At 36.8% G+C, this 144179-nt stretch overlaps 2 protein-coding genes across 2 annotated transcripts; one reads left to right on the forward strand and one right to left on the reverse strand.

The window, feature by feature from the left end:
* Nucleotides 1–12469: 12469 nt before the first annotated feature.
* Gabrg2 (gamma-aminobutyric acid type A receptor subunit gamma2) lies at nucleotides 12470–93874 on the forward strand. Its single transcript, XM_038326974.1, is given in 10 exon segments — nucleotides 12470–12573; nucleotides 37841–38009; nucleotides 39463–39531; nucleotides 41352–41572; nucleotides 44067–44149; nucleotides 46779–46916; nucleotides 84477–84629; nucleotides 89715–89920; nucleotides 92070–92093; nucleotides 93599–93874. Coding segments are annotated over 10 exon segments (1443 nt in total).
* A 14178-nt stretch (nucleotides 93875–108052) lies between these two features.
* LOC119812276 (histone H3.3A-like) lies at nucleotides 108053–108772 on the reverse strand. The gene has a single exon (XM_038326825.1). The coding sequence runs from the start codon at nucleotides 108770–108772 to the stop codon at nucleotides 108362–108364; it is 411 nt and encodes a 136-aa protein (XP_038182753.1). The 3' UTR covers nucleotides 108053–108361.
* Between the last annotated feature and the right edge of the window lie 35407 nt (nucleotides 108773–144179).

The raw sequence follows: 144179 nt of genomic DNA on the forward strand, positions 1-144179 counted from the left end.
CAGGTTGACATTATTCTCAAAGGTTGCAGAGACTGAACGTTTTTAGTCCAGATGAAAAGTCATTTGCTCCAGGATTCTCTATGTGTTTACTTCTTTCCTATATATATTTGGATAGGAGTGAAATGAGGAGTGGGGGCAGATAGATACAGGCAATTCAATTTTATTTTGGTTTAAGGGAAACCCAGTCGAGGAAAGTTTTAATTCATAAGGGGAACTAGGTGTAAATCCACACTTAAAGCATAAGATTATGGAAGATTGAGAATAGCTGTTGGCTGTTAACATGTTTATTTTGTGGTCTCCAGCAAGTGATTTAGTAATTGCAGATTTCAAACTGTTTCTTAATACTTTGAAGTGATGGAAGGAAATTGTCTGTTACCAGAATGGTTACATCGCAAGCAAACTATGTTATAGTTCATTTTAAAATGGTGATATATATTTTTTAATTCATATTACTAAATTGTGGTAAAATGGTTCTGAAATTGTCATGTAAGGTAAATTATAGAAATACTGGAACTGTCCTGTACAAGGAGTGGCAGGCTGCATTCCCACCCGGCTCCTGCATGCCTGGTTAGCTTATGCCCCAAAATAATTACACGGAAACTGTATTCTTTTAAGCACTGCCTGGCCCATTAGTTTCAGCCTCTTATTGGCTAACTCTCATATATTGTTTTAACCCATATTTAGTAATCTGTATAGCACCACAAGGTGGTGGCTTACCAGAAAGATTCTATCCTGCTTCCATCTCAGGGAGGAGAGCTATGGTGTCTGCCTGAGGCATCTGCCTGAATCTGCTTTCTTTCTCCCACAATTCTGTTCTGTCTACTCTGCCTACTTAATTTTCTGTCCTATTAAAGGGCCAAGCCAGTTACTTTATTAACCAATGAAAGTAACACATAGACAGATGACCCTCCTCCATCACTGTCCTTGACAATGTCAAAAGTTTTTCATATATATTTGGATTCGGTGACTGTAAAATTAAATAATCCTAATGTTAACGATATTTAGGTTTAAATGAAAAATATTGGCAATTTTTAAAAACAGTAGATATGGAGGGCGTGTTTTTCTATATATCAGTTTTGCTTTACAATTCTGAATTTTCACCAAAACAGGAGCTAAGAATCCATCATAGATTATAACAGCTCTTTGATGTTATATATTTGTTTGTATTTTCTTTTCAGAGCTCTAAATAACATAAATTCTGAACTACAAAAGTCAAATTAAAAGTTTTAATGTTATATATTTACATTAAGATTCAAATGTGTAATATAAACATGTATGCATAATAAACTACACAAAATCTATGTAAATATATGATTAGAACAATACAACAGGGAGCCCTTACTGCTGTCAAAAAGCTAGTTATTTGCTCCATATGGTCATTATATTTGATTGAGATGATTTTGTATTACTTGTAATAGGTTACAGGCTCATTACCAGGAGTATTTGCATTTTGTAGATGGTGAAAATAAGGATTAAGAATGTTAAATGATGGGCTTTAAAATATTCTTTCTCTTCCAAAGTGAAGAACAAAGTTGCTAAAGTGAATTTTAGGCATGAAATTATATTCAATATTTTTCAATGAATTCTCAACTGTACTTATTTATTGAAATTTGGGCAAGATATCAAAATTCTTAAATCACTTAATTCCATGGGCAAACTCTAGAAATTTCAAAAGGGTTGTAAACAATAGTAAATCTCATAATCAGTCATAAAAATGTGTTAAGAAGGTCAACAAATATTTCACATTAAATTGCTTTGCTTAAAATGTATTCAAAGAAATTGGATAACTAAGCACCATAATAATAAGCATGCTCAGAGTCTGAGAGAAAAAAATATAGTTTACATATTATCTGTGCTTCCCTGCATCTTGCAGGTGGTGTGACACTGTTGGTCACTGGATGAACCAATAAGTCACTGAATGAACTAAAGAATGACTGATTTGATAAAATGAGTTAATAGTATATTGTTTCATTCAACTGTCTAGAGAATTAAATTCAAAAAACATTTTGAGTTTACTTGCACACAAAGGGTCAGCTTTATCACTTGGTGAAGTTGGATAATTGTGCAAATTTAAGTACTAATCTCAAAGGAATATTTATCATAATAACTGCCTTTGGTTTCTTTAATAAACCTTTGAACGCAAATATGATATACAAGATCACTTGGATTTCAGGTATTCTTGTAATGGTTAATCGTCATTGTCAGTTTGAGTGGAATTGGCATCTCCAATGGGACACGCTTTCATATACGTGTTTGAGAGATTTTGCAGGGAGATTTTACTAAGAACTGATGAGGTTCTCTGAATATGGCACAGTGTGAACCGGAGCCTCAGAGAAAGGAAAGAGAAAGAAGAAAATGACCTAAACATCAGCTTTCATCCTAACTGTGGTTTCCTTGTGACTATACATCCCCATGCCCCATCACCCTGCTTTCCCTACCATGATGGACTACATTCCTCTGAAATTTGAGTTAAAATAAATGCTTCCTGGTCCCAGGGAGATTAGTCAGCATTTAAAAGCAGGTGCTGAGTTTGCAGAGGACCTGCGTTTCTTTCCCGTCACCCACAGGATGCCTAACAATCATCTATCCATACAGTCCCAGGGGAAGAGACTTCTCATCAGCACATATGTGCACATGGTACATATAAACCCATGTAGGCAAACATACATACAATAAAATGAAACAAAACAAAAAACCTAACACTTCCCTTTCAATCTCTGTCAGTATTTCATTAGAGAGAAGTAAAGAGTATAGTCGCCTTATGTAACAACACGTAAATCATGTAACTTTTTGCATTATCTTTTCAGCCTAATCCAAGGGAAGGTTCTTTAATGTGTAAGTATTAGATGAAAATGATGGAATGGGACATAACAAAAATAGTAGGATTTGTGTGTGAATACTGTCGGGTAACTTTTATTCCCCACTCCAAATAATGTTAGTCAAAATTTTTGCCACCATGGAATATATGTCCAAGCTGGGGGAAAATTAAAAAAAAAACACAAGCAATTAGGAAACAATATAGAGAAAATCATTTATGTTTGAAATAATATAAATCTTAAGATAAACCTAGATATGTAGATTCAGTAGTAGAACACTTTCAAAACAAAGTCTAGGCTCTGGGCTAACTCATGTGTATAAGAGAGCATATTTCTTAGTATGGAGACTTAACTAAATTCATCAGTCCGGGCAGTTTAAGATGGGATCTGAAAATTAAGTAGGAAATAAATATTGAGGAAAAGAACATTATTATGCAGAGACAGCAACATATATGAGAGCTCAAGGGTTGGAATGAAAAAAGTGCTCTACATACTGTAAAGCCCCAGGGGATTGAATAGACAGCAGTTTTGAAAGTACCTGGAGATGAAGGTAGTGAGGCTAGTGAGGGTGGACCACAACCTGCTTGCCTGTGTTCCCAGAGACCAGTGTTATCAAATGCCACACGCCCAGCCTGTGTTCACAATGACCAGTGTTATCAAATGCCACATGCCCAGCCTGTGTTCACAGATCTCATAGTGTTATCACATGCCACACGCCTAGTCTGTGTTCACAAATCTCTCAGTGTTATCACATGCCACATGCACAACCTATGTTCCTAGATCTCACAGTTATCACATGCTGCATGCCCAGCCTGTGTTCCCAGATCTCACAGTGTTATCTGTCACATGCTCTTGAACAAACCATCTCTCTGCCTCTAACCTACACATGTGAACATGCACAGCCTACAGCTTCTGTGTTTTGAATTATTTTCCTCGTTTTCTTGTTTCTGAATTTATGTGTCTCGATCATTACTTTAAAGCGTTTCATCTTCTAAGTACTTATTGCTATAAAATTTCCTCTAAATCTGTTTTAACTCCACAACATGAATATGGATATGTTTTGTTTCCATTTTGTTTCATGTGAAATGCTTCGAACTTTCCCTTTGAACCATGTAATTTAGAAGGACTTTGCTTAGTGCCCAAATATTTTGGAGTTTTTCTTTATTTGCAATGGATTTCTAAGTGAATTCTGGTATAGCTATCTTATGCATATTTGAAATTTACTGATTCTTATTTTATGGATAGCTTCAAGAAATGTGTAGTTTGCATTCTCTTCTGCGGTTCCAGAATGTGATCTAGAAAAGTCACTAAGTCTCTGTGTGTATATGTGTGTGAGTGTGTCTCTTTCTGTATTTCTGTGTCTCCTTCTCCATTGACCTTTAGGTCATTCACTTTGAATCCTTGTTTTCAATTGCATAAGTTGATGATTTTTATATCTTTCTCATGAATCAATTATTCTAACATTATAAAGATGAACTATCTCTTATTGTCTTAGTTACTGTTTTAATGCTGTGAATATATACTATGACCACAGCAACTCTTATAAAAGAAAGCATTTAACTGTAAAAGTATAGTTTTTACATTTGCTACAGTTAGAAAGGGTTAGTCCAAGTTTACGACGTCACAACAAGCAGACAGACTTGACACTGGAGCAGTAGCTGAACAGTTTATATCCTGACTCACAGACAAGAGGGAGAGAGAGAGAGAGAGAGGGAGCAGACCTGGTATAGACTTTTGAAACCTCAGAATCTTCCCACTCTGACACATTTCCTCCCACAAAGTCACACCTATTTCTAAAAGGCCACAAATCCTAGTCCGTCTAATCCAGAAACAGTCTCTCTCCTTGGTGACTAAATATTCAAATATATTAGCCAATGGGAGTCATTCTCACTGAGCTACCACACTGACAAAGTTTCTACTTTTTTTTTTAGTAGTGATTTTACAATTTTGTTTTATTTAGGATTTTTTTCTTCTTTTTTTTCCCCAGTTTATTTATTTTTTATTAAAAATTGCCATCTCCTCCCCTCCTCCTCCCCCTTCCCTCCCCTCCCCTCCACCCATACCCCCACTCCCTCCCTCTCCAGGCCAAAGAGCCATCAGGGTTCTCTACACTATGTTGAGTCCAAGGTCCTCCCAACTCCCTCCAGGTCCAGGAAGGTGAGCAACCAAACTGACAAGGCTTCACCAACCCCACAACAGACAAAGGTCTGATCTCCAAAATATATAAGGAACTCAAGAGACTAGACTTTAAAATGCTAATGAACTCAATTAAAAAATGGGGCACTGAACTGAACAGAGAATTCTCAACAGAAGAAGTTCGAATGGCCAAAAGACACTTAAGGGCATGCTCAACCTCCTTAGCAATCAGGGAAATGCAAATCAAAACAAAGTTAAGATACCATCTTACACCTGTCAGAACGGCTAAAATCAAAAACACCAATGATAGCCTTTGCTGGAGAGGATGTGGAGTAAGGGGTACACTCATCCATTGCTGGTGGGAATGCAAACTTGTGCAACCGCTTTGGAAAGCAGTGTGGAGGTTTCTCAGGAAATTTGGGATCCACCTACCCCAGGACCCAGCAATCCCACTCTTGGGAATTTACCCAAGAGATGCCCAATCATATTACAAAAGCATCTGTTCAACTATGTTTATAGCAGCATTATTTGTAATAGCCAGAACCTGGAAACAACCTAGATGCCCTTCAGTGGAAGAATGGATGAAGAAAGTGTGAAATATATACATATTAGAGTATTACTCGGTGGTAAAAAAACAATGACATCTTGAATTTTGCATGCAAATGGAGGAAAATAGAAAACACCATCCTGAGCGAGGTAACCCAGGCCCAAAAAGATGAACATGGGATGTACTCACTCATAATTGGGTTCTAGCCATAAATAAAGGACATCGAGCCTATAATTCGTAAAAATCCTAGAGAAGCTATATAAGAAGGTGAACCCAAAGAAAAACATATAGTTATCCTCCTGGATACTGGAAGTAGACAAGATTGCAGGACAAAAAAATGGGAACATACGGGTGGGGTGGGATGGGGGGAGGGGGGATGGGGCGAGAAAAGTGTGAAATGGAGGATGGGAAGAGCTTGGGGGAATAGGATGGTTGGGATATAGGAAGGGTGGATATGGGAACAAGGAATTATATATCTTACTTAAGTTTCTACTTTTTATAAGTACCTCCATGCAGCATTGGGCTATTTTATGTATGTTTGTTGCATTATATTTCTCTTATGTTCTGAATGTTTTAAATATCACTTTTATGTATGTGAATGATCTGTTGTATGTATGTCATGTAGTGACATGACAGCCTGGTGCCTGTAGAGACCAGAAACAGGTGTGACTTGCATTGGAGCTGGGTTTATAGATAGTTGTGAGGCACCATGTAGGCACTGGGAATCTCTGGACAAACAGTGCTCTAAAGCCTAAGCCACCTGCTAAACATTGTATTCAGTTGTTTTGCCTTTATTCAATTATTTTTAGAATTAGATTTTTAATTTAATGACATTTTGACATATCTTATCTCTTGTTGTGGTATTTAGGATGAGAATGTTCATCTCTGGCTTATCAAAGTCTAATTACAGACATGCCGTTATCTCTTTAATTTTTTTTTGTTTTTTGGTTTTTGATTTTTTGAAACAGGGTTTCTCTGTAGCTTTGGAGCCTGTTTTGGAACTAGCTCTTGTGGACCAGGCTGGCCTCAAACTCATAGATATCAGCCTGCTCTGCCTCCCGAGTGCTGGGATTAAAGGCTTGTGCCACCATTGCCCAGCTCCATGCCATTATCTCTTTAAAGGATATGCAGGAAATGGGTCATACTATAATTTTATTTAACTCAAGGATTGGGTTTCTTTGTGATGCTGTTGTTTGCATATATTTTATATGCATGTTTGTTATAAACTACAATATACACTAATGTTTTTGTTTGCATTACAGGGTTGGAATATTTTTAATTGTAAAAACATAACAAAATGGGTTGTAAGGAAATTCTGATAAAATATATTATCTTTTCTGTAGTGTTAAGTGTTTCTAGAGATCCTTGTTATGGATCTGTGTTTCTATGTGTATTTCCTTCACCATGAAGTCTTTAGTATTAGTTTAAGTTCAGGTACACTGAAGAGAAAGTCTCCTAGCATTCACTTATCCAAAAATGTTTTACTTTTCTTTAATTTTTAAGAGGTTTTCTAAATTGTATGTGTATATCCCATTTTAGCCATTCAAATATGTCATCACTGTCTCTTGTCTACAACCTAAAAAAATCTTTTATTTTTGAGAATGCCATGAACATATATGATGAAATAAAATCATCTCTACTTCCATTTCCCCGTTCCAGATTCCCTTATGTCCCTCTCCCCAAAGCCTCCCCCAAATTATGTCTTTTTATTTTATGGTGATGCACATGTAGTATATTTAGTTCCACACTGTGTGCTTGCCGTCCCTTATGGAAGTGTTGTGGACATTGCATAGTTCCTCGGGAAGAAGGATCATTCTCTTTCGAGTTTGTAGTTCCTGGTAGGTTTCCAGCACGCCAAAAGATAACTACAGTCATTTTCGATGAAACCAATCCTCATATTGCAGACCTGTAATGTCATGGTTTAGTTTGACTATGAAGATGTCTGGTGCTGTTTTCACTTTGTTTACACCACTTGGAATCCAGTGTTTTGTGAAGCCATGTGTTAATATTTTTGACAAGCTTGGGGAATTTGCCCCCACTATTGTCTTCAGATTCATTCAACCATTCCCAGGGCACTTACTCTCTTATTTGTAGTTTTTTTTCTATTTAAGTGCACATTTTGCACTGACCCTGCTTCATTCTCTTCAATGTTTCTCAATCACCTCTGCTATCTCCTCCACCTTGTCTACCTGCTACCATGTAGATTTTTCTTCCCAGGCACTGGAAAGTTTAACTCCAGATATTCTCTTTAAGCTTTTTAATTTCCTCCTTAATTTGTGCTTTTGTGGGAGTTTTCTGAGACCTGTTGATGAGATTCAACTGTATCTAGCCATCCTAAATTTCTGGGGTTGAAGATTTTTCTTTAATGTGGGACTTCAAACAAGGAAACTTTAGAAAAATAAAGAACAAGTGGTAACTTTAAAAGTTGCCAGAGAAGAGCCACCGTTTTTGGCCCAATTCAATTCTGCTTGCATTCTACATTAATTTCTTTATAGCTTCAAACCACTTTAGACACTTTTTAACCCTTAACATAGTTTTTTCATTTAATATTTCCCAAACAGTTATAAATACTTTCTAAAGAAAGATCATTTGTGGAATTACAGCCAAAGCCAAAACCTAAGTGATATATTTTAGTTTCTTATGCAATGCCACACAATCCAACTTTTAAATTTGAAATTTATTTACTCATTTAATTTTCCTATCTCAGTCTGTCTCTCTCTCTCTCTCTCTTCTCTGTGTGTGTGTGTGTGTGTGTATGTGTGTGCACGCACACACACATGTATGTGCCATAGCACACTTGTGGTGGCCAGAAGACAGCTTTTGGGAAAGGATCCCTTTCAAGAGTCAGCTCTTTTCCTTCACCTTGAGTCTGGCTTTCTAGATAGGTCTGCATTTACACTCTTGCTCCAGGCTATCTGTCCCCACAAACTTCTGTGCAATTCTTTTCTCTCTGTTTCTTGTTTCATGTTAGAAATTCCTGGAACACAGAAGGACACCACTGCATCTGGCTTTTGAAGTGGGATTCCAGAGGTCAGACTCAGATCATCAGTCTTGTACCACTAGCACCCAATCCTACAGATATAACCCAATGGACCACAATATTGAAACTTGTAATTTCCTTCTGGAGACAGTGACCACAACAGTAAAACTATTACTACTTCAGTAATAATAATAGCTTCAGTGTAAGAAGAAAATTGAAGTAGGTGGCGGTGGCACCTGTCTTTAATCTCAGGACTCTGGAGGGAGAGGCAGTGGGAGAGATCTCTGCGAGGTTGAGGTCAGCCTAGTCTACAAATTGAGTTCCAGGAGGATCAGAGCTGCACAGAAAAACCCTGTCTTGGATAGCCAAAACCAAAAACCACCCCAAAAACAACAACAAACAAACAAGAATAAAATTGAAAATTCAATACAAACACTAATGACAGCAGCCATTAATTAATTGGTTAATAAATTCTCTGATATAATTGCAATTCCTTGTGGGTGGTAGGATGTGAGTGGTAGTTTCCTTCATTCTACCTTCTATATTATTTTAAATTTTAATGTAATTTTATCTACATATATGTATATACACATACTTAGATTTTTATAATCAGCTTCATTTTATTAGGTAGCAACTATAAACTTAGTATAATAGGTAATATTATTGCAAATTATTACTGAATAATGTATCGTATAAGTACTAGAGAATAAAATTTGTCTTATGGGATATTACTATAGCTCTGTGTAGATGTGCTATATTTGTTTATATTGAATCTGTTTAACTATGTAAAGATGTGTTACGTTTGTTTCACCTTGTCTGCCAAAAGGATGTGATTGATCTAATGAAAAGCTGAGCAGCCAATAGCTATGCAGTAGAGGGTAGGAGAGATAGTAGAGTTAAAGTAGGAGGAGGAATCCAGGCTCCAGGGTAAAGAGAACAGAAGAAAAAGAGAGAGACAACTGGGGTCAACAAGCTAGACATGGAAGAAGAAGAAAAAGAAGGACATACTGAATGAAAGAAAGGTAAAAAGCCCTGAGGCAAAACATAGATGAAGAGGAACAGGTTAAATTAAGTTAAAAAGGGCTAGTCAAACAGGTATAAGATAAGGCCAACTATTCTTAACTAAAAATATGTCTCCAAGTAATAATTTGGGGTTGGCAGTCCAAAAAAGCCTGATGCAAATGTGCAAATACCAGCAAACATATCAAAATAGCTTAATTCAAAGACTAGTCATCAGATAAGATGATTCACTGAGGTACATTCAAGCCAACTAATCATATATAGCACAATAAAAAATTGTAGCCAGACACTGTAAATAACTATATGGACTCTTTTTACATGGGAAAAAGTATTCTCTTATTGAAATAGGTTATATAATAATATATAATAATAATTGTGGAGATTATTATGAGTGTATTGAAGTAGAAATATATGAAAATTTGTGAAAGATACCAATCATTCTGGTGGGTTTCATTATGTGAATGACTAATTGAATTTATCTTAGACAGTAATTTGGAATGCCTGAAATATCCCATAGGGGAGTAGACAGATTCCTCCCACACCAATATTTATGCCATCTAGAAAAAATATTTTTGGTTAGTGGGCTACCTACTTATTTGATTTGACTGTTTAGAATATTCCACAAAACTGTCTTTCTTCAATTTCTTCCAAGAGTTATGACCAGAATTAAAAGACAGGTTTATTTCTACAGTCACTCCAATGGGTATGGTTTCTAATATTGTAATGACTTGTAACTAGCCTGTCCATTTCACTTACGTCATTGATATTTTTTGGTAGGCATTTTAAAAATATGTTTGTAGGCCCTATTCTACAAAACTATGATCAGATTGGATATAGTCACTTAGAACATATAACTATAGACTGCCTATGCTCTGAATAAATTAAAAATTGTAGCTGTGAGGAGGAACCCTGATCTCTCTGCTGTAGTTAGGAATGGGGACCATTTTAGCAAAAAGGTACTTATTCTGTCGTCATTGAAACCACAGTGGAAAGAAATCTATTGACCTCTGCTGCAGGAACTACCCGCCTACTGGAGCATGGCCTCACAGACAATTTAGCTGGATGCAGAAATGCATCTGGCCCCTTCCTCTCTGCTTCCCCCTGGTCCCAGTTCACTGTTCAGATTGCTTTGGATCTGATCTTCATCCATCGTTCAAGCAGAGAATTCTGACTTTGTAAGTTTTACCTTTTAATAAACATCGTTCTATTTTTTTAGTTCCGAGCTAATGTGGAATTCCCTTTTTTAATAAGCGTCCAATCTTTCTGCCTTCAGACCTCATATGAATGCTGTTATTATTTTAATTGGATTTTGTTCACATGCCATGAAATAATTATGCTTAAGGCTAGCATCATGCAGGTTTCCTTGATGTCTCTGCCAGAAGGCATCTCCTGGACTTACTTCATTGGCAGAAGTCATCATTAATTTTTCCTTCTTTTCTAATGTGTAATTTTGAGAGCAATGATGGAAGTGGCATCCTATCATCTTGTGTTCAAGTCCCAGTCCCGGAACTTCTTGCTGAATTTCCATTAGTATAGGATGACCTTTATCACAATAGTTTTTGGTTTAGGGATGGTGCACTGGCACTTTTCTATGAAGAGGTACAGCAATTATCTTACCTGTATTTTGTAATGAACCTCTTGCATTTGCGATGCTGACTCTACAGGAAGTGGGAAGCACTTCACCACACCACTTTCTTCCCCAGGATATGAGAGTAGAGACTTCCTGTGCGGTTGGCTAACTAGGTTGGAATAAAAGAGTTCCAATGTCCTCAGGGCTCATTTGATCAAGAAAGAAACACTAGTTAATACAAGATTGCTTCCAAAACACCTAAAATAAAATTAAGAAAAATCAAAGTCAGAGCACACAGAAGAAATGGAAGTGCCTCGGCCTTGTTACATCGCCCTCTGTTTTTGCCCACAAGCACACACAGGCATAAGCAAATCAGGGTCCTATTTTGTGATCCTTGCTCAAGCAGCTGTCTCCATGCAGCTGTGTTGGTCAGCATTCCAACACATGAATAGCAGACAAGGGAAGAGTAAGGTCCTGAGGAGCCCAGGACTTCCCCATGCTTTACCCTATCAGTTTTTTTCTGCTTTCATTCAATTTAAGCTTACCAAGTCTTTCTTTTGCAGAAGGATAGTTCACTAGGCACTGCTACTCTTTTCTCCCTGCCTGTTGCCCCTCCCCCAGCAATGCACTCATGGTTTAAGATCACATGATTTTAAGATAAGAATTGTTCTCAAATCTGGCCAAAACAAACTCTCTCTAGTGATTCTGTTTCTGGGCATACTGAAGCATCTTTCTTTCTCTCACTCTTTCTCTCGCTCTCTCTTTTTTTTAACTCCCGTGAATGGAAATCCTAGTATGTTGGTACAGGAAAGGGTTAAAAAGTGCTGGCAAGAAATCACGCATGTGTTAATGCCTGCTGCAGCCTCACATCTCTTCCACTTTGACCTCACAGTTAGTCTGCACGAGTTAATCACGCAGAGCCTCTAGTGATTCCCCTTTCTGTTTCTTTTCAACAGAAACACAGCAGAATCACGAAAACAGAGCACAGCCCCATCTAAAAGAGAGAAAAGAACAGAGAGCAAATACATAAACAAATCTAAAAGGACAAACCCCTGGGAGTTCATGGGAGCGCACAGGGCATGAAAGTGAGCGCCTTTCTGTTTCTCTCATTTGCCTCCGTGTGCATCTCTGCCTGTACCATCCCCCCCCTCAATTATATTATCCTCTCAGACTTGGAAGCTGCTGCCCGAGCTGACGCTTTGATGGTATCTGCGAGCGTTTGTACTGATCTTTATTTCTGCCCCCTGAATATTAATTTTTGAAGCTGGTAGCAATACATTTCATGAGTGACGGGACCTACTAGAGGCAGGTGGGGGGAGCCAGCATCAAATCATCAGCATAATAATAATACAAAGGGGAGGGATTCTTCTGCAACCCAGAGGCAAGAGGAAAAAAAAGCGATGAGTTCGTCAAATACATGGAGCTTTGGAAGCACAGTCTACTCTCCTGTATTTTCACAGAAAATGACGCTGTGGATTCTGCTCCTGCTATCGCTCTACCCGGGGTAAGATGGGCCGTTTTCAATCTTGTTTGGCTATAGAGAGATGTGGGGGAGTGATAGGGTTGTGGAAGCAGGGAGACCACCCAGATTTGAGACACTCTTTTGGCATTTAGGCTTTATAATTTAGGGAAGAGTGAATATATGGGGTGGGAGAGATATGGATGAGAGAGGAAGGACATATGGGTTTATCTGTTGGTTTTATTTGTTTGTGTCGTGTTTCTGAGCGCTATAGCTCACCTCATAGACTCTGTGTTCGGGGAATAGCATTTGAATTTGCTGCAATCTGATATAAAGGGGGCTGTGCTCGCACACGCCAGCATTTGAGGCCATATTGAAGGCATTTGGGTGGGGGTCTGGAGGAGAAAATTAAAAATGGGGTCCTGGAGAACACTAGCGTGGTCTGTGTGAAGGAGTATTGGGGGCGGGGGCAGCGCGTTTTCTATTTTACACTACAGTCTTCTCTGGTCCTGCACCTGAGTATTCAGTCAGCCAGGTTTTCTATCCAGCCCCATTGACCCGGCAGCTGATTTCCAGATGGGCAAACACGATTCAGCACCAAGGACAGCAGTCCAGCTTAGGGCCCGATGTAAAGAGGCTTGCCAAACCACAAACAGTATCAGTATCTCTAAATCTTCAGAGGACATCCATGTAGTCAGAAGGCCAGTGGGCCAAGGCACAGCACAGGAATCTGGGGACCTTGCACGAGTTATTGCTGCTCCCACCATCAGATGGTAGAGGGGCTACTGAACATAAGGTAGTGAATATAGTTCAATGAATGTTTAGGGAATTTATCTGGAACAGAGCTGGCCTGGCTGCAGTCTTGAAAACATGCTCAACCAAGTGAATGCAATGCCAAAATCGTGAAGCATGCATGAGTGCTTCACAGTCTTCCTGCACAAATAAAGCGGGAGGAGGATCCAAAAAATTCCTGAGCATGAGTGCTCCCTGAAATGGGTTTCATCTAGATTATTTAGAACTTCTTTGAACTAAGCCTATGAGAGTAGAATCCCCTCCACCAGGCACAGTGCCTATGCTTCTATTCATGATGTAGCTCTCACCACATTATTGTTTCCAGTCAGAACCTACAGCAGGCTAGAAGTCCGCTCTTTCATAGTATGCTCATCTGTATTTCCATTTTAAAATCAAGTATTGTAAGAAATACTTCTGTGTCTGTGCCATCCCCCACGTCCAATAAAAAAACATAAATCTATTGAAGATATCAAAACACTACTCCAAAGTTTTCTTGGAAGTTAATGGAGCTGTTGTAATAGAGATAAACTAAGAGTTTAACAACAATAAACACTGAGTTTAGATAGATCGTTTCATTAAAACACACAAATTGAAAAAGTGTCTCAGAAGAGGAAAGCAACATTTATAGGAAACAGTATTATATGTCACAGAATATAGTATAACCATTAAATACTTTTTTCTATTCAAAACCACCACACACTTTCCTGTTACATATTTTATGTAAGTTTGTAAACTTTGTTTTGGGAATCAGAGTGCTCATAAATAGGGCATTTCTTCTTGTACTTTTACAAACCATGAAACCTGTGGAATAAAATCTAGATCAGAAAAGGGGGAATGTATCTTTCCTTCTTATTTCCATGAATTTTAGTAAACAATTTCTAACCAACTGCTTGAGTATATTCCTATATATTTCGCCTCCAAATTATTCTCTTTTACCCCTAAATATTATTTTATTACTTTTTATGATATGATAGCATTTAAGATTTATGTGTTATGAAAATACTCTGATAGATGTATTTTTGTATTCTCGGAGTAATGATAAAGCAAATAGCCATTGCAGTTTTGTGCAGAGAATGTGGTCAGAGTTTCATGCGATGCAGTCCTTTAGATGACATATCTAAATAACTGAGTATGGATGGAGAAAGTAGAAGATTTGCTCTCCAAAGCTGTTGCAAAGGTGTGGGGTAGAAAAAGTTTCTTATAAAAAGAAATGGAATCCTCAGATTTTATGTCATAAACAATAGTAGTAAGAGAAAGGTGATGAGCATTGTAGGAGAAGAAACTTTAAAAGACATTTTTAATCTGTAACACTTCAAATAAGCTTCTCTTCCTATTAAATGACCAAACTCAGTTGGTTATCTCAACACAAAAGCAAAATAAATCATAAATCAAATCATCAGAGCGAGTATGTTGAAAGCTTATACCTCTCCTTCAAGTGAGAATTTCATAAACTTGAAATATGCTCCACTGCCTTGTATCTTGTTTACAACTTGTGAGAATCACTTGGGAACTTACGAAAATGGAAATTCCTCAACCACACACTGGATGATTCTGAGTCATGAGGTCTGTGAGAAGTCTAAGAATGTTAATTTTAACAAGTTCTCAGAGTTCCTTAAGAAAAATGGGCATGTTGTCTGTCTATTTAGATTAGTTTATTATTGCCCTAGTTAATATTCATAAATATTGTGTTTCCTACAATTTTATTCATCTTGGCATATAAAATCAATTCTTTATCTATTAGTTATCTAGTTGTATATCAATCAAGTATGCCCATCAATCAAAAATTAAAACTATAGAGGATGTTACTATATTTATCTCATGTGTAAATTGTTTGAAACATTTTGACATACAAGCTACATAAATGTCTATGTTGGTATATTCACACATTCTATATACCACAACAGCATATGTTGACAAGTATATTTTAAAACAAATTTAAAAATTTGTAAATTATTTTAATATAAATTCATCCTGCCACAGAGTTTTAAAAATTAGTAAATTTTAAAATATAGCAGAAATGGTTGGGAATAGTAGGAAATTGGTATACAAAGAGAGACATTTTATTTTGATTGGCAAAAATTATCTTATACTATATTTAGACTGACAGATAGTTATTTTTTAAAAATTAGTTGAGCAGAAACATATTAGATTGAATTTTTGACAATTTCAATTTTTCGTTTAAATAAAAGTTTTAGTAGTTCTAATTTATTTATTTTAGAGATTATAACATCATTAAATATTCCATGTCCCTCTCTTGCTCTATGTCAAACTTATGGGTTCTTTTCAATTAATTTTTGTCACATATAAATAGGTACATACATATTTATTTTGTGTCATTTTAATGCTTATATTTATTTTGTATTCTTATTTTTGCTGGATAAAGTGTGTTTCAGATAAAATATTAAGAGTTTTGATTTTTTTAATGCCATAATTATGTTTTATACTGAGTTTCAGTTTTGCAGATCATCAGCATAAACATAAAAGAAATACTCTGATTTTTCAATATAACCAACTTGTTTATAGAGTTAATCTTCATCAGCAAGCTTGTTACTCTACATCTTTACAAATGCTTTCCCTTATTTTTTCAAGAAAACTACTTTTGTTTTTCATAAGCACACAGAATTGCTTTGGTTGTAGACATAGGATCCTAGTTAGTCTTCTTTGAGCACCTCACGTGAAAGGGTAAAAACAGAGGCTGTAAGTATGACTCAGAATTTCCAAGAATCCTTTTCCCACCACACTGTATACCAAATACCTGGATAGCAGGTTGGGATTTTGAAACTGTTTTCTGTTATGTTTTTAAAGTTTCACTTTGGGTAGTTCACACTGAGCTACAGGCTGAATTATAGACTGTGCTTGGCACCAGTATAAAAATTAAACTTTTTTTTTAATGGAATCCATAGATACCTTTCTGGTATTTTAGATTCATTTTATATTTAGTTTAAAATAATTCACCACAATTTAAGTTAATGGTAAAAACTTGTTTAGAAATTTTATAATTTCTAGTCAAGCAGGAAGGAAGTCAAGATTGAATGCAGGGACATTATTCCTGTTGTTCATATTACCCTACCAGGACCATGATTCCTTGTTGATTATAGCATCTCAGTTTGTTGAACATGGATGTTTAAATTTTTAATCACAATGCAAATAACTCACAAGTATTCTTGACAGGCTGCCATACTTACAGGAACAGAGGGTAGGTAAATTAAAACCAAAATACCAGAGGTAATTAGTGACTGATTTAAAATAAAACCAGTCACACTATATGTGCACACATGCTTAAACACTTACTTTGTACATGATACATGTATACTTAGCATTAAGCACAGATATTTTGCTGTATGAATCCACAAAAAAATCTCATATTGTTACTTCTGATTATCTATTGTCCTTAAGCCAACTACCTAATCTGTCTATAATTCTCTTTCTTAACCTGTCAAGCTTGGGTGATAAAGAGAGTTTCACCATGCCATAATGAAGATTAGATATAATTGGCACAAAAAATATACAGTTCACCATATCTACACATAGGACAAAAGTTGATTTGAAAGTACATATGTTTATGGTTGATTTATAAGATGCCTTACTTTCCTCTAATTCTGCACAGCATGTATCCTGCTGGGAGTTGTTTCTAGAATATGGATGTGTTAAGCACTCAATGTAATTGAGCCACATCCTCAATCAGATGATTCCTTTTCTTGACATCGACCTGAAACAAGCAAAAACAACAACTACAAATCACGGAATATCTATGCAAAGTGAAATCCTGGCTGTTTTGACACCCAATCTGGTTGAACTTCCAGATTGTTTAATTAGAACTTTTAATCAGTGCTCTGTAATCATTTGGTAAAATTGTTTTTGAAAAAATACAAACACATGCCATTTCAATAAAGCCCAATTATACTATATCAGGTCTAACATATTTTAGAAAAGATATCTTAGCTCCAGATATCCATTGGATAAATTAAAATATTTAATCTATTTTTTTCTGAGGATTCCTTGAGATCTTAGTACTTACCAATTATATCACCATTAAAAGCTATCACATTGTACTCTCTGACAGACATACTTAGACACATCTTGCTATTCAATGGCTTTCTACATTTAAGAACATACAAATAATGCAATGGTTTAAATCCAAAATTAGAATTGTATTTGAGAAAATACATTTCCCAAATTATCATGTATGTGTAAGAAAGAACTAGTTCAATTTGCAATTCTTTGATTATGCAGGACCTACTATGGAATGCTATCAGTGTTCAAAAGTCTTCACTCTCTATCGAGCAAACTCACAGGAAAATTTGCTCAGTAGTTTTATTTATTTATTTTTTTACAAAATTCTTAGAAACGCAAAAGATGAAATGATGAAATTGAGTTAATAATGCTGAATATCAAAGCAGAAATAACGTAGCTTTATCAGTGTCAGGAAACTTAAATTTTCAAATATGTACATATTAAAGGATGACATTGTTAATTACCTACATCATGCTAGAGCTTGCTTAATTAGCTGTGTATGGGACCTCCTAATATCAAAGCATTGATGCTTTTATTTTTGGAGTAAAAATAGTTTCTGTTTCTAAGTATTAATTATAGTTTTCAGTTTTTACTATAATGCTTATATCAGCATTCTTATACCCTCGATAGACTTGTTAGTTAGATTATGAGGATAACACTTTTTTCTTCAAAGACCTGTCATAACAGAGAAACAAGTTGATTAAGGGACCGAGGAATTCTTGAATATCAGCTTCAGGAAAGCCCGAGATTCCTGTTGTTGTATTCCTAGTATACACAAAACACTGGATAAGTACAATGCAGTTCTTAGTGTTAGAAACCACACAGGTTGTTGTGAATTGCAAGAGGCCTCTTCACTTTGCTTCCCTGGGGGAGTTGTTCCTTTTTCATTTGTACTCTATACTGGATATTGAACGTCCTTTACAAGAAATTGTAAAAGCCCCCTTTAAGTTACACATTAGTGGCTTAGGGTAAAAAGAAAACTTAACTCCAAATCATATTAATCCTTATAGTATTATATTACAAGAGCATAAATATGGTAATAATTCTATATTATTATAAGATCATTGTACAGCTGTGCATAGATAAAGTACCATGTGAAGGGTAAATACGTAGCACTGACATTACACTCTCCACCCATTCATAAAGAAAACCAAAAGAACAGAAAATAGCATAGCAGTGAGCAAAACAAGGGATGTTTTTAAAAGCAAAGATCCTTTATAGTAATTGAAACCCTACCATGAATAAAAGTTCAGCTACAGAAACAAGTCTATGTAGTAGGGCATATAGAAAGTAGATTCTGCAATTTATTCATTCAATTTTATGGGAAAATGTCTCAAAAAACTAAATATACCATGTCAATATTTAATATATATTTGTGGTGTGGAAGAATAATTGATAGATGGTCTTATGTGTTGTTTGGTAGTTACCAGTCTTTTTTTATAATTGCTTTTGCAAATGTACTTGAAATACATGGGTATTGAATACTCTTCACACAAAATTTAGTATAAATGAGTTAGATGTAGTGGTACATGTCTTTAATACCAGCACCCAGTAGGCAGAAGCAGGAGGAGCTCCCAGAGTTCAAGGCCAGCCTGGTTTACAAAGTAAATTTCAGGACAGTCTAGGCTAAGCAGAGAGACCTTATCTCAAAAGCAAAAGCAAGAGAAGTATAAATCAATAAACATTTTCTATATTTAAAAAGGTATATTTTTGAATTAGATTTTCTGTGTTGACTGAGTGTGGAATTACAGAGAAACAGAGGCACAAGATGTGTTCTCATAGAGTTTCGATATAATACATTTGGGTAGAGGTTATGACCAGAAAGGTATACAAATAATGATTAAGCTTTAACCAGATAAATGTTAGGTGTTAGATAGAGTTAATGATACTGTAAAAAAAGGTCAGGGTTCTAGTGCTGTGAAATTATGGGACAGAAGTTCACGAACATCAGAGATTCATCTGCAAACACCTTGTTGCACAGTTTTAACAAACTGATGCTATTTTCTTTTCCTGTTCCTCACAGTTTTAAGTATAATTCTGGGGTGATCTTTCATAATATAACAAATTTATATATTAATGATATTTATTTTTGAAGACATCTACATTTTTGAAATGTCCTAAACCTCTCTCTTAGTATTTAGAAAAGAATTATTTAAAACACACAGACACACACACACACACACACACACACACACAAATACAAAGGGCAGTGATAAAAGTCACACTGTGGTCTATTTACATACTTCTACTTCAACAACTTCCCATATATAATAGGAAGTTAGGGAGCCCTCTCCATCCAATATTTTGTATAAACAAGTCAGGTGTAGTGATATTAATATATTTATTATATAGTGCTTATAATTATATATATGTAACAAATATAATGTATATTTGTATATAAATATAAAACAAGGTGTTATGGTTATTTAATTGTCAGTGGATATATTTTTCTATTATTTCTTATTGATTTATATTTTCTGAGTCTTTGTCAATTTGATATAAATGGTCAAATACAGTCATAAAAGATACCATGACCATCTGTATTTTGCAGCTGACTCCAGAAATATTAAAGTAAGATAGTTTGAATACAACAGAGCCAAAACAACAAGGATGGAGGAATTCAGATTTTAAAAGCAAAATGAGATGTGTCATATAAAGGTAAACATAAGAGTTTTTAGTTCCTTGGCAGTTTTTACCTTATTTTATTCTTTTTTAGTTTTTTAAAAAATACTATTTTGTTGAAAATGATTCTAATAGTTATGTTAATGAATTAACTGCCACATAACCAATTATGTTCAAATTCCCTGTCCAAAAACAATAACTAACTAACTAAATAAATAACTAACTAAATAAATAAATAAATAAATGCTGTGCTGCAAGGGTGGAATCATTTGTAGTGTACAGACATAGCCAAAGAAATACAAATTTAAGATGTTATTCCTTTATTTGACAATCGATATGAAAAATTTTAAAATTATTCCTTTTTTACTTTCTATCTCAGGAAAGATCAGTTTAATGAAGCTATTTGTCCCCCACATGCCCAAATAAAATTTAACTAGGTAATGGAAGGAAAAAAAATTTTTGATTCTTTCCATATTCTCTTTCTTCTAAATTTTGCAGTCCATCAAATGTGGCTACAAACCAAGAAAAAACAAACAATGACAAAACAACTCTTTTTTTCCTTTTATTTATTTATTTATTTTTAAAAAATTTCCATCTCTTTCCCTCCTCCCACTTCCCTCCCCTCCCCTCCACCCATACCCGACTCTCTCCCTCTCCAGGCCAAAGAGTAGTCAGGGTTCCCTACACTATGGGAAGTCCAAGGTCCTCCCAACTCCCCCCAGGTCCTGGAAGGTGCTCAACCAAACGGACAAGGCTCACATAGAGCCTGCCCATGACGTAGAATCAAAGCCCAGCGCCATTGTCCTTGGCTTCTCAGTAAGCCTCCACCATCAGCCACATTCGGAGTCTGGTTTGATCACTTGCTCCATCAGTCCCATTCCAACTGGTCTTGTTACCGGAGCCATTTTAGGGTTGGCAAGAGTCTGACTCTAGACAGGTTCCCAGGTGTCCAAGGAGATGTCCCCAGCTTGTTTATTGGGCAGCAGAGGAAAGGGTGCCTGAACTGGCCTTGTCCTATAGCCACACTGATGATCTGATGATTATCTTGCAGATTACCATAGAACCTTCTTCTGGTGATGGATGGAGACAAAACAGCTCTTAAGCAATACATCCTAGCCTGTGACATGTCCTGAAGGGTACAAACTACTAAGCTGCATTTGGTCCGACACTCATTTATAGCTATTCTTACTATTATCTATTATTATTAATGACTATTTCTTACACAGTGAGCCTCAGTCATCTTGTTGAATTTCTCTTTGGCAGGTCACTTTGTGTAGTGACTGGTAAATGCACTTGTAGCTATTACCTCTCTTGCTACTGCAGGGTCATTGTCTATTCCCTAGTCTTTATTCTTTCCCAAATGCCAGTTTCTATGCCAAGGCAATATTCTGTCTCCCTCTGTTTAAATCTAAATTTTGTGAGCATGCATTTTTTTAAAATTTCTAATTAGTTTGTTTTCTAAATTTCTCATCTATTTTCTTACCTAGAATGATGTAATAAAACTGGGGGAAAGACCGTAATTTCTGGAATGCCTGCACTATTCATTTTAAGTGTGTTATTTCTGTGAACCAGAGACTAAAATGATATGGACAAAAATTATAGGAATATATATCACTTTAGGTGACTCTTCCCTCATATAAAACTAAACAGGCATTTATTTTCCAATAGTTGGTAACAAACTATTGACATTCATTTGCTAAACAAAATTACTGAATTCATTATTGAGGACAGACCTTGTTTGCTTATCTTGACAGTCAACTTTCTTTTTGTCAGAATAGATGTATTTAATGGTTGGAGAATATTGGGAAAGATAAAAATGCAAGATGATATTTTGTGATTTGTGGTCATGACTATCACTTCAATTTCTGTATGCCTCATAGAACTGATCATAGGTGGGAAAACATGTCACCTAGGTTACGGCATCAGCACCAAAAATACATTTCTGACACCATGTTTGCTCTCTACTAACTCACTCATGACACAGAAGAAATAGCCCCCAAACTAGTTTTTCTCAATAACAACCTATTCTAATAAGTAATTTGTGTAAGATTTAATGAATAGCTAGATGAGTTTTTCTTGATAACATTTCATCTGATTCATGCAGACATGGGTTTTTTTCCTACTTGTGAATTTAGTATTAGTGAAATTAAATGTCTATGTATTTTCTTTGATGCTTATTTTACTGTTCAACATGATGATAGGGGATACAATGGTGTTGCTTTTTGTTGTTAAATTTTACTACACCTAATTATTTTCATGGTGTGTTAGATTGAAGTTAATGGGACAATACTATCATTGCATTCTTTTTTGTGTTTTTGAGACCATGTTTAATTTCCATTCATGGAAGTTTTTAGATGCAAAATAGCTATGGTATGATATTATTAATTAATTAGTAGAAGAGTTTTCAAGTTCATAATAGTAAAAGTTACTTCAAATTTCACAGCTTTAGAATGTATCATTTTCCAGTTATCCCAAAAGGTAGCAGTATAAAATAGATACATCTTTCTCAGATTTTCTCAAAACACTGCTCTGACAAGCTTAGCTGGGCAGCTATAGCTCAGAGCCTCTCGTGAGGTTACAGTCAAGTTGTATCACAGGGTTCTACCCCTACTCAAATGCAAAAAAACTATCTGTTTCTAAGCTCTCAAAATTATGCACCATAATTCATAACTCATGCTGTAGGTAACCCAAACCAACTCTAACATTGTTGCTGTGGTCAAAGGAAAGGGGTTGTCTTAGTGTGTTGGAACTGGTGTAAAAAAGTATCCTTGGCTATTGTTAAAATATTATGAATGAAACTTTTCTTCTCACAGGCCTGTAGGACTGAAAATCTGAGATTTACAGGGTAAATTTCTCATGTGAACATTCCCCAGCTTGGCAGAATATTTTTGTATGACACACTGAATTTAATTAGATGTCTTTAAACACCAGGTTCATTTTCTATTTTCTCTACATTTGCTGTATCAGAGTTTACTATCTATTTCTCAATTTCTTTAAGACTAGCTATCTCTAACACAAAATTTTCATGAAAGAGTTACCTCAGATTTTTAGAGCTGTTCACATACTTCTTTCCTATTTCATAGCTTAAAAGAGAGATCTTAAGTAGAATAATATTTACAGAAGTAATTATAATTTTGAAGATGAGCTAATAAAGTGCCAATATTGTGGAATGAAGTGCAGCTCACCAGTCATACATACTACAAATCAACACACACACACACACACACACACACACACACACACACCATTCATAGAATTTAATAAATAGAAAATAAAATCAACAATGTGTTAAAACACAGATATGCAAGCATTCAAATATTTCTCTAAATACTCACTATGGTTTTTGGAGGTTTTTCAGATGCTTCTATGGCAAGAAGATCACATACAGTTTTACAGATTCAAAAGAACAGTTCTTTCTAAAACTCATTGTTGTCCCCACTTTTCCTTGTATAATATCTCTGATGAACAAGCATCCAAGACACCCTTGCAGATGCACAAAAAGTGAGAGCTCATCATTCAATTCATTCTCTTTAAATACCGATTTTAAGTAATTTTCCAAATAAACACTTAGCAGATGGGTAAGTCTCAATAAAGTACATCAAAAAAGTTCAAGTGCATTAAAGACATAAGTTGGAAATAAATGGGAACTAAAATATGATACCCTGGCTGACTATTTACTTTCAAGATGACTTAACTGCTCTATTCCTCGCACCATGAAAACACTAAAGACAGCTGAACAAGTTAAACACTTGATCTTATGGCATTTATATTATAGAATAAAAAACATACCTTTAAAATAAAGTTACATGTTATACCTGGTGACATTACAGACGTACCTTTATTACTTTACTCAGAACCAATGGCGTACCTATGCACTGTTCTCTTTCACTTACTTATCCTGACCCAAGGAAGTTCTACAACTAAGACATATTTTCTCCTCAATCATTTTTCAAACAACTACATCCCCAACATTCCACTCATGTTACTCTGGTCTGACATGGCCAAATATGTGTCATGATTTTATGAACTTAGTATTAACTTTATGAGTTTTGGAGGGCTTTGTTGAATGTGGAATGGAAACAAATTCAAGTATATCAATCCATCCCATCATTCCATGTCCTGACTTCTCTACCTTTAATAAGTATTTATTGTATTTCTAGTACTTAATTGTTTCAGTCTTATCCTTGGCATAACACACACACACACACACACACACACACGAACCCTTTTTAAATGACAGAAATTTACCTTTCATAGGTGGTTGGGAGAAACCATTCTGGTCAATGAATAAGTCATAGTGATTTCTTTTTTAGTTAAGTGAAGTTGAAATAATTGGGGGATTTAAAAAACACTATACTTATGAATAGAATGGTTTAGAATAATAAAAGACCTTATGGGAATAGGATTTTGACATAATTTTAGCACTAAACTAAAACCAGATGTTTGACATACTGTAACCAAAGGTAGAGCAGCTATAAGAAAGGGTTTGGGAAGCAGGAAGCTACTTCCAAATTCCCAGCCTTACAGTAGTAGTCTGAATTGAAACTGTAGCTCAGGTAAAGATTTTGAATTGGTGAGAATTCTTCTGGACATCAGTGTCATTCTTAAAGAAGATACATGGACATCCTCTAGAGAATAATGAATTCTGCAGTGCACACACAAGTGTTCAATAACGACATGTTGGCCTCTTTCTTGCTCAGAAATTTCATCTGCTCCTATATCCAAATAAGGCCAAGAATCACTTCTTATTTTTTATAGTAGTCCAGTTATTTCAAACACAATTTATTTATAACAGCTATAAAATTATCTCTGTATAATTAACTGATCTGTTTATACATATTTAGTTTTGTGGTGCTAAAATGGTAGCATTTAAAAAATAACAATTCCTCTTACACAAATTAAAATATTTATTAGTTGATTGATTTAAATGTTCTAGGGCATTGTCATGGAAAGGATTAGCAAACGTTTTAATTTCTTATCTGTAAAATTTATCAGTGGAACTGGAGGTAGCAAAAGTAAGATCCAGCTTCGCTGAAGACTGAATAAAATTTTGTGATTAGGAAATGTTTTTGCAAATCCAGATTAAAAATTTTCTTAGGCTGTTTTAGGCCTCATAATAGTCATCCAATGACCACTGCCTCTTGACTGTGAAGGTAAAAAAATTGGAGAGTCTTGGTTCAACAGGCCATTAGCTTCCACAAACCCCAAAGCTAAGGATGTCATCAAAAAGAACCTAAAGCCCACAGCAGAGATTCCCCTGCTTTGCTGCCATCTGCTCATGTGATAGTCTCACCAAAGTGTTTTCAAATGCCCTGATTTACAGCTCTCTTTTGCTTTAACTATTCAGCAATAGGAATTCACGATAACTCTATTTCTCTATTTTATGACGTATAAAAATATCAATTTATTAATCTATGAAATGTAGAAACTGTTTTTTTCTTGTAAATTTGTATTTGTCAATGAAATCAACATGGTGAATTAAAATATGCTGAAACTTAAACTCCATAAAACCATTTCCAAATTAGAATAGGGGAAATTGTCCACTAACGGATGTTGTCATTCATATTTAGCTCATACAAGTTCTCTCTTGTTCTTGTTGACAGCAGGGTTCTTCGTTGCCATTGCAGAAATTAACTTGCACACAGAAGTACTTGGGACTGTTATTTGCTATCAATATTCTAAAAATAAATACTTAAACTGCCTAACAAATTTGAAAGAAACCAAGTACTATTTCAGTAATAAAATATTCATTACTGAAGCCCCAAGTTTAAGGACAAATATAATTCTTGGAAAGTCGTCTAAATTTGTGAAACACAAACCAAATTTAACATTTTGAGGTAGTAGCTATTAGGTAAGCACACATTTCAATCTCAGAAAAAAAAACACTATAAAGTTTTTAGATGGGGGAACATCAAAACAATCTTGTTTGAATGCCTTTGAATTTGATACATTTAACAATGTATATGGACATATACAGACATATTAAATAATGTATCTGGACATATTTTATGAAATTACATGCCGACCTTCTTTTTCATATACCTGCCTTTAGTGACCTTCAGATTTCACAGTACCTGGAAAAGTCTTGACTTTCACTCACAGACTGCCTGGGAGAACACAGAGGTCATCCTGTCCATTTCTTGCTGTCTTATAAACAAATGAAATTTGTGCATGTGTATATGAATGATCTCATTTTTATTTTAATTCTATCCTTGGTAGGAAAAGAAACAAAAGTTTTATCAGCTTCTTAAAGTAGTTTGTGTTCTGGATGAAAATGCTCATTTTCCCAGAAAACATTAAGATTTTAAAGGTGAAGAGAGAAGTGTTTCAGTAGATGTAACCTCAATGTCAGGTTGGATGCGCTGGGAGACAGATTAGTCATCATCTTGCTCAGAGAAAGCTTTAGGATTGTCTTTCATGTTAAGTGTTGCCTTTCTCTACTTGCTCAAGTATTTGTCTCCACGAATAGAAAGAAGGTGTTTGATACCAGCTTTGCACTTAGCACTTCCTTCTGTCCAACTCCAGCTGCATCTTCTGCATGAGTCTTAAATACAAGCTGATTAACTAAAGGACTAGAAGATTTAAATCTATAAAGCATCATTTTCGAAATTCAGTCACTCTTCCTACATTTCACAACTAAGTGACATGCAGTAATTTATATATTGAATATGTATTTTGATACTTTAGGTTTATTTTCTCTTGATTAAAGTTGTTTGTGTGTGTGCGTGCGTGCGTGCGTGCGTGCGTGTGTGTGTGTGTGTGTGTGTGTGTGTGTGTGTGTTTTCATGTGAGTACAGAGTACTGCTGGCCTGAACGCCAGAGGTTTAGGGTTGTGAATGGTTGATATGGGTGTTGGAACCTGACTCACGTATTCTGGAAGAGTACTGTGTCCTCAGAACCACTGAACCATATCTCTGCAACTGATATTTACTGAATACTTTACAAAAAGAAAGCCAAGCACCAGTGATTCAGTATAATTTTATAATCTCTATAAATTCATTTAAAAATATTAAAAACTAGAAAATTAGTCTCACTTTTCATAATAGATGACAGCTACAAAGTAATTGCAATAAAACCAGAACAATGTTACAAAGCTTTTATTACATGACTTTTGTCTATCAGACAAGTTGATTTTGTTATTGCTCTTTTAAAAAGTAGATTAGCAAACTAAAAAATAGGGTTGAATACCAATTACAGGCAACTGAGAGTTTTACCAAATGTGATTAGATATGAAGAAAGTAATTTAAAACTGTAAAACTTTCAAAATATGTTGTTTAATGTCTTTTAATATTATGTCTCTGTGAAATTTCAAGTTGTTCCCTCAGAATGACTTCAAAGATTTAGGTCAAATAAATGCTGTCTTAATAAGACACAAATATTAAAGACAATGCTTTTTTCTTATTGTCAATGTACTTTGAGTTGTGTAACAGAAATTCCCAAATGATTATTTACTCCCAAACTGAAATGTGAAAGAGAAGTTTAAAATGTTTAGGAAAGTGTATCCAAAAAGTTCTGTCTTGTTTCTTCAATAACTCATAATTATCCCACATCTCAAAATCATTTGAAAACCCAGATTTTGACTTCCTTTGATCAGTTAAGACATAATTAAGGTTTCTTTCAGCATTAGTGTTTTTATAAAGACTTCCAAATAATTTTAGCATGCAGGATTAAATAGGAATTGTCCAGATCCTGCTTGGACATTGATTTGGAGGGAGTGGCATTATGTCGTGTTGGATGCCATAGTTAGCATATATAAAGGAATTCACATTATTTCTTCCTTGAGGCAATTCTTGATGGTGTATATAATCACACACCCCTCTTCATTAGATTTTATGTCTTCTATTAATTCTATTGTGAAAATTGACCTTTGATCTTCAGCGAGAAGAGAACAAGTAATACAGAATCTGAGGATGTAATACTGCTAAACTGGTAGAATTCTTGCTTAGCTTGCAGAACACCTTAGGTTTCATCCCCAGCACAATTATCAAGAAAATAGTACTGTTATCAGTTTTCTAAACAAGGAAATTGATGTTTTTTATAAATGATTAAGTAAAACCATGCCTATTTACTAATTATATACTGACATTTCTTTATAATTATATTTAATACTAACACTCTATTTCTGTCTTATGAGTATCATGGTCAAAATTTATTGCTTGTGGTCTTAATTTTGTGCTGTTGGTACCTAGAACCTATTTCTAGTGTGTGCCATGTACCCCATTTGCATATCCACGTATAGGAGTGGTTGGCAGTTAATGATATTAGTGGCAATAGAGTATAACAGAGGCAGTTCAACTACACATTAGCTTTAATTATTTATAAAACCTTAATAAGAAATTAACATGATTTTTACTAGTTTTACAAACACCACATGCTCTTGTTGATCTATTCAATTTTTTAATAACAATATTAATTGGAAATCTTAGCAAATACCAAGGACTTAGATGATATTGAAAGATGCTACTGAGGAGTCTAATTTTCTTATGTCTAACTTTGTTGGTTAAATTGGATTACTCTAAGCTGTCTTTGTTTTGTGAAATAAAATGTAAATAAGAACAAGATGCCAATAGAGATAGATGGAGGATAGATGGAGAATTGCACAATGATATAAAAATATGTCTTTATCAAGCAACTGTGAAAAGAAAATATTATCACAAACCCAGGAAACGTCTTCATCTATTTACCAGTCTTTGTCTTCTCTCCCTTGCCACAATTAACTGCCATCCTCACTTTATCACCAGAGTGACTTTATCCTGACATTGAAGTGTATATCACATTTTCATGAATGTTTCTATGTGCTGCATGTTTTGTTTAGATATTTATTTTTCAGATTTATTTTGTTGCATTTGACTACAGTTTGTTAACTTCATTGGGACTGAGCATTGATTGCATGAAGATGCCATATTTTAACTACCAATTCTGCTGTCCATTTGAGTTACACTCATTTCTATTGATCAACACAGTAACGGGTCTATGAATGTCATCGTGCATGTCTTTTAGAAGATTGTTAGACAGTATTATAGAATATACAGATGCCCATGACAGTTAATAGCAAAATATTTTCTTTCTAAAGGTATATGAAAGCAAAAGTCATTCCATGACATCACACAATTTTTGAGAAATGTTAAAGTGAAATAATAAAAAACCATGACAAGAAGTTTGTCCCAAAGAAGATGGCTCATGGCAGTAATCCGAGAACACAAGCTGGTTGCCCTTTCTCTGCAGAAACTCTGCTCTAAGCGAGTTTTGCAGTTGGCTTCATGTTTTGCTTCATCACCTAGTGCATTTCAATCTTCTTTTTATATCGGTGAAGGACACTCTTTGTGGGAAGCTAATTCTAACCATAATTTTATTGAGGGATAAATAATCAAACTAAAATTCTAAGGCATAATTCACCATCTAGCTAAAGATACTGACTTTCAGTACGTCCTCCTCCTTGAGACTTTCTATGAGCTTTGGAAAAAAGTATTCTTTCTTTTTAAAGCAAATTTTGTAAATTTTAATCTCTCTGATGAATTTAAACAAGAAAGCAGGAAAATGAAGAGATGTCAGTGACTACTGACAAAATTATCAAAGCAAGTGTTTGTTTTGACAGTATGCAAGACAATAGGAAGAGACAAACAGAAAGGGTCTGATTTTGTGTTGCTATTGTTTTATTTTTATTTTTTCAAACAAGTTTTCATTATGTAACCTATATCGTCTAGAATTCTTACAAAGTCTGAACTGGCTTCACACTCATTGAATCTTTTTGCATGGATTCTTGAGTGCTGGGAATACAAGCATCAACAGTCATGCTCAGTGTGAACCAGTGGGTTTTTTTGTTGTTGTCGTTTTTGTATTTTTGCTTTTTAATTCACATTTTAAAAATTGTGTCAGCACACGTTGAAGTCACCCTACCTGTCATAATTATTTATGTTCCTGTTTTCTAAGCTAATTTGGAGATTCTGACAGTAGTAGTCAAGATTAATTGCAGCTAATGAAACATAATTTGTGATGATTGTTAATAAATATTTTGCATTTTATGCACTGGTATATATGTATGATATTTGATTCAGTCAAAGTGTTACACTTATTAACAGATATAAACCTAATTGAACGAACTGAACTATTTGCGAGCTACGAAAGTCATTCCAAACTCGGCAATCTGCTCTCAGAATGATCTGCACGCATGCACAATTAATTCCCATTCATCTTACTCCTTCTTAGAAGTTACTTAGTAAGTCAGTTAACATTCTTTCAGGAAAGTCAGCTATGTAAAATTACTGAAGACTCTTCAATCATAATTATCATCATAATTACCATTGTCTCAAGTCCGCTTTTCACAGAAACCAAGACATCCTTCTGAACTCTCAATCTAGAAAGCAGGATGGAGCCCCAGATCTCACCGGACTGTAGTGATTCTCCCGCACCCACCATTGCACCAGTATCTACAGGCATCTCTTTTACCTGCTCACAAGCTTTCTAGAAATCCTCCCTTTTCAAATACAGCCTTTGGAAGGAGCTGCATCTGAGTGTTGCTTTTCAAACCCAATTTCAACTCCAAATGGGGCAGCTGATCACATCCATTACCTTTAACTGCAAGCTTTGCTGCTATTCCTCAGTATGGCTTGTGAAATCATTGTTGTCTACAAGGTCAAGCTTAGGATATTTGAATGTTATTTACTTTGTGCTGAAGGTGCCTTATTATTCACTGGTCTCAGTTACAAACTCATTTATACCCCAAAGGAAAATGATCTGGAATCATCACTTATTGTACATAATCTTTTAGTTGTCTTTTTGACGACTACACACAGAGCAGCAATTCTCAACCTGTGGGTCACAACCTCCTTGGGGGCTGAAAGACCCTTACACAGAGGTCATCTAAGATTATGGGAAAGCACAGATATTTACGTTAGAATTTGTAACAGTAGCAAAGTTGCTGTTCTGAAGTAAAAATGAAAATAATTTTATGGCTTGGGGTCCCCACAGCATGAAGAACTGTATTAAAGGGTCATAGCATTAGACAGTTGGAGAACTACTGACATTTATTCTTAGGCTAACAAGATGGCTCAGTGGATCAGTTAATTTTCCAATTCAGATCTCAAGAGCCTGCATAAAGCCAGATGTGCTAGTGCATGGCTCAGATAGTTCTCCATCCCTGTAGATAAAATTAAGAGAGCAAAACCGCCAATGTAAAAGAATTTGGTAATAGAAATGATTCAAAGGTATCTCTTCTCTTATATATATGACCTGAGGGAGCTATAATGACATGTACAATACTGTTCATGTGAATCATGTGTCTGCAAATGAAACCTGCAATCAGTACCGACATAGCAGTAGTGCAACTGATTTTTATACCACACTGGCATTTTAAAAGTATTTCAAGCATAAAAATAAATGTTGTTTTTTTGTTTTATTTAACTATCTTACCTATGTTAGGGAAATAAAAATATATATTGCATTTTGAGGAAGTGAGTATCAATGGATTTATAGAAATTCAGATGAAGCAACAGAGGCTTTTTAATTTGTCCAACTGTTTTCTCTTTTATGTTGGATGGGTATAATAAAGAGTCTCCCATTTAACCTGGATCATTAGTAAATCTATTAGAATTTGACATAGATGAAAATATAAAATTCAATAAATACTAATTAATTTTTCCAAACAACCCACATATGTACTAAAATCAAGTATTTTAATTGTTTATGTAATTGTATTTTTTTTCTTACAAGCCCTGCCTTTTCCTAAATAGCTCATTATCAGTTTGAAGAAGAGGTAATGTTTATAGTTATGGCTTAGTTAGAACCACATGTTAATGTGTAAAGACAGAAACAAAATGAATACTATGATTTACAACACAGAGATTAAATGACTAAGGCAGACTGGGAACATGAATTTATCTAAAATATTCCATTTGGCTTTTTATTATTTTATTTTTTAATAAGAAAACAAACTATCTTTTTTTTTTATTTGACATACCAATTCCAGTTCCCACTCCCTCCTCTGCTCCCATTTCCTCCACTTTTTCTCCCTACCCTACCCCCATCCACTCCTCAGAGAGGGTAAGGCACATTACTTTGACAAAGGTCCAAGGTCCTCCCTACTATATCTAGGTTGAGCAAGGTATCCATCCAAAAAGTGGGTTCTCCAAAAGCCAATACAATCAGTATGGATATTTTGATTGAGGGAGCCATTATGGGGCTAGTAAGAAACCTGACATTAGAGAAATTTTCAGAAGTCTACAGGGATAACCCCAGCTAAGACCCTAAGCAATAGAGGAGAGGGTGTCCGAACTGGTCTTGTGCTGTAGTCAAGTTGATGATTATCTTAAATGTCTCCATAGAACTTTCATCCTGTACCTGATGGAAAGAGAGGCAGAGACCCACAGTGGAGCACTGGGCTGAACTCCCAAAGTTCAGTTGAAGAGTGGGAGGAGTGAGAATATGATCAAGGAGGTCAAGACCATGATAGGGACATCCACTGACACAGTTTACCTGAGCTAATGGAAGCCCACCAACTCCAAACAGATGAGGAAGGAACCATCATAGGCCCAAACTAGACCCTCTGAATGTGGGTGACAGGTGTATGGCTGGAAATTTATTAAAGAGTCTGAGTTATGACTATAGATGGATCTTATAGTTCAGCTTCCTAGAAAATCCCCTGAGAATCTTTAAACTATTAATCCAGAACTCTTGGCCAAATGACCTGTGACAACCTCTTTATGTTTTCCAGAAATGAGAAGACTGAAGGTTTGTGGCCACAACTCCTCTGATGTTTTCATTCAAGTGAATTTTAAAAAAATTATGATCAATTAACTTAAGAACAATTTTGATTGCATTTCCTTTCCTCTATATGGTATTTTTTAAGATACTACAGAAAATAATAACTCTAAATCCTCCCCAGGGGATGCTGACTGGTTCCTGAACTCAGATTTTCAAGTTTGTGTGCTTTCAAGCCAACCATAGTAGATAGATTGTCTTAAATCATGATCCATCTGTTTGTACACAGGCATGCCCACAGTTCCACAGGATGCCTCATTTATTGGTCAGACACTATCATCCTTACAAAGCCCCTTGTAAATACAGACATCCTACCTCTATAGACCAAATGAAACAGCCTGCCATGAATGAGAGAAGATTTTTGCCTCTTATTTATTTTTTTAGACAAATCTGGAAATGATCCCAGATCATGCATCATCCCCTTTAATTTAGATTTCAGCTGGAAGAGCTGTGGAGAAACTAAACCTCGTTTATTTATAATATAGGGGCTCATTATTTTTCCTCCTGGAAAGCATCTGTTTTTAGTTCTTCTGAAGTAATGTTAGGTAAATGCCTTGAAACAGCTCTACGGATTCATGCTTTAGTTACACTTTGGAGCTATGATGTTAAACCTAGCAATGGTCACCTCACCATAATAATTCTGGACCTAGAAGCTAAATAAGTATTCAGTGTAATATGAGTATGGATAAACTCCCATGCTTAAAGATGAAAACTTGTGGTTTTCTAAGTTTGAATAAATTTTTCCAGGCACTAAAATGAGAATTAATATAAAGATAAACCAGATTTACCTGTCTCCTAAATATATGTTTCTTATTTCTTTTTGTATTTTAATTTCTCTCTGTGTCTATTTGGGCACTCTGAAGTGTGGAAATAAAACTACCACTGATGTATTCATTTTTAATAATCAGAATTTTGTTTCAGGAGTTGGTAAGGAAGTGATGAAATTGAGAGTCATTAGTTAAGTTCAGTATCTTTCCTTCTAAACAAGCCTATTTTATTTCTATATTAAATAAAGTTTTGATTTTAGTTTCTAGACAAGAAAAATTAAATGCACCACTGTGCTTGGAATATTTATTTATTAGCATGAGAATTTCCATAAAAAAATTAAAACACCTAATCATGATCTTCTTATATTAAAGAAAATGGAATCCCTATGGCTGACAGGGAAGCAGGGAGAGAAGGGAAAGACACACACAGAACACACACACACACACAGAGAGAGAGAGAGACAGAGACACAGAGACACAGAGACACAGAGACAGAGACACAGAGAGAAATTAAAGATTTAAAAGGCACTCACACTTTTGCATGGATTATTATGGTAATGAAATACTATCATGATTATTCTTAATGGACTAACGATATTCTTTTCTTCATAAACTAAACAAATTAATGTTTCTTGTTAGAAAGCCTCCCCCAAACACAATAGTCAGATCTGGGTCATAGGATTAGAGTTCGTTTCGGCAGTGCTTAGCAGTGCTTTGGTGAAATGAGGAATTGAGTCCCTAGAGGCCATTTCCTAGCAGAGAACTTGTCTAGGTTGCTTTCTTTGGAGAGGTGTTGAAATATTGCCAGTCCACCCTATCCAGTCCAGGCACTCTGGAAGCAATGCTTATCTGGAGCTGCTATGCTCATTAACTCTCTGAATGTGGCTGACGGTGGAGGATGACTGAGAAACCAAGGACAATGGCGATGGGCTTCGATTCTACAGCATGGATGGTTTCTGTGTAAGCCTTGTCAGTTTGGATGCTCACCTTCCTGGACCTGGGGGGAGTTGGGAGGACCTTGGACTTAACATAGTGAAGGGAACCCTGATGGCTCTCTGGCCTGGAGAGGAAGGGAGTGGGGTTATGGGTGGAAGGGAGGGGAGGAAAGGGGGAGGAGATGGAAATTTTTAATAAAAAAATGAGGGAAAAAACATACAAAATGTAAAACAGTGTCTTTGTAGATGTTTGTCCATGGACTTTATTAGTTTTGTAAATTTTTGGTTGCAAATTTTACAACACATAAATATATTCTAGTTATATAATTTCCATATTTCCAAAAATTTATTGCTTGAGAATTTTATAGATGGATGTTATAATATGTGATGATATACACCCAACATTCCCACTTTTTACTCACCCTGGGGCTCCCCACATACACATACATTCCCCTGAGAATAGTCTAGTTCTGAGGGTGTAAACAATTTTCAGGAAACAGCTTGACAATTTATGAAAATAATATCAGGTACTACTGTAGAGCCTGTAACTTCCCCAACAATGGGTCTTGATCCAGGATTATAGTATTAGGTATGCATATACCCCTGGAGGAAGATAACTCAAATTATAAGAAAGCATGTAGTTACCCCGTAAGAGTGACTAGTCAACACAGGTACATTCTTGAATGGCAGATCCGGCAGTATGCAGCACTGAGTGACAGGTAAGGCCCTTGATATCTTTTTTCCTCAGCAGATTACATAGCTTTTTCTGGCACAATAAACCTAGCCAAGAGGTGGGATTTTCCCACTTTGCTTGAGATTGATTTCTCCAAGTCTTTTTTTTTTTTTTTTTTTTTTTTTTTTGATTTCTCTAAGTCTTACAGGCAAAATGTGTGGTATCTTTAGCCATAAGGGTCTATATCATGTGGTTATGGTGGGTAACCAAGATAGCGTTTGTTGTTTTTGGAGACCTCTGAGGTGTCCCTAACGAGTAACTTGTAAGAAAGTATTCCATGCATTATACTATGGTTTTCATTTAATAACATGTGTCTTTGGAGAGAAGCATTGTTTACTCAGTCAAAAACATCATGTGAGGAGTGCTCCCACCCACTGAGATGGTGGGACTGATCCATTCGGACCTTACCAAGCCCAGCTGGACTGGGACTGAAAAAGCATGAGATAAAACCGGTCTCCCTGAACATGGCAGACAATGAGGGCTGCTGAGAAGCCAAGGACAATGACATGGGATTTGGACCCTACTACACATACTGGCTTTGGGGGGTCCTGGCCTGTTTGGATGCTCACCTTCCTAGACCTGGATCGAGGGGAGAGGAAGTTGGACTTCCCACAGGGCAGGGAACCCTTACTGCTCTCTGGACAGGAGAGGGAGGGGGAGTGGAGGAGGGAGGGGGGTAATTGGGAGGTGGGGAGGAGGCAGAAATTTTTAATAAAAAAAAGTGAAAAAATGTTTAACTGTAAACCACCTCAAAAAAAAGAAATGTCGGTGACTTAAAGTATAATTAATAATAATGTTGCTACTGAATAATTTTGATTTGTATAATTAGTTAAGAAGAGTTTACCCAAATATTTGCAAAACTCTAGATAAAGTAAATGAAGTTAAAGATTTGTGCATGTTATGGGATCTTTAAAGTGATAAATTTGTTCTACCTTAACATTTTTAACTTCAATAAAATTATAGTTATTTGGAAAAAAACATCATGTGAACTACATGTACACTAGTTTACTAACTAGTGCATTCCTATAAGGCTTTTCATACTAACTTAATATTAGATATTATTTCCCAAAGCTATAAAAAACAATATTATTGTCCTTGCTTCCTAAGATAATCTAACTAGTGTTCCTCTTAAAACATCACTTTCTATCTTCTTTGCAACCAACGTTAACAACTCAGTCACCATTCTCCTACCATTTTGGACATCTACATATTATTGATCATCTATTTTCTGTCTATCCATTCATGTGTATATACACATCTGAAATGTTATATCCCTATGTATAAATGTACACGTCTTTAAATTTATTTACCACATCCACATTGTGCAAGTAATTATATGGACTGAGGAAATGTGAAATTTGGCATGAGGAAAAAAATTACATGTCTCAGCATGTACAGGCTTTGCCACCCAAGCCCCCATGACCCAGCTTGACCCCAGGAACTACATGGTAGAAGGAGAGAACAGAATACCATGGGTTGTTTTCTGACCTTCTCATAAAACACTGACTCCATGGGTGTGCCATGGCACACTTTCTTACTCCTGAATAAATAACTCCAAATAAATAAATGTAATTGAGAAATTTCTAAATCTATATATATACAATCAGGGCAAAGTTGCAATCTGCTACCCAATGATATCCATTCTCTAACATGATTAGGAAAAGGAAGCTAAAAGCAAGGGTTTGGTGTCTATCTTCATTTGTTAACTTTTCACAATCCCCGGATTTCTTGCAGTACTGTTGAAAGTGAAAGGTGAGGGTTTGGCCAGAACTTAAATTTTTCTAGAGCCAGAAAAATACAGTAATTTTGCATGTGGGAGGGGAGGAGCTAGAACTTAGATCAGAGGAAGCTATAAATCACAGAGTTCAATTCATCTTCCTAATTAATTTCTCCCTTCTTTGTCAATTATGAGGAATTTTCCATGTGGTTTCAGCATATAATACTGACTGACAGGATACCTGAGACCATTTGATCAGTCAAAACAACTAATTTTATTCATATGAATACAGTACATCCAGCTCAGTTAATATTGCTGTGACAAACAATGAATTAAAGCCTGCAACTGCATTTTTCTTCGTAGTACAGTTTTCTTAACAAGGAAAGATAAATGAACGACTCTAGCCTTCAGTGCAAGAAACTGGAGAAAATACACATCATGTAGCCCGGGGGACAAGAAGGCAGTCAGCCTGAACTCTTCCTAAGTGGCTCAGGTGGAGGAGAAGGGGCCTGACTGAGGGGTGTGCGAGTGAATCTAATAATCACTCCCTTAGTTTCATTAATAGATTGGTGTAAATTAACTCCTTGAAGGAGACATTATGGCTGAATCATTAGACTGCCTTACAATAATTTAAATATCACATTCACAATTTTTTTTTAAAAAAAGAAGTCTTTAATGAGGCTGGGCATGTGGGTGAGAAGAACAGCAAACATTGAAAGGCAAAAATAAGAGATAATACATGTCTTATTCATAGACAGGAGGGCAAAGCACTCTGGAAAAGTGTAAGAAACATTTTAATACATTTTAATCTCCATCTGCACATTATAATTGGTTAGATTAACCATCAGGGAGACTTTTTGCGGTTTCCCTTCACTCCCTCAATCCCGTCTCATTCCTCCTTTCCTCTGGCTGGTTTGTGGTAGAAGTCAACTCAGGGGTAATCTGTGTTTAGTGACTAATATTTTTCTTTCCTTAGCTTCACTAGCCAAAAATCAGATGATGATTATGAAGATTACACTTCTAATAAAACATGGGTGTTGACTCCAAAGGTTCCCGAGGGTGACGTCACTGTCATCTTAAACAACCTACTGGAAGGTTATGACAACAAACTCCGGCCTGATATAGGAGGTATGAAGAAGCTTTGGGTTCTGTGCTGTAGAGGGGACCCACCAGGCCTAGTTACTTAATTAGAAAAACACATATTATATTCCAAGAGCCAGAAAGTTTAAAATTATAATCCTACAATTTTCAATATAAAGAAAGGGTATATAAATAGCATTTAAGCCTGGTGGTAGCAATGGTGAAGTTTTACACCTGCTAGATATTGTCCTCGATATTAAAAAGGTTTTAGTTTTTAAAAAGTTGCTGTTGTTGTTTCATCAAAACTCCTGATGAAATAACACCAGAGAGAAAAGAAATCAAAATGAAGAATAGCAGAGAAGGTATTGGGTAGACACAACTATGTGATACCCAGCTAAATTTTCAGAGACACTAGCAATAAGCAGTATTTGACATCATAGTGGGGGATGGACTAACCTATGTCTAGTCAAACGGGCTCAGATAGTCTCTCATTCTATTCCAGAATCAGGGTGTGAACTGTGAAAATCTTTTTCATGGTAATAGAAAAGAAAAAGAGACATGGTTAACCATGTTTGGGCTTAGACCTGCCATTCACTTTTGTAAAGATAGTATCTGTCCAAGTAAGATCCACCAACCCCAAAGTCAAGAGATCAACTAAGTAACCTCCTTCACAGGAAGTGAAGGGTTTGGATGTCACCACTGATGAAGAATTCCATCTGTCACAGAGAGTTTGGGCATGGTACTTTCAAGGAAAATGAATAAGATGAGATAAAAATGCTTGAATTAAAGCCCAGAAGGACCTCGAGTATCTTCTGCTAATTAAATTTTAAATCAATATAGATCACATTCATTTGATCGTGAGCATTACACCACCTATTTTTTAGTATTAGTTCTGTCTACACAGATTGGTGGTGTAATGGGCTTCCTGGCGGTTTCCTTCTTACTCTCTACGCAGTCACAGCAACCCTGTAGATCATTAGTGAAGATCTCAATTTGATGTGGTTTGGAGATGTTGAGGGCAATGTTGGTGGTCAAAGAATTGACAAAGCAATGTTACATTATTGCTGTTTGTGTCTACTTTGAACTTTTTAAATATAGAGTTTCTTCTGCCACTTAGTAATCATGTTCTGTATACATCAATCAAGTGGGGTCAGGAGGCACAGTTTCTAGAGCTCAGAGAGAAAAAAATGATTAAAATTTCAGGCTATCTGACAAGATGCTATAGAAAAGCAAACAGAAAGAAGATTTTTTTTACTTCTCTCACTTTTGCATACTCTAACAAAAAAAGCCCCCCAAACTACTACACTTGCTTTTTGAAACAACATCCTTAAAAAAGAGATTTTTTTTGACAACAATACATTATGAAAAGCTAAGGTATTGACTAATACTGAATTAGTCCTGTGTAGATCATTTTAATGCAAGCTAAGTGAGCTAGGCTAAGAAACAGACAAAAAATACAGTTTTATTCATGGTTAAAACAAACAAACAAAAAATTATATTCCTCTAATTTCCTTGCAGTGAAAACCGACATTAATTCAAACGGATATGTATGTGAACAGCATTGGCCCAGTGAATGCTATCAATATGGTTGAGTTAAAAATATAATTTGTTTTTAGCTAAGAAATAATAAGGAATTTTTAAAAAGGGAATCAAAAATTTGCAAAGGAAAGATAAACTTAAAGACTGATTTTTTTCATGTCAATTGAAGCAGTTAAAAATTTAAGCATTTTTATCATAAAACTCAAACATGTTTAGAAATTAAATCAATGAGTGTGATTTTGATTTAATGTTGACCCAACAATCACTGTAAACCTTTCAATTGCTACCTACAGCAAAATATAAAGCTCTTTTATGATTTAGAAGATTGATGTTGTAAAAATAATACTTTGCTTCAATTTATAAATCTTTTCCAGAGCAAGTATTCATACTTACAATATTTTTCAGCCCAAATCTGAAGTGAAATACTAATTATTATAACACAAAAATATAAGGGAATAAACTTATAGTATACTTGTTATATAATTAATATAGTTAAAATAAAATAAAAAAGCAAATGTAGTCAAAATACATAGCAGAAAAATACTATTTCAGTACACAGCATATAGTATAGTAATATGATATATTATGGCATGCTAGAATAAATTTATTCTATACAGATAAATACAGAGACTCAGATAAAATTATAGAAAACTTACATAATTATCAAAATAATCCTCAGTTTTTACATCTTTAGTGTCCTGGTACAAGTGCTAAATATTAAAGACAGTCTGTAAGTAATAATTTAGCTTTGTCTTGTTGACAGTATATTAAAAGAGATTATCTTGGTATCAGAATTATGGTTCTGGCAAATTGTCTCTTAGTTCTGTAAAATGCTGTTTTTATCGTTGTATTTAATTTCATTTGTTTGATACTAAAGTGTGTTCACATTATCACATCATTTTCCTTTTCAGCTCAGCCTTTAATTAGCTAAAAATAATTATTTAAAATGCTTTCTCCTCTCTAAAAAATTAACCTTCAAGCCCTAAACTAAACTGTGAGCACGTACAGGACAGAAGCAGTGTACTGTTTGTTGTGTGCACGGCGAGACACGGTAGCAGCTAATACAGACAAGAGGGGTACAAAGCAGCGTGGAAGAAGCGAGAGAAGTGTATCTGATGTTGCATATGGTCCTGAAAAAACAATACTTCCCCTGGTGCCTCGAGTTTTTCATGTATAAAATGGAGTATAGGCTACTGGACACCTAAGAGGCCTTGCTGAATCTTCTTTATTCTAAGAACTATAAGTTTGATTTTGTCTGTCCTACTTTTCCATATTTCAATCAATCTGATTGAAATCAAGATATAAAGTAATACAAGAATCCGGAATGGTTATTTGGAACCATGAGGATAGTACATTATTTATGATATGTTTATATTATGAGACTTGATTCTTTGGATTATTGACTTAAGGTGGGATACAAATCAGCTGACAAGTGAAAAGCATTTAGTAAGAAGACTGACCCAGAATAAAAACCGTTGAAGAGTCACACACATACAGACACACACATACACAGACATACATAGACAGACATAGATACAGACATACACAGACACACACACACACACAGAAAGAGAGAGACATACACATACACAAAGTACATACGCAAACACACAGAGAAACACTCAGGAATACACAGACACACAGAGAAACACACAGAAATGTACACATACACACCAGGGGTTGGCTATTTGGCCAGAAATAAAAACTTTATGAAACTGATGTCAAAACCAGATATGGTAGTGATCTCATCAGGAAAGCTGTTAATTCCTTTTGAGCTATTCAGAACCCAAACAACACTGCCTCATCTGGCAACATTCATGGGACTGAGAAACACAAACACTTTAAATCCTCTGTTCTTTTTAAAACAGGAATATACAATTGATATATTTTTTGCCCAAACCTGGTATGACAGACGTTTGAAATTTAACAGTACCATTAAAGTTCTCCGGTTGAACAGCAACATGGTGGGGAAAATTTGGATTCCAGACACTTTCTTCAGGAACTCCAAAAAGGCTGATGCTCATTGGATCACCACTCCCAACAGGATGCTGAGAATTTGGAATGATGGTCGAGTTCTCTATACCTTAAGGTATTTTTTTTTGGTGGGGGGGAGGGTGTTGGGAATAAAAGAACAAAATCCACCCTATGCTTTTAGGAAGGAAGGATGGAAGGAAAGAAAGGGAAGCATGTGGCTCTTTGCTTTCTATCTTGTCATGAACTCAGGCAACTGTGAAATTTCTATGTACAGAATATATTGGAAGGATTTGGTTCTAGAATACATATCAAAGTTCTTTTCTACACAAGAAGCATGACACTTCTCTTGATACATTTTCTATTTCAATGAATTAAGCAAGCAAATATATAAATTATTAGAAAAGGTGGAGCCCCCACTTTCTGTGATGTGTTTACGTCTTCTTACCTTCCACTAACTTACCTCTGTTCTTTAATGGAAGTATAGAAGTACTATAGCTAGTACTTCTTAGCTGTCGGGTCAGGATCTTACCCACATGTTTGTTAGAAGAGAAAAGAATGATGGGTACAATGCTAACTACGGGGCCTAATACATAAGTATTTCAGACATAAAATTATTTGCATATTAGCAGAAATTTAAATAGCACACTTCTAGGTTTTGGCATGTAAAAGGTAGCAGCAAAATATATGTCTTATAATTCTTAATACTGAATATTGACCATATATTTTAAAATTGCCTGAACCTTTACCAGCTAGATTAGTTATTGAGAAAAAGTGGCTCCAATTGCAAAAGTAAGCCATTGTGTCGAGTTTAAAGTCATTGAAAGCTTATTAAATTACTGATAAGGTAATGATTAGAAAAAGAAATGTGAAAATCAAAGTCTGTATTATGAATCAGAGCTCGAACTGGCTTTTTTTTTTTTTTTTTTTTTTTCGAGACAGGGTTTCCCTGTAGTTTCTAGAGCCTGTCCTGGAACTAGCTCTTGTAGACCAGGCTGGCCTCGAACTCAGAGATCTGCCTGCCTCTGCCTCCCGAGTGCTGGGATTAAAGGTGTGCGCCACCGCCACCGGGCTTGAACTGGCTTTTGAAATGTGCAATCATTCACCCTATCTCAGGTCTTATCATCTTATAATGTTGTAGTCATTTTTTAGTTCTGTTAATCTGAGGAAGCACTATACTGTTTAATTATGGAAGTATCCCAAAAGTGTCAGTTGTGGTCTGCTTAAGACTTGAGACAATGTATGTACATAGAGAGAGAAAGATGGTTTTAGCTCAGTTTCTTATCTGAACTAAAAGTGTCTGTATATATACGTGCACGTGTATAGGGCTATATATTTCTGAGTCTGTATTTATATTTGCAAACTATCTGCATTATCTTTAATTTGTAAAAATTTCACTTTAATTTTGAGAGATTATTCTAATAATAAATCAAATTTAATTAAAATATCATTTATGAATAAAGCCAAGCTTTTCTTTGAAAAAAATCATAAGAAGAAAATTATTAAAACCTCCCTGCTATGAAAAGTGGTAAGCCTAAGTCCAAGTCCTGTGACTTGTCCTTCCCTGGTCATGTAACCTTGAGGAGGTTCAAATACCACAGAACACTAAAAGTGCATTCTTTGGAAATAGTTCACTTAGTCCATGCTTTATATGCACTAAAGATGCACAGAAAAGTCATTAATTGCTTTATTACACTACAAAAATTTAAATATGCCCAATTAAAAGTTATGTCTATTGGAAATTCTTTGAAATTAAATTTTTATAAAATAACAGTTTTATCACTTAAGCAGTGGCATTGTAGGTTATAAGAAATCCAACTCACAGATGTGACTATTTTGAAAACTACCAACCATCACCGTTACAGTGTAACTTTTTCCCATGCGTCTGCAAAGGAGGTCAGAACATCTGGACTCTTTTAGATTTAGACTCCTGGAGTCTCAGTCCAGGGTGCAGAACTCCTGATTCTTTAGGCTTTAATTCTGTACAAAATGGAATTCAATGGCTAAGACTTTCCCAATTTCTCAGTGTATGTGCATTTAGCATCTCCTTTACGTGTTTAGATAACCCCCTTCTTTACAGCATTCTCTTTGATGGCTTCATGGTGTTCTGTTGTAAAAATGCACATAAGTCCGTTGCACCGCAGAGGCATTTTAAAACCCACCTATGGCAATTTAAAGACAGCAAGTTCTTGCCAACAGAAGGCTTTGTGTTAATTAGCTGATAAGATCAGAGAAGTGCCAGAATTCATATTGATGCCAACATTAAATGTGCTTAACTTCTGAAAACAGTTTGTTCTCTTAAACGAGTTAAATATATTCACCGAGAAATCTCCAGTGTGTGCAATTAATTTGTAAAAAATAAATAAGATAAGATACAAAACAAGGAATCACATATTTTGAATAAATTGAGTTGAGCCGAAGTAGATGGTTGTGTTGCTATATGAAAATTTTCACATAGAAATACTTTTTTTTTTAAACCTGGATATAGAATTGTTTTGTCCACTGAGGATCAGGCTATATTATCAATAGGGACATCAGGTTGTTCTAGAAAGGATGCCGATGTGCGGTTTAGAAATGACGCTGGTGGTTTTCTCCGTTGTCATTCTACGTAGGCTGACCATCGACGCTGAGTGCCAGCTGCAATTGCACAACTTCCCGATGGACGAGCACTCCTGCCCCCTGGAGTTCTCCAGCTGTAAGCAGCGCTCTCTTTCACTGTGCCCTGTCACTTGTAGTCATTCCGATAACCTCATCAGTTAACGTAATGAAACATAGAAGTTGCATAGTGGCCGCGGGTTACGTTATTGATTCTGAAATCTTTTTTTTTAATTGTAATTCCAAATTATGCCAATTAAGAAAAGCTCTGCAGTAGAGTTTATTGAGCGGGAAATTTTAGAAAATAGATAATGGATTCCCAGAGTCACTGTTGAGAGGACTTTAAGACCAGGTCTGAACTCAATAGAAAGGGCACACCCATTGAGTCTATACCTCCACTTCCCTTATTCAATGGACTCCGAAGAGTTTTTTTTTTTTTAAGTTTTTTTTTAGGCAAGATGTGTCCCACATTAACACTGCTCTGTCAGTATAATATGTGTAAAAATGCATGGCATCTCAACACAATAAAAGCATGACTTATTGTTATCATCTTTATTGGATAATATAAGTTACCAAGAGGATCTTTGACAATCCTACCATCAATTAAGCGTTAACACTTCTGCACAGATATTTGAAACGAAATAGGCATCAGTTTTCTAAATGGTTTCCTATTTGTTAATAATCCATGTTAGATTATCCTTCTCTGCTTTGTTTTTTATATGACAGTTGGACATAATTGGATACATGAAAAATTATTTATGGATTTTGAAGGAGACATTTTTATCAATATAATTTCTCTGCGAGGGAGTCAGGGAAACTCCTAAGATAAATAAAATCATAGGCATAGTTAATTTTAAAAGACCAATGATAAGAGAAGCAATCCTCAGTTAAGTCATCAATTCCAAGGATATAAATGTGCATAATATAAATTTTAGAAAACATCCCATTATACATCTGATTTCGTGCTTATCTATTTGAGTAAAATGTGTTCAGTTATAAAGTTGACATTCCCCTCACTTTGAGAGAGAATAGCCTTATTGTCTGTTACTAACCAAGTAGAGCTGCTATTCTTTCGAGTTAGTTGAAACTCAAAAACAGGAAATAATTGTGCCATGAACTTGCAATTAACGATTGTCCTCTGAACACACACACACACAATATAATGTCGCTTACTGCTGGAAGAAAATCAGTCACCACTACACTCCCCACAGTGTTCCCTTGGGGCACCATACTTTTCCCATCTTCAGTGCTGCTACAAATGTACCCGCCTTATTTGTAGATGTCATCTATCTACTCTCTCTTACAAAAGTAAACAAAGATTCAACCAAAATTAAAATAAAAGTGTAAAGCAAAGACTATTTTATTAAAATGAAAAACATACTTTATAGTCATGGATTATCTAATTTAATATTATTAATATATGAATAGTTGAAGTAATGTTCATTTCTTACTTATTCATTCGTGCACCCATTCATTTGGGGCCATATGAGAAAGTGAAACTAGGACCTTGTTCCATGCTCTACAATATTCTACCACTGAGTTTTATTAGCACTCTTGGTTTTAATGAAGTTCATATTTTACTGAGAAAAGGACAGTATAGTACATAGTGGTTGTGATATGATATAGTTTTACACTAGCCTAGAATCAAGTATAATAAAGGTCTATTTGTTAGAGGGTAAACTCACAGAAAGAGTAGTGACCCTCAGTCCTCTGCATGCTCTTGGAACTAGAACCAAATCCAGCAGTCAGAAACCACTCCCCACCCCCTGCACACACTTTTTCATCTGCATTTACAGTACTTGAGTCCAGTCCCAAAGTCGGCTAGTGTCTTAAAGGCTATTGGCTAAAGGAGTTCCCACAGCACACAGCTAATTCATGATAATGTTGTCCACTCAGGAAATGTTCACTGTCCATCGGTTCTTTAATAGTGGAATTATGATAATTACTGTTAAGAATTATTTTACAAAATAGTTAAGAAAATTTCTATGATACCTATGGAAATTATACACAAAGTCACTACTTTTCCCTGATTGTTAGTGTAATGCTATTTTTTGTAAAGATATTCTATTCCTCTATGCACATTTGTGTGTATCCATTGGCATTTCTACATACTAACTTCAAAGTGCGGTATCTATTTATCTTAAAACTGAGTCCAAACTGCATCCTAATACCATCCTGTATTTCCTCTTCTCCTTGCTCTCTGCCACACACTAACCATGTAATACTTGACAACAAGTATTGATACAAGATGAACAACTTGACATAATAATGTAAATGGTCCTGCTATTAAGAATTGGAGAAATACTTTTATTGCACCTTTCTCATTGTTTCTTGTGTCTACATGACTCAAAATCTTGACCTACTGGCAAGACTTGACTGTGAAACACTATCTTACATTTTTAATCTTTATTTTATACTGGACATTTTTGTATTATCTCAGGTGATATAAAATACAAATATAATATTTAGAACATCATTTATTTTTTTACATTCTATGCAATTAAGAGTGCTTGTTCAAAGGCAGTTTTGACTTTGTTACTTTCAGTCCGTTCCAGCAGGGTGTGGTCAGAATTGGTTAAGTTTTCACAGAGCAGTACCTCTCAGTCCAGGGTGCTTATATGACTTGCAGTGCTGTCTCCCTTAGCATCTGCAACTTGTTCAAAGAAGGTAGTTGCTACCTGTATCCCTCCGCTGTTGCATTTAACGTGAGTGTTCTCATCTCATGGTAGATGGCTATCCACGTGAGGAAATTGTTTATCAGTGGAAGCGTAGTTCTGTTGAAGTGGGTGACACGCGATCTTGGCGGCTCTACCAGTTTTCATTTGTTGGACTGAGGAACACCACTGAAGTAGTGAAGACAACTTCTGGTAAGTTGCTCTTGAGAAGAATTTTAAGGGACACATGTACTTTGCAAAGCTTTTTGATGCAGATCTCTACATGACATTTAGGAAGACCATGAGGCATATTGATTTCTTGGTATTTTCGTAGCACAGATGAGTATACATGTAACTGATCAATTTAAAGCAAATTGAATTTAAAATAGTCTAGTATTTTATTTACTAACTTTAGAAAATTAATGGCAATTATTTGTGAATAGAAAATGTATATTAGGTGCAAATTAATTTATTCCTTTGAGGGGTCTGTTTCTTAGTATATTGAAATGGAAACATTTTTCAATAACCACAAAAGGCCGGGCGGTGGTGGCGCACGCCTTTAATCCCAGCACTCGGGAGGCAGAGGCAGGCGGATCTCTGTGAGTTAGAGGCCAGCCTGGTCTACAAGAGCTAGTTCCAGGACAGGCTCTAAAAAAGCCGCAGAGAAACCCTGTCTCGAAAAACCAAAAAAAGAAAGAAAAAATAACCACAAAAGTAAATGAAGTAGATGTTTTTTTTTATTTTAAAAATACTTTTGTTAAGTCTTTGAGACTTAACATACTCAAACTCTTCAAATACCACCCTTACTGTACTTTTACCCATTCCCACCCAACTTTGTGATTACTACTTTTTTTTCTTCCTTTTGTACCAGTTTCTGTTGCACAATTAATGTTGGAATTGAGGCCTCTTCTAGTGTATAAAGTTAGTCATTCAGAGGTCCCATCATAAAACAAGCAAATAAAACCAAAAACCCAGAATCCTCCTCTACCAGAGGCTATCAAATTTTAATATCTCCTCAGTTAAAAAATTATGCATTTACCTCCCACCCTCTATGTTGGGATTTCTCTGGCTGGAACTTGCAGAGTGCTTATGCATGCTGTCGCTGTTACAGTTGCTGTGAGTTCATACGTGCATCTGGATTATTATGTCTGGAAATCACTGCTCAGTTTAATTATTTTATACTGGCTTCATAACTGGTTTAGATAACATGCTTTGCATTTTGTATAGACCTGTCTTGTCACAACTGCATCAGGCATTGTCTATAGATATTGTGACATTATTTGAAATTCTTCTGGGACCAATTTTCCTAATTGCTTCATATGTATTAAAAGAACTACTCACTGAGAGTATGTGTATATGATATATACATATATGTACATAGTATACATAAACTGATACTGGCATTATAGAGCTGTTAATCATAAATGTAGCTAAAACTGCATTTTGTTAAGGACACATAGCCATGGCATTAAATTATTAAGAGAAGCTGAAAGTCAATATGTTTTATATGAAGTACCATGACATTTAATGGCAGTGTGGTCTGAACAAGAAAATTTAGCATACACTGATGTTTGAATATTTGGTTCCCTATAGTTGAAGTGTTTTTTGGAAGGATTGGAAAGTGTGGACTTGTTGAAGGAAGTATGTGCTGGCTAGTTTTATGTCAACAAGACACAAGCTAAAGCTATCTGAGAGGAGGAAATCTTAACTGAGAAAATGCTTCAATAAGATTGGGCTGTAAGCAAGATCACAGGACATTTTCTTAATAAGTGATAGATTATGGAGGGCCCAGCCTAATATGGCTTTGACCATAGTGATCCTGTGAGCTATACAAAAGCCTGCTAAATGAACCATGGGGAGTAGGCCAGTAAGAAAGACTCAACAGCCTGTCCACCCCTGCCTCCAGGCTCAAGCCTAATTTGATTTCTTGACTCTGCTTCCCTCAAGGGATTTTGATTCAGGATATCTAGCCAAATAAACCCTTTCTTTCTCAACTTGGTTTTTGACATGATGTTTTGCCACAATAGTAACCCTAACCAATACAAGCTGTATCATTGTGTGTAGACTGTCAGATTTCAAAAGCCTACAGCACTACAGTCAGCTCTGCCTTGTGACTGTGTGTCATATTCAAACTCCCAGTGACTGTACCGGCACCCTGCCTGAGTGCTTGCACTCACACTCCCCATGATGATGGTCCATGGACTCATCTTGTAACACTGTAAGCCCCCAATAAATTCTTCTATAAAAATGTGTTGGTCATAGTGCTTTTGCACAGTAATATAAAAGTAACAAATATAAATGCTATGTTTTTTTTCAAAACTCTCTGTGGGAGCAAATTTGACATATTTTGAAAGAAGGAACATTTTCTATGTGTAGTCAGTTTGAACTCTGAAAAGTCGAATGTGGGCTCTGTGCAGAATATTCAATGCTATTATATCAACTTAAATATGTCCCAATTTCAGACATTAGGTTCTCACCACGCTATCAATTATATTAAGGAAGGACTTTGAATTATATACCTAACTGTTAATCAGATTTCCTATAGTTCCTTTTTGCAAAATTCATAGGACATGATTTTTGTATTGAGCTATTTGGAAGGTACTGTCTCTGTTACTCAGAGACGAGAAGAACCAGGAACTAAATGAAACTGAAATTTCAAAATCAGCCTTCAGCACACCATTCTCCAAACTACAGAAGCATCTGACCCTTGCATGTCTTTCAACACTGACATGTTTCATCTAAAGATTCTTTTGTTTTGGAAAAGCAAGCAAAGAGGCAGAAACAGGGCTGAGTGCATGGAGAAAGGTGGCCTTCTGTTCCTTCACTCGCAGGGATCCTGATCATCATGTACTAGAACATCTTTTTTTCCATTTGGTCCAAGCTGAATAAAATCTCAAGACTACCTTTGAACTAAGACTTCCCATATATAAAAGTAATATAAAAATATTCTCCAGTGGTTATCTCTTCCAGAGAGAGAAACTGGGATTATGTTCTGCTGTATATCCACGTTTTTATTTTTGTACCAACACCCTAAAACAGCAGCCACAAACTCATGACTAGCATGCTTTTTGTTTACTCAATTTGTTTCAGCAAGATGTTCAGCACAAATAGCAGCAGAAAAAGGCTGATGTGCTTCATAAATTCCTAGTATAGGTGCCCCCCGCCCATGTAACTTGGAGACTGCCTATGGGCATTTGTTAAGACAAATGTACAGAAGCGACTCCAATCACTTTAAACATGGTAAGAATTAGCAACATCCCATGATAACATTACTCTCTCTAAGGAAGTCTCAGTGAAGCTATATATAGGGAGGGTGAATGCTAGAGTTTTTACAATAACTTCTCTTCATGAAACTCAACTTCATGTGGAGTTTAGTGGGAAGGGCGAGGTTCAACAGTTATCATTTCATTCTACTCCTTGCTCTCCTTTTAAAAATGTGTGTTTCCTGTGCATTTCTATTTGAATGGCCTCAATGAACATACAGCCTGAGTTGAAAACTAGCATCAGTACCAACAGGGCACCTTGATGCTTGTAACAATAGTCTATTGGTGGTGGTGAACACCTTTAATCCCAGCACTCTGGAGGCAGAGACAGGTGGATCTCTGTGAGTTTGGGGCCAGTTGGGGCTACAAAGTAAATTCCAGGACAAGTTGCAAAGCTACACAGAGAGACCCTGTCTCCAAAAATATTCTAGAAAATCCAGTATAAAAGAACTGGTGGGAGGTGCTGGTGCGAGACTCAAGAGAGCAGGTAGACAGATGTAGAGCAAGCAAGGTAGAACGGAAAGCATCACAAACCTGATGATTTGAGAGCATAGTCAAAAGCAGCTGAAAGACCAGTGTGTTCTCTGCAGTTTCGGTTAGAGGAGGAGTAATTCGGAGAAAAGTGACTTATCAAAGCTAGAATGTTCCAGGTTCATATCAAGCTAACATCACAAATGCCTAGCGTGTCCCCACAGCTGATGACACCAAGTTGCTGGAGATGAGCATTGTGTATGACTCTGATGATGTTGCTCATTTATAGAATGTCAGGGAACTGTGTGGGAAGATGGGGCACAGTGACTCCTGGCTCATCATGGTTGAAGCTGGAGCCCTTTTCTCGGTGTTACTTTTCTTTAAATTAGATTCCTGAACAAGCTAGATGAACATTTTTTTTTTAATTAGCAAAAGTAACATGTCAGAAGTGCTTAATATGAACAGGAGTTACTATAAAGTATAATAAACTATGTTAATATATATGTGTGTGTGGGTGTGTGTGTGTATAGGTATGTGCATTTATGCTTCCAAAACTGAGTATGTTGAAAGAGAAGGCAGAATGTACCACAACTAGCACTGAAGCTTATACGCCTCCCTTTTATAAACAAGATACAGAAGTTTGTATAGGAAAGAATTCCTCTCTAGTTAAGCCATTGCCTCTTCATAGTCCTCGAATTTACCTCCCAAGTCATCTTATTTACTATCAGTACCTCTGTGCCGTCCCTTGAGGGAAATATTTTCCAGGTGGTAAATTAGTGTGGCACTTAGTGCCTTCAGTTCAGTCACTTTATCATCCCGAGGCCTGATCTAACAATCCTCTGTCCAAACCCCATCTCTTCCTGACGGTTCATTATCTGGCAACAGCACCACCATGGCCCCTGTGAGCCAGGCATGAACACTCAGAGTCAGAGTCATGTCTCTACCTCCCACACCTAATGAATCATGAAGGCTCCTGTGCCTCTGAAATCTCTTGTGTAACTGCCCTCCTTTCTGTTGCCATTGCCACTGCCCTAGTTCACAAATTTGTCTGTTCTTATCTGGACTATGTCTGCAACTTATTAAGGCCTGTCCCTGCTGCCAGCCGCTCTCCTCCAAGGTGTGTGCCTTGTAAATTAAACGAAAAGCAGCAGAACTTCTTGAACGCGACCAACAGGCACCTGCATTCTCCCTGTGTGCAAACAACTTATAGCCGTTCCCCAAATCGCAAAATTAACTACAATTACCAACAATGCTCATATCACAGTCAATGACGTTGAGGATTTATTTGTGAGAATGGCATCCACTCATGGGGCATACATTTAATAGGTCTGCTCCCAGACACATGTTTTTTTTTTCCCTTACTTATTACTTATTACACTATTTTGCTCCCCTGTTGGTGCTGTGAGGCCCCACTGGACAAAGCCCAGCATACGTCAAGAATGAAGCAAATTCAGTCAAACTCACAATGTTATTTCTAGCACTTAAGAAACCAGCCTCCTCATGCCACTTTCAGCATTATTTTTCTGTAGTTACTCAGCTTATTCCAAAACTTACCTGCACATGTATGCCTAAAATGACCTTGCCTGTCCTATGTTCGCATTCACTCTCAGGTCTCTTCCTATCTAATAGGACTTTTTAACTCACAACCAGTTTTTCAGAAAACACATTTCATTTATTCATTTAGTGTGTGTGTGTGTGTGTGTGTGTGTGTGTGTGTGTGTGTGTGCATGGGCCACAGTGTGCATGCAGTGATCAATTCTAATCCATGGGAGTTGGTTCTCTCTTTTTCACCATGTAGGTCCTGAGGGTCAGACTCTTATGATACTGAACATTATCTCACAGGCCCCACCCACAACATCTTATTTATGAGACTCTCAATTTTTAAAATGCCTGATTCTCCTTCACGCTTTTACTGGTGGTTACACCAAAACAGCCTGGAAACTTCAGTGCCAGTGTGCACCCTTAGGTCCTGGCCACTCAATTTCCAAACTAGTTTCACCTCTTAGTATTCATGTAATTTTTTCTTAGAAATCCTTCAACATATCTGAAGTCAACATCACCACTGCCATGGAATTGCTGTAGGCATGAAATTGGGTGTTCTAGTTAACATTAAAGCACAAGAAGCAAGAACAAAACAAAACAAAAACATGGGACACTAGGGAGATGATTCAGGGGGTAGGAATGCTTTCTGCATAAGTGCATGGCCATGAATTTGAATTCCCAGCACTCCCATGAAAAAGAAAGGCAAGTGAACAATGCAGGCAGCGTTCTGGCTTGTGGGAGGCGCTTGCAGATGGAAGGAAATTCCATTACAGGATCACCATAACTAATTATTAAAATCTCATCACCTTCCCTCTTGCGATTCTATTATCCTGTGCGAACATACCTGCTGCTTTATTTTACATAAGACTTTTTATACTCAACCTTTGACCTTTCAGGCCACCAAAGCTGACAATTACTTTGATAAGACTATATCTTCTTCATCAGTTAAAATAAATAATACAGAATTCAATGCTGAATTTTCACCATGTTCAGTGTTTAAGCCAGCAATTAATTCTTTGTGCTCTTATTATTCGTACTCATAGAATTTGGCCATCAAATTCTCTGCATTACTGTGTGTGTGTGTGTGTGTGTGTGTGTGTGTGTGTGTGTGTGTACTGAGCAGAACTTTGTTCTCCATGTACACACTCTGCGATGGAAACATAAACAAAGGATTTTTAGTGGCTATTGATCCTTGGGACCTAAATGCCTTCATAGTGAACCAAGAAGAAAATCCTCATACCCTCCCTTCTAGGGGACCTTCCACTGTTGCTCTAAATGTGTCTGAAACATACAATCTCTAAATACAAATCAAATTTCCAACTGGAGGTTAATTTATAGTGCTAGGGAAATTAAAGAAACCAATGGATTGCTGAAGTAAACTAAATATTGAGTGGGGAGGCAAGAAATAAAATTCAAAGACAAAAGTTAATAAGGTTTTAATTAATTAATTGAGTTAAAAGTGGAGAGAAGACCGAATGGAAAATCAGCAGCAGTAACATTGGTACAGTAGTCTTGGTATTTCTGAGATTTTTGTGAGTCATGAATCTATTTTAATCAATACTAAAATTCCCAAAGTACTCAAATAGTAACATGCTATCTTTGAATAAATTGGCAGATGACTGCACAATGGATTTTTATTTTATTTTTAAGCTTCAATTTAAAATGTTAAAATTCATTTCATTTAAGGGAACTATTAAATAATGCAACTTGCTGTTGGCCTAGAGCAGCCTGGAAAACTGTTCATCTTCAAGACTGAACATTCCTTGTCTATAAAAGAGGTGCACTTGAGTGTTCCAAAACCCTTCTGAGCACGCCACAACTCCTGCTGTAACCAAGGATACGCCTCCCCCCCCCCATTGTATAAATGTAGAAGTTGATTTCTCCATAGGTAGAATATTTTTTAAGCATTTTTTCTTTATTTCAGAGTTTTCAGTTGTGATTTCGAAAACAAATCAAATACAAGCAAACGTGCAGACATGTAGGTGCTGAGTTTAAAATAAATAGCAATTCCCACCCCCTTTTCAAAGTTGATAACAAAATGGTAATTTTCTATTAGCTGTAATTCTGGACTATTCATGTTGCATCTTAAACATTGTGTGCTTAAATTTTAAATTCTGGTGTTGTTCTGATAGTATTTGGAAACATTCTGGAAATAGATTTCTAGGGGTGAAGGGAAAGTACTTCTAGAAGTCTCATGACATCCAAAGATAATTGTTTGGTCAAGGGGACATGCGTGATTGTGTGAGTTCTGCTTGTGCTTCCTTGGCCAAAGGGGTTGCATGCTCCAAGGAAGACAAACATCTGGGAATTGTGAACAATACAGTTTTATTTCCACAAGTCTCCAAGGAAGATAATCACTGTTTTCTTATTTGATAAATGCAGACAGAAACTTACAGCCTTAAAGTATTCTGCTCAAGGGTACTCAATATAGTTATTTATCAGACCCATGGTGTTTCACCCTTGCCACTCAATAGCATATTCCATGAAGAGAGAGACTGACTTAAAAAGAAAGTTATTGTGGAGTTTAGAATAGCTAAGCATGGCTAATGTTACAGGTACAGGCATGAGTGACAGAAATACTTCCTATGACCACTTATGACCATTAGTAACATGCTAAGCTGTTACATTCTACCTTAGGGTAGTAACTGTGTTCAGAGAGAGTAAGCATTGTAACACAGTTAATTTAATGGTATTTTATCACATCTAAAAATATATTTACAGCTAATTGATATTATTTAGTTGTTAAGGAAATATTAACTGCCATAAGAAATCCGGGAATTCATTGTATTTATATAAATTTGTTCCTTGAAGAAAAAATATAATTTGAATAGTTATAACAGCATTATCATGAGAACTATTTAAAATAAATATAAGAATGAATCTCTTATTTTAGCAGTAGGTGGAGACCAACAGGTTGGGGTATAAAAATTTATTCAGATTATTTTCTAAGTCACTTGAAATCTTAAGGATACATTAGTGTAAGCAGATAAAACTACCAGCTAACAGATGTCTCCAAGGCATCTGCTGCTGTGAAATAAATAGAAAACTTCAAATGATTTTCATATTTGAGACTGAGTGTACAGAGTCAGTACTTTACCCAGAAATGAATCTGTTTCCTTTTATTCTATTTTCTGTGAAGGAATGATTTCTTTGTCTACTGTCTGTATTTATAGAATATGCTATTCAATATTATGCATCTGATATTTTAAACATTATACACACCCAAAAGAACAAATTCTTAATGAAAAACAGTATTTTCCATTTTATTCATTGAAAGGAGATTTCTGTGAAAGTCAGAACATTTTGCCTTTCATAAGAGCTTGGAAAGAATTTCCTTTGTTATTTGTGAGTGTGTGTGTGTGTGTGTGTGTGTGTGATTGTGTGTCTCCCTGTGTGTGTGACGTGTCTCTGTGTTTGTTTTCCATTGCTGTGATAAAATACCTCAGAAGATCTACTTACAAGAAGAAAACTTTTATTTCACCTTCTTTCAGACTCTTCAGTCCATGGCCTCTTACACTTGTTGCCCTGAGTGTGTATTTAGGGAGAATGTCATACTGGGAGCACAGGCTGGAATACTGTACTCTCTTCTCTTTATGGTATCTGGGAAGAAGAGAAGTGCCCAGGTCCCAAAGGACCCTTCAGGAGCACACCCACATGACCCAGTTTCATAACAGTAGGTGTTATCTCTTCAGGGTCCCTTCACCCCCCAATAGTACCACAGACTGAGCTTCGGAGAGAAATTCTGATGCAAATACACTAAAAGTACAACAATTACAACAAGCCTAGACATTTAGCATAGATATACACTATCCTTCATCTTCCAATTCACCCTCCATCCATTCCAAATATATATTATATCAAAAAGTACATTCTCAGGATACACTAGGATGTACCATCACCTTAAACTTCCCTTTTTAGCCCATGCTCAACATACAGGCTTTTGCCCATTAGAATTTTACTACAAGATTGAGCAAGTGACACGTGTATTTATGAATGGTGGAATATAAGGAAATGTGGCATTTCCAATAAGATACAATAATTTCAAATTACACATATGAGTTTGGAGCTCCCAAACGTGATTTCTAATCTGCCTACATTTATGTGACTAGCAGAGCCAAAGACTTCCATTTTTTTACAATTATATCACTTGTTACCTGCTGAATGAGGAGCTCTGAGTCATGATCTCTGTGAGAACACCTTGTTACAGAGATACAAAACAAGGTGAAGCAACTGTAATGCCAAGCAATCCCAGTTCCTTGGTTGCTATTTCTCCCTAGCATACTTGTGACTAAGAGTAAAATTAGGTTATTGCAAAGTATAACATTTTAAGGGTCAGTGGCAATTGTAGCTTTCCTCAGAAAGAAATCAGTACAAAGAGGTAAAGTCAGAGAGGTAGGGAAGTTGCAAACAATTAGCAAGCTCCTATCTAGAACAGCATAGGCATGACCAGAGTACAGTGCTTTTATTTCAGTGAACTGGAGAAGGAGAAAGTTTGTAAGGTTTTCATAAGTTAAACATTCTTACATCTTACATATCTGAGCCCAGTTTCCACAGGTACACAGGTAGAGAAGAGTCATCAACTGCCTCAACATGAAGGGTATCAAAAGTTCATTTTACCCAAATCTTCAGCATGACTTAACCTTGTCTCTCAAAGGTATTGCCTTCCTTTCTGATCAAATGTTCTCTGATTTCTGGAAAACAATATCAACCCATACTATTATTTAAAACAGGGGGAAATTAAACATAATAAATCCTCAAGTGACAGCACATACATTAAGAAAGAAGTGTGATTGTTTGTTAAAGGACAATAAGAGTTCATCATAGAACAACATGTTAGGAAATAAATGTGAAAACCACCCAAGCATGATGTCCCTGAGAATAGGCACTGAAATGGGTCTCAGGGAAATAACAGAGCCTTTTCATTCTAGATACCAGGCCATATTCACCTTCATGCTTGGGATTATGTATCATAAACATCTAACATCAACAACTAAATTGACTTTAATTTCAGTAGACTTCCTGTTGCTATCCACATTCACGGGAGATGGAGGTTAGATAAAAATAGAGAGTGCTATGCACAGCCATCTGTGCCTCCAGGCATTGTGTTGTCTTCCGGGCTTCCATGTAAGCAGCTCAAAGCTATGCTGCTGTTTTTCTGCATCGTACTGATCAGCAGTCTTGCATGGACAATTAAGAAAGTCTTCTTGTAGTGTTCAGAAGATCTATGGCATCTGCAACAAAATCCTATCATTTATTTTCTACAATGCACTGTGACAGCTGGTGTAGGGAAAACAATATAAATTCTGTTTAAGGCTTGCCGTTTTAATCATACCGCCATATGGTTGAATGACCTTGAACGTGTCATTTTCTGTTTAAGGTGAAGAAATTGTTGACCTTGGTTTGCAGTAAAGATAAGAAAAGAAAGATGTGTTTATTTAACTTACCTATCTTGCAATTTGTTTTCTTATTATTATTCTGGCATATTTTTATTTCTGTTTATAAATCTGTCTCTGTAAGTCTCCAGTTCTTATTCTCTCCCTCCCTAACTCTCTCAAGATCTATTGCACACTAGAATAATAGAATTAGTCTGCAAGCCTAAACGAGACTAGATCATAAATAGCAAGTAATGTTCAAAATTTTTGTAGCTTAAAGGTAAAACATTTTATGTTAATTTTTCTGTATCATTCTATGGAATGATATTTTTATTGCCAAAGTGGAATAATATAAAACAAAGTGAATGTGAAAGGTTCTACTTTGAAAGGTAGAAGACATTTTAGCAGAGAATCTATTGGCTAGAGAAGAGACCCCTGGCAAGACTGATGTGCATGAAATGAGATGTGCAAGCTCTGTACACAAAGGACCACCAGGTAGGCCATTCTGGGATGGACTTTGGAGAAGTAGGTATCAGATCTTTTGAGTTACAGAAACATAAACAACTATTACATTGATAATACTCTTAGAGCTATAAATGGTCCCTGCACAGGCACATATTTAGGATCAGGGAGGCAGAAGATTTCATTCATCCCTTCTCACAAAGTCCTCACTAGGAGAATTGGTCCATACAGTAAAATCTGCAGCTTTAAAAAAGATTCCATCCACTCAGGATGAATAAGAGGGATCCTCATAATACACTGGAGGAATCAAGTCATTTGCTGGTCCTTTTTATTTTCAGTTTCTGTTTGACTTCAAATCCTAAGGTCACATGTCATTATCAATTACCATTGAGAAAAGGAAACTATAACCTGCTATTAGAGAAAATAGCACACATGATTAAAAATGTCTGTTAGACTCAGAGTCATCTCTTTGCACAGAGATAACTCGGGGTCAAGAACCTCACTTGGTCAAGGACTTCTTATACATATAAAGTCAGCTTCATACAGAACAAGTAGGAATACATGATGCTAACATGAGCATCATCATACAGTGGTGAGAAAGGACACATGTTTTGAACATGGGTAGGTTATCCATGGTGAAGAAACTGTTGAGATAGATTTATTAATTATAATAAAAAACAAGGTTGTATGTATCATACTGTGATAAATTCAATTTTATAATTACTAATCAGTGTTAACATGAGAAAATGACCTTTTCTAAGATTATCTTCTCCTCAGTAGGAGGGAATATTAAATGTAATCCAATATATAATGGTCAAAACTAATGAAAAAGCCAGGTTATCTTGATGGTTTGTTTTTGCTTAATTTTTGTATATAAAAATACTTAAGGTCTAGTTAGACTTGTATGAAATACAAATATGGATAATTAATCTCAATCAAAATAAAACACCTTATCATAGTTCATTTTAACAATGAGGTACATATTAAGATTCTTTCCTCCAAGGAATGTTATTTTATTTTTATTATTAAAAATATTATCATTTTATTTTTATTTTATGTATATGTATGTTTCTCTGCAATTATGTAAAATAAGCAAGTAAGTGTACCAAATGTGTGAATGATGCCCAAAAAGTTCAGAAGGAAGCATTGGACTCTTTGATGCAGGGTTACAGGTTATTGTGTAGATGCTGAAAACTAAACCCTAGTCCTCTGCAAAGACAGCAAGTGCCTGTGTGTATGTGTGTGTGTATATGTGTATGTGAGTATGTGTATACATAAACAATACTTTTTTAATGTACAGCATGCCAGTTGCATAGTATAACAAACTATTAAATATTATAATCAATTTGATGGCAGTATTTGGAGTATTATAACTGAATCTAAACTGGTATACCCTTGTCTGCCGTATCTCACAAATAAGATAATTAAAATACTTCCTGTGAATATATATATATATATATATGCATACATACATACATATTTAAATATGAGTCAAAGGAACACTCTGGATATAATCACAAGGGTATAAAATTAGCAATACATCACTTTCAGTAAGAAGTTTAAAGAAAAACACTGGGCTGGTGTGAAAACCTGAGCCTTACGTTCCAGCTAAACTTAATAAGATTTGTGTTACTTGGGCATGTCACAAAAACATCTGAGATTTCACTTTGTTTATCAGATAGATAAGAATTATAGACTTGCTAAGTGATGTAAGCATAGTAACTAAAATGCGTAGAATATTTCAAATATCCTGAAAACAGGTAACCACATGATCAGAATAATATTTTTGTTCACCATTTACTCTTTAAAACTTGTTTAAAAATTGAGGGAATTTTTCACATGAAAATTCCTGAAAACTGTCTGTCAAATTTAGTGGATCCAAGAAAAGAAAAGTGATTCATAAATTATTGAAAGAATATCAGAGTTAGTGATTGATGCAGTGGTCTAATTCTGCTTGCTTTGTAGCTTCCCCTTAAGACAGCAGACAGGAAGGCGGTGTGTGAGAGAATGTTCCTTTAATAGCTGTCCCATAAAGTGGCTTTGAGGGTAGTGGTTGAGAAATTTGTCAAAACAATTGGAATTGTAGGGTTTCCTGCTCATTTGCCTGACTTAATTAATTAATTAATTAATTTAGAAAGTGTCAGTCTTCCTGTGTATCCCTGCCTATCCTGTAGACCAGTCTGGACTTGAACTTGTATAGATCCTCCTTACTCTGATTCCTGAGTACTGGAATTAAAGGCATGCATTATCATGCTCAGCTTAAGTAGATTTTGACTCAGCCCCACTAGCTTTGGATGTCAAATACACCCAGATTAATATCTGATTTAATTTTCTGGTTCACATAATTAATAATACCTTATGAATTAATCATTTAATACAAAGAAAAATGTAAATAAGTAGGAGCCTTGACTTTCCTAGCTGAATTCCTTTCTTTATTATAACTAAAGAATTACTTTAAGTTTATTTTTATGATGACGGTTACTAAGTGTATGTATGACACTTGTCTGTAAGAAGGTGGTCTGTCCCAGGGGACACTTACAGAAGTGGGAGGATGCTTTTATGATTCCAGTTCTCACCATCCTTTTTGTTTTTCCGTTGGTGTGATTGACCAAAACCAACTTGAGAATAAAGTATTTGGTTTACATTTCTACCTAAAAATACATCATTGAAAGAAGCTAGGAAAAAAAAAAAACTGAAGATAGAACCTGGGGGCAGAAACTGAGACAGAGACCACAGAGGAAAAAATGTTCACTGGCTTCCTTCTTCTCACTTGCTCAGCAATAGTTCCTATGTCCAGGGGTAGTATATCACAGTGGGCTAATCCTCTCTGTGTCAACAGAGATCAAGAAATTGCCTGAGACCTGCCTATATGCCAATCTAATAGAGGCAAATTCCTCAAATGAGGCTCTCTTTGACCAGGCGATGATAGTTTTGTTAATTTGACAAAAACTTTCTATGACACATGGATTCCTAGATGAAATTCTGGGCAGCCGATTTGTAGGAGACGGACCTTTACCTGATGAGTCATCCTACGGGCTGCTATCTGCTACAGTTTTAGAAATGAAGTGTGGATAAACTCACTGATTTGCATATGGCCTTCCAAATAGCTGGTAGGAATGGTAGCATAGAAATATTAATTCCCAGATTCTAATCCAATAATTTTTTTTCTACTCTCCCTGCCCAGTCCCTGAACTTGGTTTCCTTTTGATAGGTGTTTATTTTATGAGAGAGTGAGGCAAACTGTAATAATGAAACATAAAACTCAAGAAAGCAAAACAATGACAAATACAGCCTAGAAATTGTGCTGATTGGAAGGTTTGAGTATTGATTGCTTTCTGGAGGATCTTACAAGTGGTTAAGGATTCCTAGCAGTGTTGGTAATTATTAATTATTCATTGCAATGTCACAATAGTGTGACAGATAAAACTAGTGTAAAAGATGTTAATCCTAGCTTTCAGACCCAGGCTGCCTCTAAAACTATAGCCAACTGAAGCAGATCTCTTTATGTCTTTGTGTATTGAATTTTTACCTGTCAGATGTAGTCTCATTGATAGAATTCCTTTCCCAGAAAGCTGTAGGGAACTCCAGTGAAATAATGATGTAAGAACTCTATATAGCATATTTAGAGTATTCCCTACATGAAATATAATACCACCAGTTTTTATTCTCATCATTATCTGTAAGATCTGAGGGTTTGATGTTCTAAAGTTATACTTTGTGGTTATGATACCCAAAGTACATATACTTTGGCTCAATGAGAAATTCTGTTATTAAAATAAAAGTCAACAACATCAACAAAACAAACAAATAAGCAACATAAAAATAATAGACCATTGTTGAAACTCCAGAGGAAGGAGGCTGAGAATGACTGAAGTGGCAAGTGGCTGTTTCTTCCTCCTGGAATCCTGCTATCAGATTTTGTCATCAGGACTTTAGGGCTATGGTTAGCAAAAACACCCAGCTTGTTATCAAGGTCACTCAAAGGGTACATTTCAGACCTTGCCACACACATTGAGATTCATTGCTGCTAAGTGATAAAGACTAAATGTAGATAGGAAAGAGACACTTATGGGAAGATAGAGTTTAGATAGGCCTGGAGTTACTGCCCTTATACCTAAAACCAATAAAGACCCTGCCACCTACCCAATTTTGAAGTAATCATTAGTATGAGAAAGAATTATCTATACACATTGAAAAAGAATCTTTTACCTTTTTTGGGAACAGAAATTAAAATTTCAATATGGAATGAAGGATGGAAGGAAATAAGAAATTAACCTCTTGAAAGACATGTAGACTGATTTAAAGCATTATCCTTTTCTCTCTCAAAACATCCATGGCATGATCTAGCCTCTAAGCGTTGTGCCAAAGAAATCACAAAACTTTGCATTAACTGTAGTCTACATTGTCTGCAACCGAGAGAGATGTTGCGTATTTCTTCTTGAAAACTGGAAACCTAGTTATATACTTCTCCAAGGATAATTGCTATTTATCTTCAAACTCCATAGTTAGCCATTGTTGCAATAATTAATAATATATTTCTTTTTTGAATGAATAATTAATTCAGCAAATTGCCATGGCAATTTCCCCAAAAGGGCTCTCGATTCACACAAAGACCTGAAAGTAGATATTCATACTGTCTACCTCTCATAGATAGGAATACTGTGGCTTAAGAAAATTTGATAACAGCTTCTTCACAGCCATTAGAAAAAATAAAGAATTTGAAATCAGGCTGTGCTCTTCACAAGGGCCAAGTTCATCAGAGTTTTGTTCTGCAGGATATCTTGAGAGGATGATGGTCTCCTGTGAAGTAATGTCCACAGGGATAAGGGATGAAAAGAAAGGAAGGTTATATAAACACTTTTCTGAGTGACTATTTGCTGTAGAAGCATTGCATGTTCACCGTCTTTTCAGGGAGGTGTTTGCTTGTCAAGCTTCCAGTGGCTTGCTACAGGCTGCCCAGCAGGCAATCTCACACCCATAATTTTGCCCAGGTGTTAGCTGAGAAAAAGAAAAAATAAATAAAGGGCAACTAACAGGCATTTCCGTGCGCCAGTTTTCTTATTTCTTAAAGTCTTATTGACTATAAAATTTCACTAACATGAGGAATGGTCAGCAATTTTATATATGTGAAGAATTTCTGGGAATTACTGGGTGAGCATATGAAAGTCATCCGATATAGAAAGACCGGTTCTCTACCCTTTTAACTTCCTGGCCCTGAAGCAAATTAACAGAACTCTGAATTAGTACAAGTATTCAGAAAAAAGTTTTTTAAAATACAAAAGAAACCTCTGCTGTTTCTACTTAAATAAAAGAATCATTGTGTCAATTATTACTGACTTCAATCACACCAGACATGGAGTTGCCATACAACCATTGTGCAGATACAAAGTATAGGGCTAAGAAACAAAAAGTGACTAGCCAAAGTAGCATAGCTGATGTATAAAAGATTAGAATTCTAGATCCTTGGAAGCCTGTCTGGATACATGTGCAGGGTGCTGACAGTGGTCCAGGCTCGTCAGCTCATCTCAGCACCTTAGTTATCTATCTAGAACCTCCTATGCTCATAATATGACATAATATGACTAATAAGCTCATGAAGATAAATTTCCCTATATAAAACAATTCTTCAGTTGAATAAAAGGTGAACCGGACCTAATTAAATTTGAAATCGTTTCTGTGAGTCTATGTGATGTATTTACAGAGCACTGACCATACATATCTGCACATTTTTCTGATAGGAGAGCCCCTCAGTTCAAATCTGCTTCCAGAGTGTGCCATCTTCACTTTGACTTTTCTGAATGAAAGAATCATTATCCTAAAAATACCATCTATTTTTATAGTACTTCAGTATATATCTGAAATATAATTTGAAGGTATCAGAACAGTTATTATCTTGTTTAAGAGCTATTGTAGTTAATTATGACTACAGGACTCATTTTAGGAAGTTGCCTATCTACGCTCACCTCTCTTCCTGGCAGGTGGGAGTCTCATGTCCTTTCTTACAGAGAGCAGTGTCTCCCAGACTCAGCTGGAGCACTATCTGAGGGGCACTGTTGCCACTCTGGAACTACAGTAACGGGTGGTCCTTTGACGGGGCTTTGCTTACACAGCAAATAATGACTAACACAGGTTGAGGTGTACCAATTTAATGTTATGTTCGGTGCTCTGTGGTTTTGGTTTGCCTTTTCCCTACCTTTGCCTTGCAATTTCTGAAATTTTGAGCCTAGAAAGAAAATAAAATTTTGATCTCCTTACAGCTGTAGAGATAATACTCATTTGATGTTTTACCCAGCATCCTTATAGTTCTTTGTTCTTCTGGATTCTGTCTGTCTGTCTCTGTCTGTCCATCTGTCTGTCTGTCTGTCTGTCTGTCTTCACCCTCCTCCTCTCTCTCAGGCAGTGAAAATAGAACTAGATAAGGTATAGTGGTTTGGGTTCTTATCTTCTTGCAGGGAGGAATACAACCAAGAGACACTGTTAGTTTAAGAAGTTTCTATAGCAAAGAAATATTGAAATGACCTACTCATAGATAAAGAGAGAAGAAATCAGAGACAGAGAGAGAAAGAGAGGGGCAACCTTATGGGATCTATTTTATGGAATTATTTTTATTATTCTTCTATTTTATGTTAATATAATTACATCATTTCTCCCTTCCATTTCCTCCCTCCAAATTTTCCATTATACACTTCCTGATCACTTTCAAATTCATGATCTCTTTTTCATTGATGGTTGTTACATGCATATACCTATAAGTATTTATGTATACATTACTGTATACAATTTACTCGTCAGTACAATGTTACTTGTAAGTATACTTTCACAGAAGGGGCATATGAAAGTGTATGTGGAAGTGTGTAAACTTCCTTATATAGGTACCTGGCAGTATGTGACAGACTGCCTAGCATAAGCAGTTCACCGAATTGGGGAGAAGGAGTTGAGAAAGTCATAGGAGCAATGCAGGGAGAGATCAAAGGGCAGATGTTTAGAAAGGAGAAAATGCACAGAAAAGGAACTGGACAAATATCCAGAAGGTTCTAAGCAGTCAAATTTTCTGAGTAGTATCATATTCCATTTAGTAGAATAGCACTGTATTCTGCAAAAATTTAAGTCATGAGGAATCAATTCAGAATCAATACACCTATTACAATTTTCAGTGATGGTCATTCAAACAGGTGTATCTATGTGGCTTATATCATTAAATTTAAGGAACAAATTGAACGTCTCTATAGTATAATTCTAGTTTGTGGTATGAAAAATGGTGGTATAATTAATTGAGGGTTATATACTGTGGAAGAAAAGATTAGATAATTTGAAGTGATAGTGACAAATGTTTCAAAGTGAAGCACAGGAGAAAGAACGTGAAAGAAGCGAATAAGCACTGCAGAGCTATTGGACAGATGTTGGCTTCTGGTTACAACCAGTGGGGCACAGCTCATTGTGAAGGCTCTGCAAAGACAGATAAAACAAGCAGAAGTAGAAAACCAGAGGAGTAGATAATCTAGCAGTTCATAAATTAAGGTAAGAACATTAACTCAAAAAATCAGTCTCCTCAAATTCTGATCAGAGGAAAAGGAACAAAAACTTCATCAAATTACATAATTATAAAATTGCTTACAATTAGTGATAAAATTATCTTTAAAAAAACAGCTAAGGTCAGAAGAGATATCACAGTTAAAAACAGTTGCTAGCTTTTATAGAGGAACCAGTTATGTTTAACTCAGCACTGACAGGGTAGTTCAGAACTGCCTGTCCTAATTCTGGGGGCTCTTGTCCTAGTGTGTTCACACCTGGGTTCAGTCTCTCTTACCACAGAGAAAAAATGTAATGACTGGCAAACAAGTACGTGAAACAATACTCAACATAATTAGCAATTTGAGAAATGAATCTAAAGCTACCCATGATGCCTCAATGCATCCATTAATTTTGACTAAAAATAAAACAGCTAGGAGCAAAATGCAAAGATAACAAACGAAATAAATGGCATGTTTTAAATCTGTATTGTCTGTTATATACCAATCATGCCTCAGTGTAGATATATAAAAAACAAATATGGTCACTCACTCACCTTTCTCTTTTCAAAAGAATGCTATACAAGCATGCCTGTATTTATGTGCCCAGCGAATGCTAACTTAAAGCAATCGCTGAAGACTTTTGATTCATATGCTGGGCTCTTCTGTATCATTTAGTGCATTGTGCTGCAAGTTTCTGTTGAGAAATTAGAACATTCACCCGCAGAGGAAACATGTTGGCTTTCTCTTTATCCAAAGATCTTGACAATTCTTCCTATGTTCCATTTCCCAGCTTTGCAAAGATAGCAAAGTAAAGAACACACAACTGCTTTCAGATCCTGTAAAAATGGAAAACAAAACAAAACAACAACAAAAACAAACTGATTTTTCCTAGAATGCCTTACAGTGCACATTGTTGTCTCTGTCTTTCCTACATTTTAACACTAAAAAGTTAGCACTAAAGTGTTTCGAGCTGAGGGGAGGACCTTTCCTTTACTCCTATAGCAATCAGCAAATTGAGTGCTAGCGAAAAGATATCTCAAATTAGGAGCATTCATTTTTCAAATCAAATGACATGATGTTTCATGTATATCCTAGGAAAATGTGGAAGAGAGTAAAGGCCGTAAACTATGAAGAAACAAACAAAAACCTGGATATCATTATTAGCTCAACCACTTTCTAATGTTGTTCCCCTGAACAAATTAACTGTTCCAATTTAGTATGCTTATTATGAAGTGATGTGGATAAGAAGGTCTACCTTGATGATCCATGTAGTGAAGAGCTGCGGGCGGCTTCCCGCCGCCCTGCTCTCAGCCACCGGCTAGCTTAAAACCCAAAATATCAACACACAAATTGTATTCTTTTAAACACTGCCTGGCCCATTATTTTCAGCCTCTTACTCACATCTTGACTAACCCATATCTAATAATCTGTGTAACACCAAGAATGGTGTCTTTCCGGGAAAGATTTAGCACATCTGACGTGGTAGTTGGCTTCATTGCATCTCTCTGAGGAGAGGCATGGTGGTCTGACTAACTTAGGAGAGGCGTGGCATCTGACTGAGCCATCTACCTCACTTCCTTCTTCCTGTTCTGTCTACTCCACCCACCTAAGGGCTGGCCAAGGCAGTTTCTTTATTAAAACAGAAGACCCTCCCACATCAAATCCACAAAGAGGGAAGATAAAAGTTCTGACAAACTTCTTGGCACAGTGTAGATTTCAATCAATACTAATGTAGTGTTTAATCATTTATGGAAATATTTTTGTTATTGTAAGCCTCAGGCTAACAGATGACTTTCTAGGTATTTTGTATCAGCAGTGGCCTAAAATGTTCATTTTTGTTTTGGTATTTAACTCTACTAACTAATATAGCTGCTATTTCTCCACTAAGATAAATGGATCAGTGTTTCTATTCGAGAAAATTATCGACAAAGAAAGAATTCTTTCTGGTATGCTATTGATTAAAAAGTGATGATCTTCAAAATAAACCCACTAACATAGAAAAGGAGTGTATTGCTGTGGAATTATGTGAAAATATTAACTATTATAAGAGAATAGTGTCAAGTGCTATTTGGATACCTGTTTGAGCCTTCTTGAAGTGTGACAAATGGTTCATGAGATGGACTGTTTAATATAAAATTTAATATAAAAATTACCATGACTAAAGTTAGATGCTCTGTGACCGGGCATTGGTTCTCCAACCTGCTGGGGTGTCTTTTAACAAATACTTCAATTTTATGAGCTTCACTTTTCTAGAATGAATATTTTCTCAAGAAAATGATTGGACAGAGGAAGGTTAAAATTTAATTGTTAACATGTTACAGGCAGCAATGAAAGATTTTCTCCTGAGCAAATCCTAAGGTTTTGTAGGATTACAGAATTTGAAGCATTGTTGGTACTATGGAGTTTAACTGTTGCTGTCATGATCTATGGATATAAACAACCGTGCTATCTAAGCATGTATGAGAATGAATCTTGTTAGTTGTGGCCGTGAAGACTTTGAATATGTTTCTGTCTTCCTTTATTCTGTGATAACAGAACATGCACACAGGGAAGAAATGGTCCAGGTAATTCAAAGCATTGTCTCCCCAAGAATCCTCCATAAAATGAAAACGCCTAGGTAAAGCAATTGTTATACATTTTCTCCACAAGGTCAGCCAAAAGGGTGAATTAACCAGAAATGGGAAAAGCCCACTTTTTTTAAAATTATCAGTCTAATTGCTTGCATGTCTTTGACTGGACAGCACAGAACTTGGCAGCAAGCCAAGCCAAGCATCTCCTCTGATTAGCTGTCCCAAACCTGTTCCTTAGTGGAGATACAGTGAGAGAGTGTATTGATTTCATCTCAGATTCCCATCTGGGTCATTGGAGCCACATTCAGCAAGTGTAGTACTTTCCCTGGAAGTGGCAATGACTGAGAGACACTGTCAGGCCCTCCCATGAGGAGGGCTAAGTGTGGCAACAGTGTTGGCTCGCATTTCTTTGTTTGCCTGGGTTTGTTTTACATAATCACATACCACAACTCTTCAGGGAACAATGCTAGAAACTGTCCTGGCTTCCCTTCTCCTCGCATAGGGAGGAGAAACATGAGCGATTGCAAAATGATCCTTGCCCCAAGCTCTGTTCTCAGCAGGTACATAATCAACATCTCCCAAAGCCAAAATGCAATGGCTCCTCTGTCTTCTCTCTCTTCCAGCTATATATATACACTGTGTGCCCCAAAACGGCAGGACTTGCATTTCTAATCCTTCACGATTCAGGCTTGGACAGACGGATTCTTGCTTTGCACACTTATGCTTTAAAAGAATTAAACAACTTTGTAGAAAAATCTCAATTTCTATGATTATAGGTGCTGTGTTACTTGAATTGTATGAGCAAGTACATTGCCCCTATAAAAACACGTACAGTGCTTTTAATGGAATCTCACAAGTGGAAAATTTTAAATTCAGAAGCAGCAAGTGAAATTCAGTGGTCTAGACCTGGGACTGATTACTTTAGCGACTGAGTATATTACCTTTTAAACTCTGCCTTTGTGCTGTTTGTTTTTTGTTTGGAGACAGTGCTTTCCTATGCAAGAATGGCCTTTTGCCTTTGAGCTCAAAATACTTCTGCTTTATTTAGCTCAAAACTAAAGCAGATCAGAACTCTTCTGTTTTAGTTTAACTCCATTTTAGTATTTAGTTCAAAAATGATCCTGAATGCTAGGATTTGCCAATGTACCCTCAAGTCTTGTTTATCTCAGCTCTCCAGTTTTTCAGTTGTAGCTAAATCATATTTTACTTGATATTCTTCTTAATGAAATTGAATGTAAATGGAATGCTTTCTCTTTTCTAATTTGTATATATTTTTAATTTACTTTATAGTGAAGGTAGTTTAAATAAATTATGTCCAAATTGGGAGGTGCTTTGTTGGTCCCTGTTTTACTTAACATAGCCACAGAGGCACAGGAAATTTTATGTAGACATAAAGAATCTCCTTCTTTACTCATCCACACACACAGTGTACGTGTGTTTAAACAAAATTCAGACCTTGAACTTGCCAATTAGATACAATTCCACAGCCCCAGTCTCCCTAACGAGACTTTCTCTGCCTTTAATAAAAGATGAATTCTGCAAACTTGGTGAGTTTGAGTATGACAGTGTGGCAGATTAAAATTCAAATCAACCACAAAACCTGAGACATGGCAAACATAAGAAGAAAGGTTTTTTTTTTTTTTATTCTTTGTTCAGGATCTAAGCATTACACAGTATTGTCTACATCTTTCCTATCAGAGGAAAATATTATACAGTGAAATATAATTGAGGGCAGCTATTTTTTTCTTTAGTGTCTCATAGCAAGCTTACAGATTTTCACAAATATTCTGTTATTAACCTCTTGCAACTGAATTCTATATACTGTAAAGAAATAGGAAAAAATAATATTTTAAAACATTGAAAAAAAGAAAAAGTAATAGGTTGACAAAAAGAGCTCCGTTGGTACATATAAACCCTACAGCATACATGAATTCTGTAAAAGACAGAGGTTTTCTCTTTTCTGAAGGAAGAAAGGAAAACAAGAACCTCAATTCTTCCATTACTAAAAAACAAATTTCATGTAGGCTGCAAATTCATTCATTGGGTGTTAAATCCTCCTAGAGGGATCTCCTGATCGGCAAACTGTTTTTGCTGTGCTGAGACACCTGTGCCTCTAAGTTAGTGCCGTTCTTTTGAATTTAGAATCTATCCTTTGCCTTACTACATGAAAATCATACAAGGAGTTAGTCCACATTAGGGTTCATTGACTCTGAAGTTAAATCAGGAACTTAGGCAGAGAGAAGGCAAGACAGGGTCTATTAAAATTTTAATGCATAAACCACGGTTCAATTTTATAGTTCAAATATTACTTACTTAAATGATCATATTAGGAAAAGCAAGCACTTTGGAGGAAATGAAACACATGGTTATAAATGAAAAGTCTGCTGTATGATCAATGACTGCTAGCAGATATCTGTCTCTTTTAGGATTCTGCTTTCTAACCTGTGAAATGAAGGGAATATTTTCATCTTTACTTTCCCTTTGCACCCTGACATTACTGTATATAGGATCAAATCTAAATCCTAATGTCATCACATAGAGCATGGATGATTTTCTCTATAATGAGGCCAGATAAAGTTTTATGTAGGTCATCACAGCATCCTCCCTTTGCTCTTGATGGTGAAAGAGAATGGCATCTAAATAAAAACAAACAAGTACCAGCTCCAAAGAAATGGATGGATGGATGAATGGATGGAAGGATGGATGGATGGATTGATGGATGGATGGATGGATAGATAGATAGATGAGTGGATGGATGAGTGGATGGATGGATGGATGGATGGATAGATAGATGGATGAGTGGATGGATGAGTGGATGGATGAGTGGATGGATGGATGGATGGATGGATGGATGGATGGATGGATGGATGGATGATAGATGGAAGGATGGATGGATGGATTGATGGATGGATGAATGGATAGATAGATGAGTGGATGGATGGATGGATGGATGGATGAGTGGATGGATGGATGGATGATCTCTGATGATCCTATAGATGAATCCTGTAACAGTGGAAACAAGATGTGGGATAGATGCCTACACATCATGGTTCACAGGACCCTTTCCTTGAGAAGTTACATTTAGAGTTTATTCTTCTAAAAAACTTCTATCCAAATCTCTACTGGAGGAAAATGCTTGATAATAGCCCTTTCCACATCTGATCTTTCGAAAAATGACAGACAGAACACCCATGAGACAAACAAGTTGACAAAATAATTTAATCTTTGACATGAGAATTGAAACACAAACAACAATAAGTTCTGATAATCAAATGCCATCTGTAAATGCATAAGGCTACATATTTTTCTCAGTCTCTGCACTATTTCATTTAATTTCAATAAAAATTAAATTTCTTAAATTGCTGCAAGAATGTGTGGGCAGAAGGAGATGATTGTATCTAATAGAGGTGAAGGAATGACAGGTGCAATCTTAACAATCCAGTAAGTCTACAAAAATCGCAGCTGCAAATCCCCCCTACCCTCTCAAGGAGCTTCCTCAAGTCGGGGAAGGGCTGTGGCCTTGTAATTTTACATCAAGAATGGAATCTTGTCTGTGTCTTGAAGCATGCACTGTAGTATAACAGAGAAGGTCCTAGCCAGGTCTTAAACAGGTTTTGGCTTGGATCACAAATAAACGTGACTATGATTTATGTTCGTGACCTGTCCTGTCAAAATATGTAAAAATGCAAGAATGTTTATTCTATGTGTAAATATAAAAGAGAAGACCTAATCCACAGCTTTGTTTTAAGATCAAAATAACTTTTTATTTATTCATTAATTTATTTTTGTGGGTTTTTTTTGGGGGGGGGCAGTGTTTCTCTGTACCTTTTGGATCCTAACTTGGAACTCACTCTATAGACCAAGCTGGCCTTGAACTCACAGAGATCCACCTGTAAGATCAAAATCCCTCTAAGGTTATATGCAAACATAAGTAAAGAGAAACCTTAGATGCTGACATTCAGTTTCATAACATTAACAATGGTGCTCCACCTCAGCACCATTCTATATAACTCTAAGGAAATCAATATCTTTAATCTTTATCACAACCTTATGTGGTGGGGATTGCTATTATTCTTATTTTCCATGTAAGAACTCTCCACTTTCAAACTTAAAAAGATAAAGATAAGTAAGTAAATTAAGAGCTGGTTTATATTCTTCTCTGTCAATTGATTTTATTTATTTCTGCATTCCAAAATAAATATTTTTAGAACTTTCATTAGTGAAATTGGCATGTTTTCCAAATATGCAGACTTAAGTGTCAAAATGACACAGAATTACCAAGGTTATATCAATATTTCTGCAGTATTTTCACTATATGATTTGACTGAATTCGTGATATTTCAAAGAGAATAGATAAAGAGAACGAGATGGAAGAAGATGTTTGCCCAGGAATACATAGCAAGTTTGAATTAGATTCTAGCACTTCTGATATTGAGTTTGGCATTATCTTCAAAATAATGGTTTCCTTAAAGAAAGAAGTTAGGCATTATGGAACCAACTGCTTAAAATATGGCATAATTTACCTAGCACAGTGTATGTGAAATTAATTTTTTAAATTTATTTAAATGTAATTGCAAAATTTTCCCTTCCCTACAACCCTACAACACCTCTCTAATACCCCTTCTTGCTCTCTTTTAAATCCATGACCTCTTTTTTCAATAATTGTTATTATGGTTAAGTGTGCACATTTGCACACGTGCACACACACACATACACACATACAAACTGCTTGGTATATGTGATGTCAGTTGTATGCATGCTTCCAGGGAAAACCATTTGGTATTAGATAACACTGGTGTGCTCTTCCCTGGGGAAGACTAAACATATCCCCATAACAAGCCAAAAAACTTCTTCAGTGCAAGATTTCCACTGAGTTGGGAAGAATTTAAAAATTGAATGCTGAGTACTAAAGGCCATGTAGGCCAAGTTTTTAAGCCTATAATTTTGCTGAACATCCTAAAAAATAATTTGACATCTTGGGGTCCAAGTTGTTATTTGACCTTTTGCAGTATTTGAACATTAATGCTTTTTTCCCTTAGCTGCTTTGAAAGCCATTTTAGAAAGCTTGATATTTTGCTACCACCAGATTCTTCAAGCTCACAGAGACTTTTGTTTAGGAAAGCAGCAGTTCCTGGGTTACACCAATCAGCCCAGCTTCAAATGAAAAGCTCTAAGAGAGTTATTGAAAGAGATAGAGACATCCAGTTATGCCAGCACCGTTTGTTGAAGATGCTTTCTTTCTTCTATTATATACTTTTAGCTTCCTTGTCAAAAATCAGGTGTTAATAGGTTTGTGGGTTAATATCCGGGTCTTCTATTCAATTCCATAGGTTTCCTTCTCTGTTTTTATGCCAATACCATGCTGTTTTCAATACTGTAGCTCTGTAATAGAGTTTGAAGTCTGGGATGGTAATGCCTCCAGAAGTTCCTTTATTGTATAAGATTGTTTTGGCTATCCTGGGTTTTTCGTTTTTCCATATAAAGTTGATTATTGTTCTCTCAAGGTCTGTGAAGAATTTTGATGGGGATTGCATTGAATCTATAGATTGCTTTTGGTAGAATTGCCATTTTTACTATGTTGATCCTCCTGAAGGAGGGAGAACATGAGCAAGGAAGTCAGGTCTTGGAGGGGTTCGCCCACCCATTGAGACGGTGGGGCTGATCTAATGGGAGCTCACCAAGGCCAGCACGACTGGGACTGAAAAAGCATGGGATCAAACTGGGCTCTCTGAACGTGGTGGACAATTAGGGCTGCTGAGAAGCCAAGGACAATGGCACTGGGTTTTGATCCTACTGCATGTACTGGCTTTGAGGGAGCCTAGATGCGCACCTTCTTGGACCTAGATGGAGGGGGAGGAACTTGGACTTCCCACAGGGCAGGGAACCCTGACTGCTCTTTGGACTGGAGAGGGAAGAGGAGGGGAGTGGGGGGGAGGGAAGTTGGAGGTGGGGAGGAGGTGGAAATTTTTAATAAAAAAAAAGAGATAGAGAGAGGAAAAAACACAATAGGAACAATAAAACATTTCTACTAATAGGCTTATTCTCTAGAAAAGCACCTGGGTGCAGGGACATAATCATTACGAACATTCTCTCTTGTGACTAAATTCAAGTATCATCTTGGGGCTAATTCCAGTGATTTTTAAAATTAGACAAATTGGAGATGCACTGCTTGATAGTCTTCCTCCAAGCCTCGTGTTTGGTCTTAACTCACTCAAGAAACAAGCATACGTGATCAATGTGCTTGCTTAGAGTAGCTTTTTAATATCCATCTGGAACAGAATGAATTCTGACCATGAGAGAAATCCCTTAATTTTACTCTATGGCTTCACACACACAATCTCTCTAATGGTAGCAAACACTACAATGACTGGGTCCATGTAGTATGCAAGGCCCTCAATAGCTCTTGACCAATTTGATAGCAGGTGGGGAAAGTAGAAGTGATTGAGGCCCTGTCCAATCCCTTAAAGTAGTCACTTGTTAGAGAAGGGAGGCCGCTTGTTGGTTCCTGGCCACCTGGCTAGTTTAGACCCAAAATAACCACACAGAAACTGTATTAATTAAATCACTGCTTAGCCCATTATCTCTAGCTTCTTATTGGCTAACTCTTATATTTATTTAACCCATTTCTATTCATCTGCATATCACCATGTGGGTGTGGCTTCCCAGCTAGTTTCAGCATGTCTGACTCTTGCCGAGGCTCCATGGCACTTCTCTGACTCCACCCTTCTTTTTCTTCCAGTACACAACCTAGCTTTCTCCACCTAGTTCTCTTCTTCCCTGCCATAGGCTCAAAGCAGTTCTTTATTCATTAACCAATAAAAGCAACACATATACAGAAGGACCTCCCACATCACAAAATGGCACCGTAATAATCTGGAACAAGAACTCAGTTCTTAATGTAGATTTTCTTGTTTTTACAAAGTGATAGCTAATAAACAGCTTCCATGAAGAAGCAGCCTTTATCCTAAAAGAGGATGGATCAAGCGGCTGCCTATGACTGCAGATGTTCTCCAGCATGGGACTGTAGGTTGCGTTCCTTCCCACTATTTTCTCTATCTAGTGCAAGCTGTTATTCCTATGTCAGGATAACTCCACATAACATGCTTGCCCCTTCACTGTGCTCCATGGGTAACAACTGGTAAATTAATCATGATGTCTAATTTGACAGTCCATAGAGTTCTTCCTGTGTTAGTATTTGTTTAATCGTGAAAGAAACAAGGAGTTAATGACTGCATGCTTTCTCAGATCTTCACCAATATATCCGCAGATCCCTTTTTTATTTTATTAGTGTATAGTTTTCTTTAAGAAGTCACTATAGTACTTTAAAAAATTATTCAAAACAATTCCCTTATAATGTTACAGTTAATAGAATACTAAGAATTTACAATTGAGAATTTCTCTTAGAGGACTTCTGTTAGAGTAAATTAGGATGTTCATTTGTGCCACACCTTATGAAGAAACGAGAGTAACTTTTCATTAAAGATTATTGTATAATGTGTGATTTTCTGCCATTGAAAATCCAAGCTGAACAAACAAACATAATTTTATCAGTTCAAATCTTCCGGTTATATTAAGATAGGGGTTTATTTAATGGAGTTTACAAATGCTTTTTATGTTGTTATTAACAAAAACAATAGGAGAGATTGCTATTCTTTTATTTCCAAAAATTACATGTAGCCTTTTATTAATGGCCAAAAATGTTGCTATCATCAAGACGTGTACCTACTAATGTCATAAAAGTTATTTCCCTGGCCAGGCGGTGGTGACATGCATTTAATCCTAGCACTTGGGAGGCAGAGGCAAGAGAATCTCAGGGAGTTTGAGGCCAACGTGGTCTAAGGAACCAGTTCCGGGACTGTCAGGACTGTTACACAGAGAAATGATTTCTCAAAAAAAAAGAAAAAAGAAAAAAAAAAAAAAAACAAGCAACAGCAAGAACAACACAAAAAATTATTTCCCTAAATATTTGTCCTCCAGAAGAAGCACCTTATTTGGACCTTGATTTGAAAGGTTCCAACATCAGCAAATGTGCTCTGCACAATATTCTCAATAACAGCCTGTGTCTCATTATTTTGCTGTGAGGATTTCCATGATTAAATCTAGGTACCAAGTTAGACTTATCTCTTGCTACCACTGTTGCTTGTACTTGGATCCTGGCACTAGATTTGCTACTGGGAACTCCTCTATACTTATGTAAAACATATTTTAATATCTAGTCAGATGTTTGTAGGAGGTAGACTTAATTATCTGGTAAATTGTCTCCCCTTCTGATAGATAACAGTGGCAAACATATCCATTTGAAGTGATAGCTTCAGATGCAAGAGCCAGAGTTATTTTATGTAAATGGATCCCAGGATGAATTCTTTGGCTGCATTTCTGAAATTTGATGGCAGACTCAGAATAACAAAATGTGCTGCAAAGGTCTACATTAGGCTAGGCATTTGTGGAGGGATTTTACAGAACGAGAAAGAAGTCATTGTATTAATGAGAGAAGTTGTGAGTAAAGGAATGCAGAAACTGATCTTAGCAAATGTTCCATGCTGTGACTCTACAGAATCCCTGTGCTCTAAAGATTGTGTCAACACTGAGTCCCTTTCATCTAAATGTTTTTTTCTAAATGGAAAACTACGCAGTTGTTGACTCAGAACGCCCTCTTAACATAGAATGAGCAGCATTACAAAAGGCTCAACAGTAAATGAAGGCGACTTTTGTTGGCAGTCAGGAGCTCCAGTGACCCAAATCAGCTTCGTAAATGAACTGCACATCCAATGGTTATTCAGCTTTTCCCTCTTTCCCTCCTCTGTGTCTCTATCTTACTAACCATTGGTAGAAAATAAAGAAACCTTTTTACTTCTGTAGCACTATGGCTTAGGAAACAAGAGTCTTGGGTTTGCCAATGGTAAGTCTTTATCTTTCTTCATGCATGGGCCTTAACAGGTTTAGTATTCAAGTGCGGTAGTGATATCTCTCAAGGTGTCTTATGGCTCAGAATGATGTTTAATAATGTTAGAAAGATTTCTCTACTTCAAAATAACTAGCATTAATAAAACTTCCATTATGTGTTTGAAAATTTTCAAGAACTATATATGATGTATGAGCTCTTTTCATGTTCTCACTTACTCAATTATTACTCTCATTTTATAGATAAAGATGTTGAGATTCAGGGAATTAAAGAAGTTGTCTGAAGTCACATATCAGTTAATGACATGTCTAAATTTTTCACCCCAGCTGACATGGATAAACAAGGGATTTTTATCATCCATTTTCGTAGCCACCATTGATGCCACTGCCAGATTTTCAATTTCCTTGGTTTCAGGGATCCATTGCCTGAATGCTTAACAGTTTATTCTTTATAACTCAGGATTGTCCCTTTCTCTGGCCAAAACCATATCTGGAGAGTATAACTACCCTACAGTATTTTGCCAGGAGCAGCTTTCTCTCTAGGAGAAAACAAGGCCGTGGCAAATTTTGTCCTTGACTCTCCAGGGTCTCTCTGAGCTGAAATGAGTCAGTACTTGCCATTAGTCTTTACTCTTGCTTTCATCAGACCCTGGTCTGAGAGCCAAACACCAATAAATCAGCCAGAGTCATGGACTCAGCTGTTCAGGGAAGCATTAACTAAACTAGGCCTGTTTCCACTGTTGCTCCACATTTCTATCCTCATCAGACATTCAGATGGAGTCTCGAAAGGAAAGCCTCAATCCCACTCAATCCCAAAAGTTTATATTAATTCTACTTTTAATTTTCAGGTTTTTTTTTCTGTAATATCTTTTTCTTCTTTTGCTTCAACATGAGAAGTCAAAGAGAAGACAAATAAGATCTGTGTATCACACACACACACACACACACACACACACACACACACACCAAAAACAAAACAAAGTAACAAATATCTAAAAGACACCTGTCAGATTTACCATGGATACTGTTAGTTTTAGCATCCAAGTCTGGTTGTGATCTTCCCTACTAAATAGATCCAGCCACATAACTAAAGAGTGCAGTCTTGGCAGATAACATTACTTAAGCTCATTGTGTCCTGTGTCTACAACATAGGTGGCTAAATCTGGCAACTTATACAGAAAACTTGTTTACTGTACATTTCTTTTTAAATTAAATCTTAGGGCTTTAAAAACTCCACATGGCTGTAAATATTTCCAAAACTAAAGCATTTACTCATTAACAAATAATATTATCTTCTTTCTATATAACACTCATTAATTTTGCAGACGAATAAACTGTAGGACTAAGTAGATACAACTATATCTCCCACTGACTTCATAGACAAATTTTAATCAAGATACACATTGTGGAATACTAGTTTAAGATATGTTACCTTTGTTTGTGCTGTGAAAGATTTGTTTAATGAAGCAAAGGTGTGTTGCATTTTGTATGCTGCATTTGTTTAACTCATATATTGTCCTTAAGTTCTAGAAGAGCTCTTTCCACTCTGATCATGTTACACATATATACATATCTCTGACATGATCAATAACTACCCACTGATATTAGAACATACTTAAAATCTAAAGTAAAGACTTTCAGTGTGATCTGACAATATATGACAGCAACAATGTGCAGAAAAGAATCCCTTTGGGAAAATATAGCGTACATTTAGCTAGCTGGTCATAAAATGGGAGGGTATAAAGGGTGTAAGGCTAGGCTGTGCTGGATCAGTATAGACTAGAAATTGGTACAGTTAAGAAACTTCTATAATCTTCACCATGAAAAACATCCCCTAGGTACAAGCCATTTGTAGGGCTGATCTTTAGAACTGTGCTTTAGATAATTGACTCACTATTTCTTTTCATTTAACTCAATTTTAATTGTTATATAATTAATTTTTACATATAATTACTTAATAGTTATATAATTAACTATTATATAGTTAGTTTGGCCACCATTCTAGAGAGCACAGATCTAGAACTGCTATGGAATGTGTGTGTGTGTGTGTGTGTGTGTGTGTGTGTGTGTGTGTGTGAGAGAGAGAGAGAGAGAGAGAGAGAGAGAGAGAGAGAGAGAGAGAAAGAGAGAGAGACAGAGACAGAGACAGAGATTGTACATGATCAGGAGATCAAAACAAGTAAAAGTGTAAGAAGATACTCTTTTGTTATCTAGAAGGGAGATGATGAAAAGGTAGAGAAATCACAAAGGCATAAAATAAAAAAATAATTTTATTTTGTTGGGGTTTGGAGAACATAAAAAGAATTGTTAAAAATAAATACACAGCTTAAAATCAAATTATATATTTGAGAAATTACAGAGCTAAGAAAGATTTTTTCTCAATGATTATTGAGGATTCTGTATATATTAAAGATATTACTTTTGATAACTTATTTATATAGAAAATAATCTATTCAAAGGTGGCATTTTGCATTTCACAAAAATTATAGAATTTATTATAATTGGAAGTTATGTTTTAAACAGTACACTTGCTTCTATTTCCTTATACCCTCTATATTTTATGATGCATCCTAAGTCTTTTCCACATGAGATTACAAAAATAATGTGGGAAGTCCTTCTGTATATGTGTTGCTGTTATTGGTTAATGAATAAAGAAGCTGTTTTGGCCTGTGCTAGGGCAGAGTAGACCTGGGCAGAAAACCTAAACTGAATGCTGGGAGAAAGAAGGAGGAGTCAGTGAGACGCCATGTAGCTGTCTCAGGAGACAGATGAGCTGGAGTATTGTGGGTAAATCACGATCCTCATGGTAAAATATAAAATAATGGAAATTGGTTCATTTAAGTTGTAAGGTCTAGCCCATAAGAAGCTAGAGCTAATGGGCCAAGTGTTAATTTAATTACTACAGTTTCTGTGTGGTTATTTCAAGTCTAGGTGGCCAGGAATGAATGAGCAGCCTCTGACAACCCAAAGGTGTCCTTTATTTTTCTGTGTGTTTTAAGGTAGTCTATTTACTCATGAACTTATATATGTAATGTGTATGGAATTTGTATGTTAGGGTCAAGGACAGATTTAATTTCATAAAGCAATATTTTATTATTTTTTTATTTTACATGCCAACCAGAGTTTTCCACTCCTCCTCTCCTCCTGTTCTGTCCCCTCACATAGCTTCTATCCCTGCCCCTCCATCCACTCCTCCTCTGTCTCCATTCAGAAAGAGACAGGCCTCCCATGGGAGTCAACAAAGCATGACATATCAAGCTGAGGCAGGACCAAGCTCCTTGCCCTGCATCAAAGCTGAGCATGGAATCCCACCACAGGGAGTAGATTCCACAAAAACAACAACAAAAATACCCCAGCTCATATGCCAGGAACAGGTCTTATTCCCACTGCTAGAGACCCCACAAACAGACTAAACTACACAACTTTCATCAACATGCAGAGGACCTAGATCAATCCATGCAGACTCCCTGCCTGTTGTCTAGGTCGTGAGCTCCCATTAGCTCTAGTGAGCTGTCTCTGTGGGTTTTCCCTCATGATCTTGAGCCCCTGGCTCATATAATCCCTCCTCCCTCTCTTCAATTGGACCCAGACTTGCCCCAGTTCTTGACTGTGGATCTTTGCACCTGCTTCAGTGATTGACTGAAAGTTCTATGGTGACAATTAGGGTAGTCGCCAGTTTGCCAAAACAATTTGATCTAAAGCATGTTAGTCAGCTCTCTTCCCATGGAGTGATGCCTTGAGTCTCGGTGTTGAATGAGGTGATGAAGGCAGGTCAAACGCATTTCATCACTTCTTTCTCTGAGTTTAGAGAGAAGATGGCTTTTTTTTTTTTCAGTCTAAAGCATTTAACACAGGACCAGTGGTGAGATCATGCAAGTCTTTATTTTCGGTACAACTGAGTGTTCTTTGTAGAACAGTGAAGTGTTTGCATGCAAGGAAGGCACATGGGAAGGGTAGGAGAGTAAGATACCACTTGCCAGTACTGTAGAATATGCCGGGTTCCATTATATGTAAACGTATTAAGAATCATGAGAAATGGATGAGGAAAAGCTATATTTGAAACTCTTTGTTTTGTTCTTTTTCTTTTTTTTTATCATCAGTAAAAGCGTTTAGGATGCTTCCATTAAACACATGCAAACCATTCAACCCAGTGCTTACATAAAGTAAAACCTCACTACCAGCAACTTGAAAGTAACTTCTCTTACTATCTCAGAGCTTCTAGGAAGGCAAATTCTCTCCAAGAAATCATTAAGATTTTCAGAGTAGAGGTATTATAGTTTCATCTATAAAAGAACAGGCTATGTATCTACAAACTACAACATTCTAATGTTTTCATCTGACTCTTAATTACCACAGGATAACAGTAAATAGAGCTTCATTTCTCTGACATTGAGTCACAGGAAGTTTCCTAAGAAATAAGAAAAAGGAACAATACTTGTGTTTATTAACTTAAGTGATATCTTTCATGCCTTTAATTATAGTCTGTGGCTTTTCATGCTCTGCTAAGCAGTGTTGGGACTAATTTACTAAATGTTATGACTTAGGGTATCATGTGTGGGACTTGTCAAAGGGCTAGTTTGATTTGAAGCATCTGCAGTTCCCTTCTTTGACTTGAGTAGCATTTGGGGACTTGGGGAATCACTGATGCAGCACTTTAAGAGGATTAGATTTTTCTGACTTCTCAGTATAAGAGTTTTTAAGCATATAAAAAGCGATGTGGTCTTGGTGATAAGACAGTCAGCAAGCTGTCTGCGTGATGCTCCTGCTTTGCTTTTAAATGGCTTGGTCTGGAGTTTGAATCCATAATCCACTGGTGGAAAAGCTTTAAGATTTGCAGGCAAGGAATGATGGTGCTCAGAAGCCATCGCCTTATAGTAGAAGCTGGTAGATAAGCAGACTATGAGAAGTTAGACCTCAAGGGGAATGGAGAATCAATTCAAGATAACAATATTGTTAATGCTGAACAAAATTAAAGTTCACTTTTGAGACCTTAGACCACTGATGTAAAAGCATAGGCTCTCCTTACCTTATACAATATGAAAAAGAGCTACTAAAGTTTTATGCAGATTTATCTACACTCTTACCATTTCTACACCTTAATTAAAATCTGTTTTAATGTAGTGAAAACTCATGGGAGAAAATGTATCTTCAAATTTTAAATTTTATAAAGAAAATTCCTATTACTTTCAGCTTTCCATGTAAAATAAATGAGCTTATAATTTTTATGATCATAGAAATGCAAAAGGAAAAGAGATGACCTGTGCCTATTATACTAAAAATCAGTACAAAATCTGAGGACAAATTAATTTATGAAATATTATTTCAAATAGCTTTGTTTTCAGATAAATCAGTACAGAGAAATATGCTATCAGGAAATATGTAAAAGTGAGTTGTCAGAATTGAAAAGCTTTCTACCTTTGAAAATTCCTGCATAATTCATAAATGATTATTGCTCTCCGCTATCTGTGAAGGTTCCCACTCTCAGCCAGGCAAGCTGTTCTTCAGGGAGAGTTTGTGAAGGCACCAACATGCAGTGCTGAGAGTTTTCTAGAATTTTAATAATGGGAATTGCTAGAAGATGGGGTGGGTGTGTCTTCGGTCTCTTAAAGAGCAACCAAAGAAAGGGTGTGCATCCCAGCAGTGTGTCAGAGTGTGAGGTAAGGCTTGAGACTGATGGAGAGACTGAGTTGTAACACCCTGCCAAAAAAGCTCTCTACATCCATTTCTTATTTTTACATCAGATCGAGAAAGCCATGAGTAAAGAAATCAGGCACAAAGTCAAACTATCCGACTGCCACATACCATTACAGTGTGTGTACACATGTTAGAACAAAACATTATATAGTAAAGCGAAAGCAGATATTTGATAATAGGACCCATGTATTTAGCCCACATTTAACAAAAGATGTAGTGTTTCAAATTCTCTCCGATAGTAGGCATAAATGTGTTTCTTTTTTTTTCGAGACAAGGTTTCTCTGTACCTTTGGTGCCTGTCCTGGAACTAGCTCTTGTAGACCAGGCTGGCCTCAAGCTCACAGAGATCCACCTGCCTCTGCCTCCCGAGTGCTGGGATTAAAGGAGTGCACCACCACTGCCCGGCCCATAAATGTGTTTTATAGGCATGGTGCAAGCTGGTGCCAAGGGGTTTTACAAACAATTTATACATAATCACGTTTCAAATTTAATGACTTTAGGTCATATATATATATATATATATATATATATATTCACATGAATAACTATATGACTGTTTGTTGATTCCTTGGGGCTTTTAGCACACTCCTTGCATTTTTTAGACAAATTATTGGGAAAGGGTTTGTTTCTAATTGTTTGTTTTTCAGCTTTATTTAAGATTTTGGTTTTGTTTGCTTCTTTGTTTGAGATAAAGTATCACTGTATAACTCAGGCTGGCTGAAAGCTCATTATGCAGCCTAGGCTGTTAGGCAGGCTTTAAAATAGCCAATTGTCCTTCCTCATTCTGGGCCTGTAGAGAAGTTCCATAATATATTAAAAAATAATAAATTCATTTAAAAATATAAAATGACTTTATTGGAAAGAACTCACAAACGCAACATCACACACCTAGGGGAAGGTAGCCAACCCCTCAAACACACTCTTGCATAGACTTGCCTCCACAATTGTTCCATTGGAGTAGCTATTCAGAATCAGTGGGGTATTTTGCCTTAGGTTTTGCATTATCACTATTAATTACATATTTGTACACTTATTTACCACAAAAGTGGAAAAAAAAGTACAAGAAAAGCAGAAACCAGGAAAAAATAGCAGTATGTGCTCTATGGTCTATGAGACATTTGACTACATTCCATCCTTTTTCCTCTCTTAATATTACTCCTTCTTAGACTAAATGCCATATTATGTCTACACTCGTTTTTAAAACTCAATTGTTTCATAATATTCTTCTTGGACTTTAAAGTATTGGCGTTCATTTATGAATGTATCTCTCCAATGTTAGTGACTCCAGTGTTAGCCCATTTGCACTCAGGCGGTGTGCTAGTGGCTGACTGAGAGTGGAGGGAAGAGGCACAGTTTAGGGATCCACGCAGGTAAAAAATCAAATGACAGCACTGACAGCATCAGCACCCAAATGAAAGCGCAATCATGAGTGAAAGCAACTGCTAAAAAACGACTGTATGATTCAGTGAAATCATGAGGCAATATCTCATTGAGGGAAAGGAACTATAATTTTGAGCACAATATAACTTTATGAGTGTCAGTCACCTAGATATTTCCCAGTGGTTTGTATATATATAGAAATAATAAGGGGCAATCGTTACAGAATGTGCAATACAAGGCAATCAAACAAGGCTTTGTACATAAAGGATATTTCCCCACTCGCACCAAAGAAGACCTTATACATTGTTGCTACATATGGAAGGCAAGAACCAGAGTCATCTCAAAGATGAAATACTTTTAAGACTCAAAATTAGTTCTTTCTCTCTGATAATATCATTTCCGCCAGAAGGTTTAGGCTCCAGTTCAGGCTGGGTTGTATTTTACAATTTCGTTTTTTGGGTTTTTCCCAGGTAGTTAGAAAAGAGCTCTCAATTTAGCCCTCAAGTCAACTCTGAAATTGTGTGTGCAAGAGAGTTGAATGTGTGCATATTGCCCATACTTCATGGTGTTTGATGAGATTTCCCACAGCTCCATCTTTCTCTTCCAGGAGACTATGTGGTCATGTCTGTGTACTTTGATCTGAGCAGAAGAATGGGGTATTTTACTATCCAGACCTACATCCCCTGCACACTCATTGTGGTTCTATCCTGGGTGTCCTTTTGGATCAATAAGGATGCTGTTCCTGCCAGAACATCTTTAGGTGAGACGTACTTCTAGGTGCTCTGTTCTATCAAGATAAGTACCTGAGAAAAATCACTCCTTATTTCTCCTTTTAAGTGGGTTCACTCAGAATTCAAAAGCTAAATGAAAATTCATTTTTTTATTATTTTAATGAAAGTCAATATGATTATTTTTATTTACTGTATTTAAGGGTTACTAATTCTATAGTTTTATTTTCTTTAATTGGCTCAGTGTTTCTTTAGTACAATTAAATAATACATATAACTAAATATAAAATTCAAACAAAAACTTAATTTCAAGAGAATTTTGATTTTGTGTCCCCCTCTGCTCTTTAGTCATCTCCACACGTATTCATGAGTGCTGACTGCATTTATCCTTTATCAGTCATTTGCTCAGTGATGTTATGATGTTATATAAGAGTCTGAAATCTGCCAGGTGAAAAATTTAAGATTTTGGGAAACGGAAGTACAGTAAATCAAGCACTGTTGTTTTCTAGAATCAACTGTTATCCCTTTCCTAGCACACCACTCCTGGCTAATGCCACACGATTCATTACTGTGATGATATTTAACAAAATTGACTCCAGAAGAGCCATCTAAATGATTAATAAGTGGGAAACACTTATCGACAAATCTAGGGAACACTATTGTTTTATTATCAATTGTAATTTAATCAAAATTTTAGATGTGGTGATACCTTGTTAGATTTTTATAGTTTTGTATATATGGAAGGAGAATTCCACAAACCAAAGCAAAGCTACCGACTCACAAGAACATTACAGTCTCCATCCACAGAATGAATGATCTTTCTATGTGAAACTTATTCATTGGCTATGTGCAACCTGGTACTACATGTCTTGCTAACCCCGTGGTGGGGAAAGCAACATCAGAACACGGGTGTTGAAGTTCAGTGATCTCTATTTCCAGCCATACATACAACAGAGATGTGCAGTAAACCTCAGTGTCTCTAACCCATAGTTTCATCATGTGCAAAACAGGTACCATTCCTGTTTCCTAACTCGAAGAGTTTGCTGGGCTAAAGTAACATATTCTATGCAAAGAACATTAGGCAGAGGAAAGCCTCAAAAATGATAGAGACTCTTAACATTTCTGATAAAATGATCTGTACCAGGTTATTAAACTGAGGGCAGACGTGATGACTGGGAGAAAGAGAACATTTGCATATCTGTCCTCTTCCAAACCCAATTTAGGTTCCCATCTGTTTCAAAATGAAGTTATTTTGATTTTTCTGATATAGGCAGTACTTTGTGTTACAAATCCTATTCAACAATTCAAATATCCTGTCTAATGCCACATACTGAAACAAACTCCAAGTACGTTAAGCCTAACACTGCAGAGTGTTCCCTGTGAGCATGTCACCATCTCCCAGGGGAAACTGTGGATGTGTTGCTTATCTCTGGCAAAGAGCTTCCAACATGTTACTGCATCAGTAACTATTCTGTTAATTTCTATGTTTATGACAAAATGCTCTGAAAAATTCCAGTGTACCATCTTCCCAAAGTTATTTTAAGGAAAACATTTTAGTCTTTCCTTGTGAAGGCTGGATTCCTTTTACCAATATATCATCTATTACCACGTGACTGATTCATTGCAACCACTCAATGATAAGTGTTCTCTAACAAGAAGCCATTTGAAAAGAAAGAGATGAAGGTGGGTTGACAGAAGGCCCTTGCTAAGACAGGAAACAGGTTCTGCTTTCATCATGTATAAATCAGGGATGCTCAGTGTTCCTGGTGTGTTATTGCATGTCGCAACTCTCACAGAAAGAACCATCACAGAGTTATCACAGGAGAAAGTTGCAATGATTATCACACTTCAGAGCTGAGTTAAGCATGCAAATATCCTGAGAGTTAAGTAATAGTCCCAAAGTCACACAGTCAATTGGCAACAGACATGTACCCTGGAAAATTAGACATAGTATGAGGACTTGCTGAGTTCTAGTTATCATCAAAATACAGAAGCCAAACTGAGCATACATCTATCTTAACATTGTTGTCAGCGCTCTCGATCAGTGCTTCTAAAACAACAACACATTAATATCACTGAGAATACTTGGGAAGCACAGGAAACTTATTCCCACCCATAGACAGAGTTTTCTTTGGGCTGCCAGCTCACAACAAAATGACAAGAAGACTTATTATTCATTATGAATGCTTGGTCTATAGCTTAGACTTGTCCCACTAGCTCTCATAAGTTAAATTAAAGAATTTCTTTTCTATTTATTTTATTAAGAATTTTTCAATATACTCTTTTCTCATTTTACCTAGCTACTATCCTCATGCTCTCTTCCTCCTTTCCTCATTTTTACTCACCTATGTGTTGCCATATGACTTGTGGCTTTCACCTGTTCTGCAAGTCTCTCTCTCTCTCTCTCTCTCTCTCTCTCTCTCTCTCTCTCTCTCTCTCTCTCTCTCTCTCTCTCTCTCTTCTCTCTCTCTCTCTCTCTGTGTGTGTGTGTGTGTGTCTGGCTGGTGACCTGGTTTTCTTCTGTCCAGAAGTCTCTGCTATAACTGCTGCCTAGCTAGTAACCATTTAACTTCTTTATTAAACCAATCATAGTAACACATCTTAAATCGCAGTGTAAAGGAATATCCCACAACACCACCTCATGGGGGTGATTATTTCATTTACCTTGTTCCCATCCCACATTTGGGCTCTTGTTTTATTTAATCCCAAGTGAGTCAAGTATCCAGTCGCTTTTCAGAACATTACTGTATATTTGTGAAGTTCCATGATCTTTTCAGGCATCTGTAGTCAAAATTTAAATGAGACTACCTTGAACACCTACAGATTTTGCACTTCTTGTCACAGAACAGATTCAGCTGACATGTAAGATGGCAGAGCCACTGACAATACTCAGAAAAAAATCGGTTTCTTTCTGAGGACATATTTCTGGAGCTTGTAACCCATGAACGTGGTTTGGTACACAGCTGGTAACGGGTGAAAGTTAATCGTGTTCTGGTGAGAGTGGGTGCACAGCAAGATGAAAGCAGAGGCTGGTGTTTTTCACTCAATATTCTGAGGTGAGACAGCATCCCTAAGATCCTCACTTCATGCCAGGATGGGAGTAATCAGTAAAGCTGTGCTTCTCATTCCTCTTGCCAAGGTAGAGATATTTAACTTCAGTAGGTAAAACTGGGATTCAAGAGTACATCAAGTTATCATGTTGGTAATTCACGTAAAACCCTAACTTCCCTACTTCCTAATGTCATAGTTTTTCTTTGTTCTGTGGCCCCTGGAAGCACCCTGGAAATATGATGAAGCAGTTCCTCAAGATATACATTGCATAGCTGTGATGAACATTCTTGTGTCCTAAGTATTGTCTCACTTTTGCGAGATCACTATTTAAGTAATGTGTCTAAATTTGTTTTTTTTTTAATTTAATTGTCACATGTCAGATCTTCTAAAATGAACTCATTCGTGGTCTCTACCAAAAATAGCTACATTTTCACATTTTCAAAGTTCAAGTGTAGCTTCGGGCCTGAATGTGACAATGAAGGCCCGGTTTCCAATCCAGTGTTTCACATTCTCTCTAAAAATATAAGATGCAATTAGGTACAATCAAGAAGTTCTATTTGAATTAATGTGTACCCAACCTAATTAGTTTCTTTTAGCTTAGGAAGTAGATCATCTCCAAAATAACACAAATATCTAGCCATACTTGGCACTTTGTTTGGTGTCAGTTCCCTATGTTAGTCAGTTTTTCATCTGTGTAGCAAGTATATAAAGTAAATAAATGTGAATGGAAGACAGATTTACTTTGGTTCAAAGTTTCAAAGGTTTTGGGATATGGTCACTTGGTCTTGCTATTCTGAACTATGGGATATCATGGTTGAAGTTCATAAAGAAAGATTCTGTTTATGTCATAGATGTGAGCTAGGGAGAGGGAGTGGGACCAGCATCTTAATACCTCTTCATATGTGCACCTAAAATATCCTAACTTCCACTCCTGTAACTAAATGTTGCACCGTGTCCCCAAGTGTCAAGCTGAGGACTGTTGGCACATGAACCCTTGAATGACAGTCCAAATCTTCAACGCAATAACTTCTACATTCATTAGTACATTATTTAATGTTCACAAAGATATCTAACATGTCCCACTATTTTCCATGCTGAACTTTAAGCCTAACACTATCTAAACAAATAAGATTGATTTCCTCTCTAATAACTGGTTGTGGAGGCTCCCAGAACTGCATAACTTCCTAACTCAGGGTGATTCAAAATTTACTAGCTTCCTGGGGTTTTATTCTATTTTCCTGTATTTACAAATACATATGGAAATTAAAAAGGTAATCCAGTGTAAAGCAGTTGTTGTCAGGATGCACACATTTTTATTACATCTCTATCCATACTAGCCTGGAGAGAATATCATTCTTCTTGTGCTCTGGGTGGTAGGATAACATATTTGAGGTAGTTATTTTCTTTGTGAAAATCTTAGTTAGATAGTGTCACTTACACATGAACCCCTCTCTCCTATTGAGTAATTTTTAATGGTTTTCCCCCTATTGAAGAAAACAATGCCCTATACTACATGTATAATGCATGATTAAGACAACTTCTATTTCACCAACATGCCCTTGATCTCCTTCTTTCTCTGCAGATGGCCGGCATCCTAAATTTTCATAAATAGACATCATTGGCTTTCCTCAGAGTCTACCCTCGTTTTATTAACAGCCAAAAAGCAGATTTCACTTTACCTTTGAAGCTTCAATTTCAGCTTGGTTGTCTATAAAGTCCTCCTATGTGAACTCCATCTAAAGAGGTTTTCTCCATCCCTGCCTTTTTCCATGGCATCTATCAGAAATTCAAATTAGGATGCTGTTTCCTAACTTCATTCATACCGCTTCTTCTCAGTAAAATACAAAGCACCAAGAACCCTATCTATTAAATTTCTCATTATGTACTCGATGCTATCCAGGATAATTTATCCCTAAAAGATAGACAGTATTTTAGATAGAGTGAATTAATTCTAGTTTTGAAGTTACCTGGGACTGTTGAATAGAAGCGATATTTTCAGAATGGCGTCCCAGATTGTCACCTTGCTGATGACATCATGTGATCTCCTTTCCTGTGCTTCTCCAAAGGTATCACTACTGTCTTGACCATGACCACTCTCAGCACCATAGCCCGGAAATCTCTGCCTAAGGTCTCCTATGTCACGGCAATGGATCTCTTTGTATCTGTTTGCTTCATCTTTGTGTTTTCTGCTCTGGTGGAATATGGCACCCTGCATTATTTTGTCAGCAATCGGAAACCAAGCAAGGACAAAGACAAAAAGAAGAAAAACCCTGTATGTATTATTTCCCATCAGAACAACTGAACTCTTAGAAAAGGTCATCGGGTTTGGTTTGGGTTTGGACTGGTGAGCTTACTTGCATGCTCAGCACTTCGAAACAAGAGAGAATAAGTGAGGTTTTGACCATAATATAAAGACTTATTTATGGTTATTAGTTAGGTCAGAGTTACAAGATACTCTAAGGCACACACTTTATGCAAATATAATTGTCCATTTTCTTCCATATGGGGGATTAAAGCAATGTCTAGGAATACATTCATGTGTGAGTTATTATTCTACGGGTCATTGACTTTCATCTTACTACCTTTTTAGTTAAAAGACACACCAAAGTGATTGTAAACATCAGTTTCTTCTACTAGTTTACCAGTCATACTAATTTGTAAATAACTTACTGTGTGTGTGTGTATGTGTATGTATGCACATGTGTAGGTGTGTGCGTGTGTTTATATGCATACAAGCATTTTTCTACTAGAAGGTCTCTTCTCATTGCATACTTAGCTGTATCTTTTTAAAAAATGGTTTAATATTTTGTGAGCAAGTTAATTAGCCTTCCTTCCTTTGCTTTTTCATATCAAATAATATGGTTATATCAAAACCAAGGTCAAATAAGACTGATACAAAAGATAAATATTATTATGAAGAGCAACAAATCAAGAAAATATTTTAAAAATTATAAAAAATATAAAATAAGGGTTCTTTATCTTGGTGGATAGGATAGAAGTTGATACTGATTGTACACTTGACAACCTGACTTTTTATTTTTGGTGACTGCTTGATTTGGAAACAGGTAAGATCATATATACTTGTACTAAACCATAAAAGAAGAGAATGGGGTATACATATGAATAAGCAAAGCTCTTATCTTTTATGGTGAATGTTGAGGACAGCATATAGATACCATTTACCCACTTGGGTCTGGTGTCTGGGTTAAAGAAGCCCCCTGGAAAGTGAAAATATATTTCCTTTTGAGAGGATGGCAAAAGTAATGACACTATCCTCCTGGACTGACACCCTGCCCTGGTTTTCTGCTCTGAGAGGCAAGAGCAGCATCACAGTGGCTACCAATCTTGATGTGACTGAACTGTGAGATGACTAGAGAACTCTAGCTGGATCTGACTCATACCCCTGATATACCTCCAGAAATACCGAAGACATTTTACAAGTGACACATGTTTGTTTAAAAGTAAGACTTCATGGAAGGTAAATAACATAGCATCACCATTCTTACTGGTTAAGGAATATAGGAAATTTGCCTTTTTTCAATGTCCCAAATATTTATTGTACTGTGTGTGGTCCTCCTTTTCCCTGTCTGTTCTTACGTCTCTACCTTTCCATTTTTCCTATTCTTGTTTGAATTTTCTTGCTCTAAATTTTGTTTTTCTACTTAATCCATCTCCTTCATTTCCTAATTCATTCTCCCTCAGATAAGATGGCTGTACTGATACTCATCTATGTTGAAGATGGGAGGCAGGCTTTTAGGAGAAGCCTGACATCCTTTACAAAGCTCCTCTGGCTTTCCTTATCACTTCAGTGTAGAAATTGATACAGAGACAGAAATTGTTGGATTCCTTAACTCAGGTCCATGGCAATAGAAGAAGAAAAATTTCAGACAGACAAGAAGAGAGACCAGAACATACAAGTAAATGTAATTCCTTGAGAGTCTTATGCACTTTTTCCTTTTAAGCCAATTTGTTTACTTATCAAAACTAGGTAGTTGTCTAGGTGGTGAAGGTCTAAGAAGCTGAAAATGTATTTCCTTGTTTATTGTGCCCTTCTCTCCTTGTCAGGACTCACACATGAGGTCCTCTTTAATGGCAATCACACAATTCATACTATTTTTCTACAGGCAAAGTTTTCATTAGGATATATCCTTAACAACATTGACCTTCACAGTCATGTACTTGTGGGTTAATTTGCTAAAGATTTGATCACCAATCACAAAATGTCATTTTCTAACTTTAGACATGCTAATTGTACCAACCTCAGAGCCCACCTTCTGTGTTTAGGCTTTCAGTTCATTTTACTTACTGCGTTTTCAAAATGTATTTTTAATTTGTCTTATTTTGTTTCTCTTTCTCTTTTTATTCCTTTTCCTTCTTCCTATTAAAAAAATGCATTCTCTTTTCTGTCTACAAATCCAAAGCTTCTTCGGATGTTTTCCTTCAAGGTATAATGTTTTGGAATGGAATTTTCACTGCATGCCACTGCTAAATTAACTATTAATGCTTTACATGGTGCTTTATTTTTTATGAGTAAACATTTAAGTAGTCTACTAGATGATGACACACTCAGGTGGAGAACATTCTATAGCTCTCTTGAATTGATTCAGCGACTAGACACTATTTGTGTAGGTTTTGATTCTACACTCAGTTCAAAACTACAAGGCCAGTAGTAATCACAGGTAACAGGGCTTCTTCAATAATCCCAAAGCCCAAATGGACTGTGCAAAGTAAATACATTTCACTGTCTATAATTTAAATATATATGAAGTATATATACTTTTAAAGCTAAAATTTGACTCTGTAAACACTAATTAAAATGATGTTTTAAAACACATTTTATGCTGGGCAGTGATGGCACATGCCTTTACTCTTAGCACTTGGGAGGCAGATACAGGCAGATCTTTGTGAGTTGGAGGCCAGCTTGGTCTACAAGAGCTAGTTTCAAGACAGCTAGGACTGTTACACAAAGAAACCCTGTTTCAAAAACCAAAAAAGGCAAACAAACAAAGAAAAACCAAACCATGTTTTATCTCTATCTACTTGAGAATTTTATATTAATAATACTGTGTTTACAAGACTTTAAATGAAAATCTTCTTCCTTTTCTGCCAGTGTGATCAACAGGTCTATTGGCTCTGCGAAATATTGAAATGAGATTTTTAATCTCTCTAATAACTAATTTAGAAACTGTGGTTTATATTTGTACACTCTAAAAGTAAGCCTCAAGTCTTGGTTTAATTTTATTATTGGTCAAACATTGAGTATTAGATTAAAGTCAATAACTGCAGTCCATCTTGGTAAGAAATACTTGACAAGTAATGACATTCTTTTTGAATTCTCAATCTCATTCGATGTATGTAAACAACGATAACAGTTTTACACTTGAAGATGGTGAGTGTTAGACAAACTGCATTATCTTAATATATAAATTAAATCTTTGTGGTATCAAGTCAATGATATTCTTTATTTTTTCCATGCATATTAGGATTATTAGTAGTAGTATGATGGGTTCCTACTTGCTTATAAGTTAGCATGATGTGCAATTTGATTTGAAAAACCAATGCATTTTTATTTCTCTATTTTACTCACTTGCAGTACCATTAACCAGCTTCATGTAACCAGCTTCACGTCTAATAATTAGTGGAATGATTTTCCATGTAGTTTGATTTAAATATTTATACTTTGAGTTCTTATGGTGTTCAATATTCTTGCTGTAGCTATTAGCTTGGTGGTATTATTTCCAGCTGCACCGCTTAAGCTCAAAGTCTGAAACCTGCAACCGTGCTTTCTTTCTAAGTTCTATTTTGCCATCGTACTTCACGATGCCATAAGCAATTCCTTGAGTACTCATTTTCAGATTCATCATCTCATTGGTGACATGGTGGAGGAACTGTGTAGCCTACATTCAGTGTTTCTGACTTGGGTCTCTCTCCTTTACCTACCTTGTCTCAGGCCCCTACCATTGATATCCGTCCCAGATCAGCAACCATCCAAATGAACAATGCCACACATCTTCAAGAGAGGGACGAAGAATATGGCTATGAGTGTCTGGATGGCAAGGACTGTGCCAGTTTCTTCTGCTGTTTTGAAGACTGCCGAACAGGAGCCTGGAGACATGGGAGGATACATATTCGCATTGCCAAAATGGACTCCTATGCTCGGATCTTCTTTCCCACTGCCTTCTGTTTGTTCAATCTGGTTTACTGGGTCTCTTATCTTTATCTGTGAGAAGGTATGGGTTTAATGAATAGGGGTCTTATTCACTGAATCTCATGGAAAGAAAATGTCCTTTCTAAATCCAGAAATAATCCCTTATGTGGTCATTGAATTTGTTTTTCTGTCTCAACCTAGTAATACGTATACTGTCGTACTATCTGTGCCAACTCTCCTTTGGTTATTGTAATTTGAACTTCGGTGTGCACTGTCTTTCAAACCTGCAAGGCAAAGTAAGGGTAGAACAAGGACTGTTACACCGAGCATGCTATCTTTGAGCAACAGCAATAGGAACAATGAAAGCCTTGAGTGTTTAAAGTGGTGGCTTCAGTCTTTGATTCCCCCATGGTGTAGTACAAAAGGGGCAAAGCTACATGCTGTGTTCACTTGGGGTCAAGTTGTGGTAAATTTGAGCAAATTAGAATACCTCCCTCATTGGTGAAGAATCACAATAGAAAAGTCTAGATTAGAATTCTATTAAACCTTTATTTCAAGGTAAGAAGAAAATTTCCTGCATATCGTATGTACAGTGATGTAAATATTTCAGTAATATAGAGTGCTTCGAGTTTAATGCATGCACCTCTTTAGAGCCAAAATAAATGACCTAAATGATCATCATATAGTATTGTCTTTTGTTTTGTGTCTTTGGGCTATAAGAGAATATATTAACATAATTACAGGGATTTAGGCTTGAAATCAGAGGGGATTCACTCTCTTCTCCCTCATGCATGAAAATTCAGGTTTTAAAATTATGTTAGTCTTGTATGACATTAAAAATTTGAATAAATTTAGGTTGATTGACATTTGACAGCTCTAAATATGCCCAACTTCATCACTAGCCTATAAAATCAATGTATGTGCTTGCTACTGTTTTACCTTTTTTTGAGGATGTGAGTTCTTAACAGACCTCTCTCCATCCCAATATCTGCTTCTAGTGATGGCTAATGCCTTGTGGGCAGAGTACCTGTCATTTTTTCTTTGGGTTCTCAACATCTTACATTGTGCCTGGCCCATAGTCAGTGCTCATTAAACATGGTTGAAAACAACACATCCTCTTATAGTCTGGTGAATATATTTTTCTGACTCAGAACAAATGATTCATCTTTTCACATTGCTTTTGGCCAGTGACACGTTATCTATAGAAGTTACCAGAGAATCTAAAGAACTGCAGCTCATATATTCATCTTCAAAAATTTGTTTTAAGCAAAGTCTGTGTTCGTTTTAAAATAATATCTGCTTTTACAGTTATGTATGCAATTGATTAGTTGAGCATAGAGTTTCTTCATTATTTATCTAGTTTGTTTTAAAGAATCAATTTAATCTGTTAAAAAATTCTGCTTGTGAACCTATGAAAGTATGAACAAAATTCATACCTGATTGGTATACAGTATGTAGTGTTCTGTGCTTGAGAAAAAATGTACTGAAGGTTAAATTAAAAACTGAAACAACACTTAGTGACTTACATGGAAAACATTGAGCCTCTGACTATAGGCTCATTTTGCTCCATAACAATTAAGTGATTGCCTGACTTCAGACATGAGTTAGACTTTAATGTCATCATTCTGAATTTTTATTTTTTTTAAATAGTACCATATGGTCAGTTCTTCTTCAAGGAAAGCACTAATTTAAATCAAAGTTAAATCATAGTTAGTATAACTTTATAGATGATGAAAATACAATTAAAGAAAATGTCTTTGTTAATATAAAACCACATGAAGTTATTGTAATTTATCTGGATGAATCTTGAAAACATTCAGCTGCTGGTTTTGCAAACCTTTAATATACCAGTGCTTTAGTATTTAACCTCAAACAGATGTAAATAGATGGTTATTTTCTTGTTCTAAATTGTCAAAATAGTCAATGTTGGCTCTTGGGGAGAGTTGTTGGCAAATTCCAATTGTGAGAAACATTATATTAACGTCAACTTGAAATGTGTTCTGTAGTAGGGACACTGAGAAAAAAAAATAAAGCTAGCTTTCCAACATGAGTATAATATCAACTATGGATATAAATTATATATCATCCAATTCTTAATCATCAGCTGCTCCATGTCTATGTATTTGCAAATCTTTTCACAGAGAATTGCCTAACATATGAACTTTTCCAATAAAAATGCTGCATTCTAACCCACGGGGGCATCTCAGTTGTCTGGTTGAACTGTTTTCTGTTTCTCTCAAGAGTTATCTTCTCTTTCCAATTTCATGTCTATAAACACAGTTTCCATGAGCTTTATTTGTGAACTTTGTTGCCAACATTCAGCAAGTTATTTTCTTCACTGGAAAAAAAAAAGAAAACAGAAAAATGAAACAAGCATTTTGGGAAGAGTGAAGAAGGAAGACAGAAGTGTTAATGAAGCTGGTAAAACTGGTCTTCTCTATTGCAGGATTCTGATATACAAAAACTTCTCAGAGTTGGGATTAAAGTGTCACTGGCACACTGCTTGAGAAGGCAACCATTAGAAACCTATATTTTATAAACTATAAATCAGACATACTAATTTTTATATATTTTTTTTTAAAATGCTGCAAGATTCCCAGTGGCAGTAGGCAGCAGAAATGCTGTAGGTCCCAAATGGTGGTAGCGGGCCATGTGGGCAGGCAGCAGGCTCTGGGAGCAGCCAGTCCCAGGCAGAGATGGCTGCTGCTCCCTGAGCAGTGGTTGGTCCCAGGCAGGGAGACACATGGCTGGCAGGCAGAAGACAGAGACATGGATAAACACGACTTGCAGAGTGAGGTTGAATATTTATTCAGGGGGATCTGAAGGGGAAAGGGAGAAGGAGGGAGGGAGGGAAGGAAAGAGGGAGAGAGAGAGAGAGAGAGAGAGAGAGAGAGAGAGAGAGAGAGAGAGAGAGAGAGAGAGAGAGGTGGGGGGAAGCAGAGAAGTAGGGAGAGAGGCAGAAGTGAAGCTGCCCCTCTCCGAGAGGAAGATGGGAAAGAGAGCAAGCTCAGGCCAGAAGCTGAAGATCAGCCTCTCTTTTTTTAAAATTTAATATGGTTTATTTTTTTATATTTAAAAATTACCATCTCCTCCCCTCCTTCTCCCCCTTCCCTCCCCTCACCTCCACCCATACCCCACCTCCCTCTCCAGGCCAAGAAGCCATCGGGGTTCCCTACTCTATGATAAGACCAAGGTCCTCCCAACTCCCCCCAGGTCCAGGAAGGTGATCAACCAAGCTGAGATGGCTCCCACAGAGCCCGTCCATGAAGAAGAATCAAAGCCCAGTGCCTTTGTCCTTGGCTTCTCAGTCAGCCTCCACCATCGGCCACATTCAGAGAGTCTGGTTTGGTCTTATGTTCCATCAGTCCCATTCCAACTGGAGTTGGTGATCTCCCGTTAGTTCTGTCCCACAGTCTCCATGGGTGGACGCACCCCTCTTGGTCCTGACGTTCTTTCTCATGTTCTCCCTCCTTCTGCTCCTCATCAGGACCTTGGGAGCTCAGCCTCTCCTCAGGCGTGGCTTGTCTCTTAAAGAGACAGAAAGCCATAACACTAATGGCACCCCAACCAATGGCACCTAATGAGTGGTGAATCATTCCCATGTAGTTCAGTTCCTCCCACTCCAATCAAACCAGACTTCTTACAAGGTAGAGCTATCCTATTTGCTTTAAAGTTACACTGTGTAGATTGGTTCTTTTTAAGGGGAACTTGATATATAATTCTTTTTTTATTAAACTATACAGTGGGGGCCAGAAAAATGGCTGAGTGGAGAAAGCATCCTCCATGAGCACCTGAATTCATAACCCTAGAATCAGTGTAAAGGTGGATACAGTAGCTTGCACACCTCTCATCCTGTTGATCCTACAGTGAGGCGGAATTCCTTGAAATTTAAGGGCCGGTTAGTCGGGCATATACAGTGGTGGTTAAAAGAGATTCTGTCTCAAACAAAGTTGAAAGCAGGAATTGAAATGAAAGTGTGATCTCTGGCTTCTACATGTACACCACGACACATGTGCCCCTCCCACTAAACACGGGAGCACACATATAGCAATATAGAGAGAGGGAAACAGAGAGAGGGAGAGGGGAAGAGAGAGAGAGAGATGAAATACAGATCGAAAATCCAGGTTTGTCAGAAACCAAAACAAAGACAAACAAACAAAAAGTTTTATGAACCAAAAAAGGCCCAGATAACCCCCAATGAATAACAGTTCCAAATTTGAAAACAGAGAGACCTGACGATCCAGGATTCTGCGACGGACAGTGTCCTATTTTCTCAGAGGCCTTTAAAATCCTCCTGAGAATAAAGTAATGAAAACAGTCACTGACAAATCCATGCTCACTTCCTCTGCATGTCTTTGCCTTGTCCTGCTGTGTCTTCCTGAATCTGATTTAAACATCTGTTTGGGTCAGGTAAGGATAGTTTTCATGGAGGTCTTCTCTGATGTTTACCAAATGCCTTATCTTCAGCTAAGGACATATTCCTGTGCACAACCTGCATTTCGCTTTGGTCCCAATGCTACCTACTGAGTTCCAGCAGTAAACTTTGTGATGAAGGTCATATTAAATTGATCAAGTGTTGTGGTCTGTGGGGATTTTGTAAAAAAAAAAAAGGGGGGGGGGGGGGGGAGGGAGGGAGGGAAGGAGGGAGAGAGAGAGGGAGGGAGGGAAGGAGGGAGGGAGGGAGGGAAGGAGAGGGAGGGAAGGGAGGGAGAGAAGGGAAGGAGGGGGAGGGAAGAAGGGAGGAGTGCTGTCTCTATGCTCATTCACTATGAATTTTTGTCAAAGGTGTAGAATGTAAGGTAATGACCTACACCAAGGTCACTTCAGTATTATCTGTGAACTCCTAAAGATCACATGGCTTGCTCTTCCCACTGTGTCTCATAGTGTTTCTGAATTTGGAAGTAAAATTCTGGTGTATCTTTCTGTATATCCATTGGGATTTGTCATGCTTGAATCTTCCTTTTTTAAACTTTTCCTTTACTCTATTAATTACAAAAATAGTAAATTTTAAAACTTTTTGGTAACTGAGATTTTACATTTTGCTTATTCTCCACCATGCATGATACTATTCACCATTGAGTATTTCTTACACTGCTTCAGAATTCTCTTTCAAAGAGGCAGAGATTGTAATCATCTGATAAACAAACAAACAAAAAACAAGACCTTTGTTCCTAAGTCACAGGCAAGAGATGCTTGCCTAGGAGTTCTCCTAGCTATTCTCTGCCAAATCCTCTCCCATCTCTGCAATGCAACCCTGCATTGTCAGCAGTAGCTGGCCATGATTCTTTCAATGACTACAGGGTATAGACAATTATGTAATCAATTTAAGTTTCTTTTGTAAATCTTTGGGTTCTGAAAATGAAGAGACAGAGGCTCTTGTTTCATATTGCATGTGTACAGATCTTGACCCTGGTGTTACATGTTATGACAGTTAGTTTATTTTGTAATATGGTTTCTTTATGTAATCCAGGGTGGCCTTGAAGTCTTGGATTTTCCCAAGCCCTAGGACTACAGATAGGCGATTCCCACCTAGCTCAGTGTTATGAGATGCTTATGTGCCTCAGTTTCCTCTTCTCTAAGCAGAGACAATATTTCAAAATATCATATACTTTCACTATAAAGGTAAATTGAGACAATATTATAAAATGAATCAAGGTTAATTACTTTCTTCATCATAGAAATGAAATTTTAGAAGGTATGGATATTAGAACTCTGTCTATATTGTTTCTAATTAGCAGCTATAATCTATAAGGACATTGCTTGAGCATTACAATGAGATAGGAAAAAAAATTGGCCCATTAATAGCAAAAGAATTTGTCTAAAAGACTCCTTTCTTGATGGGACAAGTTTTTCATGGTTAAATCAGGGGATTTGACCTCTTCTCTTTCCAATGAATTTTTATCCTACATTCACCCTGCCATTTATTAGTAGCTGATAATATTAGTTTAAATTGAACACCCTGAATCTATCAAGTTGGATAATTTCCATGTAGCCATTGGCCAATTTGTCATTTTTCATCATGTGTCCCTTACAAAAGACTTCTCAAGATGCTTTCCCACCTCTGGATATTCTACTGGGTCTGGAATAATTTCTATGACTCTACTAACATGCATTAAGATATTTCCTTTTAATTCTTCCACTATTTGGTATGATTTAGAATGACCTAATCCTAATGTTTACTTCATCAAAGTACTGAGCAATCATTCAGTCCTCCTAGTAAACAAAATTTAAATGAACAATGCTGTAACAAGAATATGGCATGCATAATTTAGCCTTCATTTACATTCTAAATCAGGGTGTTCATCTTTATGTCTATCTCCCTGTTATATAAATTTACCACATATTTCTTCTGAACCTTGTGTGTATTATGACTCAGAGATGAAGTCTTTTATCAAAGAAATCTTGATGAATCACCTATGAAGTGAATTCAACAGAAAGCTTTTAGGAGATACATAATCGCAAGCTTTATGCCCGGCATTGTGAGGCCAGAAAGAGAACAATTACAGGCACGACTTGCCTTGAAGCATCAAGAATATGATACAGGGAGGAGGGAAATGGGAACACAAATAACCACAATGGAACTACACATAAAAGTTATAGTAGAAGCATCTAGTCTATCTGCGAATAAATCCAGGAAAGCATTGGTTGTGCAAAGTTCTGCTGGATGCGAGACTCCGTCACTGATTTTAGATCTCCCTTTCTCACTGCTAATGAGAAGTCATAGATAATTTACAATATGTGAAGAACTGTCACTTGTTCATTAGCTACAGGTAACCACTCTAAAGGACACATGTCTTTTTTTTCTTCTCGCCACATGTGCTTAAACACATAGATTAAATCAATAAGCGGGTAAATTGATAAAACCATAGATACACATATGGATATCTATAGGTATGGGGTGGATACAATGCAATGTATATTTTTATATGATTTTACATGCAGATATGAGTTCATATAAGAAGCAGCTTCTGGATTTCTGTTATCTTTCAGTTCTACTGTGGAAAGTTGACATACGTACTTGTTATAATTAATAATGCTGCTACATGAAACACATTTGTCAGGCATTATATGTGCCACTAATAGATTCTATTCCACAGAATGTGCTTATAAACGTGAGTTTTGTTGAATAAAAACTATGATCATTTCTTAATTGCAGAACTGACAGAAAAGAGATAATATGTTCCATTGGATATTAAGAAAATTAATAAAGAGATTACTTACCTTCATTTTATTAAGGATTATTTACTAAAGCCTACCAATGAAGAGATGGTATGCAATTATTAGTTCAACTGAGGAAAGTCATTATTACTTACATTGACTTCCTAATGTTATGGTTTCAAATTACCTAAACTTAGTGACTTAGGACAATACGAGTTGTCATGTGTGATGATTGGCAACATCATCGGTTGATGAGTACCCAGGACTGCATCTTTTCTGCCTAGTGCTCCTCTTTGAAGTCAGAAAGAAATCAAGTCATATGTTACCTTTGTTTTATCCCTCAGTCTGACATCATGGCTCCCACTTAGAAGAATCCTTGTAATTACATAAGCCCACATTTAGAATCTTGAATGATTTCTTCTTTCCCAAATTCTTACTTATGTTTAGAAACTGAAATTTTAGCACATATAGTATCATATCTATCACTTTCAGAGATTAGAATGTTGACATTTGTTCGGGGCCAAACTTCTGCCTATAATAGCACCCTAGTGATGAAAGATCATGAGATTATATAAGGGGCCAGAGAGATAGCTCAGTAGGTCAAGTCTCCTGCTGCCAAATTAGAAAACCTGAGTTCAAACCCCAGGACACTCTTTGTGGAAGAAGAAGAAAACTACGTTCTATAAGTTTTCCTATTCCGTCTACACATTTTCCGTGGTATGCACACACATTCACAGATATGTAAATACACACACAAATTAATAATAATGAATAAATGTTAAAAACTTATATAAAAAAAGAAAGGAGACCTAGAGGGGATACAAAAGAACAGAAATCATGCACCAGATGCATTAGCTATAAAGGCAGCCACTTCTAAACAGAAAAGCAATTCCCAGAGGGGTCAGACTCAGTCTTTTTACTGTCACATGGTGAGGATTAACGCAAGGTGGATTCAGAGAAGCAGATGGAAATCACCCTGCACACCACTCTGAAACTTACTATCTGCAATAAAAAATACATGATTTTATTTGTACTCTCTTGCCATGAGAGATTTTCAAAAATCTTACATTTTTGAAGATTAAGATATTTTGCCTTTCTAATCATACTATTATTGTGTCAAAAAGATGGCTTTTAAAAAGTATTTCCTGGTTATATCATCTTTAAAACTCCACAAGGAACTGAAAAAAGAGGATTGCCAAGAGTCTCAGAGTAATTACCATTGAAAAGTTTGATTCAAGCAGGCAGGCAAGGGTAAGACCTTCCATGTTGCACAATAAATCTTTAAAGTAAAAAAAAAAATGCTAGAGCTCTGCAGTTAAGGGCACGTGCTGCTCTTCCAGAATTTCCCAGGCGAGAGTACCAGCAATCACATGGCAGCTCAAAATCATCTGTTAACTCCTGTTCCAAGGCACCTCTTCTGACCTAACTGGACAAGCACCCAATGTATTGACACATACACTAGCAAAATACCATACATTTACAATAAAAATAAAGAAATCTTCAAGAAAAAATATCATTTCAGAGTATTAGAGGTCCATATGTTTTATTTTGAGTTATCTCTCCCACATGGAAAAGTTTCCAATTGGCTGCGTAAAGGACAGGTAAATGTCTTTAATGTGGATTAATAGCCATCGTTTTCTGAGTAGTCCCACAGCAAGGCAGCCAAGTCCATGAGAAGTTTGCAGGCCAGCACAGCCTTGAGCTGTTTTAGCCAAGAGTGGACCTATTGAGCCAACATTTCTCATCTGTTATCACAAGGCTTAAGAAAGACATAGCTTCTATGTCATTGGGAACCCAAAAGGACAATTCTACACGAGTTCAAGGCTAAAAATAACAAAGGCAAAGTCCTATTTTTGCAAATGCAATGACTATAAAGACAATTACATTTTAATTGGCACAAGTTAATCTAAAGTGACAACAGCTGAGTCATTTGAAGTAAGCAGGTTGTTTGGTGTCTTTAATATTTTTAGAATGAGGCTGACAGGGTAAATGTAAACCATATAGAATATATATACAATATAGAGAGGAACTGAGACTTTCTAACAAGGCTACAAGCTTCTTAAAGGTAAGACTGCAATGTCTACTGCCAATATTTAATTCCTAAAACCGTACTTGGTATTCAATTATATGTTTATTTATATGGATCACCAAGACCTTCCATGGGCCACGCTCACAAACTTTCCTCAGAAAAATGTAATAAAAGTTTATTAAAAGACTCAAACTCATGTGATGTTAATTTTTGAATACCATCAAAGACAGCATCTGCTGAAAACCATTTGAAATTTCAGAATATTTATTACATTTTTATTTATCAATTATCTATCAATGGCAGCCAACCTACTCAATTAGTTTTGTGAATACACACACACACACACACACACACACACACACACACACACACACACTTCTTTAAATAAGATATTTCAAGGCAGAATTACTCCAAGAAGGGTCAAAACTAAAATTACTATTATTTTGATAGGACAGCCATTATTTATAACCGTTAATTGATTTCTTTCAAATGTCACAAAAACAGTTTTGAGTTTTGTTTATTCTCTGATTTTGTGTCCTCATACCAATCAAGTTAAAATAAAGGAATGATAATGTTATCGATATTTGTGGACTGTATACATATTTCTCAGTACAAAAGCATATATTGCATAATATGGTAGAAAACTGTTGAGATTACTGAAGACAAATTATATGTCCTCAGTATGTTTAAGTCCTCCAAAAAGTAAATATGACCACAAAATTGGTTACAAGGAACAGTGCATTTCCTTTTTAATAATCCAAATCATAAGCAACTATCAAATGCCTACTATTATTGCACTAAAGAATTTAAAATATTTAACACTGATACATACCTTTAATTCTAGCACTTGGAAAGCAGAAGCAAGAAGATCTCTAGGAGTTGGGGGCTAGACTGATCTGCATATTTTGTTCCAAGCCAGCAAAGGCCACATAGTGAGACTTTCTTGAAAATGAAGGAATGAATGAATTAAATGTAGCATATTGTCATAGTAACATTATAAAATTCAGAGTACTGTGAATAATTCATAGTTCGATGAATAATGATGTAGTATGCACCTACTCTATCTAGAGTTTCAAGACTTACAAGCTTAACTTTGCTGATTTGAATCTCATACCATTTAGCTGAGGCTAAACTCAGCTGCCAGTTCCAACTCTCCAAGAAACTTGCTCAAAAGAATTTTCAAAGCTTTAGCAATTGATGAGAAAATGAACTATGAATTGTTACTCATATTCAAAGTAAACTGTGATTGCCAAGTTCTGAGAGCCTCACCACAGATATTCTAATGTAAATTGGGGGTGAATTAATGAGAACATTTTAAATTAAAAAGCCGTGGATGGTCAGAACTGGGAACAGACTGAGCAGGTTGTATTTACTAATTTATATAGATAGATACAGATAAATATATAGATATAGATTACATATAGATATAGATAATAGATGATATAGATATGGATATAGATAGATATGTATATGTATATATTTATATAGAGAGAGAAGTGGTTAAGGAGAGAGACTATATGGAAGTGACTATTAAAGATAAAAGAGGCTATGAATTTGAAAGAGACCAAGGAACAGTAGATGGGAGAGTATTGAAGAAGGAATAAGAAGGGAAATTTATGCAATTCAATTATATTTTCAATTATAATGGTATACATGAGTTAGCCATAGAAGCCAGGTGGTGGTGTATTAATTCCAGCACTAGAGAGGAATATAAGATGGGAGGAGACTAAGAGTAATCTCAGTCTCAATTTGAGGATTTGTGGAGGCAGGATAGCCGACTTTCTGTGAGGAAGAGGTGAAAATCAGTGGCTGCCTGCTTTGCATTTCTGATCTTCTGGTTGAACCCCAATATCTGTTTCTGGGTTTTTATTATTTGTACTGCAAGTGGTATCCAATGTTTGGGGTACAAATTCATGAAAACATTATTTGTCTGTGACTTTACAGTCATTGGCATAGGCTGGAGCTACATGCGGCTGGAGTCACTGCCCTACCAGTTAGGTTTCTCCTTTCTTTCCTGATGGGCTCTCCCTGAAACCCCTTCTTGGGCTACTGGCAAACCAGATGTTGTATGAGGAGCAGGCTGCATCCTGCTGCCTGGCTAGCTTAACCCCTGAAATAATCACACAGAAATTGTATTAATTAAATTACTGCCTAGCTCATTATATCTAACCTCTTAGTGGCCAACTCTCACATCTTGATCTAACCCATTTCTATTATTCTGTGTTTACCATGAGGTCGTGGCTTACCAGGAAAGATTCAGCATGTTTTACCTGGAGGCTCCATGGCAGCTCTCTCTGTCTGCCTGCTTTCTCCCAGTGTTCAGTTCTCTTTTCCCCACCTATCTAAGTTCTGCCCTATCAAAAGGCCAAGGCAGTTTCTTTATTTAAACAATGAAAGCAACACATAGACAAAAGAACCTCCTACACCACCAGAGAGCTGCCTTAAAATCCAGTCAGACTTTTACTCTTCTGCATAGCAGCAATAAACCTCACATCTCCATCAATATCGTTCACAGATTTGATAAGACAGTTGTGAATTCTTAAAGAGGAATGAGTTAAAAGAGAGAGTTCTTTCACACATTAAAAAATGGGAAACACCATTACATTGGATGAATTTGTTTCTCTGTATACTAATATGCTGGATAGCTTGAAAATGCAATGATTAAATGAAAGAATAATTAATTTAGTTGAATTTAGGTAATGTCTGTTGTAAAAATTATCAGCATTATTATTTTGTTTTATCACTATAAAAGTTGGCTAATCTGAGTGCTAAGATACAGGCCTTAGAAAAATTTAATCAAACAGATCGCAGAAATATTCAAATCCAGAATTAATTTAAGCATTGCATTATAAGAATAGAGAAGAACAGTCTAAGATTTTCAAATAACTAAACCTAATATATCCAATAACCAAACAGGAATGATAGAATAAGAGATGGATGGACTTTTGTGCCAATGTTAGATTTAAGGAAATTCAAAGAAGCAATAACCTCATATGGCATGCATTCACCTTTTTTTTCCAGTTTATTTATTTTTTATTAAAAATTGCCATCTCCTCCCCTCCTCCTCCCCCTTCCCTCCCCTCCCCTCCACCCACACCCCCACTCCCTCCCTCTTGAGGCCAAACAGCCATCAGGGTTCTCTACACTATGTTGAGTCCAAGGTCCTCCCAACACCCCCAGGTCCAGGAAGGTGAGCAACCAAACTGACAAGGCTCACACAGAGACCGTCCATGTCGTAGAGACCAAGCCCATCGCCATTGTCCTTGGCTCCTCGGTCAGCCTCCACCATTTTTGTGATACAAATGTTAAACAAAATGTCAGTTTGTAATAGAATTATCCCTAATGACTAGATAGAGATAGTTAAAGCTATTATAGAGCCTGGTCTTCAATTACAGTGGAGCATGTGGTTCAGAGAAGAGGCTAAGATTATTGATCGATGGAATAAAGCTAGAGGTATGGAAATCTCCCAAGATCAAATTCTTGAAGAAAGAAATTATGCTATAAACTGCTCAGAACAATTTTGAGGTGGCTAGCTGAGATGACCCAGCCTAATAGACTACTCTAGCCAGGACTCAAGTCCTGTTCTTTCCCATTCCACAGAGTCTGGACAACAAATGATATATCTACCTCTCCTAGGATCTGACAATTAACCCAAATTCTTCTTTTCAGGATCACTCACTCCCAGACAGCAGGAAGTAGGTTTAAGAATAGGATGCCTACATTCCCAAGAGGTTGGGTGAATGTTTGTGGCCTTCCAATGGGTTATGGACATTTTTCATTGTTTAGGGATTTGGTTACAAGCTGTTACTGGTTACAATCAGGAGGAAAGTTGAACAAAGGAGATTAGATACAGAATTCTTGTTTTGAAAAGAAAAAAAGGAGTTACAAATATGTAGGATAAAATGGCAGATTATTGAGTCTGCTCTGAAAAGATAAAAAGGGAGATAAAGTAAGATAAAAAGGTAGATTACTGAATCTACTTTTTAAAAAAACAATTACTAGTTTTAAATGTTTTTTACATTGGATTGGATTTTTATATTGTATATAAATTTTGTATATTGATACAAATTTGAGACTAATTTTGTTAGAATATATTGTGCACATATTTTTATCTTTTTCAAGGCATTATACCTATAAAACTCATTTAGCAATGTAATGCAATTTTCTAGTTCTTGAAAATTATTATTACCAACTACTTAGGATAATAAGGAAATTTAGGTTAGTTGTTAATCACCTATTTATGTTTTATCAATAAAGCTTGCCTGAAGACTAGAATGTAAAACTAAGCAACTAGAGGCCGGGTAGTGGTGTCACACACCTTTAATCCCAGGATTTGGGAGACAGGCAAATGGATCTCTGTGAGTTCAAGGCCACAGTAGGCTACACAAGATCAATGCAGAAACAGATCCAGTTGGAGATGGCTCATACTTTTCATCTCAGTATTAGGGAGTCACATGCTTTTAATCCCAGCACTAGAGAGAAATATATAAGGTGGAATGTGGCAGGAATTCACTCTCTTTCTTTCAGTCTGAGGATTTCTTAGAGGTAAGAGCACACTAGTGGCTTGACTGCTTTGCTTCAATGATCTGTAGTTTGAGACCCAATATCTGGCTCTAAGTTTTTATGATCCATGCTACAATTAATAATAAAAGAAATGAAAAAGAAATAAGGAGATTCCAGATTGTTAGGTAGATGGATAATAAAAGAAACAATGTTAACAACACTTCTGCTGATTGGAATATTAGAGATTATTTCTAATTAAAGACAATCTCCTAATAGATAAGGATATTGAATGTTTCTTTAAGTGTTTCTCGGCCATTTGAGATTTCTCTGTTCAGAATACTATTTAGATTTGTACCCCATTTTTTATAGTTTAATGTATTTTAATAGCAAACTTACAGGAACAGCACAGAAGACAGACAACATTAAAAACATGTACTTGCATGTAGGACAACCCAGAAAAGTATAGTGAATGATGGAATCTACTGTATGATAAAAATGCTACAAACACCATTTAGTTGCCGTCAAAAAGAAATTTACTTATTTTAAAAAAAATCCAAATGCTGGCATTGTCCAGAAAATTTTAACAGGTTTATTTATAATTGTTATAAAGTTGAACTGTTGAAATGTGTTCACTGAAACATTTTGCTTGCATTAATGCTTTACATCTTGCATTTATATTAAAAATTCACACACAAATGAAAATGGAAAAACTGCCAATACCTGATTTCTGTCCCCTATTTTTCCACTCGCAATCATATACTTAGGGACCTTTTGACCCCATGGAAAAAATATCTAACATTCAGAACTACTGATAACAGGAAGAAGAGGAAAAAAAACTTTTTTGGGAATGAAATGATTCCCCTCATAGTGGACTCTTAAGCACGTTCTCCGCGTATGCAGCATGCTAGCTGGATATCTTTTGGCATAATTGTTACACGTTTGGCATGGATAGCACACAGGTTGGTATCTTCAAAAAGGCCAACCAGATAGGCCTCACTTGCCTCCTGCAAAGCACCAATAGCTGCACTCTGGAAGCGCAGATCTGTTTTGAAGTCCTGAGCAATTTCTTGCACCAGACGCTGGAAGGGGAGTTTGCGGATCAGAAGTTCAGTGGATTTCTGATAGCGTCTGATTTCACGGAGTGCCACAGTACCAGGCCTGTAACGATGAGGTTTCTTCACCCTTCCAGTAGAGGGCGCACTCTTGCGAGCGGCTTTTGTAGCCAGTTGTTTCCTGGGTGCTTTACCACCGGTGGATTTACGGGCAGTCTGCTTTGTACGAGCCATGGTATAGGCACCTCCTTACTTACCCTCCTTCTCCTTCGGCTGGAGCTTGGCAAGTGAGAGGCGGCGCTGGTGTTTCTGTACCCCATTTTTTAAGTGGGATTATTTGGTTTGTTGTTGTCTAGTTCCTTGAGTTATTTATATATTTTGTAACTTTGCCCTCTGTCAGATGTGGGGTTGATGAAGATCTTCTGTAGGCTGCTGTTTTGTCCTTTTGATGGTGTTTTTTGCCTTATAGTTTCTTTTCAGTTTCATGAGGTACTATTTACTAATTGATGACCTTATTGCCTGAATAATTATTGTTCTGTTCAGGAAGTTGTCTCCTGTGTCAATATATTCAAGGATATTCCACCCTTTTTCTTCTGTCAGGGATATAAAAATCAAAATGACTCTGAGATCCCATTTCACATTTGTTGGACTGGCTAAGTTCAAAAACACTCCTCCATTGCTGATGGGAGTGCAAACTTGTACAGTCACTTTGAAAATCAATATGGAGGTTTCTCTAAATTAGGAATTGCCCCATCTAAAGATCCTGCTATACCACTCCTGGCATACATTCAAAGAATGCTCTATCATAACAAAAGGACACTTGCTAAATAAACTATTTTCACAACAGTATTATTAGTAATAGAAACTGAAAGTGACCCAGATGTTAATCAACTGAAGAATGAATAAAGAAATTTTGGTGCATTTACACAATGAAGAATTTCTCAGCTGTCATAAACAATGACATCATGGAATTTGAAGGAAATGTATGGGAAATAGAAAAGATCATCCTGGTTTAGGTAACCCATACCTGAAAAATCAAACTTGGAATGTACTCACATGTCATTATTATAGGTAGGTATTATAGATAGATATTAGCCACTAAGTAAATGATATCCATATTACTAGTCACAGATCCAAAGAACTTAAGTAATAAGGAAGACACAAGGGGGGAAACCCATGAATCTCACTGTGAAGGGGAAATAAAATCACAGGTGAAAGAGAACTCTGGATAGGTAGTTGGTGGGAATAGGAACAGGAGGGATTAATGCCAGAGGTTTCTGTCCCCCCTGGTCCTATAGCCACTCAGTCCCAAAGAAACACACAGAGCTCTATATTAATATTAAACTGGTTGGCCTATTATTTCAGGCTTCTTATTAACTCTTTCTCACATCTTAAATTAGCCCATTATTCTTGTCTATGTTAGCCATATGACTTGGTACCTTTATCAGCAAGGCATTCTCATTTTGCTTCCTCTGTCTGGGTGATGGCAGCAGACTGCATCTTTCCTCTTCCCAGAATTCCCCTGTTCTCGTTGCTCCACCTCTACTTCCTGCCTGGCTACTGACCAGTCAGCATTTTATTAAAATAATACAAGTGACAGGATAAAAGACCATTGTCCCATAGCACCCCCCCACGTTTTTTTTTTTCAAAACAAGAACTCTAAATCTACTATCCTTTGTTTAGGTTTTTGTTCAGACCATTATCCATAATGTCTTGTAACCAACACTCTATACAAAGATAAATATCAAAATCCCTTTTCTGGGATTGCAGGTACAGTTTTTCAGGATACTTCCTGCTTATTGGGGATGCTGATAATCTTATAGGGACCTAAAGAAAATTTAGAATTTTGATGAAGTCCTGACTAGAGAATCCTGTGAGGCTTGATCATCTTGAAAATGTTCTGGATATAGAACTCAGACATCTGGGCCATCCACTCCTACAGTGGGTGGGGGGGTCTTCTTTTATCAAACCTGATTTTTCTTAACCCAGAATGAATCCACAGTTTCTCATTTTCTGCGGAAACAAAAGCAAAAACCTCTTCTCCAAAGTAACATACCGTTTAACTTAAATTTTGAAGTCAAGGCATTTAAAATACATATGTTGGATAAATCCAGCAACATTTATATCCAAATGTCTTTTAGCAGATGTTGCTTCTTCAGCCATTAAATAATTCAGAGAGAACACAATAATATGCAGTATCCAGCATGTCTGTGTATTTCCTTCTTTACGTGGCTTTATTTTAAACTCTATTTCTTTTATTTTTATTTTTAGTTTTGGGTTTTTGAGAGAATGTTTCTCTGTGTATCTTTGGCAGTCCTGACACTCACTCTGTAGACTGGGTTGTCCTCGAATCACAGAGACCTGCCTGCCTCTGCTTCCCAAGTGCTGGAATTAAAGGTGTGTACCACCACACCAAACTATTCCCTTTCTTTCTTTTTTATATTTTAAGGACTTTATCCTTTCTCTTTTCTCTCCCAAGTCTACATATATTTTTGACACACTGTAAACCTTTTAGAGGTTTTCTTCATCTGAATCTGTCTTTACTGAGTATTTTTTTTCTTTAATTTACCAAGCAATATGGCTAGGCTTAAAGCTGTGGCTTTGATGGCTGGATCCACCCCATTTCTTAGCTTTCTAAGAGTCTAGCCTCATGGCAGAGGTACCAGGTGAAAACATATTTATTGCCACAACTCTGTGGCATTTTAAGGTCCCTGACACCACCAAGCAGCATGCTATTGGCAATTCATAAACATCGTTTAAGTGTTTGCTGGTGGTTCCTCTTAAAACAGCTGCAAGGTTTTTGCAAATAAAGCTAAGTCAGGAAGTCTATTTTAAAGGAGTTGCAGCATGTTGCCAGCAAGAAGAGCCCACCTTAAAAAAAAAAACAAACCTGCGGCTAAACTGTGTTGTGTCTTTAATTCCTTTCCAGGCTTTCTCTTATTTTACATGGATTTAGTCAGCCTCACGTTAGTATGTCAATTTGTTGCCAGAGGTTTCTGTCTCTCCCACTTGCTCCAAAAGTTGGGAGCATGGAGGTGGATGTCGGGTGGGAGGAAGGGGAGAAAGGGAGAGAGATGGAAGAGGGAAGAGTTAGGGAGAGCTGCGGGGAGTGGGATGGATGAGATGGAGGAAGGACGGATATGGGAACAGGGAAGAAGATATCTTAATTAAAGGAGCCATTTCGGGGTTGGCAAGAGGCTTGGCTCTAGAGGGTCTAGAGGGGTTCCCAGATGTCCATGGGGATGTCCGCACCTAGGACCCTCGGCAGTGGAGGAGAGGGTGCTTGAACTGGCCTTTTCCTGTAGTCAGACCAATGACTGTCTTGAATATCCCCATAAAACCTTCATCGGGCGACAGATGGAGATAGATACAGAGAACCACATAGGAGCACTGGACTGAGCTCCCAAGGTCCAGTTGAAGAGCAGAAGGATGGAGAATATGAGCAAGGAAGTCAGGACCATGAGGGGTTGATCCACCGACTGAGACAGTGTGCCTGATCTAATGGGAGCTCACCAAAGCCAGCTGGACTGGGACTGAATGAGCATGGGATCACACTCGACCCTCTGAATATGACTCACAACTGGGACAGACTGAGAAGCCAAGGATAACAGCACTGGGGTTTGTCTCTATTGCATGTATTGGCTTTTTGGGATACTATTCTTTTTGGATGCACACCTTCCTATGCCTGAATGGAGGGCGGAGGGCCTTGGACTTCCCACAGGGCAGGGTACCCTGCCCTCTCTTAGGACTGGATGGGGGGAGGGTGAGTGGGGGAGCGCGGGAGAGAAATGGCAGGAGGGGAGGAAGTGGAAATTTTGAATGGTATTATTTATAAAGCAATAAAATGAAAAAAGAAAAATATTATTATTTGAGACTGCTTCTTACCTTAGGCTTCATTTAACCAGCCAGCATAAGCCTTAAGGGCTTTTTTTTTTTTTACAAATATGTGTCATTGTGATTCATAGAAATTAATTTTTATCTTATCTTTAAAAAAGAGGTGTGCAACCAGGTTAGAAACTCCTATGAGAAAAATTATCTAAAATTATGTTATATAAATGGTCAATATAGAAATAATCCATAGAGAAATAGAAATTCTACCAAAAAAATGGAACTAAAACATTAGACCTCATATAAATTCACTAAAGTAAGAAAAGTTAAATCTTTTTTTCAGTTTTGAGAAATGTTTTAAAATTTCCAAGTTGTACGCATTGGCTTTCTGCTGATGTTTGAACACATCCCCTTTGATCCCCTTTGTCTTACCCCAGGACTCCTTCTCATTTTACATGACATTTCAAGAAACTATTTGAAGACTCAACTTCTCCCACACCCAAACCTCTATTTTTAGTTTCTGTTCTTTTTAAAAATATAGAAAGAATGCTTGGGAATACAGAGGGTAATAGCTCGGGAGAGTGGAGATTGGTTTCATTTCCGTCATCAGTGAATCCCACGAGGCAGCAACTAATCTGTGCTCCATTCACCCCACGGTGTGATTTTAAACATTCCTAAGTGACAGTGCCCCCAAACCCCATCAGGGTAGCTCTCTTGCAATTACCCAGAGTCTCTCTGTTGTGGAACAGAAGAAAGAAGGTTACAAAAGTGTTCTTCACTAATGTGGGCTAGCTAAGAAGGATTAAACCCAGTCCTTATTCACCAAGGTGCCTCTGGGAGATAAGAAGGCCATACATATGAGAAGGATACTCAGTAAGTAGTGTGTGTTGGTGTTTCTGTGTATATATGTGTGTGCCTGTATGATATATATATATATATATATTATACATATTATATATTTTACCTATCATAGCATCTAGGAAGTTTTATGTTCATCTGCTTTATTCAGTGATGCCACCTCTCAATTATTCCCTTGGAAATATCTATATAGCATCAGGTGCCACAAATAAGGCTTGCTAGTGAGAATAACAATACAAAACCATAAATTTTGGTTTTTGCTTTTTTTCCTTTAAATTTTCACTCATTTCATAAATGTTTCTCAACACCTATAATGATACAGACTAGCACAGTGAGCAAGGCTGCTGCTCATACAACAGGAGCTCATATCTATCCGCTGTTAGATACCCTAAGCTTCAAGGGTCCAGAAGTTAACAACTCTTCACCTTTACGGTTGACTTGTTTACAACCAGTAGCTAGGGGAGTTGATGTGAGGTGCAGAAAGTTGTTCAAATTGGCAAATTTTAAGTTTTAACCCTTCCTAAGTTGTAGTGATTATGAGACACAGATTTTATATGTATTCCTATCAAGACCCAATATACAAAGCTTCACATACCTAGGGTGGCAAAATATCCAAATACATCTTTGTTGGCAATTATCTCCTCTCTGGCGCTATACTCTTGTTAGTGGTTACTGTAATCACATTCAAAATGATTTACATTAAACCCATCCCTTAGATTTTTGTTCTAAGAAACCTAAACTTAAAGAAAGCCAAGTCATGTAACTTTAAAGGGGTAGGAATTGTGTTAATAAATCAATCAAGAAAGCTTCCAGTGAATTCTATGACTATGGAAATGCCCATGTTGTCTTGAACAAAAGAAGGGGAAGGAATTCTGGTTGTGGGAGAAGACCACATATGGAACTTATCCCTGAGCCAAATTGTGAAAGATGAGATTAAGTACGGGGAAAAAAGAAAAATTGTTCGACAGGAGAAAATTGCCCGTTCTTCCCCCATCTTTTCCTTTTTATATATTCTTTTCTCATACAATATGTCCTTACTTCAGTTTCCTCTCTCTTCACTCCTCTCAGTCTGCTCCCTACTTTTGCTCTCCCCCAGTTCCTTTGTTTCTCTTCAGAAAAGAGAAGGATTCCCAGGGATATCAACCTAACATGGCATATTATTATGTAATAAGACTAAGCAGAAACCATCCTATCAAGGTTGGACAATGCAACTAGTAAGAAGAAAAGGGCCTGAAGAACAGGGAACAGAGTCTGTGACACCCCCATTCCCACTGTTAGGAGTCCCATGAAAAAATCCCAATCGAAACAAACAGTGTGTTTGCAGAGGACCTAGCAGACTCATGTAGGCTCCCTGAATACCACTTTAGTCTCTGTGAACCCCTATGAGCCCTGCTTAGTTGATTCTGTGGGCTATGTTCTCCTGGTATCCTTGACCGCACTGGCTCCTACAATCCTGTCTCCCCGTCTTTTGTAGGGTTCTTCAAGATCTGCCTGATGTTTGCCTGTGGATCTCTGTGGCTGCTTCCATTAGCTGCCAGAGTAAACCCTCTGATGATGATTAAACTAGGCATTGATGTAGGAGTACAGCAGAAGAATTTCATTGACTCTCTCACTAGTTGTATTTCTCTCTCTCTCTCTCTCTCTCTCTCTCTCTCTCTCTCTCTCTCTTTCTTTCTCTTTGTATGTATTTGGTTCTACCCCACATAGGTCTTTGGGCCATCCAGCTTTTGGTTCCTGGCCATCCAAGTAGTCTTGGACACAAGCTCCTCCTCATGTGGTATAGGCTTCATGTTAGAACAGCCATTAGTGGCTTGCTAACAGAAGTTATACATTATTACCCCAGTACATCTTGCAGACAGGACAGGTTGAGATGATACTTGCCTGGTTATAAAACATTGCTGCTTCAGATTCCATATCCCTCAATATATATAGTCCTTGCTAGGATCGGTGGATTCCAGGGAGTTTCCACTGCACTAGGTTTCCACATTGCTCCCCAAGTGCCCTCCAACTCTAGGGGACTCTCCCAGCATTCCCTCCTTCTATCCCCTCTATCTCTACATCTTCCAGTCCTTGTGGACCTACAGTCCACTGATATATATTCATTTATAAGTAGATATTAGCTATTAAGTAAGGGATAATCATATTACAATTCACAGACAAAGAGATGCTAAATAACAAGAAAGGCTCAAAGTAGGAGAAGGAGGAGACACATGTATCTTCCAGGGTAGGAGATAGCAAAGAAATAGAATAGAAAATTACTGTCTTTAAATTAAAAAAAAAACTGAAATAAAATTCAGCAAGATTTGTGACATTCAGTATCCTGTCTTTGGAACTTAGAATGAAGTGAAATACTTTAGGTAGCAGCAGCCAGGAATTTAAGCAGATTAGCTCTCATGAATGACCTTGTATGCCGTGCTAAGGAGTAGGACTTTATCCTCAAGGCAGTGGAATGATATTGACAGGTTTTAAATAAGCCAAAAAGTGACATGATCAGATTTGACTTCTGAAAATCGCTGAGACTGAATTGTGAAAAATGGATTGGAGAGGCCATGACCTGAAAGAGAAACACCAGTTAAGCAAGTGCTACACGCAACCAGAGAGCTAGTGTTGTGCACATGAGAGATGGGGGAAAAGAACTGTATTCTTGTGTTATTAAGAGGCAGAAGGTACTAGAGTCGTGCTTTATTTCAGAGAGTTTGTAAAAGAAAATGCCCAAAGTTTTTAGTGAGTGTATTATTCCAGAATTGGAAGACCATTCAATAGCAAATCAGGAGGGTGATGTCATATGACAGCTCTCTACTTCATCTTTTATAGAGAAGATTTTTTCTTGTCTATTATTTGACACTCTATGGTATAGTAGGTGGTTGACTTCATTGACCTGGGACTTCAGTCACTTGGATTCTAAAACAATCTACTGGGTGATTTATTAAAAAATTTAAAACCTCAGTTTACTTATCATTTTTTTAGAAACTGTATTTTTAATTCTGTGCATGTGTGTGAAAAGGAAAGCAAAATTGACAAAATCTAAATTAAATTGTAAATGAGCACCAGGAATATATGAAAAAAGTCAACAAGGAGAAAAAGAAGAGTATAGGCAAGTTTAAGCAGTGAAAGTCGCTTCTCAAATAAATGTGAACTAACAAAACCATTTAAATTGCTCCCACAGACTTTACCCCTGAATCTTTTCAGCAACTTCTCATCTACTCCCCCTAATGCAATCATTGTTCTGAATGTTTGTACATCGGTAAGTGACATCAGTTCTAGAATGTCCCCTTGAATGGAAACATGAATTCTTTGCTTCGAATTTTCTTTACGAGGTAAAATACATGTGATATTTGACTATATTGCTATGAACATTTCCCTTTATATTTCTGAATAAAATGCTCATGTATAAATAAAATTCTGTTTATTTAATTCATGCTGCTATGATTAAAACCTTTTTTTCTATTTTAAGGCCATTACTAAGAAATCAGCTGTGAGTATTTATTTTCGTGTCATTTTGGGGTATACCATTTCAGGTATCTTAGATAAGTAGCTAATGATGGAACTTTTGGTCATACAATAAAGGCATGTTTGGTTTGCTTCCTTTTGTTCTACAGTTCTGTTAATTCACAGTTTTTTCCACCTTCTTTATGTAGGCATTTAGTGCTATGAACTGTTCTCTTAACACTGCTTTCATTTTGTCTCATAAATTTGAATATGTTGTGTGATCATATTCATTGAATTTTAGGAAGTCTTTAATTTCTTCTTTTATTTCTTCTTTGACCCATTGGTGATTCAGGTGAGCATTATATCCATGTGTTTGTGAGCTTTCTGAAATTAGTGTTGCTATTGAATTCTAATTTTAAGTCATGGTGATCCAATAAGATATACCAGGTTATTCTATTTTTTTTTATCTGTTGAGGATTGCTGTGTTACCTAGTATGTGGTCAATTTTTGAGAGGGCTCCATGAGATGCTAAGAAGAAGGTATATTTTTTTATGTTTGGATGGAATGTTCTGTAAATGTTAAGTCCATTTGAATTTTAACATCTGTTAGTTTCCTTATTTTTCTGTTAAGTTTATGTTGGGTGGGGTGTTGACGTCTCCAGCTATTAGTGTGTGGAGTTTAATGTGTGGTTTAAACTTTAGTAGTGTTTCTTTTACATATGAGGGTGCCATTGTATTTGGGGCATATATGTTCAGCATTGAGATTTTTCTCTTGATGGACTTTTCCTGTGACAAATATGAAAATATCCTTTTTTGTCTCTTTTGATTGATTTTAGTTTGAAGTCAATTTTGTTAGATATCAGGATAGCTACAACAGCTTGTTTCTTAGGTTTTTTGATTGGAAATTTTTTTCCCAACTCCTTACTCTGAAGTGAGGTCTCTCTTTGAGGTTGAGATGTGTTTCGTGTATGTAACCAGAAGGATGGATTCTGTTTTTATATCTAATCTGTTAGTGTTTCTCTTTATAGGTGAGTTGAGTCCATTTATATTAAAGAACTTTAATGACCAGGGATTGCTATTTCCTTTTATTTTAGTTTTCATTGTTGTTGATGTTATTGTCTGTGTTTTTCCTTTCTTTGGAATTTGCCGCTGTAAGATCATCAATTGTCTATGTTTTGTCCTTGGGTTAGATTTTTCCTTCTAGTACTTTGTGTAGGGCTGGGTTTGTGGCTAAGTATTCGTTAAATTTGGTTCTGTCTTGGAATATCTTGTTTTTTCCATCTGTAGTGTTTGAAAGTTTTTTGGGTATAGTAGTCTGGCCTGGCGTCCATGGCCTCATGTCTGCACAATGTTGACCAAGAACTTCTGGCTTTTTAATTTTTTCATTGAGAAGTCAGGTATAATTTTGATAAGTCTGCCTTTATATATTATTTGGCTTTTTTTTCCTTTGCAGCTCTTAGTATTATTTCTTTATGCTGTATGTTTATTGTTTTGATTATTATGCAGCAAGGTGACTTTTTTTTGGTCCAGTCTATTTGATGTTCTGTATGCTTCTTGTATCTTCATATACATGTCTTTCTTTAGGTTGGAAAACTTTTCTTTTGTGATTTTGTTCAATATATTTTCTGTGCTTTTGAGTTAGACTTCTCCTTCTTCTATTAATATTATTCTTCAGTTTGGTCTTTTCACGGTCCATATTTCCTGGATATTTTGAGTTAAGCTTTTTTTGGACTTAACATTTTCTTTGACTGATGAGTCTATTTCCTCTACTGTATCTTCAGTGCTTGAGAATCTCTTTTCCATCTCTTGTATTCTGCTGTTTATGCCTGCATTTCTGGTTCCTGATTATTTTTCCATATTTTCTATTTCCAGAATTCCCTTGGCTTGTGTTTTCTTTATTGTTTCTATTTCAGTTCTTAAGATTTAAATGGTTTCTTTTACTTGTTTGATTGCCTTTTCTTACTTTTCTTTATGGGATTTCTTGACTTCTTCCATTTTTTTCTTTGTCTTTTTCTCCATTTCTTTGAGAGAATTTTTAATTTCCTCCTTAAGGTCCTCAAATATTCATCTCAAGATATTTTTTAGGTAATTTTCTTCTGCTTCATCTCTATTGGGGTGTTCAAGTCTTGCTGATATAGAGCCACCGGCTTTTGCTGGTGTTGTGTTGCTTTTGGTGATATTGAATGTGGTTTTACCTTGTCTACCCATCTTTTCCTCTGATTGGTATAGTTGGAGCCGGGTCTCTGGTGATTAGTCTTCCAGGAGCTAGTGTATCCAAGGTTCAGATGGTTACTCCTCGTGGTGAAGTCAGGGCCATGGTTCTAGTCACCCTGGATGTCACTCAGCATTCCTGCACAATTCACTGGCTCAGGCCTGGTCCCACAGAAGTGGTTGCCATGGGTGAGTTCATTGGCTCGGTCCTACTTCAGCATAGGTTGCTGGCTAGGGCCTCTAATTTTACAGTAAACCACTAGAGCTCAACTTATTATACTATGGAATTTTACAACCCAATAGGAATATGTAATCACATATCCATCAAACAGTTTCCATTCTTATTTCTCTTTACCTTAGTCACCTAGATAGATGAGTTTCATTGTGTTTGGTTTCAATTACTTACTTTTTATAAAGGCCTAAATGGAAATGAAACTCCTGTGAGGATATGCTAGGACTGTCTGTTTTGTTTTTGTTTTATGCTTGCCGAGTCTCCGTGAACTACCTACTTAAGAGAACTATTCTTTTAATCGAGAGTGTTACACCAAAGGCTAACTGCTGGAAGAGGACTGAATTTGTTCTAGTGCAAATAATGCAATGCCAGATGGTCCGAGCCATTAAACTGTTGATTAAATACAATTCCACTGAGTAAAGCCATTTCAGAGAAGAGTTCAGGAGTGAAATCACATTTCAACTGCTTTCATTACAGTTAATGCTATTGGTTTTCATTTAACCAGATCACACATCTTTATCTTATCTCTTATTAATAAACCTGGATATATCAACAATGTTAGAAAAATAAGTAAGAGAATGTTTCTGCTTACTAGTCTGCTTTTTTATCTTTTTTAACACTATTTTGAATGAGTTCTTTTAACTGGAATTATACCTCATGCAACAGCAGTGATTCAGTGGCCTAAGAATTCCTGAACTGTACCTTATAAAAATCATAGTGCACACATTGCTCAATTTTGAATATATTCCTAAAAATATCTCTACTTCTTCAAGGACTTCCTGCCTTGTGTCATTATTAAATGCTTTTCAGTGAGACATTTGTTTAAGAAATATAGAAATGGATATATACACATATATTTCTAAATTATAAATATAACATGTTCAGTGTGTATGTTATTGTATGTTATTATTTCAGGGTTGACTAGTTATTAAAAAATTAAACAATGAAGTTTGTAAATTTGAGTGAAAGAGCAAGAGGGAGTAACATAAAAAGGGTTGTGGGGAGAGAAGGGAAGGGAGAATAGTACAAATTATATGTTGATTTAAAAAAATAACAATGAACATTATATAAGCCGGAAAGCATGGTACATGCCTTCAATTCCAGTATTTAGGAAGCATAGCTCTGTGAATTCAGTTCAGCCTGATCTATATATAAAATTCTAGGCCAGTTGTGGTTATATAGTGAGACCCTATTTAATATTGCAGAATTTCTGTGTACATAGTAACCTTCTAAATGGTTTCAAGAAAGTAGTATAAGGACATAACACTTTTCTTTCTAAAGAATGTTTTCATGTAGAGTGTCAATGAAAATAAAAAGACTGCAATAAAGAAATAATCTTCATCTAATAAAATATAAAATTACCTGGAGTTTTAAAGAATAGCTCTATGTTAAAAGCTCCTTCAATGCTGAATATGTGGGCACATTGGAAAACGTTTCTGCTAGTTTAGCTTCTCGTCTTTCTGCCAGTCTTAATCTTGATACCAGTTCTGGGCTCTTTGCCCTCAGAACCAGAAGGTCAATATTTGCATCTGATGTGTCATTGCCTATCACTTTAAAGGGACAGCAAAAACACACAGCTGTTGGGTCTGTATTTGCACATTAGGATTTCTAAAGATTTAGTGCATTTTGTCTGTTTCTTACAATTTATTTCTATTAGATCATCACTGGGAATTCTGAGAAACTAAAGGATGCCCGGGTACCTTCTCAGTAAAATATGTGAGGAAATCCGATTTGTACCTCATCATCCATATAATATTTAATTTGCATTGTAGTGTGGTATGTAAATGTGGGGAAAGCTGAATGAATTCTACTTATTTCTTAGACAATATAGTATTCAAAGAGAAAATAAGTCATTCAGGATCCAGTTCTCTGTGACTCTGGGTCTCTTTGTGTTACATTACATTGACATTCTTTTCCTTCCCAGGAGTAAATTACATTTGTTTCTATGTTTTCTCACACAATCCTCAGAGATTTCAAAAACTGTGATATTCTTAATATACATCTTTCAGTTCTCTATAAATTTGACTAAAAGGAGGTAAGAATCTTTCTAAATTGGCCAAGGAAAAACGTGTCTGCTGATAAGTGATCTCTCCAAGCATGTGTAGTGGACACATGATGAGATATTCTAAAACTGTCAAGGCAGACACAGGAATGATTAGAATAGGATTTCTCTGTGCCAAAGCCCTTCTTAAATAAAAGTGACAAGTTCTGACCGACGGGGAACGGATGAGTGGGCAAGCAGCACTGGGATGATTTCGGAAATCATTTTGTTTTTGTCAAGTAAACATTGGGAAGTCAAAGTTTTCCTGCTATATGACACCCGTAGGCAACATCATTGAAATGAAACACGCCATGTATTCTCAGAAGACACACATATGTGGCTCCAAAGGAATTTCTCTCACTGTTTCCCACTTTGCTTCTAGTAAGACTACACTCTGCTTTGCAATGCTCCTAGTGAAATCTTGGGCAACAGTGCAATTCCATTCGTGTCCCCAGAGTCTGCATGCTGCACAAGTGCATTTACCTGGAAAGCACTGTATCTTCTCAAAGATAGCATGTTCTTTCTCATAGAAGACCACATCTACCATGATTATTGTGGGTTTTGATCCCACGTCTATTAAAAACTGAGGATAGTAAGCTACTTTCTTTCTCTTTGAATATGTTACTACATATGGATAAGAAATGTTGTTATCTACTCATATCAGAACCATTTTGTGTAGTGCATTAGTTGTCAGACACTGGTGGAAATTGCAAAAGTCCATCTCTGTGAGACGGATGCATTCAGTAAATATGTTGACATATGACTATGATGTGATGACTTCTGGCTTACTTTACTGTGACTTTACTATAGGCAGTCATATACCTTTGACAAGATCTTTTTAATAATCTCCATTTGTACATAAAACATTTTCCCCAAAACACAGTCCTTTAATACAGGAAGCTTAAAAATGTCACAAGCCTCTGAACGCCAGCAGTCTGGAGTTAGCGTATTGGAACAGTTCCTGTTCATGGCTGCTCTCTACACTGGGCTGGGGGTGCACTCATCTCTTGCATATCAGTCTTGTTCTATTTGCACCCGGGAAGCTTCAGTTCCTTCCCATGTGACTCATATAAGCTTGCTTATATCCTGCAGACTTCTTTTCCTCAGAATAAGGGAGGGGGTGGTTGTGGGAGGAGGAAGAAGGGGAGAGGGAAGATAGAATGGTCACGGTGTATTAATAGAACACCTGAGAGTCACATACTACTAATTACATTATACCCTACTTGATAGAAGTAAAGCAGTTTCTATACTGCTTATTCAGGCTCCTATAATGACTATCAGAGAACCAACAAATGGACCTTTTGGCTTATCACAATTGGATTCAACTGTCATCTAGCTGTAAAAGCTATTGACCTGCTCCTATCACCAGGTCTAAGATAGTCTATTCTTTCTCAGCTGATAGCACTGAACTACATCCATGGATGTCTCTGTGAAGGCCCTGCTGAGATTGTCTATGAAGCCATAGAGATGAGTTTCCATTTTATGGATGGTTTTGATAGCATTCATGAAAATTTATAAATATAATGAGGGTATCCCCAAGCCCGCTATTTTTTCATCCCTGCATTCTCCAACTAGTGCTTTGAATGCTCCTGAGAAAGCCAACACATGCCAGAAGATATATTTTCACACTAAATACTTGTAAAAGTTTTAGCTTTTGCTCTCATAGCCAGAGGGAACTCTAAACGTTAGGTAAGGGAAAAAAAGCCTGTTTTTTGTGTGTTTGTTCATATTTTTTTGTTTTCTTTTGAACATACTATTTTCCCATTCTCTCCTCTGCTGGTAGGTGAAAACAATCACAGCAAAAGTATTATTTAACAAGGTTGCTTTATCAAAATGACATGCGAATTAATCTAGTACAAAGTGTGCTTCCTGGATAGAATGACGTTGCTGCTACCCTATCTTGTGACTGCACATCATAATTTATAAATAACCTTGCGCTCCTGATTTCATTTGATCTTCATAAATAAACTCTAGAAGAAGTAAAATTGGTATTAATCTCCTCACTGTAGATACGAATGGAGACACACAGGTTTTACGATGCTATTGCAGTCATATAAATATACATGTGAAATTGGATTTAAAATAGATTGGAGGGGCGAAAGAAAGAGGAGGAGAGAAGGAAAGAGAGACTCAGAATAGAGTGGGGCAGGATTCAAAGCATATGCCATCACTTCACATGGCAGGTACCTCTACAAACAGGACTCTTGAGAAAATATAGCCGACGCTCAATGTTAATAACGACAAGAAGAAATCAGGAAGATATTGGAAGGTTGGGAAGTCACAGAACTGTGGAAAAAAATTGAACCTTAAAACTTTCATTTCATACTGTGATTGCTGTGAAGCCAACCATGCTTTATCGCAGAAGAAAAAAATCATTGCAAAAGCAAATCAAAGGCAGAAAGATGGGCAGGGAATACAAGAACCAGGAATTTTTCCAATTTAGTGGAGGAATTTTCTCAGTGACTCTAAAGTTATGAAAGCTTCGACTGACCTGAAGCTTCCTCAAATACAAAATGCCAACCCTGTTCTTTTCAAGACTTTGGGACTGAATGACTTATATTCTAGCAAGTTCTGAAGTGGTGCTGATGTTGCTGCTCTCAGGGAAAGATGCTGCTCTGGAGAGAAGACCCCACGCCTTTCAGTCTCTATTTTTTTGTGGCTACTGGGCTTGCCTTACCTTGCCTTGATAGCTAGGTTATATTTAACAACTCTTGGTGGTTTCAATATTGACTTTACTTAGAGTAACCTTTCAATTTAGTACCTAGATTGGTTAAGACACTTTGAGAGAGAAAGAGAGAGAGAGAGAGAGAGAGAGAGAGAGAGAGAGAGAGAGAGAGAGAGAGAGCAAATATCTAATCCATAATATCACAAAGCATTCTCCATCACTAACAGCAATGTAAATATGTGTATTGAGTTTGATATGAGGAGACATGAGTTTCCCTGGATACATTATTTAACTTGTGTTAGTCCTGACTACTTCATTGACAAAATTGGGATTAGTTTCCCTATTTCCTGGTATATGGGGAAAAGTTAAATATAAGGTGTAATATTTGGCTCTTGTCATGTCTTTGTGCATTCTCTGAGGATTAAAAGATGCATTTATTTCCTAATATGTTAACTGAAGTGTTACTTTTCAGCCCTCTTAGAAGATTGTAATGACTCAGGCTGGTGGTTTCAAAAATCAGGACTCCTCAGAGGGTAAATTTTACCAATGAATGATGGACATAGGATTCTTTCTTTCCAACCTAGGATAACTGCAAAGGGTCACCTAGCTCTCGGAGAGTTCATGAACTGGATATATCATAGCTCAACATCTCCTCTTTCAAACTTGCTTTTTTCAATTCATAAACATTCATCTCAAAAAAGTCCTGAATGTTAACCTCTAAGTCATCATTGCTGATTCTATGGACTATGCTCCTAACCCAAATTGACAAAATTGGTGGGCAGGGGTTGGGAGCACAGGAGTTGGGGTGAGGTAGGGATAAGGGGAGATGGGAGAAAGAAGGGAGAAGAAGAGGATGGGGAGAGCTTGAGGGAATGGGATGGTTGGGATGGAGGAGGGGTGGATGTGGGATCAGGGAAGTATATATATCTTAATTATGGGAGCCATTTTAGGGTTGGCAAGAGACTTGACTCTACAGGGGTTCCAAGGTGTCCAAGGAGATGTCCCCAGCTTGTTCCTTGGGCAGCAGAGGAAAGGGTGCCTGAACTGGCCTTGTGCTATAGCCACATTGATGATTATCTTGCAGACTACCATAGAACCTTCATCTGGTGATGGATAGAGATAGAGACAGAGACCCATATTGGAGCACTGGACTGAGCTCCCAAGGTCCTAATGAGGAGTAGAAGGAGGGAGAACATGAGCAAGGAAGTCAGGACTACCTAGGGTGCGTTTACCCACTGAGATGGTGGGACAGATCTAATGGGTGATCACCAAGGCCAGTTAGAATGTGACTGATGGAGCATGTGATCAAACCGGACTCTTTGAATGTGGCTGACAGTGGAGGCTGACTGAGAAGCCAAGGACAATGGCACTGGGCTTTGATTCTACTGCATGGACGGGCTTTGTGGGAGCCTTGTTAGTTTGGATGCTCACCTTCCTGGATGTGGGGGGAGTTGTGAGGACCTTGGACTTAACATAGTGTAGGGAACCCTGACTGCTCTTTGGCCTGGAGAGGGAGGGAGTGGGGGTGTGGGTGGAGGGGAAGGAAGGGAAGTTGGAAGAAGGGAGGATATGGAAATTTTTAATAAAAATAAATAAATAAATAAAAAGTCCTAAGGGAAAAAAAAAGACTCATGAGACAATTTGCGGCTACAAGGGCAGCAATAGCTACAGTTCCTGTCATGTTCCATTTCCCATGCCAGAGGTTCCCTTGCTTATTGTTAGCAGCCCACTTCCACTTTATCTATAGCAATATCTGTAATTACTACAACAAATCCAAATCTAATTATTAGTTTTTTATAGAGTTTGTATAGTAACCTCAGACTCGGTAAATAGTGATAAATGTCTCATCTTAAAGTATAATCCATGTTTCTATGAAGTCAATCACTGGAATGTGGATGGTGGGCAAACAATGGATTAGTATGTTATAGTCCATTTTCAACACTGGAAGTTTAGATGGTGTGTACTACTTTAATCTCTGTTTGTGTCTGGATATTTAAATATCCGGTGTGGATGTCAGTGTGCAGTGGATGGGGGTGAGATGAGAGAGACTTACTGGGTGAATGTAGCCATGGTGATGAAAAGGTGTGATGCTGAGCAGCTCTCAGTAGAGCTAACCTGTGTCCTCCATGCTCCCAGTGAACCCCTTTTCTGGAAGCAATTTCGGCTTCATTGCATGCTTTTACTTAGAGTGTCTTTCCTAAGAAGGCGAAATGCAAATTTACTGCTTCCCACAGGTAAATATAGGCCTCGACTTAAGAAAAAAAAGATCATTTGAGGTAGATCATTTGTGGTGATATAAAAGGACTACACATTCACTAAAAAACATGTTTTATCTGTGTACTTTGAGTTTTGCAAGAACTGGCAATATTTAATATGACAGAATCTCATAAGGCTGACCTTAAGTCCCAGCCAGACACATGATGGTGTTCTGTAAGTTTTTTTCCCCTCAAATAAATATCCCTTTTAATAATAAGTCCAAAATGGTGTGGGATTGTTTTGCGCTTTATTGCCTTCTATCTCCCAGCATTCAGTTTAGTTTTTCCTGCCTAGTTCTACTTTGCCCTATCACAGGCCAAGTAAGCTTCTTTATTCATTAATTAATCATTAATTAATTAAAAAATCATTAATCAATAAAAGGAACACATATAGAAAAGGACTTCCTACACCAATATTCCTTCTACTACTTATTCTCTCTGTTGGCCAGCCCCACCTATCCTCCATTGCTTAGCTAGCTATTGGCCATTCAGCTTTTTATTAGACCAATCATGTGACTTAAGCAGAAAAGGTAAAACAAATGTGATACATCTTCACACAGTTAAACAAACGCACATAAAACAAATGCAACACACCTGTACACAGTTAAAGTAATATTCTTCAATATAAAGAAATATAACACATTTTTACATAAGTAAAGGAATCTTCCACAACATGCCCGCCCTAGGAATTCAAAAGATGGCACAGGATCTACTTGTCAAGTATTTCCTGGCCAACAAGCCTCTCCACCAATGCAAACAATTCCAATCAAACCAAATCAGAGAGAATTAAAAGATACCCAGAATTAATGGGTGCCAACACTCACTGGTGGCCCTGGGAAAACAGAGGTGGGGGAGGAAAACCACTGAAGAGGGAAAGGGGAGACCACTTGTTCTCTGGGTGGTAGTTTAAATAGTCTGTGGGAGTGGTCTTGACTTTCCCTGGGAAGGGGTCACCATTGGGGGGGGGTGCTTTCTTGGAGGTGGAGTCTGGCCTGTGGCCACTCCCAGGGGAGGGAGCTTTGAAATGGAGCTTTCCACCCAACATTCCAAAACTGTATGCCAAGGGGCTGGGGTGAAGCCCCCAATTGATCTGGAGTTATAGGCAGTACCAAGCTGCCTGGGGAGGATGCTAAGAATCAAATTCAGGTCTTCTGCAAGAGAAGTGCATATTCTTAACTATTGAGACTTTTCTACAGCCTTCAGTGTATTTTTAAGCCTTAATGGTTTTGTTGCTATTGTTGTTGTTTTATTTTGCTTTGCTTAGTTTTTACTTTGAAACAGGATAATATCAACCTAAAGATTTTTCAGATTCAAGTTCCTTTCCACGAGAAAATTGCATTCATTTGCCAGGATGCTTGATTTTAGATGTATTTGATATTCAATATTTTGTTCGTTTCACTTTGTTTTTGTGGTGTTAGGTACCAGAATAAGGACTTAATGCCACATGGGAAATTATTGTTCTTCTGAGGGACATCCCAGACTCTAATCTTTGAAATTGACTTTGCTCTCTGAAGTTTTAGTACTACGTTCTTTGTGACTGGCATCTGGGATGTATTCAATAAATATTTATAGACTGTGAAAAGTACATGCATGCCATGCAGATACACTTACTTCATGGAAATTAGGTTTATGTTTTCAAAGCAGAGGTTTGATACAATGTCATTTTGGATAGAGAGGCATCTTCAATGAACACTAGCAAAGCATACTTATGCTTGAAACTACAGGCTGATGTGAGAGAGAATAGGGTAATCGCTTAGAGAATGCAGCCTGACAAGATTTCTTGGGGTATGATGTTGAAATCAATGTCTAAACCTAAGAAAAGACAGCAAGAAAAACCTCTGCTTTTATACCCGTGTGTACGCCAACATTTACATCTGCAGCTCTTTCCTAAGTCACTTGTCATTGATGTGTGCTTACTGGCACATGAGAGAAGGGACGAGCCTGCAGAGAGTCAATGTTTAGCCACCCAAATTCATCCTTAACCATGGTGCAGTTGGGGAAGATTAAGCTTTTTCACAACCATCCTGAACAAGTCAAAGCTTTGCTTCTGTTTGATTGTTTATTAGGTAGAGAATTGATGTGGAGCCCAACTAGCTTCAACTCACGGTTTCTTGTGTTGTCTTCTTAAGTTCTATGGGTTATAACAAGTGTCAGAAGTCTTCTGTCCCTACTGGTTTGTTTTTGTTTGACACATACTACCTTACCACCCCGAATCCTTTAGAACTGCTAAAATGTCATATCTCAAAAATTATGAAATATACATTAATAGTATTTCTAGAAGCAAATCAGAACAGAGTGTTTTTGAAGCTGCCTTTTGAAATCAAATTCAAAATTCTCCTCTGAATAAAATTGTATTGGAGATTTTCCTGTGCATGTTTTTAAGGTTAAAATGCAGAAAAGTTTACCTCGTCCCCACTCATGACGCATGCAGCTCTTTCTATACCTGAAAACAGGGATGAGACTGACAGGAGAAGGCAAATGATAGCAAAACTTTTCCTCTAGTTTGTAATTAGGTCTACAATGTGCTGCATGGACAAAGACACTCTAGTCTCACAAATACCCGTCAATGTGCAGATTCCCACAAGCTAGGAAACTCATTAGTTAGCAGGAACAGGCCCTGAGATGGAATATGCACTCAAGCCCCTCAGCATGGTTATTAGAAAGATAAAATGATGTCTAGACGTGGAGGAAGAGAGTATTTATGCACTGTTGGTAGAAATATAAATTGACATAACTGTTATAGTAAACAGTTCGAAAGTGATAGTTGTGTAGCTGGGTCTGTTTGTGGGACCCCTGGCAGTGGGACCAGAATCTATCCCTGGTGCATAGGCTGGCTTTTTGGAGCCCATTCCCTATGGTGGGATGCCTTGCTCAGCCTTGATGCAGGAGAGAGGGGCCTGGTCCTGCTTCAACTTGATGTGCCAGGCTTTGTTGACTCTCTATGGGAGGACTTGCTCTTTTTAAGAAGTAGATGGACGAAGGACTGGGAGGAGCAGGAAGAGGGGAGAGATGAGAAACTGTGCTTGGCTTGTAAAGTAGAAAATTTAAAATAAATAAAATGCAAAAAGATGGTCACGCAATTTTTCCTTAATATCTTTAATATCCTTAATATCTTCTAGTCAGTATTGGTTTGAAAAGTGTTTTATCAGACCGCAAAAACAAATTTCTGCTTGTTTCCTTGTTCCATTTGCTTTCAACGGTGCTGCTATCCTTTTTACCCTATAGTGCTGTCTGCCTTTGGTAGCAGCGCATGCTTCTTAGTGGTAACAAAAAGAGTGGGTCTGTTTCGATGGATCCCCAAAATGTTAGGCTATGGCTGGTGATTGGTGAATCAAGCCTGTTAACATTCAGCGTTGCTATTAAAAATGTCTTAAATCTGTCAAAAAAGAGTTCATGAATGTATGAATGGTTTGATTATGAAAATCTCATAACAAATTTTTGTACAATAATGTTCCATTGTAAATCTTTGATATGTTTGTTATTGTGCTAATTATATCCTGATAGGGGTAGGGAAAATTTAAAGAAAAGGAGTTTAGAAAAGGATACGGTGATAACAGGCATGAGAGGCTGGGAGACATGTTGGAAACAGGTTCTGGCCACTTGGTAATGTAGGTTACAGATACCTTTAGATGCCACAGAATTGACGATACAATGCATACAAATAAAATAAAATAAAAAAGGCACACTTTATAAAGCCTCATGTAACCACAAGTCACGCTGTTTTCAGCAAATACATTGGAATCTAAATCTAAGCACTCACTCAGGCATTCGGGCCTCATCGGCTCACAAGAAAAACAGTCCCTGATGGCAAATAGAGGCAAGGCTACAAAACTCCAGTTTCTTGCTCACCCCAGAGGCCTTGCCTCTCAAGCACACCGTGAGCAACAAAATAATGCAGCACTGTGCTGTTGATTAAAGAGAATACTCTTCTCGTGAAGTCTGAAAAGCGGCCAGAGGCTCCTTCAAAATTAAAGCTTAAGTGAGCAGGGACTTCCCGAACCACTGTTCACAGAAAATAAATGAGCAGACGTTCATGTCACCCAGATTTTTCTTAGAATATACTAGGTACCTCCTAAGTGTTTTCTTAAAAGTAAATATAGAGATAAAAAGCATTTTCATGTAAAACAAACAAAACTTTGCGATTTTTTTTCTAAAAGTGAGAAGTTGCCTACAGTTTTTTAGAAGTAATTCTTAAACCACCAGGCAGCATAGCAAACTAAACAACAGAACCCTGACAGCTGGAGCAGGAAAGAAAGGACAGGTGATGTCATCGTTAAGAGTTCAGGGAATATTGGGAGACTTATAGAGAACACAGAACAGTCAGGATGTGGAATGGGACCTCAAAATGACTTAAAAAGAGTGTACCCTTAGCCTAGTGTAAAGACACTCACTGGAAATCAGAACCCTTGGGTAGCAGAGGCAGGAGGAGGAGGATTGGCAAGACTTAGCAGCCAGTCTGGATGAGTTGGTATCTCAAAAACAGAATAAGCAAAGTACTCCCCTTCAAGGATCAGAAGTGAATATAAGAATGACAGTTATCTTGGGAACCTTTTCCAGTCTGATCTATCTTGAATCCTAATAGAAAACACAATTTAATGTGTCACTATTTATATAGAATTTTAAAAAACATTACTTGGCATGAATAGGACACTGGGCATTTGTTCTCTTTGCAAGGCACTGGGAACAATTTACATTAACTATACTACTCTCAAAACAAATCTATCAGAGAATTGTAGTGATGATTTTCTAAGGTGGAGGAGAACCTCCAAATAGTTTACTGTGGTAGCATGGTCATTCATGTTTGTAGATCAGAGAACTGAAGCTCAGAGAAGGCCACACGCGTGTCCAGATTTGAACAACTGTTTATTCCGGCTCAGAAACCTGGTAACTTAGTTCAACAGCATTTGGAAAAAAAAAAAAAAAAAAAAAAAAAAAAAAAACAGGGGCATAGACAAAGAGACTCTTCACATAATAGCTATGAGATTATCACATCATTGTGAGCACTGTATGGGCAACAACAGTACCTCTTGCTTTTAGCTGCAGTGTAGGATGTGATAGCCGAATATTTGCTAACTAATTAGTATATAATCTTACATTATGTGCTCTTCTTTAAAGATTACATGTTTAATGATCCTCAGACACTGACATGACATTGAAGTCATAGCCACTAGTACTATTTTCCTGATAATGCAACAAAACTTGCATAATACACACTTTCTTCATAAGAAACATCATGAATCATAACCTCCCTTAAACTTAATGCTACACAGGACTTCTGCCCTACGGTTTGACATAGTACTTTTCAACACTAAAAAGAGACAATAAAGACAAAAATGGCAAAGAAAATCATGACGCGAAGTAGATTTTTAACCTGATCCTGTACACAGTATGAGAGATGGACTAGGGAGGCTGAAGGTCACGCTGTTCAGCTCTAAATAGGAGCAGGTGTGCTATTTTACTCAGTTTTGTTTTCCGCTCCATAAACACCTGCAGTGCTGTGAAAGTCCTGGGCGTTACACATACATTTCAGAGAGGAAGAGGACTGTAAAATACAGATGAACACCAACAACGGCGTTCAATCTGGAAGAGGCTGATTCTCCCAGCAGTCAGTAGTGAACTGTAGTTCTTTGTCCAGGGGACTACCCCTCTAATTCTCCGCCATTTCCACATCAGCCTATCCCTTGATACTGCCATTGTTTCTGCCATGCAGCCATTTCTAAGACTTGTTTGATAGTCGTGGCTCTTACATTCTTTCTTTTCCCTCTTCCACAATCTTCTCTGAGCTATAGGCGCAGTAGCGTTGATGTAGACATATGCTGAGGCTCCTAACCATCTGTTGATCTCTGCAGTGTGTATAGTTTGTTTGGTTTTTGTTTGGGGGCTTTTATTTTTCTTTTTTTTTTCCAGTTTATTTTTTTTTTATTAAAAATTGCCATCTCCTCCCCTCCTCCCCCTTCCCTCCCCTCCCCTCCACCCATACCCCCACTCCCTCCCTCTCCAGGCCAAAGAGCCATCAGGGTTCTCTACACTATGTTGAGTCCAAGGTCCTCCCAACTCCCTCCAGGTCCAGGAAGGTGAGCAACCAAACTGACAAGGCTCACACAGAGCCCGTCCATGTCGTAGAGACCAAGCCCATCGCCATTGTCCTTGGCTCCTCGGTCAGCCTCCACCATCAGCCACTTTCAGAGAGTCCGATTTGGTCGCATGTTCCATCAGTCCCATTCCAAGTGGACTTGGTGGTCTCCCATTAGTTCTGTCCTGCCGTCTCAGTGGGTGAACGCATCCCTCATGGTTCTCCGTGAGGAGTGCGTTTACCCATTGAGACGGTGGGACAGATCTAACGGGAGACCACCAAGTCCAGTTGGAATGGAACTGATGGAACAGGGGACCAAACCGGGCTCTCTGAATGTGGCTGACAGTGGAGGAGGACTTAGAAACCAAGGACAACGGCAATGAATGTGAACTCTACAGCATGGACGGGCTCACTGTGAGCCTTAACCTTCACCTGGCGATGGATGGAGATAGAGACAGAGCCCCACATTGGAGCACCGGACTGAGCTCCCAAAGTTCTGATGAGGAGCAGAAGGAGAGAGATCATGGGCTTTTATTTTTTTGTGATGGTCTTCAGTTGCTGAATCTCTGTGTAGAAGGAAAGACTTAGAAGGTAGTAAGAGATTAGGCTGATCTAACAGTTGGTAATAGATTCATTTCTAATGGCCATAACCTCACTAGTCCCAGAATGTTGGCTATATTTCCATTATCAGACATAATTTTCATATTATTGCATGGACTTAAGTCCAATGGGACAATCATTCATTGCTACCAACATATGAGTGCCACTTACTGTATTATTATGAATATTTCACCATGCTGATAATTGCCATGATTTATAGGTGTTGCAGCTGGGTAACACTATTTCTCTCCCTATGCTGCTTAGAACTTTCTGGAACCATAGATGACAGAGCACAAAAAAAGAGGTTTTCAGGTTTTATCTAGCTTGAATGTTATGCCAGTTGTCTGGAGGTTGATTTATTCCTTGTGCCTCAAACAATAATTCTAATCAAATACACACACACACATACACAAAATCACACGCTTGCACACATAGGGAGTGGGGCTTCCATGTGGAAAGAGACAAAGTATGTGAGTCTAAACAAGGGTACAAGAGACCCATAACTTTCCTGCTGGACTAGCAATTCTGGTGTTCATCAGCTTCCAGAAACACCATACTGGATGACCAAACATTTAAGAATTCAGCCTATGATTGACAGAAATCCAAGCAACAGCTATACAGATAAATTTAGATGATCATGATTTTGCCTTGAAAAATGCCCCAAATCAGTTGCTACTCTACCATATACAAACGGGATTCTTGCTAATGATCAAAGCCTTACCAAGATCTTAATCTTAAACCTGAGGGTATGTTTCATGTCCAGAGTGATGAAGAAAAAGTACATATTTTCTATTTCTGATTATTATGTTAAATTGTTCTCTATCATTTTTCTAATATGAATTTACTGTAGAAGTTATAGAGTATAATCTCTAATTAATTTTTCTCTGAGTGATCTAGAAAATTGATAGCATTTATAAAATCCAGGCATTGTTTGATTTCTGATGCAAAGTATAATATCCAACTTGTAAATACAGTATTGTTTTTGACTTAGTTTATTTGTCATCATTTGTTCTATGTAATCTTTGTACTTAATTTTGGGTGCATGATTTGTCTTCAAGCTAAATCAGTAAGTTAAAAAAACAGAGCCTCAAAAATATTGCATTATATCTTAAGCAAAGCAATCAATGCATACAAATAAAACAAGAAACATATGTGCACACCAATAAAAATTCAATAAACACTGGCAGGAGACAAACTTGGAGAAAACCGTTTAAATCCAATATTACAAAGAAGTAGCCTATTTTCTTGATCTGTTTATGGCTATTTCAGGGCAGCAAGAAAATAGTAATCTCATAGTAAATAGCGCGCAGAAATGCAAACAATATTAATTTCCCAAAACTTTTAAACATATTCCAACAAATTTAAAATATAGATAATACAAATTTAAATCTCTAATTGACATTTTCTGCTGACTGTTTGATAACACAACACAAAGATTCAATGAATCACTACCTTAATGAGAATATGAAGAAATAGTCATGGTTCCGTTTAATGTAGAAATGAATTACTGAATATCATTAAAGTAAGTCCTTAAAATTACTATTAGAAATATATTAGGATTACATGTCCATTTATGTAAACCTAAAAGCAAGATGCCATGAAAGCACTGAAGCAAGAGGAAAACATCAGAAATGAGAGAAACAAGCACTATGCACTGAATTTTTGGTGAGTCACATCTGGAAAGTAAGTGAAAAGCTATGCAAAAGTTTAAAGGAATGTTAATTAAAGTATTTTAAAATATTGACATAGAAACTTAACGTAAATGCCAAAATAATCTACAATTTCTACATAAAAAATAAGCTAAATCTAGGCATGTGTTCTTAGTTTATTTATTTATTTATTATTTACTTATTTAAAATGTTTCTTATGGGTCTCTGTGTGTGTTTTTATTTCTGGGTCTGCGTACACAGGCAAGGGTGCCCACAAAGCTATAAATAGGTGTTGCAGCTGGACTTACAGTAGATTATGAACTGCCAGATGTTGAATCTGAGAACAGAACTCTGTCTACAAAATGTGTATCATATTTTCCTTAGGTGACAAGGCAAGTTGGATATGGCTTGACACTTTATCCTTACATTATTTAAGAGTATATCTACAATAATGCAACTTTACCCATGGTATAATTATCAAGTTCCTTTTATTAACTATTCAGAGCTATAGCATACCAGATGAATTTTATTACATTCAGAAAACAGATCACTACCTTATATTTCTTACAGTACAGAATAGGCTATTGTCACATATTCAGCTGGAATGCTTCTCTAGTCTTATAATTCAAAGGACTTCTGTAGCTTTCCTTACCTTTCGCAATGTTGACATTTTTGAAGAATCATATTTATGGGCTGTTTTTATTGCTCCTTATATCACTTTGGTGGCCTCCTTTTGGCACGGTTCTTTGTGTGAATTTAAAGAAATGTTTTCATGCATCATTCCCCTTACAACCATCCAGTACCACTACCAACCCAGAAATTATGATGCCAGAGACAACAGGGTGTTACTAAAGAGCTTTACCACTGAAAGGCTTCCTGAAAGTATAATAAGCCAGAAAAGACAGCTACGAGTCTAAGACTTTAGATAAAATTCATCATAACCATAACTAATCGTCAAGCAATATTAGGGAAAAAAATGGTCTTTACTATTTTTTATTCTCTTAAACTCCTATAAGTTTGAAACTACTTAGAATTTTCAGAAAATAAAAATTATACTTTCTGTTCTTAGATTTTTATTAAAAAGATATTAATCCACCCTCCTCAAAATTAGGATGCATTTTACATGCAGCTTAGTGTGGTAAGGAGGAGGACTCAAAAGTAATTCTGGCACGGTGAGAAAGACCACTTGCTACATTGTCTTTCAGTCAAGAAGAGAGGTTGGAGTGCTGGTGTTCAGGTATCTTTCACCTTTTAAAGCAATCTGAGATCCTAATTCATATTTAGTGTGGGCCAATCCAATTAGATTAGCCCAATCTAGGAGGAATATAGACAACTTTGAAACACTGAATAAGAAAAGCAATAGTATGTTGAAATGAGAACAAGGGTGAGTTATCATAAGAATTTTAAAAATGATCAGAAATGTTGAGAAATATGGATAGAAAGACTTTGTCTAATGAGGTTTCAGAAGGGAACAAGGATTCTGTTAGAATCAGACCTCAAGGTCATTTTTGCAACAATCTGGAAAAGAATCTACTTTCTGCCTACATCCTAAGAATCTGTGTTTGATTAGCCCATCTTAAGCCAACTTCAATGTTCTACTTACATGTCTTCCAACATCTTAGATTCATTGGAGTATGTCTGTAAAATGCAATGAGATGCTTTGTCCTCTACGCTAATTGGAAGCTGGAAACAAAAATGACACCAGGGGTAGAGCGAATATAAAGATTATAGAATTGGCTCAGAGGGACCTAAAGATCTTCATAGATATCTCCTAGCTTACCGTTGCCATTTAATAGAAGGTCCCAGACACAGGTAAAACCAGAAATTTATCTCCTTATTGGATGAAGAAAATTACCTAAATATTTCCTTCAGTCTTCCTTCCTTTTCTTGGTTTCAGTGCACAAGTGTTAGCATCCTATTTGACAGAAATTCGAGAGTTATACTGGTTAAGCTTCGTGAATCAATGAAACTCATTATATAAAAGAAGACCAAATCTAGCTGATTTGAAGTGTCAATAGTCAAGTTTCTCCAGTTCTTCACAGCATTTGATGGTGAACAAGGGATGAGAAACAGTACTGAGGCATCCTGGATGATGTTATACCAGACCTGTGAGTCAAGACCTCTAGAAGACCACGAAATAGGCCCATTTTGAAATGGAAGGTAAAATTTCTAGGGCACAACATAATAGGACATAAAGAAAGTTTTCTGCCCTTTACAATCTATATCAAATATAAAACAAGATACAATGGACCATAACCGAAGATCTGTGGGGATACAAGACATAATATAAACATGTACCATTTCATCTTTAGGTCAAAGGTTATGAAGAAGCACTGATTATGAACCTCTTGGAAGAAAAAGAATATTCACAAATAAAATCTATTCAGGAAACACAATGAAGATCAAAAGAGAATATCTCTTGTCTAAGAAGAACAATATTTCATACTTGGGATGTTAAAAATATGATCAGTTCTTTGCACCCAAGGCATCGATTTCTTCTGAGAGAAGTAAATATGGATAAAGTTAACTGTCTTAGTTAGGGTTTTTATTGCTGTGGTAAAACACAATGACCCAAAGCATCTTGTGGAGGAAAGGGTTTAATTGCTATTTAGTTCCACATAAACTCAAAGGTCTGGAGTTCCAGATCACAAGCAAAACACTCTCCCAGCATGCTTGAGGTCCTGGTTTCATATATATTAATACACACACACACAGAGACACACACAGACACATACCCAAATGATTAACACAAACCCCGAATATATCTGCATAAATTCTTTAAAATTACAAAGTCTTACAAAATAGAAAAACACTAAGTTCTTTTAGCTTTCATTATTTTTGCCATGATCCTTAAGCATTGTAAACAAAAGAAATAACTGACAAGTGATTTTTTTTAATTTATTGAAATAATCTATTCTTTGCAAGTTTCTTTGGAGAGGCTCAAGGGACAAGTCACAAGCTCAGTGAAAACATGTAAAACCCATATGTAATTAAGTACCTATATGCGAACTATACAGGGATTCTAGATAAAAAAAATAAGTAACATAAGAAAACAATAAAATGGCCAAAGTATTCTGAATAGTCAGTTTCTCAAAACAAATTAGCCTCGTGTGGTAGCATGTGCCTATCATCCGAGCACTGGGGTAACTGCGGCAAACAGAACACATGCTCAGGGGTGTCCTGTAAGTTTGAAGACTACACCTCAGAAACATAAACAAGCAAATGAAAACCAGACGGCCACGAAATGAACCATAAACATGGTAAAGATCCCCAGGCCCCGTGAGCATTAAAATATCACATTAGAGGACTTGTTTACTCCCGTGTTTCCTATGAAACACAACATCCAGTTGTTATGGAAAAATGGAGTAAAAGAAACTGTTATATCAGAAAAATGCACAAACATTTTCAAAGGTAGTTGTGGATTTCTATTCAATGCAAACATTGATTTACCGTAAGATAAAGTACCCACTCTTGGTGATATTTACTCAACTAATTTAAAAACTATGTCACACAAGCACACACAAGAGCACTCAGGAAACATTTTTTTTCATAATTGTCCAAACCTGGAAACTATCAAGTCTTCGTCAATAAGCAGATGTGTGCTCCACTCATTCTCCACAGTGAAGAACTGACAGGAGGACGGCCTGGCCAGCTGACTGAGATCAATATCAGTAAACACAAGAAATGAAATGATATACCGAGGAGAGTGACATTAACACTGTGGTTTTGATTATGATAAAAAATCATAATCCAAGCATGGTTATGAGAAAAAAAATCACCAAATATCAATAAAAACATATTCTAGAAAATATGTGACCAGCTCTCCCTAGAACTATCAGGATTATCAAAGGCAGAAGATTCTGAGAATCTTCCACATGGGAGATACCTAGAGAGATGTTTTTACTGATGACAGGGTGGGGACAAACCTGGAATGAGGACAGTGAGTAAAACTGATTGTCTAAATTGGTTATGGGGTAAGTACTGTTATTTCTCATTTTAACAAATACAATATACCAATATAGAATGTTAAAAGGAGAAACTGAGGTCACAGTAAACAGGAACTGTGTATTGACATCTACCAGCTTTACATATTTTCTGCAAATGTAAAAAATGACTTATTATTATGGAAAGTCAAATCATGGATACTAGAGGATCATCCCTTCCTTTCTTTCTAAAGATATAAACACTGCCACCAAAGGGTACATTTCAGTGCACAAAGAATTGCTATACAGGCTAGAAAAATAGTGGCTAAATGTGTGAAGTAACATTGCTTCTTGGAATTTTTCGTGTAAAAAAAATTTGGCTCCTACAAATTGCACTTTCAGAAATCATCGGATTCTTGTTTTTGCTTTAACATGTTTTCTAGAAATTTGAGTGACTCAGTGTAGTCTTGCTTTTCCCAAGAGTATGAGAGTAATTATGAAGCATTCAAGTAGGCTTCAATAAATGCTAAAAACGAATTCACAATTCATTCACAGGAAGGTGACAAATGAATCTTGGCAGCTCTTAGGCAAATGCCATCAACTGCATTAGCTTCCTCATCTGTGCACAGTCCGTCACACATGTGTGACAGGCTGAATCTTGCCAGCGACAATGCTCTTCTGTTTATTTGTTTAATCTTGAAGTATCTGGGCTATGTGTGTGATTTGCTATGACTGGCACATATTTGAGATCAGAAAATGTTTTTTTTTTTCCTGTTGGGTAAGCCAGTGTTCAGATTAAAGCCCCAGATAATGTGTAGAGTTTTTGAATACAAGAGGAATAAAATAAACCCTGAGACATTGACAAGTATCTCTCTTGCAAAACTGTCATTTTCATTAGCTTCTCCCCCCCCCCCATTTTTTTTTCTTTTTGAGACAGGGTTTCTTTGTGTAGCATTAGTGCCTGTCCAGGAACTTGTTCTGTAGACTAGGTTGGCCTCAAACTCACAGAGATCCACCAGCCTCTGCCTCTGGAGTGCTGGGATTAAAGCCATGTGCCACTACGACCCAGTTCATTAACTTCTTTTAAATGGATGTATGGTATACCAGGCCTTTTTCTGGAATGCAAAGAAAGAATATCCCACTACTTAGAAGTAACCCAAGCAGTATCACATAACTCAAGAGGATGTATTAATCATTAAAATCTGCTAGTTCTGCCATTATTGTGGAAATGAAAGCATTTCCTACCTATTCTGAATTAGCAACTCTCATTACGTAGTGTGGGGAGCAGCGATGTTTACCACAGCTGGAAATTCTGAGTTATGAAACTCACCAGGTTCTACTGAACGTACAGTGTAATAGAAACTCCATGGATGAGAGAAATCTGGATTTTCATGGGGCCAAAGTGAAGATCCAGATACATAGGTGCGGAGCTAATGCCTGATGAACAGGGACATTGGAACCTTTTGTTTATTTTTAGAATAAGAAGATTTGGTAACTATTCTGCTTGTATTATTTTAGGGCGAACATTTTAAAATATGCCAGTCCTACTTACTTAGAATACTCAAGAAAAGTTTAAGAAATGTTAATAAACCAATTAGGCAAAAGAGAGAAGTCAAGATTTCCACTCTTTCTATTTCTGCATAAGAGGTAGTCCCACTGTTGTACTAAATGTAGACCATGACAAATTTTCTCTCACCTTTTGAAGTTTAGGCTAAGGAATAATGGTTCTCACTATAATGTCTTCATAAGTGTGTGTGTGTGTGTGTGTGACATCATGCTCTTGCTACCCAACTGTATCTATTTTGGGGGGAATTTGGGTTTTGCCCTGTTGTGCATCAGTCTTGCTTTGATCTGATAAATTTTTGCTATTTTACCATTCTCTCTTGGGATGGGATTTTTTCTGTGCAATTTTATGTTGTAAACATATACTTTATATTTCATTTTGTAAGGGTTTGCAATGAAGTGGCTAACTTAAGTCTCAATCTAGGTTTTAACTCAAGTAATATTGGGATTGTTGAAGACTATTAGTACTTTTGAAGCTGGACTGAGTGAATTTTTTATTATGAGATGAGAAACAACCTATGAGAAAAAAGGGAATGGAAGATGATGATTTCAATTGATGAGTTGTATTATTATCTTAGTAAATATTCTCTTGTAAAGAGACACATGATCATAGCAACTCTTACAAAAATATTTATTTGGGTCTGGCTTACACTTTTAGAGGTTTAGTTCACTACCATCATGGCAAGAAATATGGCATCATGCAGACATGATGGAGAGGTAGTTGAAGACTTCTACATCTGGATCTGCAGGCAGCAGGGAGAGACACTGAGGCTGATTGGAGCATTTGAATCTCCAAAGCCCACACCCAGTGAAACACTTCCTCCAACAAGGCCACTTCTTCGGATCCTTATATAGTAGCACCACTCCCTAAACACCAGGCATTCAAATATATGAGCCTATGGGGTCCATTCCTATTCAAACCATTCCAGTTATCACACTAATACTAGGTAAGATTGTGCTAATACCACCAACTTGACAATATCCAGAATCACTAAAGAAGCAAGCTGTTGGCATGTTTGTAAGGCATTGTGAAGATTGGATTAATTGAAGAAATAAGATCCACCCACACACTTAATTGTAGAGAAGCATTCCAGGGTCTGAAATGATGGACTGAATTTAAAAACAAACAAACAAACAAACGAAAAACCAGCTGAGCACTTACATTCCCAAACTATTATTTGACCCACCCCAACATTCACCTCTTCTATGCACTGCTACAGTGTGTGAAGGGGACGGATCTGCAGATCCAAAGCTACAATATCTCCATGGCAGAGGACAACTATAGGATATCCAGGAGGAGCCCCAGGGAGGGCCCAGTATCAATATGGTAGCTGAATAACACTTTCTATCTCTATGATTAGTAGCCAGTAGGCAAGAAGCTTCCAGCTCAACTCCAGCTTGATTTTTCTATGTCTTATACCCAGCGCTTGTGATATCTTCAGTTATATTGTCTTGCTATCTAGTCTAGTGAGCAACTAAGAGCAATGACAATAGCTTTGGGGAGCCTCTGGAACCTTCTTTTCAAATATAATATGGGAAATTACTCCACATCTGGCACTGGTATAATCATTTTATACCCCATGATTTCCGACAGATGCATTACCCAACCATGCAGTAAACCTCATTAAAACAATTTTTATATTGTTATTCTCTTTACATTTTAAAATAAACTTTTTATTAAAAGACACACAAATAAAATATCCCATATCGACCATAAACAGAATCAAAAGCCATACAGCTCAATGAGATTTCATACGGTTTGAATAACTATATTGAAGCTGTGAAGCTTCATACTGACATATACTGTCAATATTGAATATGTTTTTCAGTACTTATCTATCACCAAAAATGAAAAATCCATGTCTAAATTAGAACTAGATAACTAGTTAGCTTTATATCATCTACCATAACTCATGCCCATGACCTGCATCCAGTCCATCCACATCCCCTAGTATTTACCATTTAGGTTTCTTTTTCAGACATGCTATACTGTGTCCACATGTATATTATGTATATTTGTTCACATATATGTATGCTTATTATTGACTATATTCCACATATGAAGAATAACATGTTTCTTCTCCTTCTGAGGTTGTATGACCTACTTGATATTATATATTCTAAATATCCATTTTTCTGCAGGCTTTGTGACTACTTCCATTTATGTAATGAAATGCAGTAATATTTACCTCTATTTCCCTTTCCAAATCCCTCATCCCCCCCTCCAACTTCATGCCCTTACCTCTTGTTATTTTTATACCCCACTAAGTCTAGTTAGTGTTGTCCGAATATACACAGGCATGGGCTCATCTGCAGGAGCACATGATGGAAACCTACCAGTAGCCACATCCTCTCAAAGGAAAAAGGATTCTTTCTCTCCCAGCCACTATCCCAGCAGCCAATTGCTCCTCAGTAAAAGGTAGGGCTAGGAAATCAGTAACCCTGACTCATGCTGTGATTGGTACAAATTAGACGATTTAAAAAAGATAGCATCTTCTACAAGTGGTTCTGGGACCACTGAGTTTTGACAGGCAGATAAGTGACACTAGATGTTTTTCACATACGTAAAACTCAACTCCAAATGACTCCAGAACCTGAACACGAGACCTGAGATCCTGCTGGAGAAAAAGCCAGAAGTGTACTTCAATTTATTGACTTAGGTAAGGACCTTCTGAATAATACTCCAGTAGCACAGAAAACAAAACCACAGTCAATAAGTGAACTCTCATGAAACTTAAAAGCTCTTATAGAGCAAAAGTACCTGTAAAGTGAATGGATAAACAAATTACAAAACAGAAGAAAATTGTTGCCCTATGTACTACTGACAGAGAGTTAGGACCTAAAATATGCAAAGTTAGAAGCAAGCAAAACCTTAAACAATCTGAAAATAAACAATGGGATTTCAAAATAGTCCATGGAACTGAAAAGAAAATTCTCAAAAGGAATGCAAATGATCAAGAAAAACTTTTCAAAAGTAATTAGCAACCTTAGCCATCAGGACATTGCAAATTAAAACTATTTTCACATTTTTTTTTATCCAGATCAAAATGACTAGCATCATGACTATGAATGAAAACGACTCAAAAACTGTTGGCTGTAGTGTCAAAAAATTCAGCCATTCTGAAAATCAGGTTGGAGGTTTCTCAAACAAATCAATAAACAAGTCAGAAATCAAACCTCTGGGACCCAACTATACACTCCTGCCATTTACCCAAAGGAGAGTGTGGTTTGAATGAGATTGTCCCCCCTAGGCTCATATATTTCAAGCATTGTTCCCAGTTGGTGAACTGTTTAGGAAAGATTAAATTATGTCCCTTTGTTGGAGCAGATATGCCCCTGGGGGGTGATTCTGGGATTTCAAAAGCCCACATAAGTCCCCACTCTTTCTCTCTCTGCCTACTCCCTGTGGATCAGGATGTAAAGCTCTCAGCTACTGCCTCCAGCATCATACCTGTCTGCATTCTGCCATGATGATCATGGACTAACACTCTAAAACTGTTAAGCAAGCCCTCAACTAACTTCTTTCTTCTGTAAGACTTACCTTGGTCATGGTATGTCTTTGCAGCAATAAAACAGTAACTAAGAGAGACATAGTATCTTCCTATGAAGATATTTTCACATCTGTATTCACTGCTGCTCTATGCACAATAACTAAGTGACGAAACCAACTTAGATGCTTATCAATAGATAAATAAATAAGAAAAATGTGGTATATATGCTTTTGTAGTCAGTTTATAAATAAATATTTTTTTGTTTATTTTCTTTTTTTTTCTCGTTTTTTTATTCAAGATTTCCATCTCCTCCCCCTTCCCTCCCCTCCCTTCCACCCATACCCCCACTCCACCCCTCTCCAAAGACAAAGAGCCATCAGGGTTCCCTTCACTATGTTAAGTCCAAGGTCCTCCCAGCTCCCCCTAAGTCCAGGAAGGTGAGCAACCAAACTGACAAGGCTCACAGTGAGCCCGTCCATGCTGTAGAGTTCATGTTCATTGCCGTTGTCCTTGGTTTCTCAGTCCTCCTCCACCGTCAGCCACATTCAGAGAGTCCGGTTTGGTCCCCTGTTCCATCAGTCCCATTCCGACTGGACTTGGTGGTCTCCCGTTAGATCTGTCCCACCGTCTCAATGGGTAAAAGCACTCCTCGCGGTCCTGGCTTCCTTGCTCATGATCTCCCTCCTTTTGCTCCTCATCAGGACCTTGAGAGCTCAGTCTGGTGCTCCTATGTGGGGCTCTGTCATTTTCTCCATCCAATGCCAGGTGAAGGTTCTATGGTGATATGCAAGATATTCATGAGTATGACAATAGGATCTGGACAT

The sequence above is a fragment of the Arvicola amphibius genome, chromosome 4, assembly GCF_903992535.2.
Source record: "Arvicola amphibius chromosome 4, mArvAmp1.2, whole genome shotgun sequence".
NCBI lineage: Eukaryota > Metazoa > Chordata > Mammalia > Rodentia > Cricetidae > Arvicola > Arvicola amphibius.

Bases quoted from the DNA above. Each gene is read 5' to 3' on its own strand.
- LOC119812276 (XM_038326825.1), bottom strand. From the start codon at position 108,772: ATGGCTCGTACAAAGCAGACTGCCCGTAAATCCACCGGTGGTAAAGCA.